The sequence below is a fragment of the Salvelinus fontinalis genome, chromosome 29, assembly GCF_029448725.1.
Source record: "Salvelinus fontinalis isolate EN_2023a chromosome 29, ASM2944872v1, whole genome shotgun sequence".
Taxonomy (NCBI): domain Eukaryota; kingdom Metazoa; phylum Chordata; class Actinopteri; order Salmoniformes; family Salmonidae; genus Salvelinus; species Salvelinus fontinalis.
The window spans coordinates 34,856,531-35,000,709 of record NC_074693.1 but is presented as its reverse complement, the minus strand read 5'-3'; the positions used below and the strand labels follow the sequence as shown (position 1 = coordinate 35,000,709).

The following is a 144,179-nucleotide window of genomic DNA, read 5'->3' as shown; positions in this document are numbered from 1 at the left end:
CACACCGCCTCGAGGCCGGATTTATTCCCTGTCTGGCCCTGACACCAAGGCCATGGAGGACTACATTGATAACTCTCTGGTGGCTGGAAGCATTCGCCCTTCGGCCTCTCCTGCCGGCGCAGGGTTCTTCTTTGTGGAAAAGAAGGACAAGACCCTGCGTCCATGTATTTATTACCTGGGTCTCAATGACATCACGGTCAAGAACCGGTACCCACTACCACTCCTCTCCTCGGCTTTAGAACCTCTCCAGGGGGCTACCATCTTTTCTAAACTGAACCTCCGGAATGCCGACCACCTTGTTCGTATACGAAGGAAACGAGTGGAAGACTGCTTTCAATACGGCAAGTGGACACTGTGAGTACCTGGTCATGCCGTTTCGACTCACTAACGCTCCTGCTGTCTTCCAGGCTCTGGCAAACGATGTGCTCCGGGACATGTTGAATCGATTTGTTATTGTATACTTCGATGACATCCTGGTTTGCTCTCGTTCTTCCCAGGAACACGTTCTCCATGTGCGACAAGTTCTTCAGCGCCTTCTGGAGAACCAGTTGTTTGTTAAGGCGGAGAAGTGCGAGTTCCAACACTCCACAATCACTTTTCTGGGATACATCATCTCTGAAGGGAATGTTCAGATGGATCTGGAAAAGGTGAGAGCGGTGGTGGATTGGCACCAACCCACGTCCATGGTGCAGCTACAGCGGTTTCTGGGGTTTGCTCATTTTTACCGCCATTTCATTCAGGGCTACAGCAACCTGGCGGCTCCCCTCTCTGCACTCACCTCTCCTAAGGTACCGTTCACATGATCCACAGCAGCAAACAAGGCTTTTGTGGATTTGAAGCAACAATTCATGACTGCCCCCATCCTAATCCATCCGGATCCAACCCGTCAGTTTGTGGTAGAGGTTGACGCTTCCGACGTGGGAGTAGGGGCCGTTCTTTCCCAGCGTTCCGTCCAGGACCAAAAGCTTCATCCCTGTGCCTTTTTGTCCCATCGTCTCAACTCGGCGGAGAGGAACTATGACGTTGCCAACCGGGAACTCCTAGCAGTAAAGATGGCCCTGGAGGAGTGTAGGCATTGGCTGGAAGAGGTGGAACATTCATTTTTGGTTTGGACCGACTGTTATTCACTAGGGTTAATTTCACCATCTCCTACCGCCCAGGGTCCAAAAATGTGAAGCCGGACGCCCTTTCCCGACTGTACAGTTCCGCTGCCACACCCTCGGAATCAGAGACCATTCTCCCTGCCTCATGTTTGGCAGCTGCGGTTGTCTGGGGTATTGAGGCTCGGGTTCGCAAAGCACAACATTCCCAGCCAGACCCTGGGGGAGGCCCGGCTAACCGGATATTCGTTCCTGATTCGGTCCGGTCCCAAGTCCTGGAATGGGCTCACTCCTCCGGCCAGCCGGAGCGAGCTAATCAAGATATGGAGATGGCACTCCGGTGTCTTGTTGCCAGTAACCCCACCACCTGGAGTCAGCAACTGGTCTGGGTGGAATATGCCAGGAACACTCTCCCCTGCTCGGCTACTGGACTATCCCCCTTCGAATGTTCCATGGGATATCGTCCCCCGCTCTTCCCAGAGCAAGAAGTGGAGGTCAACATACCTACAGCCCAGATGTTCTTCCGTCGCTGTCGGCGTACCTGAAAAAGAGCTTGGGCGGCTCTTCTCAAGACAACCTCCAGGTATCGTCAACAAGCAGACCACCACCGGACTCTGGCTCCTTGCTATCTGGTCGGGCAGAGGGTATGGTTGTCCACTCGGGACCTACCCCTCTGGGTAGAATCCCATAAACTTTCCCCCTGTTTCATTGGTCCTTTCCCCATTTCTAGAGTCATTAGTCTCACTGCTGTGGTGTATGATGTTGTAGGTCAGGGGTGACTAGGGGGGGTGTTATAGTTTTCCTATTTCTATGTTGGTGTTTTAGTGTGGTTCCTAATTAGAGGCAGCTGATTATCGTTGTCTCTAATTGGGGATCATACTTAAGGTGTCCCTGTTCCCACCTGCATTTGTGGGATAATGTTTTGTGTGAGTGTTTTGTAGCACCACGGTTTCACGGTTCGTTGTTTGTTTATTGTTTTTGTTAAGTTTCACTGCAAATAAATAATGTGGAACTCAAATCACGCTGCGCCTTGGTCCATCCATTTCATCGAGCGTGACACCATCATACTTCTCAGGAAGTTGCCAGTAGCCGAAGAACACCATCCCAACTGTGAAGCACGCTTTGCTGCAGGAGGGACTGGTGCATTTCACAAAATAGATGGTATCATGAGGAAAGAAAATGATGTGGATATATTGATGCAACATCTCAAGACATCACTCAGGAAGTTAAAGCTTGGTCACAAATGGATCTTCCAAATGGACAATGACCCCAAGCATACTTCCAAAGTTGTGGCAAAATGGCTTAAGGACAACAAAGTCAAGGTATTGGAGTGGCCATCACAAAGGCCTGACCTCAATCCGGTAGAACATTTGTGGGCAGAACTGAAAAAGCGTAGGAGGCCTACAAACCTGACTCCGTTACACCAGCTCTGTCAGGAGGAATGGGCATCTTCACAAGGTCCTTTACTGTTGTTCTGGGATTATTTTGCACTTTTCGCACCAAAGTATGTTAATCTCCAGAAGACAGAATGCATCTCTTTCCTGAGAAGTATGATGGTGTCACGCTCAATGAAATGGATGGACCAAGGCGCAGCGTGATTTGAGTTCCACATTATTTATTTGCAGTGAAACTTAACAAAAACAATAAACAAACAACGAACCGTGAAACCGTGGAAGGCTACCTGAAACGTTTTACCCAAGTTAAACAATTTAAAGACAATGCTACCAAACACTAATTAAGTGTATGTAAACTTCTGACCCACTGGGAATGTGATGAAAGAAATAAAAGTTGAAATAAATCACTCTACTATTAATCTGACATTTCACATTCTTAAAATAAAGTGGTGATCCTAACTGACCTAAGACAGGGAATTATTGGCTAGGATTAAATGTCAGGAATTGTGAAAAACTGAGTTTAAATGTATTTGGCTAAGGTGTGTGTAAACTTCCGACTTCAATTGTGTGTGTGTATATATATATATAAAGCCAGCTTTACTACTTTTGGGAAAGTATTTGGACATGGATGTCAAAATTGTTTTTGGACTCTATAATCAAATCAAACTTTATTTGCCACATGCGCCATACAACAAGTGTAGACTTTAAAGTGACATGCTTACTTACAAGCCCTTAACCAACAGTGTAGTTCAAGAGGAAGAAAATACTCTATACTCTAGCACTTTGGGTTTGAACGGATAATGAGGAAGGTGTCCTTAATATTTTGTACTCTCAATGTGTAAATATATATATATTGTGTGCATTGTGTGAGCATGCATCTTCATTCTTGTGACACTTTCAATATTCTGGATTTCCCCTGACTGTCTATGTGATTAAAATGTGGGTCTAAAGAAAAGGGAAATAAAAGTATTATCTGAGTTTTTCGGGTGTTTGAGAAGGTTTGAATCCTAAGCAACCTGCATACACATTGTTTGAAGTAATAGACCAACATACAGTATCTACTGTAGTAGGTCAAATCTATTTGCTGGAAAATCTTGGTAGAGCATGGGTGAAGTATGCATTGTGGTGCACATGTGAATTCCCTTTTTCAACTTTAGAACAATGCTTATTAAACACTTAAACCGTAGTTTATTGTTTTTAATATGAACGGGAACTACATGATGTATTATACATTGATATTCCAAAAATGTCAAGATCATTTGCTAATTGGAGGTTGGAGGTCTACACAAAAGACCACTGACAAGGCCTGTATAGCTCCTCTGATGCCTTATGTGGAATATTGCAAGTGCAGTTGTCTTGGGATCACCTTCATCTGATCTTTTCCCAAAGAAAACAGGGAATTTGGAGCATAACAAACTGATACACCTTGTTATGGTAAGGACCTTTTGGGTAGTAGTAGCTTCAAGCCATTTATTCTCAGTGTTGCAGATGATGCAATGAATCTTTCTTTGCCCAATCTTTCCTAATGTGCACATATGGTTTTGTAGATGGATTATAATAGGTTGTGGGAACAAAATGTGAATCCTTGTGTGCATGACAATAGAGAAATGTGCATGTGCATCCTTCTTGTAGCTAAATTATACTTCTAAATTGTGTGTGTGATTTGTGAAACAGATGGGACACTTACGCTTTGGAATTAGCATAACTAATTCCCTATCAGAACCTCTGGCACAAACACATGTCAGGAAAGCAGAGTCAAACATGCTGAAGATAAGTCTAGCACACAGAATATGATATAGTAGCTTTCATGGTTTGTTCGTTGCAATATTTCTGGATTTTCATGTACATTGAGTATACAAAACATTAAGAACACCTGCTCTTTCCATGACATAGACTGACCAGGTGAATCCAGGGGGAAGCTATGATCCCTTATCAATGTAACTTGTTATATCCACTACAAATTGGTGTAGATGAAAGGGAGGAGACAGGTTAAAGAAGGATATTTAAGCCTTGAGGCAATTGAGACATGGATTGTGTGTGCCATTCAGAGGGTGAATTCAGAAGAGAAATGTAAGTGCATTTGAATGGGGTATGGTAGTACAGTAGGTGTCAGGCGCATCGGTTTGTGTCAAGAACTGCAACACTGACGGGTTTTTCACACTCAACATTTCCCCGTGTGTATCAGGTATGCTCCACCACCCTAAGGACATCCAGCCAACTTGAGGGGGGTGCAACTAAATATTAGGAAGATGTTTGGTGTACTTGGTGTATAATATTTTTATTTTATTTAAGGAATGTCTGGCATACAAGCCTAGACAAGGCTCCTCTGATAGCCAGGTGTAGCAGTGGTAAGGATTCACTCCATGGTGCTGAAAAGAAAGCTCTGCTGTTGGGACAGCTTTATGTAGGCCCTAACAGTTTATGAGCACCGTTTGTCACCGTTATAGTGCAAACAATGTATTGTTTAGTGTTGTGTTGTGTAGTGGCTTTGCTGCCATGCATCGAAAACAAACAATTTTTTTGCCCTTAGTTTGCCCCACCAATTACATGCTAAAATCGACTCTGTAATACATTAATATAGCCTATGATTAATGTAGCCTATGATTAATGTAGCCTATTACTCATATATATATAAATTACAGGGTTTCATGCAAAGGTCATTACCAAGGAAGGGGTGCTAGGCGAGGAATGAAACAAGATGATATGAGCAATATAAATATTGATTTCATACTTTTACATTTATTGGTTCTTAGTAAGTTCGCCTAAGTTCATTTCTCAAGTTCACCTTTTGGTTTCAAATGGCTTTGACAGAATAACATGTATTAACAGTTGTAATAAGAGTCAAGAGGACGCTTCAATAATCAATCTGCTGTAAGAGCCAAATCATCTGTGGCTCTACCCGTAATGGCAAAATCAAGCTGAAATGTTCCAGATCCCCCCCCCCTCCCCACTATTTCCCTAGCCATCCTGGACACCAACAGACCTTTTGCCCTGCAGTGAATCCCTTTAACTGAGTGCCTTCATTTGCCACTTCCCCTCGTTCCAAGTGTTGCCAGGTCCAGGTCCAACTTGACAATATTTTTCTCCTCTCCAGAGCCTTTGTAAACAACACAGAAGTAATGGGAGTACAGTGAGATGTAAATGTGAAGTGAATACAATGATCTTGTTTAGCCATGAACCCCACTTATTTCATCATTAGCCTTCCCGCTGGTTCCAGCCTCCAGACCCACAAAGGGGTCAATTATCTATTAGGGGCAGACTCCCCTTGGATATGATCTGGTAATTTAGGTGTATTTGTGATCATGCAGGCTTAAGTGCTAATTACACAGAAAATGTAGCTTCCTTTGTTACTCACCAGTTCCTGTCTTCCAGAGAAGAATACAGTGCCTTGCAAAAGTATTCATTCCCCTTGGTGTTTTTCCTATTTCGTTGCATTACCAGTACCATTTAAATTGATTTTGGGGGGGATTTCATGTAATGGACATACACAAAATAGTCAAAACTGGTTAAGTGAAATTTAAAAAAATAACTTGTTTCAGAAAGAAAAAAAAAATTTAAATGGAAAAGTGGTGCGTGCATATGTATTCACCCCCTTTATTATGAAGCCCCTAAATAAGATCTGGTGCAACCAATTACCTTCAGAATAATTAGTTAGAATACACACAGGTGAACTTTATTTAAGTGTCACATGATCTGTCACATGATCTCAGAAAATGTTCTGTTCTGAAAGGCCCCAGAGTCTGCAACACCACAAAGCAAGGGGCACCACCAAGCAAGCGGCACCATGAAGACCAAGGAACTCTCCAAACAGGTCAGGGATAAAGTTGTGGAGAAGTACAGATCAGGGTTGGGTTATAAAAAAAATATCTGAAACTTTGAACATCCCACAGAGCACCATTAAATCCATTATTAAAAAAAGGAAAGAATATGGAAACTCAACAAACCTGCCATGAGAGGGCTGCCCGCCAAAACTCACGGACCAGGCAAGGAGGGCATTAATCAGAGAGGCAGAGACCACTTTAATCAGAGACCACTTTAAGCCGTAAACTCCACAGAGCTGGGCTTTACAGAAGAGCGGCCAGTAAAAGGGCATTGCTTAAAGTAAAAAATAAGCAAACACATTTGGTGTTTGCAAAAAGGCATGTGGGAGACTCCCCAAACATATGGAAGAAGGTACTCTGGTCAGATGAGACTGAAATTTACATTTTTGGCCATCAAGGAAAACGCTATGTCTGGTGCAAACCCAACACCTCTCATCACCCCAAGAACAGCATCCCTACAGTGAAGCATGGTGGTGGCAGCACCATGCTGTGGGGATATTCTTCATCGGCAGGGACTGGGAAACTTGTCAGAATTGAAAGAATGATGGATGATGTAAAATACAGGGAAATTCTTGAGGGAAACCTGTTTTAGGCTTCCAGAGATTTGAGACTTATTTGTTTCACAAGAAAAAATATTTTGCATTTTCAAAGTGGTAGGCATGTTGTGTAAATCAAATGATACAAACCCCCAAAAAATCAATTTTAATTCCAGATTGTAAGGCAACAGAATAGGAAAAATGCCAAGGGGTTGAAAGCTTTCGCAAGCCACTGTATGGTAGATACACAATAGAAGGTAATTGTGTTATTTAGAACGATTACCGATAGCTCAGTAGGTTACAACATGCTGCTTGCAACACCAGGTTTGTGGATATATACTGAATATGGTAACTGTAAGTTGCGTTGGACAGAATAAATCTTAGAAATGGCCATATTATTACAGTATAACCTGCACTAGTTCCTGAAATGACTCCTTAACATCCCAGATGACACCTTTAAACAAAGGTTTCCTGTGTTAATGCACAACTACTTTTCAGAGTTAATATCAAGAAAAGTGAACCTGAAATTACAGCCTGGCCTCAGTAGCATACGAAATATACTTTACTTACTGTATTTCTGAGCACCTCCAAGAAGGATGAAACCTGCTAATGGTCTAGTTACATGAGACATGGAACAAAAGTAGAAAGGTTGGTCAGGGAGGATGGGTGGAATTAATCCACAACAGTCTAGAAAACCAAAGGTTGCATGTTTGAGTCGAGTCGGGGACAATTACTGCTTTTCATTTAACCCTTCACCAAGCCCGTATTCTAAACTTAACCCAATTCACCTAACCTGCTTGGTAAATTAACCTCACCTTTGTCATTTTAGTTCTCCTAATCTTTGCCGTTAGTTACCCTAACCACCAACATACATTCTCTACGTAATTCTCCTTTGTTACAGTGCAACAAGCAACCTGGTCTCAGGTAAAGACGTGCAACACTATACGTCCCCAAAGAAGTATGATAAATGACTTATTCCATTTCGTATGCTATTGTAAGACCGGGTAAGGCGTATGATACTATATGTCCTCTAATTCGTATGATATTGTACGACCGTTATTCCATTCATAATGTAACGTAACATATCATTCTAAATGGAGTGTCACAGATTTACATACAGAATAATACAAATTGCCCTGAGACCATGTTGGAAATTAAACTACATTCTTTCATATTTTCTCTACATTCTCCCGCTCAGAAATGGTGTGGGCAAAAAAGACAGATGTGGCAAAATGTGAAAGGTACAGGATATCAATTTCGCCCATGCATGAAGTCACCTGATGGTAGTTGAAATCAGGGCATTGTTGTGAATGATTTATTATATTGTTCTTCGCTATATCATAATTAATACTGTTTCAGGGGGAAAAAATCAACCCTTGTTTTGAGAAATCAATGAAGAGGTGAGGCATCCAAGATCATAGACACTGAAGCTGTGACACTAATAATATAAACTTATTTTTATAATGTATTGAGTAAATTACTTGATGAAGATTGCATAACCGTGCAAACTTGTTTAATTAACTAATGCACTGTTTGCTCTTGAGAGGATTGAAACATCAGTGGCTTGGAAAAGCAAAATTGTATTTCATTTTATCAGAGCAAACTGTTTTCCCTGCTGGCACCAAATGTTGCAATTTACATTCGAATTTGCTCTCTTACTATAAATGCAATCGTCTTGAAACTCTTGATGCCAACATGGAATCCATTAAACGTTTTACTGTTAAACTATTTAATAATAATAATAACATTTGTAATGCACTTTTCATTAACAATAATAATTATTATTATTACATTTGTAATACACTTTTCATTATACAATATCAAAAAGTGCATAAAATAAAAGTAGAACAAAAATAAACGTGTTAAATATATATATATATACATAGAACACTATATACAGTTGAAGTCGGAAGTTTATATACTGTACACCTTAGCCAAAAACATTTAAACTCAGTTTTTCACAATTCCTGACATTTAATCCTAGCCAAAAATAGTATCATAACGGTATAAGTGAAAGTTTGCCCTAGGTGCAGAACCTGTTTTCTTTATACCTCCCTCTAGTTGCTGTAAAATATCCTCCTATATCTCTTTTACAAGGGTTGAATACTACGCCCAGGGCACTCCCCGTGTCCACGGTCTTATCAGAGTTCCTCTGCCCTAGGAGATGCCAATGACTAGAAAGAGGCCACAGTGGGATATTACTGTATTTTGTTTTCATTTTCCCTTCATGCAACACATTCCACTTCCCGGGTCTTCTCCCACACTGTGCCACTCCAGCGCTTCCAAATAGAGGTGTGTTCCGTGGTCATCCGGGCAAGGCTGATTGCTCCTGCTGAGGAATATAAACTCATCAGTGTTTTAATGGAGTGCCAGGGAGACAGATGTGCCTCTCACTTCAAACTGTTGCCTGTATGATTTATTTGGCTATCAGTGTAACTGAACCCATATAAGTAACTCTTCCCGGTGCGTGATGTGGTGAGGAAGCCATCATCATAGAAACAGCCTCTGGTGCTGTAGTTGTGGAGGGAAACAACGGGGGGAGGGGGCATTTCTGGCATGGGCAATGTTGCTTTGTGTGAAATATTAAATTACCATAATATTTGTACTTTTTTTATACATTGGAGTCATTTAGCAGATGCTCTTATAGGGTCGATGGCTTATTGACTGGAACTGTTTAGTCCCAAACTAATGGACCTATACTTCTTCTCCCCCAACCTGGTCTCGGGGAATTTCCTACAGTGCCTTGTAAAAGTATTCATCCACCTTGGCGTTTATCCTATTTTGTTGTATTACAACCTGTAATTTACATTTATTTTTATTTGGATTTTATGTAATGGACATACACAAAATAGTCAAAACTGGTGAAATGAAATTTTTAAAATTACTTGTTTCAAAAAATTCTAAAAAATGAACTGAAAAGTGGTGCGTGCATATGTATTCACCCCCTTATCTATGATCTGGGGCAACCAAAGGAGGGCAACCAATTACCATCAGAAGTCACATCATTTGTTAAATAATAAGTTCACCTGTGCGCAATCTAAGTGTCACATGATCTGTCACATGATCTCAGTATATATACACCTGTTCTGAAAGGCCCCAGAGTCTGCAACACCACTAAGCAAGGGGCACCACCAAGCAAGCGGCACCATGAAGACCAAGGAGCTTTCCAAACATGTCAGGGACAAAGTTGCGGAGAAGTACAGATCAGGATTGGGTTATAAAAAAATATCAAAAACTTTGAACATCCCACGGCGCACCATTAAATCCATTATTAAAAAATATAAAGAATATGGCACCACAACAAACCGGCTGTGAGGGGGCCGCCCACCAAAATACACGGACCAGGCAATGAGGGCATTAATCAGAAAGGCAACAAAGAGACCAAAGATGACCCTGAAGGAGCTGCAAAGCTCCACAGCGGAGATTGGATTATCTGTCCATAGGCCCACTTTAAGCCGTACACTCCACAGAGCTGGGCTTTACAGAAGAGTGGTGTAACGGTCCTGACCTGTTTTATGTTGTTTTTTATGTGTTTATGGTCAGGGCATGTGTTTTGGGTGGGCAGTCTATGTTATCTGTTTCTATGTTGGTTTTGGGTTGCCTGGTATGGCTCTTGATTAGAGGCAGGTGGTTTGCGTTTTCCTCTAATTAAGAGTCATATTTAGGTAGGGCGTTCTCACTGTTTGTTTGTGGGTGATTGTCTCCTGTGTCGTCGAATGTATGTACCATACGGGACTGTTTGGCTGTTCGTTATTTTGATGTCGTCTGTGTCCTGTCCGTGAGTTTTACGTGTAGTTATGTAAGTTTATGTTCAGGTTTCGTCGACGTCGTTTTCTTGTTTTGTATATTTGAAAGTGTTTTGTTTTTTCGTGTTGCTATCGTCGTGTAAATAAAAGGATGGCTTATTTCCCGAAAGCTGCATTTTGGTCTGATGATCCTTCTCTCCTCTCCTCGACTGAGGATGAGGAGAGAGACAGCCCTTACAGAATCACCCACCAAATTAGGACCAAGCGGCAAGGGAAAGCTCGACAGGGCAATAAGGACTTCTGGACTTGGGAGCAGATATTGAATGGAGAAGGTCCCTGGGCTAAGGCAGGAGAGAATCGCCGCTCTCAGGAAGAGAGGGAGGCAGCTAAAGCCCAGGAGCGGTGGTTTGAGGAGGCAGTAAGGAGACGTGGCTGGAAGCCCGAAAAGCCATGGGAGCAGCTGGAGGCACTGAGGAGAGCAGAGGCTACCGGAGAGAGGAACCGGAGTTATGAGGGAACGCGTCTGGCACGGAAGCCCAAAAAGCCCGTAAGTAACACCCAAAAATTTATTGGGGGGGGGGCTAAGAGGTAGTGGGCCAAGGGCAGGTAGGAGACCTGCGCCCACTTCCCAGGCTTACCGTGGAGAGCGGGAGTACGGGCAGGCGCCGTGTTACGCAGTAGAGCGCACGGTGTCTCCTGTACGAGTGCATAGCCCAGTGCGGGTTATTCCACCTCCCCGCACTGGCAGGGCTAGATTGGGTATTGAGCCAGGTGTCATGAGGCCGGCTCAACGCGTCTGGTCTCCAGTGCGTCTCCTCGGGCCGGCATACATGGCACCTGCCTTACGCATGGTTTCCCCGGTTCGCCTACATAGCCCGGTGCGGGTTATTCCACCTCCCCGCACTGGTCGGGCAACCGGGAGCATTCAACCAGGTAAGGTTGGGCAGGCTCAATGCTCAAGAGAGCCAGTACGCCTCCACGGTCCGGTATTTCCGGCGCCACCTCCCCGCCCCAGCCTAGTACCTACAGTGCCTACACTACGCACTAGGCTACCAGTGCGTCTCCTGAGCCCAGTTCCTCCTCCACGCACTCTCTCTGTAGTGCGTGTATCCAGTTCGGTGCCTCCAGTTCCGGCACCACGCACTAAGCCTCCTGTGCGTCTCCAGAGCCCTGAACACACTGTATCTTCTCCCCCTACTAATCCTGATGTGCTTGTCCTCAGCCCGGTGTCACCAGTGCCGGTACCTCGCATCAGGGATAGAGTAGGCTTTGAGAGTACAGTGTGCCCTGTCCCTGCTCCCAGCACTAGTAGGAAGGTGCTTATCCTTAGCACGGTGCCTCCAGTTCCGGCACCACGCACCAGGTCTACAGTGCGCCGTATCCGGCCAGAGCCATCCGTCTCCCCAGCGCCATCTGAGCCATCCGTCTCCCCAGCGCCATCTGAGCCATCCGTCTCCCCAGCGCCATCTGAGCCATCCGTCTCCCCAGCGCCGTCTGAGTCATCCGTCTGCCAGGAGCCTGCAAAGCCGCCCGTCTGCCATGAGCCTACAGAGCCATCCGCCAGACAGGAGCCGCTAGAGCCGTCAGCCAGACAGGAGCCGCTAGAGCCGCCCGCCAGACAGGATCCGCCAGAGCCGCCCGCCAGACAGGATCTGCCAGAGCCGCCAACCAGACAGGATCTGCCAGAGCCGCCAACCAGACAGGATCTGCCAGAGCCGCCAACCAGACAGGATCTGCCAGAGCCGCCAGCGAGCCATGAGCAGCCAGAGCCGTCAGAGAGCCATGAGCAGCCAGAGCCGTCAGAGAGCCATGAGCAGCCAGAGCCGTCAGAGAGCCATGAGCAGCCAGAGCCGTCAGAGAGCCATGAGCAGCCAGAGCCGTCAGAGAGCCATGAGCGTCGAGAGCCGTCAGAGAGCCATGAGCGTCGAGAGCCTTCAGCCTGCCATGAGCGTCGAGAGCCGTCAGCCTGCCATGAGCGTCGAGAGCCGTCAGCCTGCCATGAGCGTCGAGAGCCGTCAGCCTGCCATGAGCGTCGAGAGCCGTCAGCCTGCATAGACCTGCCAGAGTCCCTCAGCCAGGATCTGCCAGAGTATATCAGCCGGGACCTGCCCCTTGTCCCGGTGTTGCCCCTTATCCCGGTGCTGCCCCTTGTCCCGGTGCTGCCCCTTGTCCCGGTGCTGCCCCTTATCCCGGTGCTGCCCCTTATCCCGGTGCTGCCCCTTATCCCGGTGCTGCCCCTTGTCCCGGTGCTGCCCCTTGTCCCGGTGCTGCCCCTTGTCCCGGTGCTGCCCCTTCTCCTGGTGCTGGCCGTTTATTTAGGGGATGTGAGTTTTAGGGTGGTCATTGGGAGGGGAAGACAGAAGCAGGGAGTGACTATGGTGGTGTGGGGACAGCGTCCTGAGCCGGAGCCACCACCGTGGTCAACTGCCCACCCAGACCCTCCCCTGGACTTTGTGCTGGTGCGCCCGGCGTTCGCACCTTGAGGGGGGGGTTCTGTAACGGTCCTGACCTGTTTTATGTTGTTTTTTATGTGTTTATGGTCAGGGCATGTGTTTTGGGTGGGCAGTCTATGTTATCTGTTTCTATGTTGGTTTTGGGTTGCCTGGTATGGCTCTTGATTAGAGGCAGGTGGTTTGCGTTTTCCTCTAATTAAGAGTCATATTTAGGTAGGGCGTTCTCACTGTTTGTTTGTGGGTGATTGTCTCCTGTGTCGTCGAATGTATGTACCATACGGGACTGTTTGGCTGTTCGTTATTTTGATGTCGTCTGTGTCCTGTCCGTGAGTTTTACGTGTAGTTATGTAAGTTTATGTTCAGGTTTCGTCGACGTCGTTTTCTTGTTTTGTATATTTGAAAGTGTTTTGTTTTTTCGTGTTGCCATCGTCGTGTAAATAAAAGGATGGCTTATTTCCCGAAAGCTGCATTTTGGTCTGATGATCCTTCTCTCCTCTCCTCGACTGAGGATGAGGAGAGAGACAGCCCTTACAAGTGGCCAGAAAAAAGGCATTGCTTAAAGAAAAAAATAAGCAGGTGTTCTCCAAAAGGCATGTGGGAGACTCCCCAAACATACAGAAAAAGCTACTCTGGTCAGATGAGACTAAAATTGAGATTTTTGACCATCATGGAAAATGCTATGTCTGGAATAAACCCAGCACCTCTCATAACCCTGAGAACACCATCCACAGTGAAGCATGGTGGTGGCAGCATCATGCTGTGTGGATGTTTTTCATCGGCAGGGACTGGGAAACACGTCAGAATTGAAGGAATGATGGATGACGCTAAACACAGGGAAATTCTTGAGGAAAACCTGTTTCAGTCTTCCAGAGATTTGAGACTGGGACGGAGGTTCACCTTCCAGTAGGACAATGACCCTAAGTATACTGCTAAAGCATCACTCAAGTGGTTTAAGGGGAAACATTTAAATGCCTTGGAATCCAATTGAGAATCTGTGGTATGATTTAAAGATTAAATCAAAAAGGGGAAGTTAAATCAAAAACACTTCTGGGCCCTTTTATAACACTTGCCCATCTCTTTGTCAGTACCCCAGACCGTTTTTAGGTCCATTGAGTATTTAGATTTTTGTATTTTTATTTCATAATGCAGAATTCCCGAAATGACCTCAAATTCATTAAATACTGTGTATTTATTGTTACATAAACAACAATTGGTGTCAGCATTTAATTGACAAAAATATATGTTGTTAAATCTAAACAGTATAAATAACAAAGAACTACTTCGTGCTGGTGCAAAGGCCTCTTTGTGGTTTTAAGATAAATAATTACAGGAAGCGTGACGAATTAGCGTCTTACTATTGGTCTTCAAGAAAGGAAATCAGAACAAAAGGAAGTATACAAAGAGATGGTAGCTAGCTAGGCTAGCAGTTAGTAACGTTAGAAGTCGAGTAGCTAAGTTACGTTGGCCAAAATGAAGTACAATAATGTTCCGGTCAGATACAAATACTTTACACATTTCCACTCTTTTCCTGACCGCAATGGAGCTTTGTATCATGCATAGCTGCAGGCCATCCCACATCCTGCTTATGGTGTTGATACGACACCCGAAGTCATACACCAGCTGCGGTTTACCGTGTCAAGTGATCACTTTGTGGCCACTGACTACAATGTCGACCGGTTAAAACCGGGTACTGTTCCCACAGTCCATGGACGGGAAAGCTTCAACAGTCCATGGACGGGAAAGCTTCAACCATTCAAGGTATTGTAATGACCTGACTAGATCATAAAAGAACAACTGTCCAGACAGAGGATTGAGTTTACGAATGGACGGTTTATTAAACCAACTTTACACAGGCTACTGTTTGGCCGTAGCCCACGCCAAATAAATGAAAGATAACCCACAAGCCAATCGTGACCTTCTCTTGTGAAGCCCAGACGTAAGAGAGAGAACAAAGGCAAAACCCGGTCTTAACTTCCAATGCTCCATCCCCCTGCCCAACCCCCCTCCACGCCACTCCGCCAACCGCCAGGATGCCCGGCATCAGAACATTCCAGGCATTCCCGTGATTGGCAGATAGCAGGTTGATTGACATGTCGGACCCCGCGAACACAACCACCTACTAGCCTAACACATAACACACAGCTGTCTGTGCGGGTCGCTACACAGCCCCCCCACCACAAAGTCCCTCGTCCCCGAGGGAACAAACAAAGTCTCTGAAGCGACCCGGAAGTCTCCTTTGCCTGCGTGGCCGTGATGGTCGCAGAGTGCCCCTCTGGGAACCAGGGGATGAAGGCAGGGATATGGGGGACAAGGAAGCGGGAACGGGTAATACAGTCCGTGGCTCTGGGGAACCACGCGGTGACACAGGGGGGGAGACAGGGGGAGTGGGCTGTCTGGAGCCTTGTCTGCGGCACCTGGGGGTGGGTGCCTGGAGAATGGCATTGCCAGTGGGGGTTCCTGGGGTTTGGGGAGAAGAGGCCCCTCTGTATGGGGCTAACCTGTCCCGGTGCAGTGCCACCTTTCTCCCCCTGGGAGGAAGCTGCACCCGGTAAACAACCTCCCCTACCCTCTCCAGGACACTGCAGGGTCCCACCCAGTGACTGTCCAACTTGGGGCATCTGCCTTTTTTCCTTAGCGGGCTGTAGACCCAGACCAGCTCCCCAGCCACAAAGTGCCTTCCCCGGGTGTGCACGTCATAGTTCCTCTTCTGCCTCACACCTGCATTCACTAGCTGCTCTCTGGCGAAGGTGTGGGCTGTCTCCAGGCGGTCCTGGAGTCTCCGGGCATACTCCGGCCCCGGGGGAACATGAGGGCTATCCAGGGGCCGACCAAACGCCATCTCCGCAGGGGTGCGGATCTCTCTCCCCAGCATGAGGAGGGCAGGCGTGCAGGAGGTGGAGTCTTGAACAGCGGAGCGGCATGCCATGAGGACCATAGGCAGGTGCTTGTCCCAGTCACGCTGGTGTTTGGAAGAGACGATGGCCAGCTGCTGTCCAAGCGTTTTATTGAAGCGCTCAACAAGGCCATCACTTTGAGGATGGAGAGGAGTAGTGCGGGTCTTGTGCATACCCAGCCTCTCACACATGGTGGCGAACACACGGGACTCAAAGTTTCTGCGCTGGTCACTGTGGATGGACTCTGCAGCTCCAAACCTGCAGAACATCCCCGCTGTCAGGGCGTCGACGATGGTCTCTGCCTCCTGGTCAGGCAGAGCATAGGCCTCGGGCCATTTTGTGAAATATTCCATGGCCGTGAGCACCCAGCGGTTTCCACTGTCTGTGGTGGGGAACGGCCCAACTACATCCACTCCCACCCTCTCCATGGGAGCCCCCACTGGGAACTGTTGGAGCTGAACATGAGAGCGGCCTGGGGGGCCCTTTCTCGCTGTGCAGTTGTCACAGCGGCGACAAAAGTCCCCCACATCCCTCTTGTGCTGCCCCCAGTAGAAGCCCTGACGGAGACGGCGCAGTGTTTTTGTGACCCCAAAGTGTCCAGTCCCCACCCCCCCATGAGTACTCTGGAGCACAGCCTCCCGCAATGCTTTTGGGACCACCACCTGCCACCTCTCCTCTCCCGTAGCTGATTCCTTCCATGCCCGCTGTAGCACGCCATCAGCCAGCCGCAGTCTCTCAAACTTTGACCACAACCCTTTGGTCGCGAGTGAGAGCGCTGTCACCTCTTCCCATGGTGGCCTCACCTGCGCCTCTACCCTCTGTAGCACTGGCTGTAGGTCTGTGTCCCGTCACTGCTGCTGCCGCCATTCAGCCACGTCGACAGTCTGCAGCTCACAGCAGACAGGCCCGCTCGCCCGACACACTGTGGCACAGACCCCCTCTGCACACAGCTCTCTCTCCCGTCCCTCTCTCCGTTCACAGTGGCGGCAGCCGTCTGCAGTACAGGGCCGACGGGACATGGCGTCGGCGTTGGAGTGGCGTGCCCCTGCCCTGTGCACCACCGTGAAGTCATACGGCTGAAGCTCCTCCAACCAGCGTGCCACCTGCCCCTCTGGCTCTCTGAAAGACATGAGCCACTGGAGAGCAGAGTGGTCAGTCCTTACAGTAAAGGGCAGACCACCCAGGTAGTACTTGAAGTGTTTGACGGAAGCCACAACAGCCAAGAGCTCCCGCCGGGTGACACAGTAGCGGCGCTCATGTTTGTCAAATGTTTTGCTGAAGTACGCCACCACTCTCTCCCCCTCTGGCCCCACCTGGGCCAGCACCCCACCCATGCCCACATTGCTCGCGTCTGTGTCCAGGATAAAGGGCAAGGTGAGGTCAGGGGGGGGCGAGCACGGGGGCCTCGATCAGTGCACGTTTGAGGGTGTTGAACGCCTCCTCACACTCCACTGTCCAAGTGAAAGCCTTGTCCTTCGGCAGCAGGCGGTTCAGTGGAGCAGCAATGCTTAAGAAGCCCCGTACAAACCTCCTGTAGTACGAGGCCAGGCCCAGGAAGCTCTTCAGCTGACGCTGGTCGGTGGGGGTGGGCCAGTCTCTGACAGCCTTTACCTTGTCCTCCATGGTGCTGATCCCCTCCTTCCCCACTCGGTGGCCCAAGAAGGACACCCCTCTCCTCATGAAGTGGCACTTCTCGGGGTGGAGCTTCAGACCTGCGGCAGCCACCCTCTCCAGCACACGCCGTAGCGCCCCCAGGGCTGACTGGAAGGAGCTGCCATGGGCCAGGATGTCATCGAGGTATACCAGACACTGCTGTCGGGGGATGCCATCCAGCACCCTGTCCATCAAACGCTCAAAAGTAGCTGGAGCGTTGCACAGGCCAAAGCACAGGACCTTGAACTGCCAGTGTCCTCTGTTAGTGGAGAACGCAGTTTTGGCTCTGGCCTCTGGGGAGAGGGGCACCTGCCAGTAGCCACTGCGGAGGTCTAGTGAGGAGAACCAGGAGGACCCCCTAACCAGGTCCAGCGACTCATCGATACGTGGTATGGGGTATGAGTCCTTCCTGGTTACCTCATTCAGCCGCCTGTAGTCCGCACAGAACCTCAGCTTGCCCCCCTTCTTCAGAACCATGACGACTGGCGCCGCCCAGGGGCTGTCTGAGGGCTCAATGAAGTCTGCCCGCTGCATCTCCAACACAGCCTTGTCTGCCGCCTCCTGGCGTGCCAGCGGGATACGGCGGGGACGCATCTTGATGGGTCGAGCATCACTTGTGTCGATCTCATGCTGCACCAGATGAGTCTGACCCACCTCTTCCTCACTCAGCGCAAAGCTGTCTCTGAATTCAAACAGCAACTGCCACAACCGTTCCTGCTGCTCGGGGTCAAGACCAACACAGTTCCTCCCCCATATCTCCCTCACTGCAGACAGTGTCCTCTCCTCTCCCATCTGGGGTAGCTGGGCTGGGGGGGTGCGGCCTGGGCTCACAGAGGGCTGTGTCATGGAGGTAGCTGGGGGAATGTAACACACTGCAGTAGGTGACAGGGGGGCTGGGGAAAAGTCACACACATCTGTGGGGGAGGGGGGGCAGCCATGAGTCTCTGCTGCTTTAACTGTTGGAGTAAAGGGTTTGTTGGGTTGAGTGATTGTGACATTAGGGGGGGCCATGGTGACTTCCGGCCCTCCCTAGAAGCTCAGTGTGCCCCTATTTAGGTCTAACTGGCAGCCTGTGCTCCTAAGAAAGTCCAACCCCAGGATACAAGGGTCCTGCACAGCCGCCACCCACACAGGATGACGCACAGTCCTGCCCCCTACTGTCAGAGTCATTATTCCCTTCCCTTTCATGGGTGCCAGCTCACCTGTGACTGTGCGGAGCTGCACAGTTGTGGGCTCACACTGAGTCCAACCTGGCACAATATCCGGCCTCACCAGGGTTACTGTGGACCCAGTGTCCACCAGGGCGGAGCAGGGCACCCCCTCCACAGTGACAGGGACATGACAAAAGTCCCCAACACAGGTCCGGCCCACCACAACAACAGGCTCCATCCGCTTCCTCTCGTCTGCTTCTGGGGGAAGTGGAGCCTTGCTTCCCCGTCTGTGCCGGTGGGCTCCTCCTGAAGATGATGGTGGTTGGGATAGAAAGCCAGGGGTCCGCACTACCCGGTCTATGCGGACCCCAAGCCGTTTCCCTGAGCTCTGGGGGACATGGGGCAATTTCGGCGCAGATGGCCTGGCTGGCCACAACCCCAGCAGACCCTGGGACCAGGGTGTGTGTTTCGTGCCGCCTGTAGCGACACAGCACGAATGAGTTCTGTCATTTCAGCCACCCATGCAGGCTTTTCCAGCTCCGGGCTGCTCTGCCCCCCAGCTCGCACGGAGGGTGTGTCTCCCTGCACCCCCACCAAAGCCCCAGCCCACACCAGCTCCCTCTCCAAAGCCATCTCCAAGGCTATCTGCAATGACTCAGGATGAGCCAGCTGGGTCTGTATGCGCAGCTCTGTAAGAGAGAGCGCCTGTATGAACTGGTCCCGTGCTAGCTCGCTCTGCACGGAGGGGGGCATGTGAGCATATGCCCGCCGAGAGAGGCTCTCAATGTCATTAGCTAGCACCCGTAGAGGCTCTCCAGGCTGCCTGCGTCTATTACTCAGTTCGGAGCGCAGTAGCCCGGGCTGTACACACTGTCCATAGCGCCTCCTCAGTGCTCCCACTAAAGCACCATAATCATGTCTGTCCTCGGGGCTAATCAATATCAAACAGGCCAGAGCCTCATCCGTGAGGCATAAAGCCAACTGCAGTGCCCTTTCTTCATCCGACCACCCCCTAAAATGAGCTAACAGTTCAAACTGAGCATGAAAATCTTCCCAATCCGCCTTACCGGAATACTTCGGGGTCTTAACAGATACGGACGCAGCCGGGGACTGGGCGCCGCCATGTTTGTTTACATCCTGAGCCCCAGATTCCTCGTCCCGCCGCGTCGACGTCACCACTTCGGCCCGCCCACCAGAATCCGCGCGAAACACAGTCGACGAAGCACTCATACCCGCTTCAGCCGCCATCACTCTAACGCCCTCCCTCAAGCGGCCTCTGGGCTCCGACGCCCTAGCGATTTCCTCAGCCATGCACACGCACCTCCTTGGCCATAATCGTCCCCTACCTCCACCTTCACTTTCGGATTCCCTCGAAGCATTTTCACCCCCGTTCTCACCTACGGTAGCTAGCCACAGAAGTCAGCTAGCTAGCTGGCTAACTTTTATCACCGTTTTTACTTCTGACACCAATGTAATGACCTGACTAGATCATAAAAGAACAACTGTCCAGACAGAGGATTGAGTTTACGAATGGACGGTTTATTAAACCAACTTTACACAGGCTACTGTTTGGCCGTAGCCCACGCCAAATAAATGAAAGATAACCCACAAGCCAATCGTGACCTTCTCTTGTGAAGCCCAGACGTAAGAGAGAGAACAAAGGCAAAACCCGGTCTTAACTTCCAATGCTCCATCCCCCTGCCCAATCCCCCTCCACGCCACTCCGCCAACCGCCAGGATGCCCGGCATCAGAACATTCCAGGCATTCCCGTGATTGGCAGATAGCAGGTTGATTGACATGTCGGACCCCGCGAACACAACCACCTACTAGCCTAACACATAACACACAGCTGTCTGTGCGGGTCGCTACAGTATGTTGCTAGCTAGCTAAGTTGCTAACACCTGTAGTTCGTTACCACAAAGTAATTTAGAATGTTGACATTCCCTGTACTAGTTCATGGTGTTTTTAGCTTAGTTACTTTGCTTTGTAACGGTAACGTGATCCTTCTGGCTGTTTTGCTTATTTTGTTTTGCGATGCAATTCCCTTTTTCATTATAACGTTACTGATAAGAAATAATATAATTTTCTACTAGGCATCAGTTTTCTGTAGTGCTATTGATTGCATAAAATGACTTGCCCTAGTTAAGGTCAATGAGAAGGACACAGCCCTAGCCAGAGCCATATAGATACAATACATATATGATTCTGGCCCTAGCTGGTGCATGAGTTGTAATGACAACATACTAGGCCAACCTTTTTATATTATTTAAATTAAAACATTTAGAATATCAGCTCATGCCCTGAATTGACATGTAATGACTGGCTCTGTTTTATACCAGCCAACACTCTGTTTCTACCTGCCTAGGAGGGAACGGAAGAAGGAGAGACATGAGTGGAACAGACATGAGGATAGGACTATGAACTACACTGTCTGTGATTTTTCTTTGTTCAATTTCTCACATCTTCTTTGTAACCTTTTCATACCCTTTTCAAAGAGGGAGCCCAATGTTCCTCCATTCATGTCTCCTCCCAAAGAAATTCAGGAGAATGCAAGGAAAGACTAATTAGGACTCATTTATATTTTTTGTTATTCTCTTACACATCTTTCAGTAGATCCAGAAGCCATGTATTATATTTCACACAGGCAGAGGACTGGGTAGAGAAGAGTGTCTGAACAGAAGACATTCAACTTTAGAACCCCATTGGTCCAGCAGGCTGTCTAGAACCCCATTGGTCCAGCAGGCTGTCTAGAACCCCATTGGTCCAGCAGGCTGTCTAGAACCCCATTGGTCCAGCAGGCTGTCTAGAACCCCAATGGTCCAGCAGGCTCTCTAGAACCCCATTGGTCCAGCAGGCTGTTAAGAACCCCATTGGTCCAAAAAGAAAACATCTAAATCAAATGTATTTATATAGCCCTTCTTACATCAGCTGATATATAAAAGTGATGTACAGAAACCCAGCCTAAAACCCCAAACAGCAAGCAATGCAGGTGTAGAAGCACGGTGGCTAGGAAAAACTCCCTAGAAAGGCCAGAACCTAGGAAGAAACCTAGAGAGGAACCAGGCTATGAGGGGTGGCCGGGTGGAGATTATAACAGAACATGGCCAAGATGTTCAAATGTTCAAATAACGAGCATGGTCAAATAATAATAATCACAGTAGTTGTCGAGGGTTCAACAAGTCAGCACCTCAGGAGTAAATGTCAGTTGGCTTTTCATAGCCAATCATTGAGAGTATCTCTACCGCTCCTGCTGTGTCTAGAGAGTTGAAAACAGCAGGTCTGGGACAGGTAGCACGTCCGATGAACAGGTCAGGGTTCCATAGCCGCAGGCAGAACAGTTGAAACTGGAGCAGCAGCACGACCAGGTGGATTGGGGACAGCAAGGAGTCATCATGCCAGGTAGTCCTGAGGCATTGTCCTCCGAGAGAGAGAAAGAAAGAGAGAATTAGAGAGAGCATACTTCAATTCACACAGGAGACCGGATAAGACAGGAGAAATACTCCAGATATAACAGACTGACCCTAGCCCCCCGACACAAACTACTGCAGCATAAATACTGGAGGCTGAGACAGGAGGGGTCAGGAGACACTGTGGCCCCATACAATGATACCCCCGGACAGGGCCAAACAGGCAGGATATAACCTCACCTACTTTGCCAAAGCACAGCCCCCACACCACTAAAGAGATATCTTCAACCACCAACTTACCATCCTGAGACAAGGCCGAGTATAGCCCACAAAGATCTCCGCCACGGCACAACCCAAGCGCCAGCAGGCTATCAAGTGGCGGAATGATAGGCTTGCATAAAATATAACAGGCTCAGAGATCAGTAAGCATATTAATATAGAAGTCGTATTGATGATGGCGCAATACATTTACTTGTAGGTAATTTAGCAGACGCTCTTATCCGGAGCGACTAATAGGAGCAGTTAGGATTAAGTGCCTTGCTCATGGACACATAGACAAATTGTTCACCTTGTTGGCTCGGGGATTCGAACCAGCAACCTTTCGGTTACTGGCCCAAAATTTGAACTGAAAGGCTACCTGCCGTAATGCTATTGATGTCTTTCTTGGTCTTCTATACTTGAAGACAGTATAGCAAACTCATTATTCAAAGGTAGTCGGTGGTTATAGTGTGAGACTCTCTTCCTCTTGTGTGTGAGTTTACAGGCTAGTTAGGAGCTTATTGGTTTTAAAGCTAAACTGGCAATTGCAAGTGACATGTTCTTCTCTACTACCTCTATTGACTTTATACCTCTTAGACGGTTTGGTAAGTAATATAAATTATTTTTTATGTAGACCCAGATTGTGAAGTCCACGTCCATTACATTCTATTTTGATGGTGCACATCCACTCGTTCTAGACACTGTTTACCTAGCCAGTATGTAATCATTGTCAGACAAACATTAAGGGGACTATTTATTTTCATTTTAGAGAGGAATATAAATATCCTGTGAGTAATATTAGCCCAAAAAAATCTTACGCTTCAGAGAGCTTCCAATTTGGACCGTCAGGTGTGTCTCGTTTCCAGTTGATCCTGGACATTCTGAAGAAAGTCTCCAACACACCAGGATTGATGAGAGACAAGAAATCGGAGTGTTTAGTTACACACACGCCATCTTCTGCTGCATTGTCAGTCTGATGTTCTACCTCCTCCATTATCGGAATAAACTGGTCCCATTCTCAAGCTGGGGTCCATCAAAATTTAGGCAGTTATACATTTTTTTTAAACATCACAACAGATTTCACAACAGATTTGTTTGTGTGCCCTCGGGCCCCTACTCTACCACATATCTACAACACAAAATCCGTGTGTATAGTGCGTATGTTATCATGTGTTTGTATGCATGTGTCTGTGCCTATGTTTGTGTTGCTTTACAGTCCCGCTGTTCCATACGGTGTATTTTTATCAGTTTTTTTTATTTTTATCTAATTTTACTGCTTGCATGAGTTACTTGATGTGGAATAGAGTTCCATGTAGTCATGGCCCTATGTAGTACTGTGCGCCTCCCATAGTCTGTTCTGCACTTGGGGACTGTGAAGAGACCTCTGGTGGCATGTCTATTGGGCTATGCATGGGTGTCCAAGAACCTAACAATTTCACAACAACTACCTTATACACACAAGTGTAAAGGAATTAATACGAATATGTACATAAAAATACATGAATGAGTGATGCCCCAACGGCATAGGCAAGGTGCAGTAGATGGTATAGAGTACAGTATATACATATGAGAAGAGTAATGTAGGGTATGAAAACATTATATAAAGTGACATTGTTAAAAGTGGCTAGTGATACATTACATCAAGATGGCAAGATGCAGTAGATGGTATAGCAGACAGTATATACATATGAAATGAGCAATGTAGGGTATGTAAGCATTATATAAAGTGGCTACTGATAAATTGATTACATCAATTTTTCCATTATTAAAGTGGCTAGAGTTGAGTCAGTATGTTGGCAGCAGCCACTCAAAGTTAGTGATGGCTGTTTTAACAGTCTGATGGCCTTGAGATAGAAGCTGTTTTTCAGTCTCTCGGTCCCCGCTTTGATGCACCTGTACTGACCTCGCCTTCTGGATGATAGCGGGGTGAACAGGCAGTGGCTCGGGTGGTTGTTGTCCTTGATGATCTTTTTGGTCTTCCTGTGACATCGGGTGGTGTAGGTGTCCTGGAGGGCAGGTAGTTTGCACCCGGTGATGCATTGTGCAGACCTCACTACTAGATGTCGACCGATTATGATTTTTCAATGCCAATACCGATTATTGGAGGACAAAAAAGCCGATGCCGATTTTATTTTTAAAAATAAAAAATAAAATAAAAATATTTATATATATATATATATAGAGTATATCATATACACACACACACATTTTTGTAATAATGACAATTGCATCAATACTGAATGAACAATGAACACTTTTTAACTTAATATAATACATATATACGCACAGCTCTGAAGTGACAATGATACTGAAGAGTGCTTAGGAGACAAATACTCCCAACTGTTTGAATAAAAATAGAGTTTAAGTTACCTGTGATGAATGTTGAAAACAAAAACTTTAATTTCTATATGCAGGAAATCCTATTTTAATAATGGGCATGGTAAGAATTGACAACCAAAGTGTGAGTCATAATTCCCATGACACCTTCTAGCAAAATCTGAAAAGCGGTTCCTTCATATATTCCATAGGATATTTTTTAGATTCACTTAAAATAAGGTCTGTGTTTTGTGTAGGCTTACATAACTGTGCCAATTTTATAATTGTGTAGATATCCATAGGACAAGGTGACTCTGATCAATATTGGCTAAATATAAGCGAAGATAAAACATTTTGTAGAGTTGATTTATGAAAATATGTTGACAAACGTTACCTTATCCTAGTGAGATTTACATGGGTATCAAAACGTCGAGGCGGTTTAAGCCTGCACGAAACACAGACCTTATTTGAAGTAGATCAAGACATTCTCTATGGAAGACATGAACAGTAAATAACGAAGGAACCCCTTTCAAATTCATTCAAGTTATTACAGGAATAACGACTATTTCTCTCTAAACCATATACCTTTGACTAATCCGGAAACTATCACCTCGAAAACAAAACGTTTATTCCGTTCCGTATTTTATCTAACGGGTGGCATCCATGAGTCTAAATATTCCTGTTACACTGCACAACCTTCAATGTTGTCATAATTACGTAAAATTCTGGCAAATTAGTTCGCAAAGAGCCAGGCGGCCCAAACTGTTGCATATACCCTGACTCTGCGTGCAATGAACGTAAGAGAAATGACACAATTTCACCTGGTTAATATTGCCTGCTAACCTGGATTTCTTTTAGCTAAATATGCAGGTTTAAAAAATATATACTTGTGTATAGATTTTAAGAAAGGCATTGATGTTTATGGTTAAGTACACATTGGAGCAATGACAGTCATTGATTGTTTTTTATAAGATAAGTTTAACGCTAGCTAGCAACTTACCGTAGCTTACTGCATTCGCTAACAGGCAGGCTCCTCGTGGAGTGCAATGTAATCAGATGTTAGAGCATTGGACTAGTTAACTGTAAGGTTGCAATATTGGATCCCCCGAGCTGACAAGGTTAAAAATCTGGGGCAGAACGTTCCTAGGCCGTCATTGAAAATAAGAATGTGTTCTTAACTGACTTGCCTAGTTAAATAAAGATTAAATAAAGGTGTAAAAAAAAAAAAAAATCTGCAAATCGGCGCCCAAAAATACCGATTTCCGATTGTTAGGAAAACTTGAAATCGGCCCCGATTAATCGGTCGACCTCTACTCACTACCCTCTGGAGAGCCTTACGGTTATGAGCAGAGCAGCTGCCGTACCAGGCGGTGATACAGCCCGACAGGATGCTCTCGATTATGCATCTGTAAAAGTTTGAGTGTTTTTGGTGACAAGCTGAATTTCTTCAGCCTCCTGAGGTTGAAGAGGCGCTGCTGTGTCTTTTTCACCACGCTGTCTGTGTGGGTGGATCATTTCAGTTTGTCCGTGATGTGTACGCCGAGGAACTTAACTTTCCACCCTCTCCACTACTGTCCCGTCAATGTAGATAGGGGGCTGCTCCCTCTGCTGTTTCCTGAAGTCAACGATCATCTCCTTTTGTTTTGTTGACATTGAGTGTGAAGTTATTTTCCTGACACCACACTCCGAGGGCCCTCACCTCCTCCCTGTAGGCCATCTCGTCGTTGTTGGTAATCAAGCCTACCACTGTAGTGTCCTCTGCAAACTTGATGATTGAGTAGGAGGCGTGCATGGCCACGCAGTCGTGGGTGAACAGGGAGTACAGGAGAGGGCTGAGAACGCAGCTCAGTGCACTCAGCATGTCAATACCTCTCATAAATATAAGTAGTGATGAAGTCAATCTCTCCTCCACTTTGACATGCATATTATCTCACTGTGTTACATCCAAGGGCCAGCCGTGCTGCCCTGTTCTGAGCCAATTACAATTTTCCCAAGTCTCTCGTTGTGGCACCTGACCACACGATTGAACAGTAGCCCAGGTGTTTAGTTTAGTTGAGGTTTAGTGAATGATTTGTCCCAAATACAATGCGTTTAGTTTTTGATATATTTAGGACTAACTTATTCTTTGCCACCCATTCTGAAACTAACTCCAACTCTTTGTTAATTGAAAATAAGAATTTGTTCTTAACTGACTTAACGTAAAAAATAAATGTTGCAGTCATTTCAGTCGCTGTGGTAGCTGATGTGTAGTGTTGAGTTATCCGCGTACATAGACACACTGGCTTTACTCATGTCGTTAGTAAAGATTGAAAGTAAGGGGTCTAGACAGCTGCCCTGGGGAATTCCTGATTCTACCTGATTTTTGTGGAGAGGCTTCCATTAAATAACACCCTCTGTGTTCTGTTAGACAAGTAACTCTTTATCCACAATATAGCAGGGGGTGTAAAGCCATAACACATATGTTTATCCAGCAACAGACCATGATCGATAATGTCAAAAGCCACATTGAAGTCTAACAAAACAGCCCCCACATTCACTGTCTGTTGGTTGAGGTAGGCATCTCCATTCTGGTAAGAGCCTGTGTTTCCTCGACATCTGCTCGCTCCTGTCTCTCTCTAGCTCTTTTCTCTCGGTCAGCCCGCAAATGGAACAACTCAGCCTCGGTATACTCCGACACAAACCGATATGGCACAACAGTACCATTCTGAAAATAAGGCAGGTCCCCAATTTCCTCTTCGTTCTCGATCTGACATTCTTTACACTAATTAAATTTAACGAGGGCAGCGAATAATGTGAGGGAATGAGAACAGAAAATTGTTTACATCCTTCAACCACGCCCACCTCGGAAGTCCCGGGTCCCGACTCAAGGGCACACATTAATCTACTTCCTGGATTTCAATACGAAAATTACATTTTGTGTATTAATAGAGACCGATACCACCCAGTGTGGTTTGAACTGCATTTAGCACAGAACAACCAATGTGGGGGAGAAACACATTACACCAAACAAAGGGAATACACATGAAAGCTCTCCTCTGCCTCTCCCATTTGTTTAGTAGAAAGCCCTACTATTACTAAAGTTGGCAACATAAGAGGAAACTGTACGAGGCGTCTGCTGTGCCTCCTGTCTCTGCAATGCTTAAAGCCTGTGCTTCCACAAAGTGTGTGTGTGATCCGCATTATAATACGGACTACAAGCGGAGATAGGGACTTTTAAGATTTTTGTGTGGGAGGCTGAAGCTCTCTATGGTGGTTGTGGCAAGGTGAACAAAGCTGTCATGTTTTCATATCTCCTGTGTTACCGGTGTGTTGGATCTCAATCTTTTCCAGGTGAAGAAATAGGGTGATAAAAATGAACTCATAACTACAATTCAGTGAGAATGTTTTACGTTTCTGGGAGTGGTTTTTGGCATGTCTAGGAGATTGAATGTCTGGTTTTTATATTTATTTCTCAACAGGAGCAATTTCTAATAGGATTTGTTTTGAATAATCTGATCTACAGTATAAAAGACAACAGGGTCAAATAAGATGGTCATCATAGGAAAGGAGCTGCAGTTGCATCTACATTACATAATGCTAAAATACTTGGATTTCACGTCATTCTCCTGTCCAGTCTCTATGCCATTTTATTCTGTAGGCCAATATATTTCGTAGCCTTTTCTCAGATGTTATAGGCCCTCTGCACTGTTGTGAGCGAACATGTCCAAAATGGCAAACAGCCAAGCTAGTGTTTTGATTTCAACCTGGCATGGGTAATGAAGATACTGTAGCTTTGGGCATTGACAAACATGCAAATGATCCCTCCGATAACATACAGCAGCTGCTCTCTCTCTCTCTACCTCAGTGTTAGCCTCGCTCAGATGAACAGTGGCCATCATAACAACTGAACAGTGTTCACCTGCTGTAAAGGGCTGAGCTCAGTTTGGGCTCCAAGGATTTTTTGGGGCTATAGTTTTTCTCTCAACTTCAAACTAATAAATTTGACATCATCAGCTACCCCTAGATAGAGATTATCATAGAGTTTTGTTTCACCCTTGATTTTCTTACAGGTCTTAAAGCTCTCCTTGTGACTTTCTTTCAGGCCTTTATTAAACATTATCAAGCCAAGCGCAGATGTTAATTGATTGCGCCTCCTGATTACATGTTGTAAAAAATAAATAAATAAAAAAGACAGCACATTACGACTCACTATTTTGATTTGCTGCAGTAAACGGCACTGGAGCAATTGCACTAGGTCAAGAGGATCTATCAATTGCCTTCTCCTTTTCCAGGGATGGGTATGATTTATAATTGAATTATGTAAAATGCTTGACACTTGTGGGGGGTAGGTACCATGTGTCAAATGTTAAGCGTTTACCTCTCCAGAGCCACGCCAAACTACTGTGTGTTATTCAAAACCAGAGGCAGATGCAAGTGTGCAATCCATTTAAAAGCAACTGCTTGAGGAGAAACATATTTAAATATTTTCCTGTGTTTCATTGAGGTACGCTACCATGGGCGGGTAATAAGAGTCCCAGGGTATCTCATAGTCCTACAGTATATGGATTTATATTGAAATTATGTGAATGTTTGACACATTTGAAGCGGGTAGACACCATAGGTCAAAGGTTAACATACTTTCCCTCTCTCTAAAGACAGGATCAGGAACTAGGTGTAAATCGGAGTGAGAGGCAGATGCAATATGCAATCCATTTCATGGAAACTGCATGGGGAACATGATAAAGCAAAGCATTTTGAAATGCGTTTCTGTATACTGTATTTAATTAGGGAGGGTTCCACATTGTAAGAGAGGAGTGATGTTTTGATTAACAGTCTGATTAAATAATAAATGTGACACACCTTCATAATACAACACATTTCATTCGTACTCTGCTATAGGTACAACTGTAACATCTTACAGCTTTGTACACTGTATAGTCAGTCAGCTGAGAACAAACTATTATGACATTGTTGGCATGGAGCCTAAAACCCTGTCAGATGGCCTCGAGGACAACCGGTTAAGTCCTTCCCGCTTGTACGGATGATTTTCGTTTTACAATCTCTGATAGTCTGAAACTATCCAAGTGCGCTATCCAATTAAATAATTGTGATGATACAGTGTTGTGTTGCCAACAGTCTTGTCGACGGATCAGTGGATTCCAATCCACTCATTCTGACAAGATTCTAAGCAGGATGCATCTGACAGGATGCTAGCAAAGAACCCTGGAAGCTTTGATGGTTTGATTTTATTAGCTCTAAAGGCCAATGACTCACTGTTTTTAGTCCTGTTAAACGGTTTCTATTATAACCTCATGCCTATGAATCAAATGTGGCACATATCACATGTTCACTCACTATCTTTTTCCCAATGTGTGAAACATAATGGAGGGATATGCCCAGGCAGTGGTGTGGTAAATGCAATATTTCTAATGGCTGCACACACAGCCGCCTGCAATGAGACATCAATTAAATCTGCGTATGCGCATGGATTAGAATTTACCTAACTGTAGGGAAACTCTGCATCTGGAAGCAGAGTGAAAGTGTGCACACATGATTAGTGGGTCTGTGTTGGTTATTCGTTATCAGAGTTGTCAACGAACATGTGTGTTGTTTTGGGTGTGAAATTACATCCACTCCAAATCGTTCACATTCATGTTGTACTGTATGTGGCCAGTTTAGCAGATCTTCTTCTATGAATCTTTTGCAGGGGGGGACACTCGTTTTTCCTTTTCTTCAAATCAAGCCTGAAGCAAAAACCTTTTACGATTTAAGCATGCTTCGTGTCCTTCGAAAGTTACAATGCATCAGTTTAGATTTATCTGAGTGATTTGAGAAGACAACCACATTTTTTTTTGTGCCATGAGAACACCTGATAAGACTCTTTCAAAAAACCTCCTCCCATATCTGATATCTAGGACAGTCGAGCCCAGATAAGCATTATAACAAACACCATAGGCCTCATGCAAGTTCTGAATAAATCTGGAATGCTATGCCCTCTCGAGTGCATTTTCAGCAAGCCTGACTTCATTTCACCCTCTACCTCTCCAAATGCATTTTTACTTTTGTGTGGTTGTATTCAGCTTGGTGTAGACTTGTTACACCAGAAATGGTGTACACAATTCAAGTTAGAGAAAGACCTATGACAAGGGATATTGGGCAAAATCTTAAAGTGCTGCACACAGTGCAATGGCAAACGGCAGTAATCCAGAAACTAATTGTGGAATTATTGTCATGTCCTGTCAAATTAAAATACTATTGTTACTTTGGGCACTGCGTTTGTGTGATTAGAAGTAGAAAATATTACCCAAGTTGTCAAAAGGCTCACATCACATCTGAATGTTTCTTCGGAAATATATGAAGATCTTCCATTCTGTCTTTTGATCCAGTTCCGTCTGTACATGCTGACTGGAAGCCTACAGTCAGGCCTCAGGAGGTGGTCTCCTCTCGCTGTCACACCCTGATCTGTTTCACCTGTCCTCGTTAATGTCTCCACCCCTCCAGGTGTCGCTTGTTTTCCAAGGTGTATTTATCTCTGTGTTTCCTGTCTCTCTGTACCAGTGTATTTATCCTTGTGTTTCCTGTCTCTCTGTACCAGTGTATTTATCCCTGTGTTTCCTGTCTTTCTGTACCAGTGTATTTATCCTTGTGTTTCCTGTCTCTCTGTACCAGTGTATTTATCCCTGTGTTTCCTGTCTCTCTGTACCAGTGTATTTATCCCTGTGTTTCCTGTCTCTCTGTGCCAGTTTGTCTTGTATGTTCCGTACTCCTGCCTTTGCTATTCTTTTTTTTTCTATTCCTCCCGGTTTTGACCCTTGCCTGTTCTGGACTCTGTACCCGTCTGCCTGACCATTCTGCCTGCCTTGACCACGAGCATTTCTGCTACTCTGTACCTTCTGGGCTCTGATCTGGTTTTGACCTTTTGCCCGTCCACGACTATTCTCTTGGCTACTCCTTTTGGATTGTTAAACATTGTAAGACTCCAACCATCTTGCCTCCTGTCTCTGCATCTGGGTCTCGCCTTGTGTCATGATAGCACAACTCCACAGACATGGCCCTCAAAATCACTCCTCTTGAACACTCAAGAAGTTTCAACACTGCCAACTGCTTCTCTCTAGCTTGTCCTTGAGTTGGGGAGGTAAAAAGGAAGGTTACGGGCTGAGAGAGGGACGAGGTGATGGCTGGAGCACATTGTTCTTGCAGCCAGACCCGAAGGACAGGGGCAACAAACAATCCTCGACAGAATGGCAGCCATGCAATTAAGGGGCTTGTTTTGGTGCGATAATCTCTCAGCCTGCTTTAAGGTGTCAGCGCCGGAAGAAAGCTGTCCCCTGTGTGTGTGATGAGTTGGCTTAATTACAGCTTGGGGAAAGTATGTTTACAAAGGAACAGTTTTAGGAGTTGTATTGGTTGCCCCATTATAACAAAGTAATGTGGCCATTATGTAGTGATTCATCAACGATAGCTGAAGAATATATTGATTTAGAAATCCAAATCCTTCAATACACAATACATGAAATATATAAACTATTTAGATGCTCCAAACAATTATGCAAATGATAAGTAATATCAAGTTAGCTTGCTTTAGATTTTACTTCTCCATCCATTTTCTTTCTGCTAAATCAAGAAATTCAAGTGCATACACTGTTTATACAGTTCCTCCATTGTGGGTCCTGTGCCAGATTGCTTCTGGGTGTCACTTGGATTCAGATTCAGCTCAGAGTGGTTTATGTTATGTCTAGAGTGGATGATGGGCCTCTCAATAACGCAGAGCTTTATCGGAACCAGAACTAAGCTTCTGACAGCTGCATTTGGAGGCTTTTTAATACAGCTCCTCCTCATGAGAGAGGGAGAAGGATAGATATAGACAGTGAGAGGTGGTGGTTCCTGGCTTAATTGCACTGAGTTTGTGGCTCAGAGCTCTCCAAGAAGTGAAAGTAATTTCACAGATTTTTGCCAAAACAAGCAGTGGGGAAATTTTTCAGCATCTTTAACTGTGACAAAACGTTATTCCAAGCGATGTTTTGGGGTCAACTAAATAAACCGATTATTCACAGTGGTTCACAGGTTTACAATCCCAGTCAACCAATTCTCCACATATCATACATTTCAGCAGTTCCTCAAATTCACCATAATCATAATATGCATATATCTAAATATTTCAGTCTTTTTAAAATGTAAAAATAGTGATTAAACACTCAATTTCTACTTTCTAAAGCAGGGGTGTCAAACTGTTTTTGCCCCGCGGGCCACATTCGGCCTTCCATGAAGTCCGGAGGTTTATATTTCCTCGCTTTTTTAAATTTTGTAAAAAATTGTAATCTATCCATCGCTTTAGCATTTCTCAGTACTCCCTGACTGACTTCCTTTCATTTCGATGACAGCAAGTGGGACAAAGTGAAAAGACTATAGATGTAGAAATTATAATGAACCAACATTGTTTGAATTTGGTTTTAGTTTTTTCAATGTCGATGAAGATAATTCCCCCCCCCCCCCAAAAAAAACTCTGACCGCCTGCGGTACGGATTGAATGGGCTGTATGTTTGACCCCCCTGTTCCAAAGGATCCACAATCAAATTGAAATAGGCTTAAAGCACACACCTAATTAATTCAATCATTTAAAAGGTCATCTGATGTGAATCACTGTTGCTCATATGCCAGCCTTTAACCATCTCTACAGGACCCTTGTTGGCAAGAAAAACACCTGTGGTTCCCTGTCATAAAAGATTGTTTCACACTAATTGGCTCAAGTGATCTGGTATTGTTAGTTGATATTATGGAATAGGTGCAATGAGCACAACCTATTAGATGGGGTAATACTTAGAGGGTATGATAGAAGACAATGAGCCAATCACATGCAGTATATTAGGCTATGATGGGGGGCATTTAGTAAGATGCCTTTATATAAATAGTCATTTCCAGTCCTTCAAATTTTATTTCGGAACTGAAGAACAAAATTACTATAATATGAGCAAAATGACACAGAATGTACTACCATTTCATACACCCAAGACACTATCTGCATACATATTCATTAATTATGTACATTTAGGAAGTATATACATGAATATTTATTAGGATTTTTGGAGGACTTCAAATTAGACACAATTCATCAGAAAATGAATGCGAGTAATAAAGGATGATCCTACAACTGATCTTAAAAATAGATTTTATATGTGAATTCCAAGCACCGTCTCCATGTCCTTTCAAATGTGAGATCCTGCCTAAAAGGGAATTTCTTCCCCAGAACATCTCCATCACACTTTACTTTCATCTATCTCCAAGAGAAGGGGAATATGTTCTTTGTTGAGAAGGATCATTTATTTTCAAGGTCTCCCAGTGCTTTGAAGTTCTCCTCAAATGTTAATTTTGAACACACTGCCTGATTGGAGCCCTCATTTAATGATAATTAAAGATCAGGATTGGACAATAAATAAGCATCAAATAAACCAGTGGTCACCAACATGTCGATCGTTTAGGCATTCCTAGACGATCTACAAAAATGTCTGTAGAAATCCAACGAGGAAGCCTTGCACTCCTATTTATTAGGTGTACTTGATTCAGATGCACTGCGCAACAGGTAGCCAAAGTGCTCCCATTTTGAACCATTTGATTTGTCTTAAGGCAGTGGTTTTTGATCCTCTCCTATGGGACCCGCAGACATTTCACAATTTTGTTGTAGCTCTGAACTTGTTCAATTATTCAAGAGGTTTGAGAATCATTGTCTTCAGGTACAAACTCCACCTACCTGGAGTACCTGGAGAACTAACACAGTTTGCCAATCGGATTGCTCAAATCACCACTGCTGCTTCCACGACCCCACCCACAGCCAAGTTGATACTAGCCTATGTGATATTTCATAACTTTTGAAACCATGACCAGAGAGAGACAAAGAAGACAGCAGAGATGCTGTTTTTATTAGAGTTTATGTTAAAAGTTCTTAGAACTAGGCCCCTTTTTTCTCCACTTCCTGTCTGAATGATGTGCCCAAAGTAAACTGCCTGTAGCTCAGGCCCTGAAACCAGGATATGCATATAAGTGGTGCCATTGGAAAGAAAACAACACTTTGAATGTTAAAATAATGTAGGAGAATACAACACAATAGAAATGGTATGAGAAAAGCCAAAGAAAAACCAATTCCTATGGCTTCTACAGGGTGTCAGCAGTCCATGGCCAAGGTTTCAGGCTTGTAACTTCAAAAATGAGTAAGAAATATCAGTTTTAGTAGAGGGACACAGTCTTGGAAATTCATGTTTGCATGCACCATGAAGACATTACGCACCTGCTAAAATCGGTTTCCTATTGAACATACTTCTTTCCGAAATAAATATTATAGTTTGATTACATTTTAGGGTATCTGAGGAGTAAATAGAAATGTATTTTAACTTGTTGAAACAAAGTTTAAGGGTAGATTTCGGATTCATTTCTCTGAAAGTTGAACGAGTGGTTTACTCAAATCAATGGCGCCAACTAAACAGACTTTTTGGGATATAAAGAAGGATTTTATCTCACAAAACTACACTACATGTTATAGTTGGGACCCTTTTGGATGACAAATCAGAGGAATATTTTCAGAAAGTAAGTGAATATTTAATCGTTAAATGTGAATGTATGAAACCTGTGCCGGTGGAAAAATATTTGAATGTGGGCATCGTCCTCAAACAATCGCATGGCATGGTTTCGCTGTAACAGCTACTGTACATCAGACAGTGCAGTTAGATTAACAAGAATTTAATCTTTCAGCTGATATGACACTTAAATGTTTAAAATCCATAATATTTATGATTATTTGAATTGCGCGCCCTCCAGTTTCACGACAAGAGATTTGCTGGCCCCAGTCAATTTGACAACGAGCCGGTCCGTCTTTAGTTGACCAAAAAGAAGGCTGCACCATTGGAATGCAATTTTGTCTGGGCCCCAAAAAAATGTTGGGGAAAGAAATATTGTGAAACACTATCATTCCACTATTACTGTAGATACTGTATATTAAGGACATTCAGGACTGAAAATGTCATTGCAAACATATTACATATAGCTTATTTAATCTACAATATTGTTGCATGAACGGAATTATAGCTGTGGTGATGTAGATAATATTGTTCCAACCATATTCATTCTGTCATCTTTCTTAGTATCCTTCCTCCTCTTCAGCATATTGCAGAGTACATTTTTACTCAAAAATAGTTTCTCGTCTTGTTGAGTGGGTGTTGCTCCTCTAAGCCCTGCATGTGGTGGCAGGTAACCTGAAGGTTAAGAGTGTTGGGCCAGTAAATGAAAGGTCACTGGTTCGAGTCCGCGAGCTGACTGTGACAATCCACTGATGTGCACCTGAGCAAGGCAATTAATCCTAAGTTCTCTGGATAAGAGTGTCTGCTAAATGATGTAAATGTAAAAATCCACATGGTGGTGTTAGCTGCTGAGGACTCCTGTGGATTTAGAAAGGTCTGTAGCTTCAGGACCCTCACGCATCCCTCAGGCCCCCACTATTGTGATGATAAGAGGAAACGTGCATGTGAACATTCTTCAGAAAACAAAAGTTACTGTAAGCACCAAGCAACATAGATTCATAAATAAAACTCTTCATAGAATGACAGTTGATAGGTTCATAGATACATAGGGCATTAACCAATGCTTCATTTGTGACGAAATAAGATGGAATGCAATCTGGCACCATTTGATTTGGGACTGCTCGCTGGGACCTATTTGCATGGATTCGGCACCATGAAATTAATTAGAGCCCCCTTTTGAAATATAGGTTTTGTTTTGAAAAATACAATAGGTGCCACCAGTGTCTACATAGGAGATTTAGCTGAAAGTGACATACAAAAATGTATCCAAAACCCTAATCTGGGAATGTTTAAATTATGCAAAGATATACAGTTGAAGTCAGAAGTTTACATACACTTATGTTGGAGTCATTAAAACTCGTTTTTCAACCACTCCACAAATTTCTTGTTAACAAACTATAGTTTGGCAAGTCGGTTAGGACATCTACTTTGTGCATGACACATACTTTTTCCAACAATTGTTTACAGACAGATTATTTCACTTATAATTCACTGTATCACAATTCCAGTGGGTCAGAAGTGTACATGCACTAAGTCGACTATGCCTTTAAACAGCTTGGAAAGTTCCAGAAAATGATGTCATGGCATTAGAAGCTTCTGATAGGCTAATTGACATAATTTTAGTCAATTGGAGGTGTACCTGTGGATGTATGTCAAGGCCTACCTTCAAACCCAGTGCCTATTTGCTTGACATCATGGGAAAATCAAAAGAAATCAGCCAAGACCTCAGAAGAAAATTTGTAGACCCCCACAAGTCTGGTTCGTCGTTGGGAGCAATTTCCAAATGCCTGAAGGTACCATGTTCATCTGTACAAACAATAGTACGCAAGTATAAACACCATGGGACCACGCAGCCGTCATACCACTCAGGAAGGAGACGCGTTCTGTCTCCTAGAGATGAACATACTTTGGTGCAAAAAGTGCAACTCAATCCCAGAACAACAGCAAAGGACCTTGTGAAGATGCTGGAGGAAACGGGTACAAAAGTATCTACATCCACAGTAAAACGAGTCCTATATCAACATAACCTGAAAGGATGCTCAGCATGGAAGAAGCCACTACTCCAAAACCACCATAAAAAAGCTAAACTACGGTTTGCAACTGCACTTGGGGACAAAGATTGTACTTTTTTGGATAAATGTCCTCTGGTCTGATGAAACATAAATAGAACTGTTTGGCATAATGACCATCGTTATGGTTGGAGGAAAAAGGGGGAGGCTTGCAAGCCAAAGAACACCATCCCAACCATGAAGCATGGGGGTGGCAGCATCATGTTGTGGGGGTGCTTTGCTGCAGGAGGGACTGGTACACTTCACAAAACAGATGGCATCATGAGGTAGGAAAATGATGTGGATACATTGAAGCACATCTCAAGACATCAGTCGGGAAATTAAAGCTTGGTCACAAATGGGTCTTCCAAATGGACAATGACCCCAAGCATACTTCCAAAGTTGTGGCAAAATGGCTTAAGGACAACAAAGTTAAGGTATTGGAGTGGCCATCACAAAGCCCTGACCTCAATCCCATAGAACATTTGTGGGCAGAACTGAAAAAGCATGTGCGAGTAAGTAGGCCTACAAACCTGTTACACCAGCTCTGTCAGGAGGAATGGGCCCAAATTCACCCAACTTATTGTGGGAAGCTTGTTGAAGGCTACCCAAAACATTTGACCCAAGTTACACAATTTATAGGCAATGCTACCAAATACTAATTGAGTGTATGTAAACTTCTGACCCACTGGGAATGTGATGAAAGAAGTAAAAGCTGAAATAAATAATTCTCTACTATTATTCTGATATTTCACATTCTTAAAATAAAGTGGTAATACAGGGAATTTTTACTAGGATTAAATGTCAGGATTTGTGTAAATCTGAGTTTAAATGTATTTGGCTAAGGTGTATGTAAACTTCCGACTTCAACTGTATTTGCGGGAAAAGAGTTTGACATCCAAACATGTTAGTACGCTAACATTGATCATAGTATCTTTGAATAGATCAACAATTTCCCTGTGAGAAACAAAATAGAATTTGAGGGTGTTTTCAGTCAACCCTGTAGTTTGACAACTTATCAATCAACCATTTGTGTAGCATATGTTAATATTTACACAACAGTTCAAAAAATAACAGCTGCCATGAACAGCTGTTATGTATTTAGCTATTTATGTTGTAAAATACATTGCTTTTACTGTTTGCATACAATCTTGTCTACTGAATGCATCAAAGTTGAACTCTGTGGACACTTCCCACATCATTGAGAACGGTACATGAGCATGTAGGAAGCACTCATTTTTTGGCATTAAAACATCCCCCCTCTTCTCCTCGTCCTAAATATTCTTCCTCGGGCTGGATGTCGTCTCATGTTCTGATTCCATACCCTCTCCTGTCATGCTGATGCAAGTCCATATCCCCCTGGGAAGCCAACATCTGTGCACCTGTCTGACTGGAACACCATCACGGACACGCTCTAAAAATCATTAAACGTGTTACTATGAGATTTTATCAGACACTAATGGTTCTATTGTGAGAAACTAATGGGGGATGACGCAAAGGCCTAAACTGTAGCTGACAGACATTCTCTCCTGACATACAGCGATTCACTCCTTTTAATCCGAAGAGAGAAGTGTTGGTTGGTGTTTAACAAGCCACCAAACTTACAACAGGCCTTTATGTCCCATTCATCAACCCCATTTTGCTTGTCAACTACTACTGATCCTTTAGTGTGATACTTCATTCTTGCCCTTTTTCTTTGGTCATGAGTGAGTGGGTGATATATTACACGTTGGCTTAGGAAGATGGCGTCTATGCAACGCTATTCAGCACCCATTTTCCTTCGTCTCAGAACTCACAGCAGACAGCGCTTCTGCAGTGCTATGATTAGATTTCCTCTCTTGCTTGGGCTGCTCTACACTGTGTGTGTAGTCCGGTCAATGCTCAGGAAGACAGGGGCCTGCTCCCTCTATACTAAAGACTGATGTTGACTGGCTAATTTGCCTTGCATCCTGAGTGAGTGTCTTCCGGTGCTAATCCGCACGCTGCAGTCCCAACTGAACAGGCAGGTATTGACCAGGGAGCATCTCTGTTAAATCTTGGCCATGCCACACTCTTGCTCTCTCTCTCTCTCTCCATTTACTCTCTGCTCAATGTTTTCCCCTCCATTAAATAAGAGAGTGTGAGGCTTATCTGAATGTGACTGCACGGCCAGGATTTGTCTGACTCCAACCTTGCTTTAATTCATTTTTAAGGACAACATAATACCACACCAGAGGTGGGACCAAGTCATTGTTTTACAAGTCACAAGTAAGTCTCAAGTCTTAGCACTCAAGTCCCAAGTCAAGACCGTCAAGTCTCAAGTCCTAAACTTTGAGTTTCGAGTCATAAAAATGTCATAATGTGCTCTTCACTAAATGTAATACCATTTCATATTTTTAACAAGAGTAATAGTTAGTATATTACATTTACGCAAATCCCGAATGCTTTTAAGAATATCTATATATTTATTATTTTCCAAATAAACGTTATATTTCCATGGAAATACATGGGTAGCCATGAGAAAGACCCCCACCCCCCCCAATAGTGATCGACTATCGAGGATGGCTATGGGGCGCAATCGGGCGATGTAGGCTTGTACACAATCGCCCAACCTTAAGACACACACACACTCTCTGTGTGGTTACAGTAGGATAACTTATGTCAATGGTTTTAGGAACAGCAGAAACATCAGGCAGGATTTAGGCTACCAACTGCCTAGCCAGTTGTAGCTCAATCTTGGGTGCAATGATCACGTTCCCGCACTGACTGACTGTGTGGAGGCTCATTGATTTAACGTTAGCCTGCGTTAGCCTACATGAATCCCTAGTTAAGTAATCAAATATATAGCTGTCGGCTATATTAGCCACGACTTACCGTTCTTTGTGCAGCTTCAAATGTCGAACAAAGTTGGAAATTGTTACGCCTCCGTCGGTAATTCTCTTCCCGCATGTTTTGCAAGTTGCAATCCGTTTGTTGTTGATACAGCGTTGTCTTTATATCTGAAAATAATAATTTTGGGTATCATCTTTCCAAGGGCTCCATCTGAATTCACCCGCCGACATTCCTCTCCACTGCCACTCACAACTTTTTCTCAGCTGGCACAATTTGATTGGCTGCTGTCCGTTTCAAACTGTAATCCGTTAAATGAAGAGTTGAAGCACTGCAGCCTTTAAAAAAAATAATTATTGCATCATTTTTAATATTTAGGCTTGGAGGGTATCAAGTCAGGTTGAGTCATAAGGCTCATGTCCAAGTCAGGTCACGAGTCATTGGTGTTAAAGTCAAAGTCGAGTTGCAAGTCATCATATTTGTGACTCGAGTTTGACTCGAGTCCAAGTCATGTGACTCGAGTCCACACCTTTTTTATGGAAAAGACAAGGTAGTTAATTGAATATTCAAGTGGCGTTAATCATACAGTACATTGTTTCTTTGAGCCTGAGGATTTTTTACTTAAAAAGGTGGGATGTTTTTGGAACTGTTTACAGATGCAACTTTCAAGGAATTTGGGGGTTTAGGGCTAAAGGGGTTTAGGGCTAAAGGGGTTTAGGGGTATATAGGAGGATCGTAGTAGTGGAGGACTAGTTTCAGCAGTTCTGAGAGCACTGGTAACATCCATTACAGAAGGGAAATCTCTCTCTCTCCCCCGCTACTCTCTCCTCTTCCATCCTATCATCTCTTCCCTCTGCTCAAACCTTCTCCAACCTATCTCCTGATTCTGCCTCCTCAACCCTCCTCTCCTCCCTTTCTGCATCCTTTGACTCTCTATGTCCCCTATCCTCCAGGCCGGCTCGGTCCTCCCCTCCTGCTCCGTGGCTCGACGACTCATTGCGAGCTCACAGAACAGGGCTCCGGGCAGCCGAGCGGAAATGGAGGAAAACTCGCCTCCCTGCGAACCTGGCATCCTTTCACTCCCTCCTCTCTACATTCTCCTCTTCTGTCTCTGCTGCTAAAGCCAATTTCTACCACTCTAAATTCCAAGCATCTGCCTCTAACCCTAGGAAGCTCTTTGCCACCTTCTCCTCCCTCCTGAATCCTCCTCCCCCTCCTCCCCCCTCCTCCCTCTCTGCTGATGACTTCGTCAACCATTTTGAAAAGAAGGTCGACGACATCCGATCCTCGTTTGCTAAGTCAAACGACACCGCTGGTTCTGCTCACACTGCCCTACCCTGTGCTTTGACCTCTTTCTCCCCTCTCTCTCCAGATGAAATCTCGCGTCTTGTGACGGCCGGCCGCCCAACAACCTGCCCGCTTGACCCTATCCCCTCCTCTCTTCTCCAGACCATTTCCGGAGACCTTCTCCCTTACCTCATCTCGCTCATCAACTCATCCTTGACCGCTGGCTACGTCCCTTCCGTCTTCAAGAGAGCGAGAGTTGCACCCCTTCTGAAAAAACCTACACTCGATCCCTCCGATGTCAACAACTACAGACCAGTATCCCTTCTTTCTTTTCTCTCCAAAACTCTTGAACGTGCCGTCCTTGGCCAGCTCTCCTGCTATCTCTCTCAGAATGACCTTCTTGATCCAAATCAGTCAGGTTTCAAGACTAGTCATTCAACTGAGACTGCTCTTCTCTGTGTCACGGAGGCGCTCCGCACTGCTAAAGCTAACTCTCTCTCCTCTGCTCTCATCCTTCTAGACCTATCGGCTGCCTTTGATACTGTGAACCATCAGATCCTCCTCTCCACCCTCTCCGAGCTGGGCATCTCCGGCGCGGCCCACGCTTGGATTGCGTCCTACCTGACAGGTCGCTCCTACCAGGTGGCGTGGCGAGAATCTGTCTCCGCACCACGTGCTCTCACCACTGGTGTCCCCCAGGGCTCTGTTCTAGGCCCTCTCCTATTCTCGCTATACACCAAGTCACTTGGCTCTGTCATATCCTCACATGGTCTCTCCTATCATTGCTATGCAGACGACACACAAGTAATCTTCTCCTTTCCCCCCTCTGATAACCAGGTGGTGAATCGCATCTCTGCATGTCTGGCAGACATATCAGTGTGGATGACGGATCACCACCTCAAGCTGAACCTCGGCAAGACGGAGCTGCTCTTCCTCCCGGGGAAGGACTGCCCGTTCCATGATCTCGCCATCACGGTTGACAACTCCATTGTGTCCTCCTCCCAGAGTGCTAAGAATCTTGGCGTGATCCTGGACAACACCCTGTCGTTCTCAACTAACATCAAGGCGGTGACCCGTTCCTGTAGGTTCATGCTCTACAACATTCGCAGAGTACGACCCTGCCTCACGCAGGAAGCGGCGCAGGTCCTAATCCAGGCACTTGTCATCTCCCGTCTGGATTACTGCAACTCGCTGTTGGCTGGGCTCCCTGCCTGTGCCATTAAACCCCTACAACTCGTCCAGAACGCCGCAGCCCGTCTGGTGTTCAACTTTCCCAAGTTCTCTCACGTCACCCCGCTCCTCCGCTCTCTCCACTGGCTTCCAGTTGAAGCTCGCATCCGCTACAAGACCATGGTGCTTGCCTACGGAGCTGTGAGGGGAACGGCACCTCCGTACCTTCAGGCTCTGATCAGGCCCTACAACCAAACAAGGGCACTGCGTTCATCCACCTCTGGCCTGCTCGCCTCCCTACCTCTGAGGAAGTACAGTTCCCGCTCAGCCCAGTCAAAACTGTTCGCTGCTCTGGCACCCCAATGGTGGAACAAACTCCCTCACGACGCCAGGTCAGCGGAGTCAATCACCACCTTCCGGAGACACCTGAAACCCCACCTCTTTAAGGAATACCTAGGATAGGATAAAGTAATCCTTCTAACCCCCCCCCCCCTTAAAAGAGTTAGATGCACTATTGTAAAGTGGTTGTTCCACTGGATATCATAAGGTGAATGCACCAATTTGTAAGTCGCTCTGGATAAGAGCGTCTGCTAAATGACTTAAATGTAAATGGAAATGGAAATTTCATGATAACAACGCAGATGCAAAGTTTAGTAACAGAATGATTGTTTGTGCTGTTATTCTGTTACCAAACTTTGCATCTGAACTGTTCTTCAAGTAAATGTGTTTTGGTAAGATTTTCAGTGGACATTGTCAAAAGTCGTCCTTCTGCATAGAGTTGTATGGTTTATTTAACTTTGAAATCACTGGATTTTGTTAAGCATACATTTTAAAGGAAAATAATCTCAGTCTTGGCATCATTCTGTTGGTGGAATTGCCCAGAACTAGGAAAGTTTGTACCTCCTCCCGAATTTGAATTATTAGTTGGGATTAATTCACTAAACTGAGCCATTGTGTTGGACACAAATCCATTTGCACTTCGTCTCAACTGTATACGGGAGTATTAGAGGTAAGAAGCTGAATGGAGAATTGGTCTCCAAAAGAAAAGAATCCAGTATATAAAAACTGAGCAATTAAGGAACTATTATTCAAAGGATGTATAGGTTTGAAACTGTGCCACTGTGCCGACCCTAAATTGGTCATTTCGACAGGACGGAAACAAAAAAATGGTACATTGATTAGCTTCAATATTTGTAATATTGAACATGATATGGAAACACTATGGAATGGAATTTTAGGGCTTATGAAAACAGAATATGAAGAGATGGGTGACATTTAGCTGCAAACGTTTGAGTGACCCATTAAATTCAAAGTCTATGAGTGTCTGATGGAATGAGATATAATTAAAAAACAGAAAAATTGAGAAAGTGAGAATAATGTTGAAAAATATAAGGCCCTCAACACGGACCAAGGTGAAAATATACAGCCTGGGAAAGAAGTAAAAGGTAAGGTATTATGTTTTTATATAGACAACAGTAAATTATTCAAGCCCTTACTTCCGGGTTGGCATTGCCCATATGGTAGCTGAGACTGACCTAGCCTTGTTAAAGTAGTCATGGCTGCTATCAGGCTTCAGGACCTGCCAGCAGCCACTTTGCTGCTGGGAAATTCAAGCCCTGGTGTGGCCATAATGTCCCCTAAAAAAATCCATGCCTTGCAGCCAAAGTGGCCGTTGTGCCCTTGTGCTGAACATGAAGATTATAATTCCATTCTCCCGGCTGCCAATCACCGTGCTCCGAAGCACCTATCACTCACATGGCTCTCTCAATTCTTATTAGCCGTCCGTCACGTGATCGGGTCATTTGAGCTGTTGTAACTTCTCAAGGGATATGTTCTGTGTTTTACTGTGATGTTATGCCTTTTATAGACTCCTGGTATGTCTGCATCCTAACACAAGGCCATTGTGTTCTGGAACTGTTCCTTGTATTGAGCGATCTGTTGTGAAACAATATGATTGTATTACACTGCTCAAAAAAATAAAGGGAACACTTAAACAACACAATGTAACTCCAAGTCAATCACACTTCTGTGAAATCAAACTGTCCACTTAGGAAGCAACACTGATTGACAATAAATTTCACATGCTGTTGTGCAAATGGAATAGACAAAAGGTGGAAATTATAGGCAATTAGCAAGACACCCCCCAAAACAGGAGTGATTCTGCAGGTGGTGACCACACACCACTTCTCAGTTCCTATGCTTCCTGGCTGATGTTTTGGTCACTTTGAATGCTGGCGGTGCTCTCACTCTAGTGGTAGCATGAGACGGAGTCTACAACCCACACAAGTGGCTCAGGTAGTGCAGCTCATCCAGGATGGCACATCAATGCGAGCTGTGGCAAGAAGGTTTGCTGTGTCTGTCAGCGTAGTGTCCAGAGCATGGAGGCGCTACCAGGAGACAGGCCAGTACATCAGGAGACGTGGAGGAGGCCGTAGGAGGGCAACAACCCAGCAGCAGGACCGCTACCTCCGCCTTTGTGCAAGGAGGTGCACTGCCAGAGCCCTGCAAAATGACCTCCAGCAGGCCACAAATGTGCATGTGTCTGCTCAAACGGTCAGAAACAGACTCCATGAGGGTGGTATGAGGGCCCGACGTCCACAGGTGGGGGTTGTGCTTACAGCCCAACACCGTGCAGGACGTTTGGCATTTGCCAGAGAACACCAAGATTGGCAAATTCGCCACTGGCGCCCTGTGCTCTTCACAGATGAAAGCAGGTTCACACTGAGCACATGAGCACATGTGACAGACGTGACAGAGTCTGGAGACGCCGTGGAGAACGTTCTGCTGCCTGCAACATCCTCCAGCATGACCGGTTTGGCGGTGGGTCAGTCATGGTGTGGGGTGGCATTTCTTTGTGGGGCCGCACAGCCCTCCATGTGCTCGCCAGAGGTAGCCTGACTGCCATTAGGTACCGAGATGAGATCTTCAGACCCCTTGTGAGACCATATGCTGACACATGCACATTTGTGGCCTGCTGGAGGTCATTTTGCAGGGCGCTGGCAGTGCACCTCCTTGCACAAAGGCAGAGGTAGCGGTCCTGCTGCTGGGTTGTTGCCCCCCTACGGCCTCCTCCACGTCTCCTGATGTACTGGCCTGTCTCCTGGTAGCGCCTCCATGCTCTGGACACTACGCTGACAGACACAGCAAACCTTCTTGCCACAGCTCGCATTGATGTGCCATCCTGGATGAGCTGCACTACCTGAGCCACTTGTGTGGGTTGTAGACTCCGTCTCATGCTACCACTAGAGTGAAAGCACCGCCAGCATTCAAAAGTGACCAAAACATCAGCCAGGAAGCATAGGAACTGAGAAGTGGTCTGTGGTCACCACCTGCAGAACCATTCCTTTTTTGGGGGTGTCTTACTAATTGCCTATAATTTCCACCTTTTGTCTATTCCATTTGCACAACAGCATGTTAAATTTATTGTCAATCAGTGTTGCTTCCTAAGTGGACAGTTTGATTTCACAGAAGTGTGATTGACTTGGAGTTACATTGTGTTGTTTAAGTGTTCCCTTTATTTTTTTGAGCAGTGTATAACCTCACACTATATGAGACATAATCATTTACTCTTTGAGTTCTTCCCTGTGAAATCCGAGATCTCCCTTGCTGCTGCTTGTATTTTTAAAGATTTTTCTGTTATATCATTAAATAGTCTCTACCTTAATCTTTGGATCCAATTTTTTTTTCACAACAATATTACAACTTGATACATCTGCCGTATTACAAAGACTACACAGACCTATAATCACTAGGCTTCGCAGTATTACAAAAATGAAAGCAGATTTCAGCACAAAAAAACTAGAGAAAGTAAATTGGGACATGTGGAACAAAGACAGAGAATTCAGAATCCTGGCAAGGACAAATCAATGACAGATATGGCGTACTAGTCCGTCTCTCTGCTTTGAGGATGCCAGGTTTGATCATTGTCTGGCCCAGGAAATGCGTGGAGCTGCTTGACATGGGGGAATGGGGATGGGATGGGGAGCCTGGGCCGTCAGTGTGGAGTGGATTAGGACTGGCAGAGGGATTCTATATCCTCCCAGTACCACCAACACAGGGACAGTCTGACAACATGGCTACAGAAACACTACACTGCCATGTCTGATCTGATGTGCTAACTCTCAACTCTCCAGACAATACAATAAATGGTGGTATCTCAACAATCTTAATTATATAATATACAGTTACCCAATAATAGCAAAGTAAATTCCTTTTAGATACACTTTTAAATGCTCGCTTGTTCAATAAGCTTTTAAGTTAATATGTGACTGATCATAAATGTCATCTCCAGCCAATGGCTCTCTTAACTAAGGAAATCTATGAAGTGCCTTGAAAGCACAGAAACCCAGAGTGCGGAATCTAGATGTCATTTCAGCAGAGCTTGACAGTGGCTTTGCGAAGACACACATCTTCTCACACCTCTCTGGCAGCGCAGATACATGTTAGGTAGACAGACGGGTTGCCTACCACAATGTATCAATAATCCTGCTGACACGTCTGCATGGATACAATGTCAGTTTGGCATAGACTAGAGGAAAGGATGGAGTTGAGACATCCAGCTTTCTTACATCGCTGCCTTGTTGCGTAAACATTCCCCAGACACAAAAATAGTAGCTAGCAAGATAGGTTAATGTGTATTTTGCAAGTGGCTAGTTTGCATCAACTACCTTCAAATAAAACCACTGCAAAGACTTTACCTGCACACTTTGGTTTCGAATTGAAATGTTCTGGCATGTCTGCTTTGTGATTTGTTGGGAGAGTTGTCTGTCTCAAGAGGACCCAGCCCATAACAATTGTATCCTTTTTTTCCAAAGTTACCAAGACAACCCGTCATTATTCCCAGACCTAGTGCTGTCGCTCCTAGGTCTGGGTTTCCGAGACTACCGTACATGTTACCACACTCCGATATTGGACTAAAGAAACTCTAATTTAAAGCAATTCCAGTGACATTCTGATTTCAACTTATGAGGTTTTATTTATTTTAACTGGGAAAGGCAAATCAAACATAAAGAGTAGACTTCACTATAGTTGTATTTGTATGTAATGATTCCAGCAGACAATTGAATCATGTTCTTTCAGGCTAGTAACATAACGCTATAAGAAAAGACATTATTTAAATGAAATAAATTATTGGAACGAGTTGTATAACAATTTTGAATTGAGTTTCTAAAAAAGCCTTTCAGAATAGAGTTGTATGGTAATGTTCTAACAGAGTTCCACATCTATAACTTCCATAACCTTGCTACCACAAGATGGCCTTCATGATGACGGTCACATTTTCAGCTGAGGTGTCGTAACAGATGCACCACTCGGCACCCGTGAACTAGTAGCTCCTGTTGTGAAGGTATTCAAATGATTCTTTGATTTAAAAATTTAAAAATGTCTATCTCCACACAACCACAATCCAAAATGACTTGCTAAAATTGCCACGAACATGGCACGATCAAACATGACTGAATTGCAAGGCGACCTTATCTTTTACAGTTTAGAGAGAACATTTACATTTACCAGCAAGCGTGATCTGCATGACTATTTTGAGAGGAACTTATTTATTTTCAGAAGGAACCACCAGAGCAGTCATCCGTGGAGACTCCTGAGGCCAACCTGTGATTACGATATCAACAGATATATACAACAGCCATTATTTTATTGTCAAACGGTATGAAATTACAGAGGCTAGAAGATGCTGGTGACTTGTTTTCTTCTTGGATGACTATGCCCTGGGGAGATCAGATGGTTGAATGTACATTACTTTTGACACTAACAAGGCAGACTTGTTTACCGTCTGTGTTCCTGAGCCAACGAAAAGGAGACGGGTCTTTATGCTCAGTCACACACAGTAGCTAAGAGTATTTCAGGGGGGGGGCGTAATGACGTTGAATGAATCTGCAGTAGGAGCTCAAAACATGTTTCGTCAAGAGGATCTGGGGACCATATGGCTGGTTCCTCTTTTAGTCTGTAGTGTTTTTCACCACAGAACAGGTGCAGCTTACAGTGTTGTGTGGCTGAGCATCAACCTGTCTAAAACTATAATATGATATGTAATAGCCACTGAAATGACGTGTATTTTAAGACGTATTGGACTGACTAATATGGCATGACGTAGGTCCATCACAAAATATACTGAAGCCCTCAAACTGTTATTGATTTATTATCTGGGTATCATTTTGGTTCATTTGAGTTTCATTAACTCCTGAATACATTGTTTTTAGTGCAAGGCATGTCTTCATTGGGAGTGCCACAAAATGAATAGGAGTCTACTACTAACAGTAATGGGAATAAAGATGGAGTCAAGCATGATTACACTTGTCAGAAGTGGGGTCCCACTGCAGTGCAGGACAAACCCTAACGGTTTAGGCGTGGGCTAATTCTGTCTCCCATTGAGGGGATTGAATGGGATTGTACGCCAACACAGAATGCAATCGTTAATCTGGGAATTCCCCCATGGCACTCTTGGGGATGAAGCAGCTAATTAAACCCATCAAAACACCATATTCATGAGGGTGGTTATTGATTAAAACGGTATGCGTTGCTCTCTCATAGCCTGCAGTCTCAGTGGAGAGAACTCCCAGTTTAGTAAAGCTTTCTTTGTGGCTTCAAGACCGAAAGAAAGACAACAGGGGAGAGAGAATCTGAGAAAGATTGGATGGCCTTTAATATCGCAGGTAACATGTCCTGAAATTCCCCCGTGTCACTAATTCTGTTTGTCGTCTTTCTGCAGCCCTGTGAGATACAGGCTGACTCCTTGAGACGGAGTAGAGAGTTTGATAGTCGATAAAACAAGCGATTGGATAGTGTCTCACCTGATGAGAACTAGAATGGCTGTGAATTTGTGGCCTTATGGCTTTTTTTATTTGTTTTTGTGAAAATCTCAAGGTGTAGTTTTATATCAGAAATCAGTTGTCTACACTCAGACTGGTAGCTGGACTATACACATTACTAAAAGATCCATAATGTATGGCTAGACATTCACCATGTCTTTATAAATCCTTGGAAACACATCCTTAAGAGCCCTCATTGTGTAGAATTAGAATGGAATTAGCTGTTCAGCATAAATGGCTAAACTGCTGTGAGAAAACAGATTGAACACTGTTAGCATTGCGGCCACACTGTAAAAGGGCATATGTATGATCTAGGCTAACTCCCAGAATGTTATTATACCTGAATCGACTTCCTGTACTGTAGTCGGGTCAGAGGTGTGGGCCCATAAGAGTCAAATGTCTCCCTAGCAAATGGGAAGCATTCCTCCCTTGTCTGTGGCTGTTCATGTGTGCAATGTTGGAAGAATGCAGTGAAGCAATGATGTTATTATATCGATGTGAAGAGAACATTCTGACAATTAATCTTGATGGTTGTACCGTCATCTCAAATAAAACTGTGAAGGACCTCGGCGTTACTCTGGACCCTGATCTCTCTTTTGACGAACATATCAAGACCGTTTCAAGGACAGCTTTTTTCCATCTATGTAACATTGCAAAAATCAGACTTTCTGTCCAAAAATGTTGCAGAAAAATGAATACATGCTTTTGTCACTACTAGGTTAGACTACTGCAATTCTCTAATTTCCAGCTACCCGGATAAAGCACTAAATAAACTTCAGTTAGTGCTAAACACAGCTGCTAGAATCTTGAGTAGATCATATTACTCCAGTGCTAGCCTCTCTACACTGGCTTCCTGTTAAGGCAAGGGCTGATTTCAAGGTTTTACTGCTAACCTACAAAGCATTACATGGGCTTTCTCCTACCCATCTTTCCGATTTGGTCCTGCCGTACATACCTACACGTATGCTATGGTCACAAGACGCAGGCCTCCTTACTTTCCCTAGAATTTCCAAGCAAACAGCAGGAGGCAGGGCTTTCTCCTATAGAGCTCAATTTTTATGGAATGGTCGGCCTATCCATGTGAGAGGTCATGACTCGAGACTCGGTCTCAACCTTTAAGTCTTTATTGAAGACTCATCTCTTCAGTAGGTCCTATGATTGAGTGTAGTCTGGCCCAGGAGTGTGAAGGTGAACAGAAAAGGCACTGGAGCAACGAACTGCCCTTGCTGTCTCTTCCTGGCCAGTTCCCCTCTCTCCACTGGGATTCTCTGCCTCAAACCCTATTACAGGTGCTGAGTCACTGGCTTACTGGTGCTCTCCATGCCGTCCCTAGGAGGGGTGCGTCACTTGAGTGGGTTGAGTCACGGACGTAATCTTCCTGTCCGGGTTGGCGCCGTGGGGGAGATCTTCGTGGGCTATACTCGGCCTTGTCTCAAGTTGGTGGTTGAAGATATCCCTCTAGTGGTGTGGAGGCTGTGCTTTGGCAAAGTGGGTGGGGTTATATCCTGCCTGTTTGGCCCTGTCCTGGGGTATCGTCGAACGGGGACACAGTGTCACCCGACCTCTCCTGTCTCAGCTGCCAGTATTTATGCTGCAATATTTTATGTGTCGGGGGGCTAGGGTCAGTCTGTTATATCTGGAGTATTTCTCCTGTCTTATCCGGTGTCCTGTGTGATTTTAAGTATGTTCTCTCTAATTCTCTCTTTCTTTCTTTTTCTCTTTCTTTCTCTCAGAGAACCTGAGCCCTGGGACCATGCCTCAGGACTACCTGGCATGATGACTCCTTGCTGTCCCCAGTCCACCTGGCCGTGCTGCTGCTCCAGTTTCAACTGTTCTGCCTGCAGCTAAGGAACCCTGACCTGTTCACCGGACGTGCTACCTGCCCCATACCTGCTGTTTTCAACTCTCTAAAGACAGCAGGAGCGGTAGAGATACTCTGAATGATCGGCTATGAAAAGTCAACTGACATTTACTCCTGAGGTTGCACCCTCTACAACCATTGTGATTATTATTATTTGACCCTGCTGGTCATCTATGAACATCTGAACATTTTGGCCATGTTCTGTTATAATCTCCACCTGGCACAGCCAGAAGAGGACTGGTCACCCCTCATAGCCTGGTTCCTCTCTAGGTTTCTTCCTAGGTTCTGGCCTTTCTAGGGAGTTTTTCCTAGCCACCATGCTTCTACACCTGCATTGCTTGCTGTTTGGGGTTTTAGGCTGGGTTTCTGTACAGCACTTTGTGACATCAGCTGACGTAAGAAGGGCTTTATAAATAAATTTCATTGATTACCAGTTTGTCATGTTGTACTTTATTAATAAAGAAAGTTTGAACACATAGTCTGGATTCCGAGCACCACACTGCTTCTCATTGAACAGTGCGTCCTGTGCTATTTTCCATGTCAGGTGCAATCTATTCTGAGGAATGGAAATTCATGTTTTCGGTGGTGTCAGAAAGGGCACACGATGGTGTCTGCCCGGGTTTACAACAGCAGTTTTATAAGCCCAACAACAAATTATCAACACTGATTTTCTGAACATACGAATTACAGTATCTCTGTAACGCTCGTCTGAAGAAGAGGACCAAAGTGCAGCGTGGTACGTGTTCATGATAATTTATTCAAACTGAACACTGAAACAAAATAACAAAATAGAACAAAACGAAACAGTTCTGTCTGGTGCAGACACAAAACAGAAAATAACTACCCACAAAGCACAGGTGGGAAAAGGCTGCCTAAGTATTTATTCCTAATCAGAGACAACGAAAGACAGCTGCCTCTGATTGGGAACAACACTCGACCAAAAACAAAGAAATATAACACATAGAATGCCCACCCTAATCACACCCTGACCTAACCAAAATAGAGACTAAAACCCTCTCTATGGCCAGGGAGTGACAATCTCAGGGCTTAGCTCAGTCGGTGCTTAGCACAGTAAGACCAAACTTGGAGCATAAAGTATAAATCACACTTGCTTACTGTGGCTAAAAACACTTAAAACTACCATATATCAGAGGGAAACAACAGCTACATAAAGATTTTGAGAAAAACATGTTCTACACTATAAGGGCTTCTAAAGCTTTCCGTGATACAACTTGAAGGTACTTTGTTATAATGGTAATTTACATAATATCCAGAGTAATTTTCCCCTGACTATAGGGAGGCATTCTCTACAGCACCCGATGTCACAGGATGGCCAAAAAGATCAAGGACAACAACCACCCGGGCCACTGCCTGTTCACCCCGCTATCATCCAGAAGGCGAGGTCAGTACAGGTGCATCAAAGCTGGGACCGAGAGGAGCTGTTTTTCAAGGCCATCAGACTGTTAAATAGCCATCACTAGGCGGCATCCACCAGGTTACAAAACCCTGTACCTTAAAGGCTGCTGCACCATATACATAGACTTGAAATCACTGGCCGCTTAATAATGGAACACTAATCACTTTAATATTGTTTACATATTTTTGCATTACTCATCTCATATGTATATAATGTATTCTATTCTACTGTATTTTAGTTTATGCCACTCCGACATTGCTCATCCTAATATTTACATATTCCTTAATTCCATTATTTTAACTTTTAGGTTGTGTGTATAGTTGTGAATTGTTAGTTATTACTGCACTGTTGGAGCTAGAAACACAAGCATTCCGCTACACCCGCAATAACCATTGATAAACGTGTATGTGACAAATAACATTTGATTTGATTTTTTTTATTTTGTCTGAGACTGCGTGAATAGACACATTAGCAGAGTGGACTGTGGCGCTCCATGCTTGTGGAAGTCGATGCCCACAGCTAAACGATGTGTCCCATTGGTTAATGTCAGGTTCCCGCAGGGAGAAGGAAGTCATGGTGGCATGCTGGTAGAGTTGTAACAGTGCTGAGCTATGACCAATTTACCCTTTCTTTCTCTCTCTCCCTCTGTCTCGTTGCTACACACTCTCTCTCTCTCTTCCTAATCCCTCCATTGCATTTAGAATTCGGTTCTATCGCTTGTCTGTCCTACCTCTTCTCTCATCTTTCTTTGTAATGCTTGTCACTGCATGGCCATGTGGCAGCTAAATAAAGTTCAGTTAGTGCTAAACGTGGCTGCCAAAATCTTGACTAGAACTAAAAAATGTGATCATATTACTCCAGTGCTAGCCTCTCTACACTGGCTTCCTGTTAAGGCTAGGGCTGATTTCCAAGGTTTTACTGCTAACCTACAAAGCATTACATGGGCTTGCTCCTACCTATCTTTCCGATTTGGTCCTGCCGTACATACCTACACGTATGCTATGGTCACAAGACGCAGGCCTCCTTACTTTCCCTAGAATTTCTAAGCAAACAGCTGGAGGCAGGGCTTTCTCCTATAGAGCTCCATTTTTATGGAATGGTCTGCCTATCCATGTGAGAGACGCAGACTAGGTCTCAACCTTTAAGTCTTTATTGAAGACTCATCTCTTCAGTAAGTCCTATGAGTGAGTGTAGTCTGGCCCAGAAGTGTGAAGGTGAACGGAAAGGCACTGGAGTAACGAACCCCCCTTACTGTCTCTGCCTGGCCGGTTCTCCTCTCTCCACTGGGATTCTCTGCCTCAAACCCTATTACAGAGGCTGAGTCACTGGCTTACTGGTGCTCTTCCACGCCGTCCATGAGTAGTCAATAAATCACAGGTGATTATATTGAACGCCTCTTGTTCCCCGGGAGTGATCTCTTAATTGGGACTACATGCAAAGTTCAATGAATGTTCTGAAAGCAACCAAGCTGGTTGCAGCTCAGTTACAGGTGTCTTGATGAATGATTATAGTCATTATACACTGACATGCTCCTCTCCTGGATTATAGCTTAAGACTGGGTTGATGCCAGAAACAACCTTACTCGACCTTACTTGAGGAGAGGTTTGGGAGAATTGTATGGTTGTGGGTTGTCTATAGTACAATCACTTGTATTTTACCTTTCCTTTTACTTGCTGATCAGTGATGTAGTGGTAAAAAAAAACGAAAGAGGGTAAACTATAAACTCCAGGGGGGCGATCGAGATAAGACAAACAACCACCGATATAAACCAAAACATATTACATTTTTAAAACTGTATTGTTTGAATGCATTATCATGCAGGTCGATAGGGAAAACCTAATGTAATTTTCTGAAGTAAAGAATTACACGAAATCCATCCCAACAGTAAATTTGGACTGGACACTAGAACAGTCTAGAAAAATAGGATGTTCCTATTCAAATGTGTTATCTTTTTAATCATGTTCATAGTATCTCATGTGAGCTGCACTGCAATTAGGTTTTCTGTATTGTAAAGTGCACCAGTGTTAAAGGCCCTTAGTTGACTATAAAACGTTGTATTCTATACCCATTTGAAGAGAAATAAATTATTAATGTGTTTGATGAGATTAAAGATTCTCTCAGGGGACTCCATTTAAATTTCAGGGGACCAGACCCCAATTTTGGGAACCACTGTATTACCATACTACTAACCTCTCCCTCGCCTTTGCCGCTTTTCTCCATTGTCTCCTGCATTGCAGCCTGCCTCACCACTGTCTGACTACTCTGTGTAAAGCAAAGTTATTTTGTTATGAGAATTTATAGTACCCTATATTTTGTTAAGATATAGCTATAGCTTAATTTCAGTCAACTGCTCCTGCAAAGGTCAGGCTCAATTTAACGTTAGCTTCTCACTTCATGCTTCTAGGCAGCTAGTTATAGCTTGCTATCTGGCTAACAATAGCCAAAGCCCTGTCTTGAGCTAGCCAGTTAGCCATCTGACTGAAATATCAGCGACTATTTACCAGTTGTACAGTGTACTCATTCTCCGAGAGTCTAGGTTTTTTGTTTGGGGGATGTCTGTTGACTCGGCAGGAGTCGAGGGACATTTAAAAAATTGACTTATTTCTGGCATCTCACAAGGATGCTGATAGAATCTCTCTCCTCTCTCCTCGCCTCCTTCAAAAATCCCATTAGAGAAGAAAGTCATAGGGGAGGGACCTCTGACTTTCTAATCCAATGGGTTTTGAGAAGAAGGCAAGGCGAGAGGATGCGAGGAGAATGCAATTCAGATAAGTGGGTAAACAATAACTAACAAACAAAAAAGCGCTATTTCACAAATAAAAAGGTCTGTAAACTGTGTTTACTTGCGTTTACAACCCCGGTGATGATCAAGAATACATCAGATGCACCGATGGGGAAGGCTGACGGATGGACACACATCTTCCTCTTCACACTCCAGCCACCACAAGTGTGTCTGTGTGAGCAAGAGGAGCATTCGCCCACTGATAGGGTGGGGAAAAAACGGGCACTCTAGATGGACATTGGAACGATTGTTCATTCATCTGTTGCAGGGGTTTGCTTACTTCCTGCAAATGAAGACGTATGGAAATACTGTAGCACAGCACACAACTCATTCACATAGGAAAGGCAGCCTTCCTTGTGGCTGGAATATTTGCAAATGTAAATCAACAGCTGACTAGGAAGTGACATTTAAGTGGCATCTTTAAAGTCTATATGACTGTTCCAATTTTTGATGGTAGTAATTAGCCTATCACACTTCCTATTTTTGCAAGCTCAGAGAGAGAATGACTTCTTCCTCCATTTTGATAATAACTTCATTCTTCTATAATAATATGCTATGCTAATAATAAGTACTTCATCAAGGTAATTGTGGCCATAACTCATGTAGAATCTTGAAATTGAACTTTGATATCCTGGGAACAATGGCCTTCAATTTTCATTACTGGGGTTTTACCTTTTCAAACGCGGTTTTGCTGTACTTTCAATCATTTCCGGCAGCCAGGCCTATTCCCATGGCAACAAACGCTACTCTCTTTTTAAAAAGTATTATTATACAGAGGAGCACAATGGATACGTGCGAGGCAGTGATATTTTGGTTTAGTTTCCTCTCAGCAGTCTCCCCAGCGAACGCTGTGGAGCCTGTTCTAATATTTGAAAAGGACCCACACCAGTCCAACCTCTTTAGACCTTACTACAAGGGTAGTGTGTGTGTGTGTGTGTGTGTGTGTGTGTGTGTGTGTGTGTGTGTGTGTGTGTGTGTGTGTGTGTGTGTGTGTGTGTGTGTGTGTGTGTGTGTGTGTGTGTGTGTGTGTGTGTGTGTGTGTGTGTGTGTGTGTGTGTGTGTGTGTGTGAGAACACGTTTCCCATGCCAATAAAGCCCATTGAATTGAGTGATGTGGGGATGAAGCTACTGACCCAGAAGCTCTCACTACTCCCAGGCTTTTTGGAGGGAGGGTGGATAATTAGCCTGGCATGGCTAACCTGCTCTACAGGAGCACCATTGAGAGCATACTGTCGGGCTGCCTCACAGCCTGGTACAGCAACTCCACCGCTAAGGAGTATGTATCCTTTTAAGCAGAGAGCAACAGACGATAACTGCTCAGGAAGTGTGAGGCAAATACAAATGTATTGTTGAAGTCGGTTAACAATGGAAGAAAGGCGTATATGCAGTACATATTACTTCCAGCACTCTATCTAGCATTTCTTTGTCATTACAGCAATAATTAGGCTACCGCAAATTGTCTTTCTTTGTCTTTTGTTGCCTCATTAAAACTTGTTAAACTTACCTGTTGTTTCAGTATGAACCGAGTCTGCATGTGCAAATGTAAATTCTTAATCACAGCAATGACTTACTGCACGTCATGTTATGACTCCACTCTGAGCTGTACGATATGGAGTGTTAGTGTCACTGATGAAAATGAACAAGGATGGCTCAGCAATTACAATTAGCCTATCACTTCGCTGCATCTCCATTGGCAGATAGCAAGCTCCTTGTTTACTTACTGTAGCAGGCAAGCTAGCAAGTAGCTAGCAAGTCAACTGTGGTGTAGATAGAATTTGATCAATTGCTTATGACAAGGAGTATGCAACATTTCTGGTGGCTAATTTACTTTATACAAATAAGCCACGTGGTAACCTGTGATGCATTCTCCTTCATTCCCTTTTTTCAATAACAGATCTCTACTATATACGTTTCGAACCACAGTACAGCCAATGCATCCAACCCCCCAAAATGATCCCTTTGATCAGCAATTGACCTGACAAGACAGTCATATCCTATAATGCTCATACAGACCTCTTGTGGATTCTCAACAACAAACGCACCAAATAGCGGGGCTTCTTTACAAAAATGAACAAACATTGTACGTCCCATTTACTTAAATCCGGGCAGCGGCCTCAGCCGAGGAGACAGCCCGGCACCTGAAAAGATAGTGATAGCACTATTCAGAACATCTGCTTGTGTCAGCACTTTGCTGGGCGTTTCTTGTCAATACAATGTGAAACAGCTTCTCCACTTAAGAGCAGTTGCTCTGTGGTGAGCCTAGACTCCATTTATTGCATTACAGGAAGACGGATTCCCTTCTGTTGTGTATCTCTCCAAGCCAGGCTGTTAAGGGAGCCCCATACATCTGTCCCTGTGTGTGTGCAGACCCATTACCTCACAGGCACAATCTAATTTTTACTGTAAAGCATTTTTATAACCTTGGTGTGCCATCATTCATTGTATTCCAATGCCAGCTGGTTTTGATATGAAAAGACCCAATTGAGTGGGGTACGTTTTCACTGTAAGCCATGTGAAGGTTACAGCCTTTTGAATAGGTTAGACCTCTGGTTCAGTATTCTCACTCATTTTCTCCTCTCTCAGCCTGGGAGACTGAAGGATCAATAACGGCTTATCAATGGATCCCCTTTCCCTTCCAATGCGGTGTGAAAGGGATGCAAGTGCCAATAGGAGAGCTAGGATCCATGGGAAAAGCTGCCTAGAGGGAAAATCTATCTATGACCCAATCCCACCGTCCCCTGCTTCAGACTCGAGAGCAGACTAATGCACACACCAGCCATTAGTGAACAGAGGTGAAAAGCTTCTTGGGACAAATGAATGGCCCCTTGTGTATTGTGTATCAGCTGGGTACAGAGCATGTAAGCAGTGTTGAGCGGTTGGAAATCCCGCTCGTCTAGCGGTGCTTGCGCATCACTCCAGTGCTCCATGTCCTTTCCTACTGCTCCGCTAAAAAAACGCTCCACACTCACAGGAAAAAAACTGCAGCTCCACAAATTTCTCTCCACTACAATTTAAAATGTATTTTTGTGACTACCTAGACCTAACAATTGTTTTTTAAGTATTGAAACCAAACCATGTGGATTTGAATGAAAAGTAGTTTAATAAACATGAAAAGGTGAATGTAAGAAGCAAACATAATTTCAAATAGGCTACATGTCATATTAAACAGATTATAAACACTAAATAGATCAGGAGCCAGACAGGGAGCCTAAGAAGGAACCAAAATGAATGATTTAGGCTATTTTATTGAAGTTAATTCAAGGCTATAGCATACTAAGAAATACATTGTGAAGCATTTGCAAGTGCGACACAATAGGCTGGTAGGGACATAAAGTACTCAGCATTTAAATAACATTTGTTGTATTAAACGGGTATAGTCTATAAGTTGTGCATATGGACTGTGACTTGTTTAAAATTAAATGAAAAATTACTTATTATTACCTTTGAATTCATTTGTAGAATACATTTTTGGCCAAAAGATGGTAAGATGAACGCATATCTCTCTGTACATTAACTTCTTTTGATACTTTTTGAGAGCAACATTTTCTCTTTGCTATCAAGCTAATTGTTCTGAACGAATGTTGTTTGAAAAAAGTCGTGTAGCCTACAGTAGGCTTTATTGACCTGTTTTTCCCCACCAATGAACGCACAGAGAAATAGACAAAAATGATAACTGAATAGAGACATGATGACTTTATGAGCGTAATCAGATCGAATTTATTATGTTATTGTCACAGAATTTATTATGTACTAATCAGATAACATGTGTTAAACATGTTGTTCAATTTGCAGCGTAGGTCAACTAATTGTGCTAATATTATGTAGTAATTATGTTCTGGCCCGCTGACTATAAGCTCAGAAAAAAATTGTTGATGAACCCTGGACTATTGTATAGATAATAGAACGAAAATGAACTAAACGTTTACGAGATCTGATGTTTAGTAAATAAATATTTTGCTACAATGACACACTTAGTTCTCTACCCACCTCGTTCATTTCATTTAGCATATGCACGTAGTAAGTACACCATCATGCTTTTGGAATGTCTTTTCATATTCCACAATTATTATTTAGTTGTGGACACTACATCACCGCACTCCCTCTCGTGCTCTAGGTCCTCATTTTTGTAAGTCACCTTGATTTAGCACCTGTGTGTTTTATCGGTCTCTTTATATTTTAAAAAAAATGTGAACTCCATGACAGTAGATGAAGCAAGGGGCTATAGCAGCACACAAGTATGCAGGCTAGGGCGGGTATGCCCTGAGCTCGTGAGGTGAGCGCCACTGGAGTGAAATTGGAGCAGGTGAGAAGGCGGCATTCCAACCTTTGGGAATATCGCTATTCAGTCCCGTCAAAAGGAGCACGCTCTGCTCCTTGCTCCACTCTGCTCACATACTCTGGCTGGGAACACACTTGAACAACCTCTCAGATCCATATCAACAAGGTGAAACAGGTGGTATTTTGTTTGTGTCATATTTAGGGACTATGAAAAGACCCCTGGTGGCATGACTGGTGGGGTAAGTGTGTGTGTAAGTTGACTATGCAAACAATTTGGAATTTTCAAATGATTTTCTTATAAAATCAAGAAGCGATGCAGTCAGTCTCTCCTCTACTTTTAACCAAGAGATACTAGCATGCATAGTATTAATATTAGCCCTCTGATTACATTGAGGAGCAAGATGTGCCGCTCTGTTCTGGGCCAAGATGTTCAAACGTTCATAGATGACCAGCAGGGTAAAATAATAATAATCACAGTGGTTGTAGAGGGTGCAACAGGTCAGCACCTCAGACGTAAATGTCAGTTGGCTTTTCATAGCCGATCATTTAGAGTTAGAGACAGCAGGTGCGGTAGAGAGAGAGAGTGTCGAAAACAGGAGGTCCGGGACAAGGTAGCACTTCCGGTGAACAGGTCAGGGTTCCATAGCCGCAGGCAGAGTCATCAGGCCAGGTAGTCCTGAGGTATGGTCCTCTGAGAAGAGAGAAAAAAGAGAGAGTTAGAGGGAGCATACTTAAATTCACACAGGACACCGGAGAAGACGAGAAATACTCCAGATATAACAGACTGATCCTAGCCCCCGACACAAACTATTGCAGCATAAATACTGGAGGCTGAGGACAGGAGGGGTCGGGAGACACTGTGGCGACGATACCCCCGGACAAGGCCAACCAGGCAGGATATACAGTTTGAAGTCGGAAGTTTACATACATCTTAGCCAAATATTTAACCTTAGTTTTCACAATTCCTGACATTTAATCCTAGTAAAAATTCCCTGTCTTAGGTCAGTTAGGATCACCACTTTATTTTAAAGAATGTGAAATGTCAGAATAATAGTAGAGAGAATTATTTATTTCAGATTTTATCATCACATTTCCAGTGGGTCAGAAGTTTACATACACTCAATTAGTATTTGGTAGCATTGCCCTCAAATTGTTTAACTTGGGTCAAAGGTTTTGGGTAACCTTCAACAAGCTTACACAATAAGTTGGGTGAATTTTTTCCCATTCCTCCTCACACTGGTGTAACTGAGTCAGCTTTTTCAGTTCTGCCTACAAATGTTCTATGGGATTGAGGTCATGGCTTTGTGATGGCCACTCCAATACCTTGACTTTGATGTCCTTAAGCCATTTTGCCACAACTTTGGAAGTATGCTTGGGGTCATTGTCCATTTGGAAGACCCATTTGCGACCAAGCTTTAACTTCCTGACTGATGTCTTGAGATGTTGCTTCAATGTATCCACATAATTTTGCTACCTCATGATACCATCTATTTACCATCTAAGTGCCCCAGTCCCTCCTGCAGCAAAGAACCCCCACAGCATGATGCTGCCACCCCCATGATGGTGTTCTTCGGCTTGCAAGCATTGTCCCCATGTGCAGTTGCAAACCGTAGTCTAGGTTTTTATGGCGGTTTTGGAGCAGTGTCTTCTTCCTTAATGAGCGGCCTTTCAGGTTATGTCAATATAGGACTCGTTTTACTGTGGATGTAGATACTTTTGTACCTGTTTCCTCCAGCATCTTCACAAGGTCCTTTGCTGTTGTTCTGGGATTGATTTGCACTTTTCGCACCAATGTACGTTCATCTCTAGGAGAAAAAACGCGGCTCCTTCCTGAGCGGTATGACAGCTGTGTGGTCCCTCTGTGTTTATACTTGCATACTATTATTTGTACAGATGAATGTGGTAGCTTCAGGCGTTTGGAAATTACTCCCAAGGATGAACCAGACTTGTGGAGGTCTACAATGTTTTGTCTGAGGTCTCGGCTGATTTCATTTGATTTTCCCATGATGTCAAGCAAAGAGGCACTGAGTTTGAAGGTAGGCCTTGAAATACATCCACAGGTACACCTCCAATTGACTCAAATTATGTCAATTAGCCTATCAGAAACTTCTAAAGCCATGGCATAATTTCTGGAATTTTCCAAGCTATTTATAGGCACAGTCAACTTAGTGTATGTAAACTTCTGACCCACTGGAATTGTGATACAGTGAATTATAAGTTAAATAATCTGCCTGTAAACAATTGTTGGAAAAATTACTTGTGTCATGCACAACTAACCGACTTGCAAAAACTATAGTTTTTTAACAAGAAATTTGTGGAGTGGTTGAAAAAAACGAGTTTTAATGACCTAAGTGTATGTAAACTTCCAACTTCAACTGTACCTCAACCCACTTTGCCAAAGCATAGCTCCCACACCACTAGAAGGATATCCTCATACCACCAACTTAATACCCTGAGACAAGTCAGAGTATAGCCCACGAAGATCTCCACAAAGACATGAACTCGAGTGGGGTGCCAACCCGGACAGGAAGATCATGTCAGTGACTCAACTCACTCAAGTGACGCACCCCTCCTAGTGACGGCATGGAAGAGCACCAGCAAGCCAGTGACTCAGCCCCCGTAATAGGGTTAGAGGCAGAGAGGGGAACTGGCCAGGCAGAGACAGCAAGGGCGGTTCGTCGCTTCAGTGCATTTCCGTTCACCTTCACACCCCTGTGCCAGACTACACTCAATCATAGGACCTACTGAAGATATGAATCTTCAATAAAGACTTAAAGGTCGAGACCGAGTCTGCGTCTCTCACATGGATAGCCAGACCATTCCATAAAAATGGATCTCTATAGGAGAAAGCCCTGCCTCCAGCTGTTTGCTTAGAAATTCTAGGGACAATTAGCAGGCCTGCGTCTTGTGACCCTAACGTACGTGTAGGTATGTACGGCAGGACCAAATCGGAAAGATGGGTAGGTAGCAAGCCCATGTAATGCTTTGTAGGTTAGCAGTAAAACCTTGAAATCAGCCCTTGCCTTAACAGGAAGCCAGTGTAGAGAGGCTAGCAGTGGAGAAATATGATACAATTCTTTGGTTATAGTCAAGATTCTAGCAGCTGTGTTTAGCACTAACTTTAGTTTATTTAGTGCTTTATCCGGGTAGCCGGAAAGTAGAGCATTGCAGTAGTCTAATCTAGAAGTGACAAAAGCATGGATACATTTTTCTGCATCATTTTTGGACAGAAAGTTTCAGATTTTTGCAATGTTGCGTAGATGGAAAAAAGCTGTCCTTGAAACAGTCTTGATATGTTCGTCAAAAGAGAGATCAGGGTCCAGAGTAACGTCGAGGTCCTTCACAGTTTTATTTGAGACAACTGTACAACTATCAACATTAATTGTCAGATGCAACAGAAGATATCTTTGTTTCTTGGGACCTAGAACTAGCATCTCTGTTTTGTCTGAGTTTAAAAGTAAAAATTTGCCGCCATCCACTTCCTTGTGTCTGAAACACAGGCTTCCATGGAGGGCAATTTTGGGGCTTCACCATGTTTCATCGTGTATCGTCCGCATAGCAATGAAAGTTAACATTGTGTTTCCAAATGACATCACCAAGAGGTAAAATATATAGTGAAAACAATAGTGGTCCTAAACAGAACCTTGAGGAACACCTAAATTTACAGTTGGACAAACCAACCCACAGAGACAAACTGATATCTTTCCGATAGAAAAGATCTAAACCAGGCCAGAACTTGTCCATGTAGACCAATTTGGGTTTCCAATCTCTCCAAAAGAATGTGGTGATCAAGGGTATCAAAAGTAGCACTAAGGTCTAGGATCACGATGACAGATGCATAGACTTGGTCTGACCCCATTAAAAGGTAATTTGCCACCTTCACGAGTGCAGTCTCAATGCTATGATGGTGTCTAAAACCAGACTGAAGCATTTCATATACATTGTTTGTCTTCGGGAAGGCAGTGAGTTGCTGCGCAAACAGCTTTCTCAAAATTTTTTGAGAGGAATGGAAGATTCGATATAGGCCGATAGTTTTTTATATTTTCTGGGACAAGGTTTGGCTTTTTCAAGAGGGGCTTTATTACTGCCACTTTTAGTGAGTTTGGTACACATCCGGTGGATAGGGAGGTGTTTATTATGTTCAACATAGGAGGGCCAAGTACAGGAAGCAGCTCTTTCAGTAGTTTAGTTGGAATAGGGTCCAGTACACAGCTCGACGGTTTAGGGGCCATTACTATTTTCATCAATGTGTCAAGAGATATACTATTAAGAAACTTGAGTGTCTATCTTGATACTAGGTCCTGGCAGTGTTGTGCAGATTCAGGACAACTGAGCTTTGGAGAAATACGCAGATTTAAAGAGGAGTCCGTAATTTGCTTTCTAATGATCATGATCTTTTCGTCAAATAAGTTCATGAATTTATCACTGCTGAAGTGAAGGCATCTTCACTTGGGGAATGATGCTTTTTAGTTAGCTTTGCAACAGTATCAAAATTACATTTTGTTTTGTTCTTATTCTCCTCAATTAAGTTGGAAAAATAGGATGATCGAGCAGCAGTGAGGGCTCTTCGATACTGCACGTTACTGTCTTTCCAAGCTAATCGGAAGACTTCCAGTTTTGTGTAGCACCATTTCCTTTCGAATTTTCTGGAAGCTTGCTTCAGGGCTCGGGTATTTTCTGTATACCAGGGAGATAGACCCCAAGTAATTTAGTCTCCCCAACTTGCTCAACAGCCACATTATTCATATTCAGATTTCAGCTGAGGTCTAGAACTTAGGGAATGAGTTCTACCAAATACAATGCTTTTAGTTTTAGAGATGTTCAGGATTAGTTTATGACTGGCCACACATTCTAAAACTGATTGCATAGGCTTTACTTAAGGCTAGTGGTAGGTCATTAGTAAAAATATAAAACAGTATAGGGCCAAGAGAGCTCCCCTGCGGTACACCACATTTCACATGTTTAACATTAAAATGAGCTTCCATTAACCTCTACCGAGCACCTACCCCGGGTCCGGGTCCGTAACGGCAGCAAAACAGAAGACAATCACACCTACAAATCGCGCGATTCAGAGAACCGGAAGTTGTCGATCACGCCAAAGAAATAGGTCTTATTTCACGTCAGTACAAGATAAACAAAAAATTTCTCCTCTGACGTCCTCTTGACACCCAGAGGAAGACGAATGAAGTGTGTTTCGGGTCATAGGTGGCGTGACCATATATAGGCAGAGCGTTGAAGCGAGCATACACATCTTGCATTCTTCTTCTTGGTCAGGGAAAGTGCTGTCAAATGACTTCTGTTTCACTTAGAGACAAAATTGAAACGGTTTTAGAAACTATAGATTGTTTTCTATCCAATGGTATTAATTATATGCATATAGTAAGAGCAATAATTGAATAAGAGGCAGTTTAATCTGTAGAGGAAATTATGCTAATGCAAAAACAGCACCCCCTGTATTCTCAAGAAGTTAAAGAAAACCCTCTGTGTTATATTAGATAGCTCTGAATCCACAATGTGGCAGAGGTTGAACACATACGTACGTTTTTTCAATAACAGGATATGGTCAATAATATCAAAGTCTGCACTGAAATCTAATAACACAGCTTCCTCAATCTTCTTGTTATCAATTTATTTTAACTAATCATCAATCATTTGTGTCAGTGCAGTACATGTTGAGTGCCCTTCATTATATACATGCTGAAAATCTGTTGTTAATTTGTTTACAGAGAAATAGCATTTTATCTGGTCAAACAATTGTTTTCCTAGTTTGCTAAGAGTCGACAGCAAGCTGATTGGTCGTCTGTTAGAACCAGTAAAGGGTGCTTTACCATTCTTGGGTAGCGGAATGACTTTGGTTTCCCTCCAGGTCTGACAAGAAAACAATTCCAGACTCAGATTAAAGATATGACCAACAGGAATGGCAATATAGTCCGCTACTATCCTCAAGTAGCTTTCCATCTAAGTTGTCAATACTTGGTGGTTTCTCATTATTGATGTACAACAATAATTTCCCCACCTCAGCCACACTAACTTAAAAAAATTCAAAATTACAATGTGTTTCCTTCATTATTTAGTATTTGATGCATGAATATGATGGCTCATTGTTGGCATTTCATGCCTAAGTTTGTCATTAAAGAAAGGTTTTCTGGTATATTAGACATCTGATTCAATGAAAGATTAGTCTTTCTGCCCATAATTTCATTTAAAGTATTCCAAAGTTTTTTTCCGTCATACTTTATATAATTTATCTTGGTTTCATAACACAATTTCTTGTTATTTTTGTTCAGTTTAGTCACAATTTTTCAATTTACAGTAAGTTTGGAGGCCAAAGGAGGCCTTAACAGTTCTAACAGTCCATTTCTTAATAGGTGTATGCTTATCAATAACTGGAATATTTATTTTTATAAATATCTATCCTACCCTGCCTTTCTAAGGTCTTCGAAAGCCAAGTTAACAAACAGATTACCAACCATTTCGAATCCCACCGTACCAATCTGGTTTCAGAGCTGGTCATGGGTGCACCACAGCCACGCTGAAGTTCCTAAACGATATCTTAACCGCCATCGATAAGAAACAATACTGTGCAGCCGTATTCATTGACCTGGCCAAGGCTTTCGACTCTGTCAATCACCACATCCTCATCGGCAGACTCGATACCCTTGGTTTCTCAAATGATTGCCTCGCCTGGTTCACCAACTACTTCTCTGATAGAGTTCAGTGTGTCAAATCGGAGGGCCTGTTGTCTAGACCTCTGGCAGTCTCTATGGGGGTGCCACAGGGATCAATCCTCGGGCCGACTGTCTTCTCTGTATACATCAATGATGTTGCTCTTGCTGCTGGTGATTCTCTGATACACCTCTACGCAGACGACACCATTCTGTATACTTCTGGCCCCTCTTTGGACACTGTTAACTAACCTCCAGACGAGCTTCAATGCCATACAACTCTCCTTCCGTGGCCTCCAACTGCTCTTAAATGCAAGTAAAGCTAAATGCATGCTATTCAACCGATCACTGCCCACACCTGCTCGCCCGTCCAGCATCACTACTCTGGACGGCTCTGACTTAGAATACGTGGACAACTACAAATACCTAGGTGTCTGGTTAGACTGTAAACTCTCCTTCCAGACTCACATTAAGCATCTCCAATCCAAAATTAAATCTAGAATCTGCTTCCTATATCGCAACAAAGCATCCTTCACTCATGCTGCCAAACATACCCTCGTAAAACTGACCATCCTACCGATCCTCGACTTCGGTGATGTCCTCTATAAAATAGCCTCCAACACTTTACTCAACAAATGGGATGCAGTCTATCGCAGTGCCATCCGTTTTGTCACCAAAGCCCCATACACTACCCACCATTGCGACCTGTACGCTTTCGTTGGTTGGCCCTCGCTTCATACTCGTTACCAAACCCACTGGCTACAGGTTATCTACAAGTCTCTATTAGATAAAGCCGTGCATTATCTCAGCTCACTGGTCACTCGTAGCACGCGATCCAGCAGGTATATCTCACTGGTCACCCCCAAATCCAATTCCTCCTTTGGTCGTCCTTCCTTCCAGTTCTCTGCTGCCAATGACTGGAACGTACTGCAAAAATCTCTGAAGCTGGAGACTCAAATCTCCCTCACTAGCTTTAAGCGCCAGCTGTCAGAGCAGATCACAGATCACTGCACCTGTACATAGCCCATCTGTAAACAGCCCATCTATCTACCTACCTCATCCCTATACTGTACTTATTTATTTATCTTGCTCCTTTGCACCCCAGTCTCTCTACTTGCACATTCATCTTCTGCACATCTACCATTCCAGTGTTTAATTCCTATATTGTAATTACTTCGCCACCATGGCCTATTTATTGCCTTAACTCCCCTCATTTGCACTCACTGTATATAGACTTTTTGTTTTCTTTAGTTCTACTATATTATTGACTATGTTTTGTTTATTCCATGTGTAACTCTGTGTTGTTGTATGTGTCGAATTGCTACGCTTTATCTTGGCCAGGTCGCAGTTGCAAATGAGAACTTGCTCCTCATTACACCCATCAGACTAACAAATACTTTTTTGTATCTTCAACATAGAAATCAGTACAAAGCATGTTGTAAAAAGCAGAAACTAAAACAACAAGCTCCCTCGCTCAGGTCTGTTCAACGCTGGTCCGACCAATCTGATTCCATGCTTCAAGACTGCTTCGATCACGCGGATTGGAATATGTTCCGCATTGCGTCCAACAACAATATTGACGAATACGCTGATTCGGTGAGCGAGTTCATTAGAAAGTGCATTGACGATGTCGTACCCACAGCAACGATTAAAACATTCCCAAACCAGAAACCGTGGATTGACGGCAGCATTCGCGTGAAACTGAAAGCGCGAACCACTGCTTTTAACCAGGGCAAGGTGACCGGAAACATGGCCGAATACAAACAGTGTAGCTATTCTCTCCGCAAGGCAATCAAACAAGCTAAGTCCCAGTATAGAGAAAAAATAGAGTCGCAATTCAACAGCTCAGACACAAGAGGTATGTGGCAGGGTCTACAGTCAATCACGGATTACAAAAAGAAAACCAGGCCCGTCGCGGACCAGGATGTCTTGCTCCCAGACAGACTAAATAACTTTTTGCTCGCTTTGAGGACAATACAGTGCCACTGACACGGCCCGCTACCAAAACCTGCGGGCTCTCCTTCACTGCAGCCGAGGTGAGTAAAACATTTAAACGTGTTAACCCTCGCAAGGCTGCAGGCCCAGACGGCATTCCCAGCCGCGTCCTCAGAGCATGCGCAGACCAGCTGGCTGGTGTGTTTACGGACATATTCAATCAATCCTTATCCCAGTCTGCTGTTCCCACATGCTTCAAGAGGGCCACCATTGTTCCTGTTCCCAAGAAAGCTAAGGTAACTGAGCTAAACGACTACCGCCCCGTAGCACTCACTTCCGTCATCATGAAGTGCTTTGAGAGACTAGTCAAGGACCATATCACCTCCACCCTACCGGACACCCTAGACCCACTCCAATTTGCTTACCGACCCAATAGGTCCACAGACGACGCAATTGCAACCACACTGCACACTGCCCTAACCCATCTGGACAAGAGGAATACCTATGAGAGAATGCTGTTCATCGACTACAGCTCAGCATTTAACACCATAGTACCCTCCAAACTCGTCATCGAGCTCGAGACACTGGTCTCGACCCCGCCCTGTGCAACTGGGTCCTTGTAACGCTCTAGGTGTCGGGGTGTTTGAGAAATCAGACGCAGGAACAACAGAGCTTCAATACGGTGATTTTAATTCCCAACCGGCAAACCAAAATGTCCAACACGGACTTACTGGGTGTCATAAACACCTGTCTTCAAACACGGAGACAAAACCAGTACATAATACACGAACCACTCCCGAAATCCAAAGTAACAGACGAACAATCCCGCACAAAGAAGCAGACAGGCTGGCTGACTAATAAAGCCACACTAATTGCCAATTCCCTCAAACCAGGCGATACAAATAAACACATACGGAGGGGGAGGAAAAAGAGTCAGTAGCAGCTAGTAGGCCGGTGACGACGAGCGCCGAGCGCCACCCGAACGGGAAGGAGAGCCTGCCTCGGTTGAAGTCGTGACAGTCCTGGACTTCCTGACGGGCCGCCCCCAGGTGGTGAGGGTAGGTAACAACACCCCGCTGATCGTCAACACTGGGGCCCCACAAGGGTGCGTTCTGAGCCCTCTCCTGTACTCCCTGTTCACCCACGACTGCGTGGCCATGCACGCCTCCAACTCAATCATCAAGTTTGCGGATGACACTACAGTGGTAGGCTTGATTACCAACAACGACGAGACGGCCTACAGGGAGGAGGTGAGGGCCCTCGGAGTGTGGTGTCAGGAAAATAACCTCACACTCAACGTCAACAAAACAAAGGAGATGATTGTGGACTTCAGGAAACAGCAGAGGGAGCACCCCCCTATCCACATCGACGAGACAGTAGTGGAGAAGGTGGAAAGTTTTAAGTTCCTCGGCGTACACATCACGGACAAACTGAATTGGTCCACCCACACAGACAGCATTGTGAAGAAGGCGCAGCAGCGCCTCTTCAACCTCAGGAGGCTGAAGAAATTCGGCTTGTCACCAAAAGCACTCACAAACTTCTACAGATGCACAATCGAGAGCATCCTGTCGGGCTGTATCACCGCCTGGTACGGCAACTGCTCCGCCCACAACCGTAAGGCTCTCCAGAGGGTAGTGAGGTCTGCACAACGCATCACCGGGGGCAAACTACCTGCCCTCCAGGACACCTACACCACCCGATGTCACAGGAAGGCCATAAAGATCATCAAGGACAACAACCACCCAAGCCACTGCCTGTTCACCCCGCTATCATCCAGAAGGCGAGGTCAGTACAGGTGCATCAAAGCAGGGACCGAGAGACTGAAAAAACAGCTTCTATCTCAAGGCCATCAGACTGTTAAACAGCCACCACTAACATTTAGCGGCCGCTGCCAACATACTGACTCAACTCCAGCCACTTTAATAATGGGAATTGATGGAAATTATGTAAAAATGTACCACTAGCCACTTTAAACAATGCCACTTAATATAATGTTTACATACCCTACATTACTCATCTCATATGTATATGTATATACTGTACTCTATATCATCTACTGCATCTTGCCATCTTTATGTAATACATGTATCACTAGCCACTTTAAACTATGCACTTTATGTTTACATACCCTACATTACTCATCTCATATGTATACACTGTACTCTATACCATCTACTGCATCTTGCCTATGCCGTTCTGTACCATCACTCATTCATATATATTTATGTACATATTCTTTATCCCTTTACATTTGTGTGTATAAGGTAGTAGTTGTGGAATTGTTAGGTTAGATTACTTGTTGGTTATTACTGCATTGTCGGAACTAGAAGCACAAGCATTTCGCTACACTCGCATTAACATCTGCTAACCATGTGTATGTGACAAATAAAATTGGATTTGATTTGATTTCTATAATCGCTTATACACTATTTTAGGCTCAGCCTATGGAACTTTGGCTTTTCTAGATATGGCCACTTTAGTATGGTCAGTACATCCAATTGGTATGGATACAGCTTTAGAGCAGAGTTCTGCAGCATTGGTAAAAATGTGATCAATACACGTGGATGATACACACTGAACAAAAATATAAATACATATGAAGTGTTGGTCCCATGTTTCATGAGCTGAAATAAAAGATCCCAGAAATGCTCCATAAGCACAAGAATATTATATCCCTAAAATGTTGTACACAATTTTTTTGACATCTCTATTAGTGAGCGTAATCCATCCACCTGACAGGTGTAGCATATCAAGAAGCTGACTAAACAGCATGAACATTACACAGGTCGAATCAAATAAGATGTTATTGGTCGCATACACATATTTAGCAGATGTTATTGCGGGTATAGTGAAAAGCTTGTTTAAAAAAGTACTCAAAGCACTTCATGATGACAGAAGTGAGTGCTAAGGGGCAATATTCATTTAGTTCAGTTACCTTTGCTTTCTTGCGTACAGGAACAATGATGGACATCTTGAAGCAAGTGGGGACAGCAGAAGGATAGGGAGAGATTGAATATGTCCGGAAACACTCCAGCCAGCTGGTCTGCGCATGCTCTGAGGACGTGGCTAGGAATGCCGTCTGGGCCGGCAGCCTTGCGAGGGTTAACACGCTTAAATGCCTTACGTCGGCCACGGAGAACAAGAGCTCACAGTCCTCGGAAGCGGCAGTGGCAAGCGTTGGCGCCAATGTGTTTTCTTCGAAGCAGGTGTTTAGCTTGTCCGGTAGCAAGACGTCAGTGTCCACAACGTGGCTGGTTTTCCCTTTATAATCCGTGATTGTCTGGAATCCCTGTCACATAAGTCTCGTGTCTGAGCCATTGAATTGCGACTCCACTTTATACTGACATTTTGCCTGTTTGATTACTTTACAGACGGCATAACTGGACTGTTTGTACTCAACCATATTCCCAGTTATCTTGCCGTGGTTAAATGTGGCAGTTCGCACTTTCCGTTGTGTGCGAATGCTGCCATCTATCCACGTTTTTTGGTTCGGATAGGTTTATTCGTCACGGTGGGAACAAATCCCCCTATACACTTCCTGATGAACTCAGTCACTGTGTCAGTGTTTACGTTAATGTTATTCTCAAAGGCAACCCAGAACATATACCAGTCTGTGTGATCAAATCAATCCTGAAGCGTGGATTCCGATTGGTCAGACCAGCATTGAACAGACCTTACCATGGGTACTTCCTTTTTGAGTTTCTGCCTATAGGAAGGGAGGAGCAGAATGGAGGCGTGATCTGATTTACCAAAGGGAGGGCGGGGAGGGCTTTGTAGCCATCCCGCAAGGGAGAGTAGCAATGGTCGAGAGTTTTTGATGCGAGAGTAGCGCAGGCGATGTGTTGGTAAAACTTTGGTAACGTTTTCCTCAGATGTGGTTTATTAAAGTCCTCAGCTACAATACATGCGGCCTCATGATATGCAGTTTCCAAATTGCACAAAATTCAGTGTAGTTCCTTGAGAGCCATTGTGGTATCGGCTTGAGGGGGAATATACATGGCTGTGACGAATTCCATCCACCTGACAGGTACGTTACAGTCTCTGATGTCTCTCTGGAAGGAGATCCTTGCCCTGAGCTTGTCTACTTTATTGTCCAGGGACTGAACATTAGCGAGTAATATACTCAGAAGCGGTGGATGGTGTGCATGCCTCCTGAGTTGGACTAAAAGTCCACTCCGAATACTTCTTGTCCACCAGCAGTGTCTTGGAGCAGCCTCTTGGATAAGTGGAATTGGCTTGGGGGGTATTTCTGGTCAAAATGCTGCTCTGATATCCAAAAGTTATTTCTGGCTGTATGTAATATTACAAAAAAAGTCCTGAGCTAATGATGTGAGAAATAACACAAAAACAAAAAAATACTGCAAAGTTGCTTAGGAGCCAGGAACCAGGCAACCATGTATATTGGCGCCATCTTGTTAACCTTGTGCTGGGGACAATAAAATACTATTTCCATCACTAGCCAGCTACCACCCGGCTACTCAACCCTGCTCCTTAGAGGCTGCTGCTCTACATTCATAGACATGGAATCACTGGCCACTTTAATTATGGAACACTAGTAATTTTAATAATGTTTACATACTGCTTTACTCATCTCATATCTATATGCTGTATTCTATTCGACTGTATTTTAGTCAATGCCACTCTGACATTGCTATTCCTAATATTTCCCACCTGGACAAAAGGAACACTTATGTGAGAAGGCTATTCATTGACTACAGCTCAGCATTCAACACCATAGTACCCTCAAAGCTCATCACTAAGCTAAGGATCCTGGGACTAAACACCTCCCTCTGCAACTGGATCCTGGACTTCCTGACGGGCCGCCCCCAGGTGGTGAGGGTAGGTAGAAACACATCTACCACGCTGATCCTCAACACTGGAGCACCCCAGGGGTGCGTGCTCAGTCCCCTCCTGTACTCCCTGTTCACCCATGACTGCATGGCCAGGCACGACTCCAAAATCCATCATTAAGTTTGCAGACAACACAACAGTGGCCTGATCACCGACAACAACGAGACAGCCTATAGGGAGGAGGTCAGAGACCTGGCCAGGTGGTGCCAGAAAAACAACCTATCACTCAACATAACCAAGACTAAGGAGATGATTGTGGACTACAGGAAAAGGAGGACCGAGTACACCCCCATTCTCATCGACGGGGCTATAGATGAGCAGGTTGAGAGCTTCAAGTTCCTTGGTGTCCACATCCCCAACAAACTAGAATGGTCCAAACACACCAAGACAGTCGTGAAGAGGGCACCTCAAAGCCTATTCCACCTCAGGAAAGTAAAAAAAATTGGTATGGTTCCTGAGATCCTCAAAAGGTTCTACAGCTGCAACATCGAGAGCATCCTGACTGGTTGCATCACTGCCTGGTACGGCAATTGCTCGGCCTCCGGCCGCAAGGCACTACAGAGGGTAGTGCGTACGGCCCAGTACATCACTGGGGCTAAGCTGTCTGCCATCCAGGACCTCTACACCAGGCGGTGTCAGAGGAAGGCCCTAAAAATGTCAAAGACCCCAGCCACCCCAGTCATAGACTGTTCTCTCTACTGCCGCATGGCAAGCAGTACTGGAGTGCCAAGTCTAGGACAAAAAGGCTTCTCAACAGTTTTTACCCCCAAGCCAGAAGACTACTGAACAGGCAAATGGCTACCCGGACTATTTGCATTGTGTGCCCCCCCCCCCCCCAACCCCTCTTTTACGCTGCTACTATTCTCTGTTTATCATATATGCACAGTCACTTTAACTGTACATTCATGTAGATATGTACATACTACCTCAATTGACCCGATCAACCAGTGCTCCCGCACATTGTCTAACTGAGCTATCTGCATTGTGTCCCGCCACCCACCACCCCCTCTTTACGCTACTGCTACTCTCTGTTCATTATATATGCATAGTCACTTTAACCATATCTACATGTACATACTACCTCAATCAGCCTGACTAACCGGTGTCTGTATGTAGCCTCGCTACTTTTATAGCCTCGCTACTGTTTTTCACTGTCTTTTTACTGTTGTTGTTATTTCTTTACTTGCCTATTGTTCACCTAATAACTTTCTTGCACTATTGGTTAGAGCCTGTAAGTAAGCATTTCACTGTAAGGTCTATTGTATTCGGCGCACGTTGTATTAGGCGCACGTGACAAATAAACTTTGATTTGATTTGACGTTGAGACTGGTGTTTTGCTGGTACTATTTAATGAAGCTGCCAGTTGAGGACTTGTGAGGCGTCTGTTTCTCAAACTAGACACTCTAATGTTCTTGTCCTCTTGCTCAGTTGTGTATATTTTATTTATCTTCTTTATTACATGTATTGTTTTTATTCAATTTTGGACCTGCATTGTTGGAGCTCGGAGCTTAAGATTTTCACTGTACCTTGCCAATACACCTGCAACCCTGTACATGTGACTATTAAACTTCTAGTCTAATCTAGCAGATGTACTTAATGTCCCCATGCTGTCTGGCAGCTTTCATGGCTGGGATAAGTTCTTTCCGCCTCTGGTGCCCAGCTTCTGAGTAGTCCTCGTTGACGATGTTGGTTCCTCTCAAGTTTTTAGCTCTCTCCAGAACAGCCATCTTGTCCTTATAAGGTCATGTATTTGATGTTATCATGAGAAAGGCCCATCAAGCATGGGCTCAAACAGCTATTAGTGTTATATCATACACAGTGACAATACATTTTCATGTGACAATCAACATCCCAAATACTGACATTTAAGACCAAAACGCATTCAAATGATGACAGAGGAGGAGGCAATTATTTATGTTCAAATGGCTCCAACAATATTGCATTGCACACAATGCAAACTGATACGTTTTTTTCTCTGTCAAGGGTCATTTAATAACCAAGCCTGAATTGCAGTCTGACAAATTAATTTGCAATGTGGATGTTGTTCAGAGCAGGATTGCTCCAATGTCCTCACCAACACACATGAAATGAATTACAAGCTGGACTGGTGTAGCACAGCACTGAACATCATAACCTTGAAAGACCTTCACTGGCAGAGAATACTGAGATGACACTGTCCTCTCTGTAAACGTGGACCTATCGCCCCCTGTTGAACAAATTGGAGAAAGCAGCAAATGACTTCAAAGTGCCATGGGCCATTCAAGGGATGGTGCCAGGGTGGTATTAGGCCTAGCCTACTGTGGTTTGATTCAAAGATGGAGTATGATCTAACAGTGTTTTTATAGCATTATACTCAAATGAAACTTGTACAGAAAAACATTATACACCGTGTAGCATATTAACGTTAAGGTTCTAGTATTGCACTCTGGCCTATCTCGATCTCTCTACAATTCTACCTGACTCAGTGTGCATGTCTGGGAGGCTGCCCGGGTTACATAACAAATGCAATCACTGAGGGGATTTGATTAAGCTGGCCCGGGTTGAACAGAGCTATGGCCCGTCACGTGACCGGGCAAAGTCGGTGAGAACCAGGTTCACGTACGGGAGGCAGCCTGGTTCCGAAACAAATGTAATCACTTTTTGCAAAGGTGCCGGGCCAGTTTAATCGATTCCCCTCAGTGCAAACCTGTACTCTGGATTAGGAACCGGGGAACAAAACAAATGCACCACAGCTCATGACTTTATCCAATTACCAGCCACAGCCAATTGGCACAAAGTAGGCTAAGCATCCCGAACAAGCGAGAAACCAGAGAAAATAATCAAATAAGAAGCTTCAGTCGATTAAAAATCTCAAATACATAGTAGGCCTACCGTAGTCCGAACAGTGCTTGCCCCTCTGTTGAAATGTGTGTGATTGCGCTAGTTCAGTTGTCCATTGACGTAGGTCTACACTTTGCTTGCTAGCGATCAAAATGTAGGCCTACCTGAACCTCCGCTGCTGAAAACAAACATTGATTAAAACAAAAAGTTATCAAAACATAACACCCGACTATTCAGTAGTGATGTTACATTTGATACTGGAGCTCAAAGGCATGTGTCAAAAATCGAAAATCAGTTTACTTATTCTTTGGAGTTTAAGATCAGTTGGCATCCAATATGTTGCATTACCGCCACCAACTGGACTATACTATGAATCCATACTTACTAACCCTACACTTATTAGAAACTCACTACACCATTCCACTACTTTGACCCTATCTGCTTCTGCACCATGCCAACGACCTGGGAGGATGGGACACTACCACTCAACACACCCTGTAACTCTTCTGAAGTCAAATCTCGTATACCCAAATACTTCTCTGCAGCTGCCACCACAACATCTATTTGCTGTGATTTACATGCCATTTCTATGGTACACTTCATAACCATTTCTATCAACGCTAAGAAGCCAAACTTACTGAAGCATATACTGTATCCCCCATCCTCCTCTACTTTCTTCACTGCCTCAGCATACGACACCTTCTGCACTACTCTGAATCTAGCCACCTCAACCTGCCTCTCTCGCGTCAGACACTTCCGATCCCAGCATCATGGGTACCCCTACCGTTGAGACATACAACTTTATCCACCGAAACTACACAATCCTCTATCCCATGCCCTCCTGCATACTTCCCACATCTTCGAATCTCCCTCCTACACACTGCTGTGACATGACCATAAACGTTGCACCTGTTTACATTGACCCCCCCCCCCCTTTGTTTTTACACTGCTGCTACTCGCTGTTTATTATCTATGCATAGTTATTTTACCCCAACCTACATGTATAATCTACCTCGACTAACCTGTACCCCCGCACATAGACTCAGTACTGGTACCCACTTTATATAGCCTCGTTATTGTTATGTAATTTTATTGTGTTACTTTAGTTTATTTAGTAAACATTTTCTTAACTCTATATCTTGAACTGCATTGTTGGTTAAGGGCTTGTAAGTAAGTAAGTATTTCACGATAAGGTCTACACATGTTGTATTCGGGTGCATGTGACAAATAAAATGTCACCGACCGGAACGATTCTTAGCTAAATTTGCAGTTGTGTTTTTTACATTGGTTTAAAGTAGAGAATCAGATTTAGAAAATGGTATTTCATACACTACAGTTGAGGAACAATGGGAAAGTAATTCTGCTTTGAAAGTTGATAAACTTGTAACCTCAGAAAATGGCCTTTGAATGTTTTGGTACCTACTGGAGAGCTCTTCTTTGTCTACACCCATTCAGTATAGTTCACACCCTCTTAAGCTTTAGCCACACCCATCTCTTTAAGGGTTGATCCGAGTGTTCTGTCCTAACAACAGCAGTCAAGCACCCAAGCTAACTGGCTAACATTGGCTAACTAATTCCAGACACAAATGAGAGAACAGCTCAACAGACCATTTTACTCACCCTAGCAGAGCTGGTTAGGCTATTTTTATGTTATCCAGAACGTTGGTGACTGCAACTGTGTTGCTGGCAACAATTTACGCTTTTTTTGCCAATGTTTACCAGCCATATTCAACGGGTGATGAGCGTTCGTAAATTCGTCAATTATTCTGCGCTCTGGCACACTCAGACGAGAGTGCTCTGAAATCGGAGTAGATAGCCAGTATGAATTTACCAGCTACGTCTATCAACAGTTGTCGCAGTGGCATTCTATTGACATGGTTACTTGCATTGTGGCTAGCTAAGTATACAATGAAGGATAATCCCAACTCATGACGTTATTACCCTGCATGAATCTGCAGGTAGCTAACCAACCAGGTTCAATGTTAACTATCTAACATTAGACTATGACTAGGAAAGCAAAAGGCTCTGAGATACGAATAATATTACTACACACATCATACACGTAACATTAGCAAGCGAGCCAGCCAGCTAACGTTAGCTACCTAGCTAACAGTACACTAACTTGAAATGAAAATGTAGCTAGCTAGACTATCTTACCCCTATACATCATGGATGGACACCTCTCACTGTCACAGATGCCATGGACCATGGTTGCCCTTAGTTTGAAGATGGAATCTGGAGACAGGTGTTTTCTCCATCTCCTTAGCTATCATACTCTAATTCCACTGACTTCAAAACTCGGTCCTCCAGAAAGTGGAGAGCAATACTTATGCAGTTCAACTACTACAGAATATATTTTTTAAACGCCGCGTTAGACAGGATTACCTACAGATACTGACCAGCTCAAATAAACAGAATTCTGCTACATGGCAGACCAATCCAAACTCATCTCTCGGCATGTCCAGCCCACTCATTATCTCAGCCAATCATGCATAGCAGAAAGGTTGCTGGCTTTTTCTGTGGCTAAGTTAACTAGGCCCGTAATTTAACAATTGTATTCATATTTACAGATGGCATACCAGTTTGTTATTAAGGCACATGAAAGTTCACATGTTCCAGAAGGCATTTCTGCCAAAAACGAATTTAGATTTTTTATTTTTTTAATGTTCAAATGGCTCTCCTGTGAAGTAGTGACCTGCAACATATGCCTAGTTTCCTGACTAGTCACAAATATGATTTGAATTGATTTGAAATGCTATAACAGATAACTGATACTTTTGTTTATGTAGTGTATGTGGACACCTGCTCGTTGAACATCTCATTCCAAAATCATGGGCATTAATATGGAGTTGGTCCTCCTTTGCTGCTATAACAGCTTCCACTCTTCTGGGAAAGCATTCCACTAGGTATTGGTACATTGCTGCGGGGACTTGCTTCCATTAGTGAAAAAGGCCTTCCCCAAACTGTTGCCCAAAAGTTGGAAGCACAGAATCGTCTAGAATGTCATTGTATGCATTAGCATTAAGATTTCCCTTCACTGGTATTAAGGGGCTTAGCGCAAACCATGAAAAACAGCCCCAGACCATTATTCCTCAACCACCAAACTTTACAGTTGGCACTATGCATCGGGGCAGGTAGCGTTTTCCTGGCATCCGCCAAATCCAGATTTGTCCGACTACCAGATGGTGAAGCGTGATTCATCACTCAGAGAAGGCGTTTCCATTGCTCCAGAGTCCAATGGTGGCGAGCTTTACACCACTTCAGCCGACGCTTGGCATTGCACATGGTGATCTTAGGCTTTTTTGTGGCTGTTCGGCCCATGGATACCCATTTCATGAAGCTCCCGACTAACAGTTCTTGTAGTGAGTGTTGCAACCGAGGACAGAGTATTTTTACGCGCATCGAGCCATAGCACTCAGTGGCATTGTTTTGTAAGCTTGTGTGGCCTACCACTTTGCGGCTGAGCCGTTGTTGTTGCTCCTAGACTTTCCACTTCACAATAACAGCGCTTACAGTTGATGGGGGCAGCTGTAGCAGGGCAGAAATTTGACAAACTGACTTGTTGAAAAGGTAGCATCCTATGATAGTGCCATGTTGAAACTCGCTGAGCTCTTCAGTAAGGCCATTTTACGGCCAATGTTTGTCTATGGAGATTGCATGTTTGTGTGCTCGATTTTATACACCTGTCAGCAACGGGTGTGGCTGAAATAGCCTAATCAACTAACTTGAAGTGGTATCCACATACTTTTGTACAGTATATATAGTGTATATCCTGACATGATTTTGTTGGGTAAAGACTGACTCAAAACTCTTAAGGATTGACAGTGACTCCTCTGTTTCACCACGCTTACCACCGGGTCTGCGTTGCAGTAAATGGTGGGCATCACAAACACCAGGAATCTTCAACTTATATTGCTCCACCTCCACACTTAACGCAAACCTAGAAATTACTCCTTTCAACGGTGCCCCGTTCCTAAGAGCAAAGCAAGAAAGATTCTGACCCAAGTTGCGTGACACGGAGGGCCCGCTCCCTCTGGTTAGAAGAAACACAAACAAATATCACAAGTCCACTACAGGTTACCTTCACTGATTCAACTGCACCCAATTCCTTTGCCACCCACCCTGAAACCACAAATGGATCTGACAAAAGGCAAGGATTCTTCTTTATCATGTCCATTGATAACAGGCTCCGGTTCCGAGCTCTTATTCTAAACAACAAGTTATCAGTTTTTTTCTGTCAGCAGTTTACTTCAAAGGAGTTTGCCTTCTTTTTCTTTCTCTTCTTCTTTTCCTTCTTCTATGGTATAATGGCGGTCCACAAACAAACGTTAGAGGTGCATGCCGCCACCTACTGGATGGGGTGAAAACGGAGAAACTTCATCTACTGGATGGGGTGAAAAAGGAGAAACTTTAAAATAGAAATAATAAGGGAAAAGGTGAAAAAACATAATCATAATATTCCATAAGCAAACAACTACCACAACAAAAATACAAAAATACATAAAGGACTCCTTCAGTCAGATTGAAATGTCTACTCAGATCCCGACAGAGGCTCAGGAGCCAGAGAGGGGAGAACAAGTATTCCCTGCAACGCTTCGGCCGTGAAGTCCTGGAGGTCCAAAAACATGTTTGCCACGTTCACATTGAGGTCTAATTTCTTATTTTTTTATTTGTTTGTCCAGTGCAATTCATCACTTGAGCAATAAATGCAACAAAGTCTATCTTCTTCACTATTAGTATTTCTAATATCTCATCTCATCTCCACTCGCTCCTTCAGCTATTTGTACTGCCTCCACATACTAGGACCTCCTTCACCCTTACAGGGCACTCAGTGAACTCAGGAATGTGATTCCCACCTCAATTCTAGCACCGTGCTTCCTCAGACTCTTCACCAATGGCATTTTGTTGTCTTACAGCCTGAATGTCAAATGGATTCAATTGGGATTTTGTGTAACTGGCTTACCCCATTATGTAAAAGTGGAATTATGTTTGTAGACATTTTAACAAATCAATAAAAAATGAGCAGCTGAAATGTCTTGAGTCAATAAATATTCAACCCGTTCTTTTTGGCAAGCCTAAATAAGTTCAGGAGTAAAACTGTTCTTAACAAGTCACATAATAAGTTGCATGGACTCATATACACTGCTCAAAAAAATAAAGGGAACACTTAAACAACACAATGTAACTCCAAGTCAATCACACTTCTGTGAAATCAAACTGTCCACTTAGGAAGCAACACTGATTGACAATAAATTTCACATGCTGTTGTGCAAATGGAATAGACAAATGGTGGAAATTATAGTCAATTAGCAAGACACCCCCAATAAAGGAGTGGTTCTGCAGGTGGTGACCACAGACCACTTCTCAGTTCCTATGCTTCCTGGCTGATGTTTTGGTCACTTTTGAATGCTGGCGGTGCTTTCACTCTAGTGGTAGCATGAGACGGAGTCTACAACCCACACAAGTGGCTCAGGTAGTGCAGCTCATCCAGGATGGCACATGTGGCAAGAAGGTTTGCTGTGTCTGTCAGCGTAGTGTCCAGAGCATGGAGGCGCTACCAGGAGACAGGCCAGTACATCAGGAGACGTGGAGGAGGCCGTAGGAGGGCAACAACCCAGCAGCAGGACCGCTACCTCCGCCTTTGTGCAAGGAGGAGCACTGCCAGAGCCCTGCAAAATGACCTCCAGCAGGCCACAAATGTGAATTTGTTCTGGTGCCAACTTCGATTCCAAGCTGCATCCAAACATCGACCTCTACTGGATAAAGTACTTACAAATCCAGTTAGGATTTTTTACATGTAGGCCTGGTTTTATTTGACCGGTAACTTAGCAGGTAAAGTATGACACCATGGAACACTCAGCAATGTAAGGGTATCGGGTCGAATCTTGGAGAAGAACAATTATTTGGAAAAATGTTTTTCTTTCTGCACATCTTTCTGCACACTTTCTGCACATTGTTGGTCAAATAATTTGTTTATTTTGTATAGTATAAGTTTCTGTCTTAAGCATCCTAAACGCCATAGATTCAGTTTTTTTATAGTTAAATGCAAAAAAAGGGGAAGCATGATGTAAGATACAAACCTGGCATTCCAACTGACAGTAGGCTACTAACGCCTCCCCTTACCGCTGCGCCACATAATTTTGATGAAAACAGTAGGGAAAAAACTAATGACAATCAAAACGATGCGCCGACAGAGAGGGCTGCCACGCTTCTAGTCCTTAGGAAACTTTGCAGTATTTTTTTTTTTTTTATGCATTATTTCTTACATTGTTAGCCCAGAAAATCTTAAGTGTTATTACATACAGCCAGGAAGCCCTATTGGATGTCAAAACTGCGTCAACTTACCAGCACTACGACCAGGAATACGACTTTCCAAAAGCAGATCTTTTGTCCGCACCACCCAGGGTGCATTTAAACTGATCCAAAACAACGCCGCCGGAGGAGAGGGAGTTGGAGCGGTCTTCTAGTCAGACTTTGGAGGCGCGCACACCACCCACCACCCACAGTATATTACTCGCTAATGTCCAGTCCCTAGATAACAAAGTTGATGAAATCAGGGCACGAGTTCCTTTCCAGAGAGACATCAGATATTGTAACATACTGTAACGGCAGTCTAGCTCTTCCTCGGACGAGGAGAGGAGAGAAGGATCGGAGGACCAATGTGCAGCGTGGTAATTTTCCATGAATTTAATTAACACAAAGACAAGATACTGACAAACTAATACAAAACAACAAACGACCGTGAAGCAACAAACGAAAGCTACTAACGTTAGACATAGATACTATACAAAATAACAAACAATCTAACCGTCACAGTCCTGTGTGGCACAAACACTGACACAGGAAACAACCACCCACAATCCCCAACACAAAACAAGCCACCTATATATGATTCTCAATCAGGGACAACGATTGACAGCTGTCTCTGATTGAGAACCATATTAGGCTGAACACAGAAACAGACGAACTAGACACACAACATAGAATTCCCACCCAGCTCACGTCCTGACCAACACTAAACAAGCAAAACACATAAGAACTCTGGTCAGTATGTTACAGTACCCCCCTCCTTAGGTGCGGACTCCGAACGCACCCCTAAAATTCAAGGGGAGGGCCTGGGTGGTCATCTGTCCGCGGTGGCAGCTCCGGCGCAGGACGAGGACACCACTCCACCACTGTCTTTGTCCCCCTCCTTAGCGTCCTTTGAGTGGCGACCCTCGCCCACGACCTCGGCCTAAGAATCCTCCCCAAGGCCCCCACATGATTTAGGAGGTAGCTCAGGACAGAGAGGTAGCTCAGGACAGAGAGGTAGCTCAGGACAGAGAGGTAGCTCAGGACAGAGAGGTAGCTCAGGACAGAGAGGTAGCTCAGGACAGAGAGGTAGCTCAAGACAGAGGGGCAACTCCGGACAGAGAGGCAACTCTGGACTAATGGCAGCTCCGGACTGAACGGCAGCTCCGGACTGAACGGCAGCTCCGGACTGAACGGCAGCTCCGGACTGAACGGCAGCTCCGGACTGAACGGCAGCTCCGGACTGAACGGCAGCTCCGGACTGAGCGGCAGCTCCGGACTGAGTGGCAGCTCATGACTGGAAGGCAGCTCATGACTGGAGTGCAGCTCATGACTGGAAGGCAGCTCATGACTGGAAGGCAGCTCATGACTGGAGGGCAGCTCATGACTGGAGGGCAGCTCATGACTGGAGGGCAGCTCTGGCAGCTCCTGACTGGCTGGCGGCTCTGGCAGCTCCTGACTGGCTGGCGGCTCTGGCGGCTCCTGACTGGCTGGCGGCTCTGGCGGCTCCTGACTGGCTGGCGGCTCTGGCGGCTCCTGACTGGCAGGCGGCTCTGGCGGCTCCTGACTGGCTGGCGGCTCTGGCGGCTCCTGACTGACGGACGGCTCTAGCGGCTCCTGACTGACGGACGGCTCTAGCGGCTCCTGACTGATGGACGGCTCTAGCGGCTCAGGACAGACGGGCGGCTCTGAAGGCTCGTGGCAGACGGATGGCTCAGATGGCGCTGGGCAGACGGATAGCTCAGATGGCGCTGGGCAGACGGATGGCTCAGATGGCGCTGGGCAGACGGATGGCTCAGATGGCGCTGGGCAGACGGATGGCTCAGATGGCACTGGGCAGACGGATGGCTCAGATGGCGCTGGGCAGACGGATGGCTCAGATGGCGCTGGGCAGACGGATGGCTCAGATGGCGCTGGGCAGACAGATGGCTCAGATGGCGCTGGGCAGACGAGCAGTGCAGGCGGCGTTGGGCAGACGGGCGACTCTGACCTTCTGAGGTCCACAGTAGGCCTGGTGCGTGGTGCCGAAACAGGTGGTACCGGGCTAAGGGCACGCACCTCAGGGCGAGTGCGGGGAGAAGGAACAGTGCGTACAGGTCTCTGATTGAGAACCATATTAGGCTGAACACAGAAACAGACGAACTAGACACACAACATAGAATTCCCACCCAGCTCACGTCCTGACCAACACTAAACAAGCAAAACACATAAGAACTCTGGTCAGGACGTTACACATACTATGTTTCATGGAAACATGGCTTTCTCGGGATATGCTGTCAGAGTCGATACAGCCACCTGGATTCTCAGTGCATTGCGCCGGTAGGAATAAACATCTCTCCGGGAAGAAGAAGAGCAGGGGTGTATGTTTCATGATTAACGACTCATGGTGTAATTGTAACAACAAACAGGAACTCAAGTCCTTTTGTTCACCTGACCTAGAATTCCTCACAATAAAATGCAGACTGTATTATCTCCCAAGAGAATTCTCTTCGGTTAATGTCACAGCCGCTTATATCCCGCCTCAAGCCGATACCACGACAGCCCTCAAGGAACTTCACTGGACTTTATGCAAACTGGAAACCATATATCCTGAGGCTGCATTTATTGTAGCTGGGGATTTTAACAAAGCAAATTTGAGGAAAAGGCTACCTAAATTCTATCAGTATATCGACTGCAGCACTCGTGCTGGAAAAACACTGGACCATTGTTACTCTAACTTCTGAGTTGCATACAAGGTCCTCCCCCATCCTCCTTTCGGCAAATCTGACCACAACTCCATTTTGCTCTTCCCTTCCTATAGGCAGAAACTCAAACAGGAAGTACCCGTGCTAAGGACTATTCAACGCTAGTCTGACCAATCGGAATCCACGCTTCAAGATGGTTTTGATCATGCGGACTGGGATATGTTCCGGGTAGCCTCAGAGAATAGTATTGACGTATACGCAGATTCGGTGAGTGAGTTTATAAGGAAGTGTTAAGGAGATGTTGTACCCACTGTGACTATTAAAACCTAACCTAACCAGAAACCGTGGATAGATCGCAGCATTTGCGCAAAACTGAAAGCGCGTACCATCCCATTTAACCATGGCAAGGTGACTGGGAATATGGCAGAATACAAACAGGGTAATCATTCCCTCCGCAAGGCAATCAAACAAGCAAAATGTCAGTATAGAGACAAAGTGGAGTCGCAATTCAGCGGCTCAGACACGAGATGTAAGTTCCAGGGTCTACAGACAATCACGTACTACAACAGGAAAACCAGCCACGTCGCGGACACTGCCGTCTCGCTTCCAGACGTACTAAACACCTTCTTTGCTTGCTTTGAGGATAATACAGTACCACCAACGTGGTCCGCTACCAAGGACTGTGGGCTCTCCTTCTCCGTGGCCAATGTGAGTGAGACATTTAAACGTGTTAACCCTCGCAAGGCTGCTGGCCCAGATGGCATCCCTAGGCGCGTCCTTAGAGCATGCGCAGATCAGCTGACTGGTGTGTTTACGGACATATTCAATCTCTCCCTATCCCAGTCTGCTGTCCCCACATGCTTCAAGATGTCCACCATTGTTCCTGTACCCAAGAATGCAAAGGTAACTGAACTAATTGACTATCGCACCGTAGCACTCACGTCTGTCATGAAGTGCTTTGAGAGACTAGTCAAGGATCATATCACCTCCACCTTACCTGTCACCCTAGACCCACTTCAATAGGTCCAGAGACGATGCAATCGCCACCATACTGCACACTGCCCTACTTCTTCATTACACAAAGGAAAAAACCTCAACCAGTTTCTAAAGACTGGTAGGAACTGCAAGAAGGTCCCTTAAAAATCTGGATTCCCAATGAAAATCCATTGAAAAGAGTGACCCATTGAAAAATCGGAATGTTCTGTCCTCTGGGTTTTGCCTGCTAAATAGGTTCTGTTATACTCACAGACATGATTCAAACAGTTTTAGAAACTTCAGAGTGTTTTCCATCCAAATCTAATAATAATATGCATATCTTATCTTCTGGGGATGAGTAGCTGGCAGTTGAATTTGGGTATGCTTTTCATCCAAACGTGAAAATGCTGCCCCCTATCCTAGAGAAGTTAACTGCCTGCAGCCAAATTCAGACAAAAAAGTAAAAGCAGCTCTTTTTGAAGGGAACGAACGAATCGGGAACGAAATCACATCAGTCTGTCCTATCTGGTGTAATTCTCCTGACATATCTGGGGTCCTATGTGAACGTAAGTATGTTCCCTCTAATTCTCCCATCTCTCTTTCTCCCCTCCTCGGAGACCTGAGCCCTAGGACTATGGCCTCAGGACTTCCTGGCCAGACGACTCCTGGCTGTCCCCATCTCCAGTCCACCTGGTCGTGCTGCTGATCCAGTTTCTGCTGTTTTGCCTGTGGCTATGGAACCCTGACCTGTGCACCGGATGTGCTACCTTGTCCCAGACCTGCTGTTTTTGACCCTCTCTCTCCCCCTCCCTCTCTCCCTTTCTCTATCTTTCTCTCTCTACTGGACCTGAATGCAACCTCTAAATGCTTGTCTATAAAAAGCCAACTGAAATTTACTCCTGAGGTGCTGACCTGTTGCAACCTCTACAACCACTGTGATTATTATTTGACCCTGCTGGTCAACCATGAACGTTTGAACATCTTGAAGAATGATCTGACTTTAACGATCTGACTTTAATATACTCTTATAATCTCCACTCGGCACAGCCAGAAGAGGACTGGCCAACCCTCAGAGCCTGGTTCCTCTTTAGATTTCTTCCTATGTTCCTGGCTTTCTAAGGAGTTTTTACTAGCCACCATGCATTTATATCTGCATTGCTTGCTCTTTGGGGTTTTAGGCTGGGTTTCTGTATAAGCACTTCGTGACATCTGCTGATGTAAAAGGGCTTTATAAATACATTTGACTGATTGAATGATCTGTGAAAGAGCCATTCATTTTGCTTCCTGATTTGCATACTGTTACTATTGCTTTTTGAGCTCCAGGCAACAATTATCTGCAGATAAAGTATAAAAACATTACATTTACATTTACATTTAAGTCATTTAGCAGACGCTCTTATCCAGAGCGACTTACAAATTGGTGCATTCACCTTATGATATCCAGTGGAACATCCACTTTACAATAGTGCATCTAACTCTTTTAAGGGGGGGGGGGGATTAGAAGGATTACTTTATCCTATCCTAGGTATTCCTTAAAGAGGTGGGGTTTCAGGTGTCTCCGGAAGGTGGTGATTGATTCCGCTGACCTGGCGTCGTGAGGGAGTTTGTTCCACCATTGGGGTGCCAGAGCAGCGAACAGTTTTGACTGGGCTGAGCGGGAACTGTACTTCCTCAGAGGTAGGGAGGCGAGCAGGCCAGAGGTGGATGAACGCAGTGCCCTTGTTTGGGTGTAGGGCCTGATCAGAGCCTGAAGGTACGGAGGTGTCGTTCCCCTCACAGCTCCGTAGGCAAGCACCATGGTCTTGTAGCGGATGCGAGCTTCAACTGGAAGCCAGTGGAGAGAGCGGAGGAGCGGGGTGACGTGAGAGAACTTGGGAAAGTTGAACACCAGACGGGCTGCGGCGTTCTGGATGAGTTGTAGGGGTTTAATGGCACAGGCAGGGAGCCCAGCCAACAGCGAGTTGCAGTAATCCAGACGGGAGATGACAAGTGCCTGGATTAGGACCTGCGCCGCTTCCTGCGTGAGGCAGGGTCGTACTCTGCGAATGTTGTAGAGCATGAACCTACAGGAACGGGTCACCGCCTTGATGTTAGTTGAGAACGACAGGGTGTTGTCCAGGATCACGCCAAGGTTCTTAGCACTCTGGGAGGAGGACACAATGGAGTTGTCAACCATGATGGCGAGATCATGGAACGGGCAGTCCTTCCCCGGGAGGAAGAGCAGCTCCGTCTTGCCGAGGTTCAGCTTGAGGTGGTGATCTGTCATCCACACTGATATGTCTGCCAGACATGCAGAGATGCAATTCACCACCTGGTTATCAGAGGGGGGAAAGGAGAAGATTAATTGTGTGTCGTCTGCATAGCAATGATAGGAGAGACCATGTGAGGATATGACAGAGCCAAGTGACTTGGTGTATAGCGAGAATAGGAGAGGGCCTAGAACAGAGCCCTGGGGGACACCAGTGGTGAGAGCACGTGGTGCGGAGACAGATTCTCGCCACGCCACCTGGTAGGAGCGACCTGTCAGGTAGGACGCAATCCAAGCATGGGCCGCGCCGGAGATGCCCAGCTCGGAGAGGGTGGAGAGGAGGATCTGATGGTTCACAGTATCAAAGGCAGCCGATAGGTCTAGAAGGATGAGAGCAGAGGAGAGAGAGTTAGCTTTAGCAGTGCGGAGCGCCTCCGTGACACAGAGAAGAGCAGTCTCAGTTGAATGACTAGTCTTGAAACCTGACTGATTTGGATCAAGAAGGTCATTCTGAGAGAGATAGCAGGAGAGCTGGCCAAGGACGGCACGTTCAAGAGTTTTGGAGAGAAAAGAAAGAAGGGATACTGGTCTGTAGTTGTTGACATCGGAGGGATCGAGTGTAGGTTTTTTCAGAAGGGGTGCAACTCTCGCTCTCTTGAAGACGGAAGGGACGTAGCCAGCGGTCAAGGATGAGTTGATGAGCGAGATGAGGTAAGGGAGAAGGTCTCCGGAAATGGTCTGGAGAAGAGAGGAGGGGATAGGGTCAAGCGGGCAGGTTGTTGGGCGGCCGGCCGTCACAAGACGCGAGATTTCATCTGGAGAGAGAGGGGAGAAAGAGGTCAAAGCACAGGGTAGGGCAGTGTGAGCAGAACCAGCGGTGTCGTTTGACTTAGCAAACGAGGATCGGATGTCGTCGACCTTCTTTTCAAAATGGTTGACGAAGTCATCAGCAGAGAGGGAGGAGGGGGGAGGAGGGGGAGGAGGATTCAGGAGGGAGGAGAAGGTGGCAAAGAGCTTCCTAGGGTTAGAGGCAGATGCTTGGAATTTAGAGTGGTAGAAATTGGCTTTAGCAGCAGAGACAGAAGAGGAGAATGTAGAGAGGAGGGAGTGAAAGGATGCCAGGTCCGCAGGGAGGCGAGTTTTCCTCCATTTCCGCTCGGCTGCCCGGAGCCCTGTTCTGTGAGCTCGCAATGAGTCGTAGAGCCACGGAGCAGGAGGGGAGGACCGAGCCGGCCTGGAGGATAGGGGACATAGAGAGTCAAAGGATGCAGAAAGGGAGGAGAGGAGGGTTGAGGAGGCAGAATCAGGAGATAGGTTGGAGAAGGTTTGAGCAGAGGGAAGAGATGATAGGATGGAAGAGGAGAGAGTAGCGGGGGAGAGAGAGCGAAGGTTGGGACGGCGCGATACCATCCGAGTAGGGGCAGTGTGGGAAGTGTTGGATGAGAGCGAGAGGGAAAAGGATACAAGGTAGTGGTCGGAGACTTGGAGGGGAGGTGCAATGAGATTATTGGAAGAACAGCATCTAGTAAAGATGAGGTCAAGCGTATTGCCTGCCTTGTGAGTAGGGGGGGAAGGTGAGAGGGTGAGGTCAAAAGAGGAGAGGAGTGGAAAGAAGGAGGCAGAGAGGAATGAGTCAAAGGTAGACATGGGGAGGTTAAAGTCACCCAGAACTGTGAGAGGTGAGCCATCCTCAGGAAAGGAACTTATCAGGGCGTCAAGCTCATTGATGAACTCTCCAAGGGAACATTCTCTGAAGATGGTAAGGAACAATATAGATACAAATTCTGGTCAACCCAAAATTTTTCAGTGCATTTATTTTTTGCAGGCCATCTATAAATTTGGTCAGGTAAAAATGTATTTGAAATCACATTTCAAGTTCTGACATAATGGTAGGCAACGTTTTAGGCTTTAAATTAGAGATTGAAATATTTTTTATGGTTTTAGGTACTTTTCTAAGTACTGAATGGGAGCCAAATGAACGGCTCTTTTAAGAAAAGGGAGACAAAGATACCTGGGATATGCTGATTTTAGACGGGATACTGTGGCATGTAAACATCTTATCCAGTTTACTGTTGTTTTTCACGGTCTGAGCAGACTCTGTTTCGTTTATCATGGGTGTTGTTTATAGTGTTTTTGTCTGATTGTCAAACCAATCACTTTAAAAAAGCAGGCTACCTGTGCAGTTCATCCACTCTAATAATTTCCGTAATAATTTATTTTGCTGATACTCAATACTATTAGGTATTTGTTGTGAAATTGTTAGATATTACTTGTTAGATATTGCTGTAGATATTGCTGCAATGTAGGAACTGGAAGCACAAGCATTTCGCTACACCCTTGATAACATCTGCTAAATACGTGTATGTGACCAATAAATTGTATTTTTTTAAATAATTTGACTGCAAGAAATGCATAATCCTGCAGGAGTTCATATTATATTACTCGACATGTGAGAGGTTATAGGCCTACAATCAAGTGTCCATATTTCAATTACTATTCCATTTAACCCATATTAATTTAAATTAGGACAATTATGTTTATTCATGGTTACAGGGATAGCCTACTCGTGAGCGGCACATGCATGTAAACTGTTTATCCCGAATAAGACCTTGAGCGGGCTTTTAGCTACTATCCCGAATGCTGTGCGCATGTTGCATCTTGTGGACGTTTTTGTCTTTTATTATAACATATTTCTCGTCGAGTGGAAACTCCGCCCACTTCTACGACTTCGTTCATTGCGTCTGCTCTGTGTTCTCTCCTCACAACTACCTATTTTAGGAGATTTAATTATGTCTTTGGAGGTGGAATCAGCAGAGTAAGTATTCTAGATATTCATATTTGCACAACTGTAAATGGTTGTTTGATTTGTTTCTTTATTATGGTTCACGTGGCAGGTCTAAACTCAGTTGAGGCCTGCAAGCAGCTTGTAGCCATCCCCAGCTTGCTAAGCTAACATCACTTTGCTAACCAGCCTACTAGATGCCTAGCTATGTTTCATTAGCAAGTGTTGTGTGTTTTTGTAACCACTAGTGGTCTTTTAGCTTATGTTATGACAGTCTTGCAGCCGTATAGTATGTACTCGCTAACTTAGCTGTTCTGATAGGCTAGCTAGCTACATCGTTAATCAGCCCAGCTAGCTAACGTTAGCTAGTTTGCAAGCGAACAAGATAGACCGAGCTTCTCTTGCATCAAAACATGACGTGCCTTGATGGCGTCTACCTTGATTTTGCAGCGTGATTCGTCTGATAATGCAGTACCTGAAAGAGAACAATCTGCACCGAACACTGACCACCCTTCAGGAAGAGACCACCGTGTCTTTGAACACTGTGGACAGTATCGAGAGTTTCGTGGCAGACATCAACAGTGGCCATTGGGACACTGTGCTGCAAGCTATCCAGTCACTCAAGCTCCCTGACAAGACTTTGATAGACTTGTATGAACAGGTAAGACGTTGGTGTGTTGCATTTTGAATTTGTATGTACCATAACTGTATTTACCATCTAGTAATCTACTGCTATGTCAATATGTTTTCTGTAAGATGGAGAGTTAATATATGTGTTTGTTCCCCCCAGGTGGTGTTGGAGCTCATTGAGTTGAGAGAGTTGGGCGCAGCCAGGTCTTTGCTAAGGCAAACAGACCCCATGATCATGCTGAAGCAGACCCAACCAGAGAGGTACATTCACCTGGAGAACCTGCTGGCTCGCTCCTACTTTGACCCCAGAGAGGTGAGTTGACATCTCCCAACATTACACCCTGCACAGAGGAGATATAACTCCGTATGCACTGTTTTCCAGGTTCTGTCATGAGTCTGGCTATCTGTGCATCAGTTGCATGCCTGGACATCCTTTTATTGAACTCCAAAAAATCACCTTAACTTCACTTGTGTTCCCCTGAAATAAAGCATTTAAGAAATGTCTTATAGAGTTTTGACTTTGCCATTTGTATCTATTTCTTGCATTGTCACTCAAATGACCCTGAGTCTGGATTCCTAAAAGCATCTTAAGGCTAAGTTCATTGTTAGAACTGTTGTAGGAGCAGTGGCGATTTTAGCATCTAAATCTTGGTTGGGCAAAAAAAAATAAGTGGGATGCATGCCAGCAAAGCCACTACACATAAAAACATATCTGATATGGCAGACTTGCTTAAACAAATGTGGTTTCTACTGCAAATTGAGATGTACAAACTATAGCATAAGGCGACGACAAGCGGATAAGAGGCAATCCGTCATTTCGATTAAGACATTAATGAGCAAGCGACGACGGACGTAGTCACTAACTATTTGTTCAGCACTTTTTGAAATGTACAGCGACAGAATTCAGAACATGGGCCGTTCTTACAGTGTACACTTCAGAACCGTACGATAAATAAATGGGGCATATAAACAGACAATGAAAGCTCTTACAATATTCAATGATTACATTTTTCTAAAACAGGTTATAGGCTTTATGTGCACCACAAAGTTAGAACAGTAGGTGAAAATAGACCAAATGATTAGGGTGAGGCACATTGAACGCCGTTTGGGTATTTGCGTGTCAAAAAAGATACATGTCATTTAACACTATTTGACGCCTTAAATAAGCTTTTAATTTGACACGTCAAATAACACAATTATGTTATAGAATGTTGTGTGTGCTGAATTTGCACGTGCAAGCCAAGCACCACAACTACTATCAGTAGCACTGTCAAAGCTGTACACAAAAAGTAGCCAAACAAGCACACGCCAGGCCACGAACGATGTGTTTACAATACCGAGTTGGTGAAAATAGACCAAATTATTAGGGTGGGGCACATGGGCTACTAACAGCTTACTACACAACTTTTTTATTTAACTAGGCAAGTCAGTTAAGAACAAATTCTTATTTACAATGACGGCCAAACCCGGACGACGCTGGGCCAATTGTGTGCCGCCCTATAGGACTCCCAATCACGGCCGGATGTGATGCAGCCTGGATTCAAACCAGGTACTGCAGTGACGCCTCTTGCTGCACTGAGATGCAGTGTCTTAGATACACTTAGTATTACTTTCTTAGCTACAGTATACATATCTCCCTTGCAAATGACATAGTTTATGCAGCAGCATACAAGACATTTTTGGACTCACCTTGTGAAGGTGGCGCAGCGGTCCTTTGTTTGCAAACTTTGTCATCAAAGTCGGGCATTCTCTGGATTTATGGTGGGAACTTGGGGGGAAAAACAGCCCCTCCATTGAATAGCAGGCTAACGTTAGTGGTTTCTTTGCAACGCTTGCAGTTAGCCACTGATTACTTCCAAACAACTTATTGTTGAATTTGAGATTCCTAACTTGTTGTGTAATGCTTATGTCCAATGGCCGATGAGCATCGATACGTTTTATCTATAATTTCTCCATTATTTCTGTTAATATGACACGGATTAAAAACGATTTGCCAGTAGATTGTCGACTTGATGATGACTGCTAGCTAAAAAGTTGAAAGTAAGATGTTGACGTGATCAGTCCAATCAAAGCTACTGTAGATAGAATGACATCAAATCACATTATATCTGTGGCCAATAACCTTGAGCTTTCTTGGATGGACACTTCAAATATAACTCTATGGCAGAACCCAAGGGGTTAACATTTTCGAGCTCTAACCTTAGAATTGGGGATGACGTACTGTCCCATGAGTGACAGAGAACTGAGTCAATCACGACAAAAAACTGAGCAGCTCTGTATTTTCTGCTGGCTAGCCCCACCACAGAAAGCACTGAGCTAGGCTGAAATACCTGCATTTTGGAGCTGCCTTACTCACTTATACCTAAGTGTGGTGCTCAAAACAGGTGGTGCTCTGCCTCACCTGCCCCGAATGACGGGTCGCCGCTATGTAGGAGCATCGTTGTGTCCCAAAACCATTGTTACTAAAGTTGCACTTGAAAACGGTTATGTACAGGCCCCCTCAGACCACTCGTAGAACAGCTAAGTGCGTTGTTAAATGCTTTTTTGCCCTTTCATGTCACTTTTTATATACAGAAGATCTCCCCTAAACACACAATCAAGATGTTTATCTGTCTCTGTGACCTCCGATAACTTCAGAACAAAGTCGACTACAAATAAAAAGTTGTTAATGTTTTTTAAATTGTTACAAACAAGCAATGGATAAAAATATTAATTAAATGAAAATAGATGACTGTATTAAAAGATGAATAGAGTTTAGGCTATAATAGGCCTATATATTTCAATCATATTGAAATCATTTTCATGTTCATTACATGTAGTTATATTTTGCTAATTGCAGGCTACAGTCATTTTTGCCTTAATATATTTAATAATGCGTAACAACGTGTGCAATAATGTGCCAAATCTTGATTTAATGCATTATTTGCCTATTGGTTAAGCATTAGAATAAGCCGCCTAAACATTTTCAGCCATAGGTGATATCTCTCTAGGAGCTGATCCGTCGGCAGTATTGTGGAATAAATATAACACGATTTTGAATGAAGAAATCTGATCCGAGAGCAGCGCTGCCTTTCTTTCAATCCTATCGGTATCGACAGATGCCCTAGCGAACATTTTCTCTGCGTGCTTTTTTGGGGAAACACGTTACATCTTCGGCCGTTTGAAAGAAGGGTGCATCGCTAAAACACTCGTAAGCCGAAGTTCCGTCGCTATCGGGAAACTGGGCCTGGGTCTGTTTTTGTTATGGTATCTTACGAGTTCCTGCAGTCTGGTTTGTCATTGCTCAGTGTCTGTATGCTCTCCTCCCTCTGTGTCCTCCCAGGCCTACCCAGACGGAAGCAGTAAGGAAAAGAGGCGCGTGGCCATCGCCCAGGCCCTGGCCGGGGAGGTCAGCGTGGTGCCCCCCTCCCGTCTCATGGCCCTGCTGGGACAGGTGGGTGACATGTTCCTATACCTCTGGGCACCCATAGGGTCTTTTCACGTTAGTTCAGCACACACAGTGTGAGCTACGACCAGGCTAATAGTGTGTTGCAGCAGCTTGATGTCTCACATTTTGAGACCACCGATTTTAGTATTTTAACCGCGATCTTTTAACCACCATCTCGCTCAGTCCCTAAAATGGCAGCAGCACCAGGGTCTCCTGCCCCCAGGTATGACCATTGACCTGTTCAGGGGCAAGGCAGCCGTGAAGGACGTGGAGGAGGAGCGCTTCCCCACACAGCTCACCAGACACATAAAGGTACTGTATGCCCAGATGTGGTACTGTCAGTGTATATTATTAGTGAGGGTGGTTTTGATGCTGCTTCTTGGCCATGTCTTTCTTACAACAGAGATTCCTGTATCTCAATGGAACTGGCTTGGTTATGCAAAGCATAATTGAATCAAATGATGCATAAAAACACTTAATGCATGACAACAAGAACAAGGAGTGCTATTTGGGTGTTATAATAATGCAGTGTTATTCTTATTCTTACTAGTTTGGGCAGAAGTCCCACGTGGAGTGTTCCCGCTTTTCTCCTGATGGTCAGTACTTGGTCACGGGATCAGTTGATGGTTTCATCGAGGTCTGGAACTTCACCACGGGCAAAATCAGAAAGGTACGTGTGCCTTCCAACACCAAATGATACTCGGATTTGTGGCAATTTGGGAAATATCACTGGATTTCCATTCATGGAGTTTTGAAAATACCCTTGCTAGCATTTTGTAAAATGACCTAATCAAATGTTTGTTTGATAGGATCTGAAATACCAGGCGCAGGATAACTTCATGATGATGGACGATGCAGTGCTATGTATGTGCTTCAGCAGGGACACAGAGATGCTGGCCACAGGGGCCCAGGACGGCAAAATAAAGGTATGTACTATAGTGCTAAACGATTAACTGCAATGTTGGTTATTTTTCCGTTTTTAAACATCTAATTGACCGATGTCAGTTCAATTATTTGAATTCCATTTAGTTCAGTTTTTTTCTGTGAGTTCGATGTACGGTTTCTGTAGCGCTAAATCAAAATCACTCCTGAACTGCAATGTAGTAGGGAGTTGTAGTTTCCAACAGACCAATATTCTACATAGTTTAGTGCTGAAAATGTGGTAATTAACTACAATAACCATAATCCATTGCGCGCCTGCTTAAACTTGTCCGGTCTGTGAAGAGCAGACACGGAGACTGAAAATGCATGATCTAAGTGGTTGATGGTTGGTATTAAGCAGTTATAAAAGTATGGCTTATTTACTTTGAAGTAGTGATGCACCGATATGACATTTTTGGCCGATACCAATATCCAATGTTTTCCTTGCCAAAAAAACTATATCGATAACCAATGTTATATTTTTGTGGCCGTTTTAGTACAGTTAAATAGTTAACACACACACACGGACGGAGCGGTCTAAGGCACTGCATCTCAGTGCAAGGGGCATCACTACAGTCCCTGGTTCGAATCCAGGGTGTGGGATTGGGATAGGGCGGCTCACAATTGGCCCAGTCGTCCCGGGCCATCATTGTAAATAAGAATTTGTTCTTAACTGAATTGCCTAGTTAAATAAAGGTTACACACACCACTGACCAAAAAGTTATTTTGTTGGCATCAAACCTATTTCTTTCACTTACTTGCTGTGCTGTTTCATTGTTCATTTGTTCAGTGGTTTCATTTTCAAACAGGATTTCTATGGAACGCCGCTTGGGTCTTTGCGTGTCAAAAAATATACACGTCAAATAACACTATTTGACGTCTCAAATAACACTATTTGACGTCTCAAACACTATTTAACCAATCAGGACCTGAATATGACTGCATGTGAAATAATAATTTAACGCGTTAATACATTTTTGACGTAGTTATTACACATTGATTACACTACCAGTCGTATTTCATATGTCATAACGATACATCGATAAATATGCTATGATGCTGGTAAAGTTGTCTCGCGCACCTACAGTACTGGTCATAAAAAAAGCTAGCTAGCTCATGGATGCAAACTAGGTAGTTCTTCCTTAAAAAATAGAAAAACGACAATCTGTTTCAGTAGCTATAGTTAGCTAGCTAACTATATACCTAGGTGTCATCTAAAATAACCCTATTTTATAAGACAGTTCTTATTTGATTAATGGTGGTTGGACCCATGTATGTGAAGCTAGCCACAATAAGGATTAGCCACAATAGTGGACTTTGCTGTTAGCCTTGAAACATTGGTTTCATCAACTGCACACCAGTATCAACAGCGGGTTGGACTTTTGCGGTATAGCCTACACGAGTGCCGGTGGAAAGTTATTTTAGTACATCAGACATGACAATGAAATTAATACATGCTAATAGCTAAATAGTTGACTAGCGAGTTAACCATCCAAACTACACTATGTATTGAATTGACTATCTAGTTAGTCTGTTGTAGAGTATATCATTATTTTACCTGCTGCACAATATGTCTTGCCCTCTCTTCTGGCAACTGCCCACTGGCAAACATGCAGGTGATGCACACACCATGATGTTTCCAGGATTTTCATTGCTGACCAAAAGTGAGCTATGACTGGGAAAACAGCAAATAACTAGCAATGAATATCAACATTTGTGCATAGACTGTTAGGCTCACTTTGATAAAAAAAAAAAAAAAAAAAAACGCATCTCTCGACCGCGTGATAGAAAGACTGCTTGCGCCTGTCAATACAGGCCTGCAGAAATGATACTCCAATGCACTCTGCAGAGATTGGGAGGGAAGTGCGTAACACATCACATAAGAAGGACGCTTTGATACAATTCTGATCGGAGAAGCCTAATTGTTTGATATTGTGATTTTGGGGAGATTTTTGGGGGACAATTTAATGTATGATCTACTTACCCTGGGTAAGCGGACAAGCTTTATTGTCAAACCCTGCCATAACCCCACCTCTACCATGGGGCAGTGTTCACAACGTTGACATCAGCAAACCGCTCGCCCACACGATGCTATCTGCCCGGTACAGTTGAACCCGGGATTCATCCTTGAAGTGCACACTTCTCCAGTGGCCATTGGAAGGGGAGCGTTTGCCCACTGAGGTCGGGTACGACGCCGAACTGCAGTCTGGTCAAGACCGTGGTGAGGACGACGAGCACGAAGATGAGCTTCCCTGATTTCTTCGGTTGTGCAAACCTGCGGTTTCATCAGCTGTCCGGGTGGCTGGTCTCAGACGATCCCACAGGTGAAGAAGCCGGATGGTCCTGGGCTGGCGTGGTTACACGTGGTCTGCGCTTGAGGCAGGTTAGACGTGCTGCCAAATTCTCGAAAACAACGTTGGAGGCGGCATATGTTAGAGAAATTAACATAAAATTATCTGGCAACAGCTCTGGTGGACATTCCTGCGTTCAGCATGCGAATTGCACACTCTCAACTTGAGGCATCTATGGCATTGTTTTGTGGCAAAACTTCACATTTTAGTGGCATTTTATTGCCTCCAGCACAAGGTGCACCTGTGTAATGATAATGCTGTTTAATCAACTTCTTGATATGCCACACCTGTCAGGTTGATGGATTATCTTGGCAAAGGTGAAATGCTCACTAATAGGGATATAAACAAATTTGTGCATATGGTACATTTCTGGTGTCTTATTTTAGCTCATGAAACATGGGACAAACACTACAGTCAGTACATGTTGCGTTTTATATTTTTGTTCAATATAAATATGCTAAAGCTGACACCTTGTGGTTATAATGTTGAACTGCATATGATTACACCAGGATCATGCATAACATGAAGCAAACAAATATATTTTGTAATTGAACCTTTCTTTCTTTTCTGAACACCTTCATGATGGTGATATTTGCTAATAATGTCTCGCTCCTGTGCATGTCATCCTGAAGGCCTACCTTCATTACAAGGGTAGCGTTTGCACTAATCCATTTCATGACGGCATGTACACTAGCTGTAGAAGTCAAACCTGGTATCCTTCAACATGGTTAGCCTCATTGTCTAATGAAAAAGAACCCATACACTGCTCTTGCCATTATCAGCCTTTTCTTTTCAAGTTATTAGCAAATGATTCCCACAAGTTATCTCAGACGTGAATGCTTTTTAATATTCCTAATAGTAAATATATAAAATAGAGAGAACATCAATGTGTGACGATTTGCTAATCCTGTTTCAGTATAGAAATGGCAAGCCAAGTTCATTGGACATGCCCACGAAGCTGATACTAATCCTATCATATGTCTGCATCAGGCATCTTTCCAAAAATAATCTCACATCCACTGTAAACTATGGAACCAAAAGGTTAGAGCACAGATAGTGGGGGCAAGACAAATACCCTGGACCACAGCGAAGGGTCACTTTTACATGGGCAGCACAGTATCCATTTAATGTGTGAGTTCCATTCCGTGATGCAAACCTTAATCAAATGACACTTGAAGCTAGCGTACCAACCACTGGAGGAGAGTGAGTATAGCAGAATGAAGCAAAATTGCAGAAGGGGTGACGGGTGCTTTCTCAATTCATCCTTCCTCGATTCCTCTCATCACTTTCTGAAAACCCGTTGGAGAAGAAATTCAGAGGGACTTTGTACCTTCTCCTCCAATACAGTTGCGATAGAATGTGAGTAATCAAGGAAAGACAAATTGAGACAAAGCCCTAGTAGCCATCGTGTGGTGATGTCACCCACCCTGACACCTCAAGTACTGTTATCCTAGCCCAACCAAGATTATGGTTTTGGTAGGATAATGGACGCTGCTTTGGGTGTATGAAGTGTTGCTGTAGACAGTGGTTGCATCCTTGGTCAGCCATACAGGGATTGTTACACCCACACCAATGCTCAAGGGCATCAGCTGCAAATATGTGTAATATCATCAGACAAAATTGTAGTGAGTGACAACCAAATAAAACAGGGAATGTTCAATGTCCAAACAATGCACAATACTTAGTTCAAAGAATCAAAACTTTATTTCAAAGAAAGAAAGCCTATGTAAATGATTAGTGGGTTTAGACATCCATCTTACTCCAAAACAAGAGATGATTGAATTGTGTCTAGTACACATAATAAGCAGTATGTCTGGGCTGGGCTGGAACAGAAACCTGCACACCCAGTAGCTAGAGCTCTAGGAGCAAGGTTGGCCATGCATGTTCTAAATCTATGTAATATTACTTTAAATAACCCATTGGAGATATACCCTTCAGTTTCTCCAGAACTTGGGACCTTCATCTGCAGACCGGGTTAACAACTTTCACAGGTCTCTATCTGAAGTTAGGAAAAATCAAAATTAGACCAGGACTTGCTTCTTTATCCTCAAGTGATATTACATTTGATATTGTTGCAATTGTGTTTTTGTATCGTCATAGTTCTCTGGAAATCGGTTTATTAGCTAGCTAGGTTGCTAAAGTTTGTCATACATTTTTGGGGGGTGGCTGTCTATTCTAATATGTAGCTATTATATGTAGCTGACGTTAGCTCAAATAGCTGCCGTTAACCAATTACCTGTGTGCTACACATCATCCTGGCACCGCCACCTCCTGCTGCTAACTTTACTATCCATGCAGGCAACGCAGTTATGCTTCTTTGGGAAATCTTTCAATTGCAAGATAGATTTGTCCCTGATCGTAAGGACCATCCCATCCATGAATACTATGGTTGAAATGCTAATTTGACCTTGAGAAAACAACTAGACTACGCTAGCTAGCTTAGCTGTTCACAGCTGTGATGGAACGGCTGTTTACAAACGCACTGGAAGTTCTTTAGGGGTTCCAGGGTTCACTTCCAAGCCTCCTTAAAAAGGTTTATAGGATTGTCACTTTTCCCTCAACTTTTGATGTTCAAACTCTTGCATTGGGTTGAGTGGATACTCACACTATCTTCCCTACCTCGTCTCTCCTCTGACAGGTATGGAAGATCCAGAGTGGCCAGTGCTTGCGACGCTTTGAGCGCGCCCACAGTAAAGGTGTCACCTGCCTCAGTTTCTGCAAGGACAGCAGCCAGCTGCTCAGTGCCTCCTTCGACCAGACAATTAGGTAACCTTCCGAAATGAAACTATTTTTCTCTCATGCTTTCTTTTTTCTAACTTTCTCCTTTTTTTCTACCTGTAGATCAGTGGTCACCAATGAACCGTAACCGTTATGTTTTTGCGTTCCACAGGGTTCACGGGCTGAAGTCGGGCAAGTCGCTGAAAGAGTTCCGAGGACACTCCTCATTTGTTAATGAAGCAACATTCACACCTGACGGACACCATATCATCAGCGCTTCCTCTGACGGCACTGTAAAGGTATGAACCCCAACGCTGCAAAAGGCTGCTAGAAGCCAACAGTCCCATAATGTACAAGTACAAAAGGTATTTTCATCATATATTTTGACTTGGCTCCACCTACACTACATGCTGGTCGAACATCTCATTCCAAAATCATGGGCATTAATATGGAGTTGGTCCCCCCCTTTGCCGCTATAACAGCCTCCACTCTTCTGGGAAGGCTTTCCACTAGATGTTGGGACATTGCTACAGGAACTTGCTTCCATTCAGCCACGAGCATTAGTGAGGTCGGGCACTGATGTTGGGCGATTCGGCCTGGCTCGCAGTCGACGTTCCAAATCATCCCAAAGGTGTTCAATGGGTTTGAGGTCAAGGCTCTGTGCAGGCCAGTGAAGTTTTTCCACACCGATCTCGACTAACCGTTTCTGTATGGACCTCGCTTTGTGCAAGGGGGCATTGACATGCTGAAACAGGAAAAGTCCTTCCCCAAACTGTTGCTATAAAGTAGGAAGCACAAAATTGCCTAGAATGTCATTGAATGCTGTAGCATTAAGATTTCCATTCACTGGAACTAAGGGGCCCGACCCCATGAAGAACAGCCCCAGACCATTATTCCTCCTCCACCAAACTTTACAGTTGGCACTATGCTTTCTGGCCGGTAGCGTTCTCCTGGCATCCGCCAAACCCAGATTCGTCCATCGGACTACCAGATGGTGAAGTGTGTTTCATCACTCCAGAGAACGTGTTTCCACTGCTCCAGAGTCCGGCGAGCTTTACACCACTCCAGCCGGCACGTGGCATTGCGCATGGTGATCTTAGACTTGTGTGCGGCTGCTCGTCCATGGAAACCCATTTCATGAAGCTCCCGACGAACAGTTCTTGTGCTGACGTTGCTTCGAGAGGCAGTTTGGAACTTGGTAGTGTGTTGCAACCGAGTACAGACAATTTTTATGTCCTTCAGCACTCTGCGGTCCCGTTCTGTGAACTTGTGGCCTAACACTTTGCGGCTGAGCTGTTGCTCCTAGACGTTTCCACTTCACAATAACAGCACTTACAGTTGACCGGGGCAGAAATTTGACGAACTGGCTTGTTGGAAAGGTGGCATCCTATGACGGTGTCATTTTGGCCTTACTGAAGAGCTCAGAGACTTTCAATCTACTGCTAATGTTTGTCTATGGAGATAGCATGGCTGTGTGCTCGATTTTATACACCTGTCAGCAATGGGTGTGGCTGAAATAGCTGAATCCACTAATTTGAAGGGGAGACCACACCCTATACCAGATTGTCTATTTCATAGTATGACCAGTATACCTGCATTTATAGCATAATAAATGTTCTCGGCTTTTGATTGTTAACCCTTGTCTGTGAATCTCTGCCAGGTGTGGAACATGAAAACCACAGAATGCACCAACACCTTCAAGTCCCTGGGCACCTCGGCCGGCACCGACATCACAGTCAACAACGTCATCCTGCTGCCCAAGAACCCAGAGCACTTTGTGGTGTGCAACCGCTCCAACACCGTAGTCATCATGAACATGCAGGGCCAGGTCAGGACTCAACTGGACCCCGTGCGGTCGTCATAAACCCACTTAGAACTGAATGAGTATGAAGTATTCATTTTGAATATTTGAAAATGATAGACATGACATGTATGACCTTGTTCCCCCTGTCCTCCAGATTGTGAGGAGTTTTAGCTCTGGTAAGAGGGAGGGAGGAGACTTTGTCTGCTGCACGCTGTCTCCCCGTGGCGAGTGGATCTACTGTGTAGGAGAGGACTTTGTTCTCTACTGCTTCAGCACGGTCACCGGCAAGCTGGAGAGAACCCTGACAGTATGTCCATTCCAAATCATCTATATTTTAATACAGTATGCCTTAACTGCGGGAGGATCTCCTACAATATTGCACCGATTGTCTTCATTTCAGGCTCAAAAGAAACGGGTTAACCTCTTAGATGCCACTGGCCACATAATATTCTGCTGTGTTTTGTATTGTTTGCTTATTTACCATGCTCTCACAGTGGAAATGATGCAAGCATTTGTTGGCCAATGTATCTGTAGAATGACTACATTGCCTATAATGCTCATCGATGGGTAATTCCAAATTACCATGGCAATTGTGCACACAATAGTTATATTAGGGTGTGTTCATTAATTCAATCTGGAGTGCCAGAGTGCGATCTGGGCGTTTTGTAAATTCAGAGGTTTGTCAGATTGTCCGTTGTGTAAATTCGGAGCGTTCAGAGCGCACACTGGACGCTCAGGTCGAGGGGTAGGGTTGATCCGAGCTTTCTGACCTCACAACGGCAGTCAAGCACCTAAGCTAACTTGCTAGCTACTTCCAGACACAAATGAGAGAACACCTCACTCTGACCATTTTACTCGCCCTAGCAGAGCTGGGTAGGCTGTTTTCATGTTATCCAGAGCGTTGTTGACTAATTGTGCTGCTGGCAATTTAATGACGCTTTTTTGCCAACGTTTATTGATACCGGCCATATTCAACGGGTGTTGAGTGTTCTTAAATTCCTAAGTTATGCTACGCTCTGGTACACTCAGACTAGGGTGATCTGAAATCGGAGTGAATTTACGAACGCACCCTTAATATGCAACATGCACCAATCCACGGTATCCAAGGTTGGCTACTGTCAACTGAGCTGCTGTGCATATAGCACCCTAAATCCCTGTGTAAAATCTTCAGCGGCAGATCAAGACCCACTGCCCTATTTTCCCCAACTGTTAAACTAACCCTTTCAAATAAAGCAAGGCGCATAATGAGTGAAACGAGCACTAGGCCTCAACATAGGCAACAAACGTGAGCTGGTAGATTATTCCGCCCACACGGGAGAGGTGGAAATTACATTCCCAGTTTGGATGCACATCGGACATGCAGGACCAGCCCTAACCTACAGGTCTACTGTTTTTAATATTATAGATAACATGGCTTCATGGTAGGCCTATCAAAACATTGTTTTTTAAAGAGAGAACAAGCGCCATGATCCCACAGGAAATAGGCCTATGGTCGTTTTTTATGCTCCGGAGAGAGTATTACTGCTATATATCCAGACAACCAAAAACTGTACAGATGAACACATTTTGATTTTGCAGGTGGGGGAAATTGCATTGCAATCATTAACATTTACCTCAAGCCTGGTTAAAACTGTAATTTCCCAAATTATAAAAATAAGAGTTGTCTATTTACTTGAGAACTAATTTGTGTGTTGATGTAATTTAGTCCGACAGGGTCAGGGACAGTGCACGTAATTCAACACTTCTGTTGGGAAAAAATATACAGTACCTGTCAAAAGTTTGGACACACCTACTCATTTCATTGAGAGAATGCCAAGTGTGCAAAGCTGTCAAGGCAAAGGGTGGCTACTTTGAAGAATCTCAAATCTAAAATATATTATGATTTGTGTAGCGCTTTTGGTTACTACATGATTCCATATGTTGTTATTTCATAGTTTTGAAGTCTTCACTATTATTCTACAATGTATAAAATAGTAAAAAGAAAGAAAAACCCTTGACTGGTACTGTCACACCGGATAGGTTGAGTGAAATGTGTTGTTTTTACAGGGTCAACCATAGTAGTATGGCGCCCCTGAAGCAAACTAGGGTTGAGTGCCTTGCTCAAGGGCACATCAGCAGATTTTTCTCCTTTTCGCGCAGGTATTCGAACCAGCGACCTTTCGTTTACTGGCCCAATGCTTTAACCACTAGGCTACCTGTCGCCCTAGTTAGAATAATGTAAAAGAGCCAGGATTGTCTATAGTCTAAAGGTTGTATTAGAAACTCATCATGACATCTTGTCTCCCCTACCCTAGGTCCATGAGAAGGATGTGATTGGCATCGCCCACCACCCTCACCAGAACCTCATCTCCACGTACAGCGAGGATGGCCTACTCAAGCTCTGGAAACCCTGAGCATAGCCCTGCTTAACCCCACAAGCCCCCTTCCATTGGCATGCCAGCTGGCAGCATGGGCAGAGCAGCATGCCAGCTGCTCTGCCCATGGGACTGTGCAGTGTTTTCCCTACCATTGCTTTAGGCGGGCCGGATAATGTCTCCCATCTAGCTCTGTTGTTCAGGCCAAAATGCTTTGGCCCCAATTGACATCAATTGGCAGTCCGTGTTGCTGTTGCGGGGCTCCTGCGCCACAAGGTCTAGCTAGGGAAAACACTGGGGTATTGGGAGTTCAGGGATGGGCATTAGAAATACCTTTTTTATATATATTTGAAAAAATGATTAATGTAAATATATTTTTTAATAGTGTTTTTCCCCCCCAGGAATGTCTGGTTCAATATTTTGCCTCGTGTGTCAGTCTGGTCAGCCATTGCTTTGTTTTACTGCACAGCAAGAAATAAAAAGGGCTGTTATTTGTCTCCTTTTTGATTTTTGAATCCCCGAATGCGATGGTATTCCTTTCCATGTGTGTTGACGTGTGTTCCTAGATGTGAAATGCATGGATTGCTATTATGTATTGATTACGTGTCAGTGGTTGACTGGATTTACATTTTACGTGTACCATTTCTTGTCTGGGCCAATTAAAAATATATTTGACCAGGAACAGTGAAAGTATTTTCTTTGTCGAGCAGCCCTCTTATTGAGCCTTGACAGTCAGATTTACAGTATAAGATGTATGTACTCACTACTGTAAGTCTCTCTGGATAAGAGCGTCTGCTAAATGACTTTGTGCAGCCTGCCAATTTGACAAGAGTTGGTTCGGCTTGTTGACCAATAGGAAGGCTGAACAATCTTTATGCAATTTTGAGTTGGCCCCCAATATTTTATTTATAGAAAAAAAAACATTGTATTGCACTCATTCCACTTTTTACTGCAGATATTAACCCAAATGAGTCCCGCCGCGACACAGGTGCCATTTGGACTTCTAACCCCTTTTAAACATTGGCAGTTGAAGCTACAGATTTATGGATTGTACCACTGGATTCAAGTGATTAATGGTTGGTAATGGTTGAGCTATAAAATATTAAAAAGTAACATGTTTTGCTCTGAAGTTAAGCGTCATTAGAAGGTCAGGTGTTCTTCATTCCTCATATCACAAACTCCACACAGTTGTCACTGACTAGTTGGATATTCATTTCCCAGTGAGCAAACAATTTCTGCATTCATATAAATTCATTTATCAGGTTTTTGCTTTGTAAATAAAAGTCAAGAATGCAACTTTGTCAAATTGTTTTGTTTTCTCCTTGAAGCCGTGGTTGTCCTAAAAGGGAAATGGCAAAACATAAATGAAAAGCCTTTTTTTTTTGCTGGGATCTGGTATTAAGGACATTTTCTGAAATGACTATTTTTAACTTTACCTTTAGTTAACTAGGCAAGTCAGTTAAGAACAAATTCTTATTTTCAATGACGGCCTAGGACAGAACATTTGTATTGACCAAATAGGACATTTGGATGAGCAGCAGCCCGGCGGAGATACAATCTTCGGCAAAATCATTCGCATGGAGATTCCTGCAAAAATATTATTTGAAGATGACATAGGAACTGTGGGTTAACTGCCTATTCAGGGGCAGAACGTCAGATTTGTACCTTGTCAGCTCGGGGATTTGAACTTGCAGCCTTTCGGTTACTAGTCCAACGCTCTAACCACTAGGCTACCCTGCCGCCCCAATGCAGAAATATTACATATAGCTCCTTTAACAAATTTAATAATTGTTACTTTTATGTAGGAGAGAAAGTATTGGATACTGGCATAGTAACAGAATGGATTGCCAAAGAGAGACCACGTTCAAAACGATGTGTTGTATCCCAAGCGAAGGGCACGACGTGCTTTTACATGACCCGCCATAGTCCGACCACCAGAAAAGAGCTAGCTGAAATCATGTTCGAGAGCTTCGGCACCAGTCAGTTGTATCCACGTATTCCTATGGTAGGGCCAGTGGACTGGTTTTGGAGTGAGGGCACGGACGCCCTTACCAGTCCCTGCTGCATGCCAAGTTACACGTCGTGCAGAATACGCAGGATGAAGCCTTGACCTCTACTTGCAGGAGTCTGGAAAAAGTGTGTGTGACAAATTAGGCCTAATGGATTTAATCAAGGCAAAATGGTGTTACTGTATGTAGCCTGATATAGACACTGAATTAAAAGAGAAAGTGAGAAGGTGCAATACAAGCTTCCAGATGGGAATTCTCTCTCATTGGGTAAGGAGTGTTCTTTGTCCAGAGATGCTATTCCAGCCAAATATGATTGGATCCCATGAGCCAGGACTTCGTATTATGGTCATGAACTGGATCAATAAATGTTACATCAAACTGAAGAGACATACTGCAAAACATCCTAATATGCGAAGGCACAATGTTCAGTGGTTCCACCAAATGGCATCATGCAGTGGGACTACGGTTGTGGCATTCCAGGAGCGTCAAAACACATTGTGGCTTGGAGGTTCCATCCTCCCTGTCCTCGTTCCAGTCACTTTGGATTCGGAGGAAAGACAGAGATAAAGGGCCCTCTGCTATTTTTCGAAGTTTTTTCAGAAAATAATGCTATAAATTGTACCATTTAACAAGACAGAGCTCTGTTCATAATACCTTAGTCATACAAGAATGACAAGAGATCCAGTCTTTATTAATAGGATACGTTTATGATAAGATTATTATTGCTTTACAGTTCAAAAGCCGTTTTGACAAAAAGCTACTTCAGAATACTCAGCTTCCACTTGACACCGTTTCTCATTTTTGGGGGTGGTGGGGTCTCTGAATCTGCAAAGAGGAAGAGCATATTTTATTAATAAAACTAAAAAAAGGGAATAAGAACATTTTAGCACCTAGTATTGCTAAACAAATAAGTAAATACTATGTTTTCAATAGGAATACTACTAAAACGCACCTTGGGTTGCTGAGGTTCTTGTCTGTTGAAATGAAGCCATGATGCTGTTGGCTGTGGAGTTAGGACCTGTGATCTGAAGAACAAAATGGAAACAGGTTAAATGAACTCTAAGAACAAGTCTGTGTGTGTGTGTGTGTGTCTCTCACCGGTGCCTGGGTCTGCTGAAGACCCTCCTGCCACACCTCGGGAAGGGCCACCTCTATCATTTGGAGAGCCTCCCCATATGCATGTTGCAACCTCCCTGCCTGTCCGTCAAACTGGAACAGCACCAGGGCCTTCAGCAGGCTGTGCACCTCTTCTGCAGGGGTGGAACAAAACAATGTAAATCACACAGGAGCTGCCCACATCACTCTACCGTTTAAGTAGCACTATAACAAACATGAAATGAGACGATTAAAAACTACTCCAACCAGGTAACTAATTCCATTGAGGATTTCAGAGAAAATCATTATGTGTGAGAGTAGGCCAACGAGATGAAAGAGAGAGAGAAATAAAGGGGGAAGGGGTAAGGGTGTGCATCTCCCACCTCTCATCTTGTCCACAGAGTGGATGATCTCTGCCAGGGCATGCAGCAGGGCCATGTCCTCTAGGGGGGTCCCTTCCTTCAGACTCAGCTTCTTGCGCTCGGCCTTCCGGCGGTTCTTAGACGACCTCCTGAGAGACAGAGGTCAGTTCCTATCTCATAGTGAGACTGCTGACACCTTACTCCCAAACCCACATCTAGCCCCACTAGGTATTTCATGTCATTTATACAGCCGTGTAAAGTGCTGACTCACGAGGAGATGCGGGAGTTACTATGCGAGTACTTGGAGCCGGCATGGCTGCCTGTCATCACACTACTGGCCTCTGAGTAGAGCTCTGCCTCCGGACAGTCTGGGACATCCTCATCTAGAAGGAGAGATGGAGAGACAGAACAAGAGAAAGGGAGAAACAGAGCGAGGGAGGCAGGTCAATGTAACATGGACAAGCCAAATTGTCAGAGCCTTAAAAACTACTATAAACTGTATACTTGCGTAAGTAACACAACAATTAATGGTTTACCCAGTAACTCCAGCCTGGCTTTTTCCTTAAGCTCCCGTACCACGGACAGACGGGTTTTGTGACGAGTGAACATCGCCTTCTGAGCTTCCAGGTAAGAGGTCTGAGAACTACATGCTAAAGACAGTGTTGATAAAAACAATGCATATACATTTGGTGCCATGAAGATGACCTATATAACGAATATATTGAACATTGAAACATCATTTGCACTTTGTCATGCAAAATGGGGGTTTACCTTCCAAGAGAGCTGGTTTGAGGTTCGTTTCAATGATGTCTTGTCTGTTGTACAAATACACCTAGAACAGACAAATTAGAATGTCATTTTGTCTTGGTTTGGGAAATTTTTGAAAAGCGTGTTGAACGATGGGGGCCATCTTGTTAACTCACCAATCGAAGTGCTTCTTCCCAGACTGCACCTGTGATCAGAGCTGAGATGGCCTCCTCACAGTCCTTGGCATACCGCTCCAACAATATGGCCGCCTCCGTATATCTTCTGAGCTCTATCAGTTTCTCTGAAATGATAAGGGGGAAATATGAAACCAAATGAGCAGCACATATTGAATATCACAGCAACTTTAAAGACTTGATGGTGGAGCTGTGAGGCGCGGAGTAGCCACTGTACCTGCCAGGTCCCTGGCCAGCAGTGCCAGCTGGTCGGATGGCAGGGGGATCTGCTCTGCCACACAGAGGGCGTTCCTCCAGCTGGCACTGCCCACAAAGGCCTGGAGGGCGCGTGTCGCCTCGCCGCAGCGCCACAGCAACAACCCTGCCTGCTCCGCCTGCTGCTGCTCCACCAGGTACTCGGCGTAGGCACAGCTCAGCGCCTAGACAGAGGTTAGGGGTTAGAGGTCAGAGACAGTGCGGCTACTTATTTATTAAAATGTGTATTACCTTGTACTGAGGGCTGTCTGTTGGGTAGAGCCCCAGGGCTTCACTATACAGCCTCTGGTCCTTCACCAGATTCAGGGCCTCGGTGAAGTGCTCCTCACCTGGCACAAAACACAACACCCAGTTTAGGTCATTCATTTCAAAATGATGAATTGTCCGTTTGATGACATGCTGAGCTGACCATGGCAGGACACACTCACCACACTTGCTGAGGTGATGCAAGGCCTTCCTGTATCTCTTGAGGTGTTTGTCGATGGTGTAGCGCTGGTAGTTGGGCTCTAGAGTCTTCAGCATGTTCAGGAAGGGAAGGTACTCTTTGGGGTCCTTGAATGTTTGGGAAGGCAAAGGAGAATCAAATCGCTTTAATACCCATAAAAAAGTATGTAAGTAGCACAGTCGTTTCTCTATTTGCAGTGAACGTCCAGTCATCCACCAAAGTTTCTGCAGCAATGGCTTCGTCACGGTAACTGTATTAGGTACTGTTCTGTACAGTGAAGTACTATTCGACTGTCACTCACCTTTTGGGACTTCTCGGCCACCATGAGGACTAAGTCAAAGTCGTAGGTGCCCAGAGAGTGTTCATACAGCTCGTTGACATTGACCAAGAACAGCAGGTACTTCAGAGCCTCCTCCGCACTCACTGCGTTGGCAGCACTGGGTGGGTTCACTACAAATACACACGTTACAAACACAGATTTCAGATACCTTGATAACAATTCCTTGTTCGTCTTGCTGATCTGCTTGCGTCCGTTTTACCTCGAAGCTCGTGGACTTTCTGCAGGGCAACCTCCAGCTCAGGAACAGTCTTCTTCACATGTGACGTCAAAATAGACAGACAGTACCTGAGGATGATAATGACAATATTATTCTCTCGATCAAGAATCTTGTAAAAGAAACATGATTTAAGTGCAATACTAAACTCGGCAAAAAAAAGAAACGTCCTCTCACTGTCAACTGCGTTTATTTTCAGCAAACTTAACATGTGTAAATATTTGTATGAACATAAGATTCAACAACAGACATACATTGAACAAGTTCCACAGACATGTGCCCCTGAACAAAGAGGGGGTGTCAAAATCAAAAGTAACAGTCAGTATCTAGTGTGGCCACCAGCTGCATTAAGTACTTCAGTGCATCTCCTCATGGACTGTACCAGATTGACCAGTTCTTGCTGTGAGATGTTACCCCACTCTTCCACCAAGACACCTGCAAGTTCCCGGTCATTTCTGGGGGGGAATGGCCCTAGCTCTCACCCTCACCCTCCAATCCAACAGGTCTCAGACGTGCTCAATGGGATTGAGATCTGGGCTCTTCGCTGGCCACGGCAGAGCACTGACATTCCTGTCTTGCAAAAAAATCACACACAGAACGAGCAGTATGGCTGGTGGCATTGTCATACTGGAGGGTCATAACAGGATGAGCCTACAGGAAGGGTACAACACGAGGGAGGAGGATGTCTTCCCTGTAATGCACAGTGTTGAGATTGGCTGCAATGACAACAAGCTCAGTCCGATGATGCTGTGACACACCGCCCCAGACCATCACGGACCCTCTACCTCCAAATGGATCCTGCTCCAGTGACTCATCAGTGAAGAGCACTTATTGCCAGTTCTGTCTGGTCCAGTGACGGTGGGTTCGTGCCCATAGGCGACGTTGTTGCCAGTGATGTCTGGTGAGGACCTGCCTTACAACAGATATACAAGCCCTCAGTTCAACCTCTCTCAGCCTATTGCGGACAGTCTGAGCACTGATGGAGGGATTGTACGCTCCTGGTGTAACTCGGGCAGTTGTTGTTGCCATCCTGTACCTGTCCCGCAGGTGTGATGTTCGGATGTACCGATCCTGTGCAGGTGTTGTTACACGTGTTCTGCCACTGCAAGGACGATCAGCTGTCCGTCCTGTCTCCCTGTAGCGCCGTCTTAGGCGTCTCACAGTACGGACATTGCAATTTATTGCCCTGGCCACATCTGCAGTCCTCATGCCTCCTTGCAGCATGCCTAAGGCACATTCATGCAGATGAGCAGGGACCCTGGGCATCTTTCTTTTGGTGTTTTTCAGAGTCAGTAGAAAGGCCTCTTTAGTGTCCTAAGTTTTCATAACTGTGACCTTAATTGCCTGCCGTCTGTAAGCTGTTAGTGTCTTTAACAACCGTTCCACAGGTGCATGTTCATTAATTGTTTATGGTTCATTGAACAAGCATGGGAAACAGTGTTTAAACCCTTTACAATGAAGATCTGTGAAGTTATTTGGATTTTTACGAATTATCTTTGAAAGACAGGGTCCTGAAAAAGGGACGTTTCTTTTTTTGCTGAGTTTAGTTCAAATGCTCTGTAAATAGTGCAATACAAAACAAATGTTATTTGTTTCCAATGACAAAAAAGGATAAGGATAACCCGTATCAAGAGCACACTCACTTGTGCTGGTCCATAGATTCCATGGTGAAGCGCAACGCATCACACACAATATCCACCTTTTTCCCACAAGCCACAGGGGCTGACTGTCCTGTAGTGTTCACTGGACAAGGGTACATTGTTGTAGTGGTATCTTCCTCCCTGAAAAAGGACAAAATAAGTACATACTGAAACGAATGACAATTTCCTAAAATACATTACAAATGGGCATCGTTTGTCATTGTTGTAGAAAAAACAAAAAGCTGAATGTTCTTACTTGAGCTCTGTGAGGAACAGGTTGATGTGATTGATAGAGTCCAGCTGTCTCAGGAAAGTCTCCACGCTCTCTAAAAACACCTGCCCGAAAGCAACCACAGTCTTGTTGCATGTGCCATTCTACACCAGAAGGTCACAGACAGGTTAGTTGAAAAAGAAGAAGCGACCTGGTTGTGCGTTTACCCACCTTGGGGTTGTGGTCGTAGATCAGGTTGAGGTTGATCCGCAGCTTCCTCATGCACTCAAAGGCCTCTCGGAACTTCTGACTGTCCAGCCACTTTCGGAGCTGAGCCAAAACCAGTGCTCGATGGCGGATGGTCTCCAAGTTACCGCGAGGCATCTGCAGACACACATCCAACGTGCTCAGAAATCAACACGACCAGAGGCGTAGTGCTAAGCAATATGGGTAATAGCGATGATGTAAATTGTTTTTTTTATTTGTTTTATGACAGACGGAACAGTTCAGACCTGTAGGATGAGCCTGGTGTCCTGGGGGACCACAGTGACGATTCTGGAGCCCCTCTCTACCCTGCGGAGAGTCTCGTCATTCTGGTCATTCTGATTCTGACCTCCGTCGGTAGCCAAGGCCACCTGCAGCCCTTTGACAGTGAGCGTGGTGAGTCGGAAGCAGCGGCAAGTGTGCGAGTGTGTGGTGAGTAGCAGGAAGTCGTCGTAGACCACGAAGGAGGAAACGTTGGAGGCCACCTGTGGATGACGAACAGAGGGAGGCAATGGCACCATCAGGTTGGTTAATAAAGTCAAATGTTTTTAATGAATGACATGAGTGCAACAGTCACTGCAGCTAATTCATTCAAGTAAGAGGTGTGTTTGCATGAATCACAATGGTGACTCTGCCTTTGTGCTGAATCACCAAGGCAAAACAATAGACATACCTCTGTCTCACCAACAAACAGGTGAGATCGGTCCGTAAGGCCTAACAGATGCTCCTGTTGACATTACCCCCCAAAAATCCCCTTGATTAGAGACCAGGAGATAGGTACTTTTGGCACAATCAAAATGATAAAATCACCAAATTATAGTAATATTGCCATTTTCTGTGAGAACAGTATTCAGTTAGATTGTTTCTTTACCTCTTCTATGGTAAACAGGGCCGTCTGCACACAGGGATCTGGGAAGTTGATTCTGCAGCCTGTTGAGTCCTGCCACTCCACCACACTAGGCTTCAGAGAGTCTGGGGACACCATACACAGATCAAATTAGAATACTTTTTATTATAATTATTATAATTATTTTTAAATTACATAGTGCTGTTCCAGCTGGAGACATAAAAGACATCTCATGATCAAACTCTGCAAGCAAGTCTACAAGCAATATTCTCATAACACAGGAAGTAGTCGTTACTGACCCCAGAGGAACTTCCTGATCTGGCCGTCCTCCAGCTGCAGCGCCACCGTGCCCGTCTTGGAGCTGTGACACATGCTGATCACGTGACCTTCAACCTCCACATGTGACCTGGGGATATAGAAACAGTTAGGGGGACATTTGACAGCACATATGTTACGTTGTTGTCGTCAACTATAATTCCTCCTTACCTGATCTCCAGGGTTGGCTGGGGTCCCTGGGCCTCTGAGGGTCCCAGGATGAGCATCTTGGACTGGGACGACCCGTCTGTACAGGCCCCCACCCCCAGGAACACATCCTCCCTCAGCCACAGCAGCAGACGCAGAGCCAGGGGCTCCTCCTGATCCACCGCAACCCTGCAACATAGACACAATGTTTGGGCACAATACAACGTTAGTGTGAGGGTCATAATAGAAAAAGCTTTGGATGAATGACTGTCCCGATTGTACCTGTAGGTTGCCTTTAGCTGAGGGGCGTGTGTGACAGATCGGAATCCTCCCAATCCGGCTGCAGGCTCACTCAGTTCCGCAGTACCTGAACACATAACCAGACTTTATGTACCCAGTACCCGTCTTAATGAATTAACAGCACAGTATGAGTGGGAAAAGAGATGTAGAGGAAAAAGCGGCCATGGAGATACATGTATCAAGAGATTAGGGGCGAAGAGAGAGAAGAGTAATGCCTGAAAAATAAGAGGAAACTTCAGATGACCCACCTTGGCCGTAGACAGAGATGTGTCCATCGGCTGTGAGCGCTGCCAGCTCATTGGTCCTCTGGCGCTGGAAGGTCACCAGGTTGACGGGGGCGGGAAGCTGAAGGTCATAGGCACACATGGGCGGGGGCACCACACACTGACGAAACGTTGATACGAGGACCTTGTCTAAAAAACAGAGGCATTCAGACAAACTCGATACGTTTTCGATGCTCCCTATCTCCCCTGCTCTAATTCATTGGCCCTTTTTGAATACTTTAAAAAAAATGCACATTTCCTTCCTTCCTGTCCTTGAGGAAATCACTGATCTGACACAGTACGATTTGTGAAAGCAATGGGATTGGAAACCATATCTTCATCTATCCACTCACTTAAATATCAGTGCTCTGTCAAAGATTACTACAAACAATGTCCGTGTCTGACTGACTCACCTCCGTCGATCACGGCCACGTTGGCATTGTCATGCCCGTCCTCCCCGTGGCTGCGGTCGGTGCTCCAGCCCCAGTCGTAGTTCAGGCTGACCCAGCCTCGGGTCACCAGGTGCAGCCGCAGAGGCTTCTCAGGATCCCAGCTCACGTAGGCTGGTGCCCTCTGGGGGTCGCTGCCAAAGTACAGGTTCTGCTTCAGGTACCAGTGGTAGTTACCTACCGTCCACAGCTGAACTGGAGGAGGGACGGAGAGGGAGTGAGGCAGGGGCCAAAAAAAGCTATGCCGCGGTTGGCTTCATCCTTGATACTACAATGTATGCTGAACGTCCCTCCAGATCAGTTTAACACATTAGAACATCTACTTGATAAAAAGGCAACAAATTGACTGAAAGACAATTTGATTAACCAATATTATAAATGTAAGAAATAATATTGGGAGTAATGGGTAGAGTATCTTACTGTATGTGTTGACTTGACCCCCCTCTCCTGGTGTCATGTCCTCCAGCCACACAGCCAACACAGTCGAGTCACTGTTCCATAGCAGCTCCTTCACCTGCAACAGTCACACAGATCTAGGATCAGTTGCCCTCCCCAAATCCTAACCATTAAGAAAATGCTAAACTGATCTCAGATCAGTGTGTATAGTATTTGTGTGACTGTCACCTACCTTGACCTGTTCTTTGCCAAAGGGCAGGGTGAAGTCGCCGTGCAGGAGGCCGTTCTTCTCCATAAACACCACACTGTGCTTGTTAGGATGACGCTGTGTGGCCGCTATCAAACTACCTGACGGTCTGAAACAAGGCATTGGTTTCAATGTAGCTCACACGCAAACCATGTTGTGATATTCGTTGTATTTGAGTACACTAAACCCTAAAATATAATACAACAAGATGCTCAAAGATGTTGAAGGATTCTCCACAGAAATCTTACTTCCAGCACAGTGACTGCTCCAGACCGTTGACGGTTTCACTTGTCGACTGTAAGACACACTCTCTGTTCCACACTCTGACCTTCCTGGCGCCTGAAACACCACATATGCAATGCATGTGATACCAACACATTCTACAGTATTTATCGTTTTACAGAAATGGTTTCACTTCACGCCTCAGAGTTTTTGAAAAACATTGATTCTCACCAGTCAGGGGGCAAACTGCGCTCACAGCGAAGAGCTGCCCGTCTCCTCTCCAAGTCACCCTCGGCCTGCGGTCGTCCCACGACATGGCCGGCAGCACCTCCTGTCACAGAGAGAGAGAGGGGAGGAACAGAGACCTTCATCAAATAGTGTTCAACTGCTCTTTTTAGGGTGAAAGTTGAATAATACTCCTTACTATAATCTTCCTCTGGGCAGCGTGCTTGCCCTCTGAACCATGGAACTGGGTCTCTTTCTTCCCCCAGCCCACTGTGATAAACTTCCCTAAAACACATTTTTAAACGTGTGTCAGTCAACCATATGCGTCGTGTACATACAGAGATTTTACATTATGGTCCCATCTTAATGTGATTTGATCACTTACCCGCTCCAAAGTCATCCTGATGGATCCCAACCTCCGTGATGGGTTCAAAGTTTTTGGTCATCATGATAATGGTGTCCTGACCTGAAAGGTATCAAGAAAGAGAGCATTACTTCTGATGGCTCGTGATAGACCCCGTGAACAATAGACTATTCAATTAATTACCATCATCTAGAGGTGGTTGGTATACTGACCAGTGGTGAGAGTGACCAGCTCCTGGTCCGGGCTCCAGCTCATGGCTGACAGACCACTGTCCACACTACCCACACACTCCAGCTGAGATGGACACACACACACGTGAAAACAAAGGCAGAACAGACCTGTTATGAGTGCAATCTTATGTCATTTCAATAAACAGGGTTACTACTTCAAATCTTGATACCTGGTTAGTGTTCAGATTGTAGAGGATGACATCCCCAGTGGCTGTAGCCACACACACAGACTCCTGGTCTGGTAAGTCTTGGATACCAACAACTGTCCCACCCCCATCCTTTGGAAGATAGCGCTCAACTGTCAACGACACCTCATTCACCACCTGAACATGATGGGTAATAGGAATAGTTGAATACAGTGTGTTAGTGATGGGCTGGAACAAAAACCTGAACCATGTGGCTCTCCAGGACTAGGATTGGAGTACACTTCTATGCGTAAAGTACCTGGCCAGCTCGTGTGTCCAACTCTGTGACGGAGTATTCTGAAGCGATGAGCACGGTGCCTGTGTCCGTCCGAACAGTGAAACATTGCGGCGTGCCCGGGACTTGTAGCTTCAAGCAACGAAGGCTCTTCAGCAACCTCAAGTTGCGCATCACACACAAATCCTATTTACCTATTCACAGATTGCGACAATGAGCGTTGATTAGCATCTGTAGCTAGCAAGCTATCCAATATGGAAAGGTAGCTAACTAACTAGCTGTGCGTGCAGAGACAAGCCATAGGATTCAATGTTAAAGTTAAAACTAATAAGTTACATGATGTGACACAAAGCTAAGTAACCTACCTTTGCGTAGCTCCAATAACATTTACAGAAGCTAACGTTACTGCATCAACAACACAACACACATGCTGCTGCGCTGTCAAATTATTTACCTTACAACCCTGACGTAAAATGCTGAAATACGAAGACCCCTATTTCAATGTCTCCCTCTTCCTGTACGGAGGATAATTGCATGACTTTGACGACTGACTAGGTCCAAGCCAGCTATTCCAGAGGAAAGTGCTTCGAGAGGGATAACTGGGTTCAAAATCTGTTTTTCCAGCAAGTGGCGTTTTTTCTCTCACAGAGCGAGGAGTTTTTGTATGAAGTTCATTGAGAGTGTCGAATTTGTTTAACAAAATTGTAATGGCTTAATTTTGTATTTTATTTATTTATTTAACCTTTATTTAACTAGGCAAGTCAGTTAAAAACAAATTCTTATTTAAAATGACGGCCAAACCCGGACGACGCAGGGCCAATTGTGCGCCGCTCTATGGGACTCCCAATCACGGCCGGATGGGATGCAGCCTGGATTCGAACCAGGTACTGCAGTGACGCCTCTTGCACTATTTAAGTTCCGTAATGATTAGGTTGTTACAAGTGTACTGATATAAGTAGGACGAGTGACATCCCGGCAACTTTTTGAGAAAAGAAACCCCGCTTATTTCTACAATTTATCTTCTTATTAAAATTAGATTTTAAACCTAATCTTAACTACACTGATAAACGTATAGTAGAGTACCACAGTATGGGTCATAATACCTAGAAAACCTAGCGGTCAAACTGGGAAATTGTTCCAATTGTTTTTACAGCATTCATTTTTCCCATAGGGGATTTTAGAAACGCTTTAAACAAGGGCTGTGTTTCTTGTAGGCTTGTGCTGGTGTGACGTTTTGATAGCCGTGTAAATCTGTCTAGTAACATGTGGCTCTTATCAGTATATTCGCCTGTTTTTACTCCCCCAAAATGAAACGATAATTAGCTGCTAATGTGGCTATTCTGCGAACTGTCTTGTGCAAGTTTTAAATTGACACTACCTGTCAGCAAATGTGTCAACTAGAGATGATGTGCAAGGAGCTTGCAGGGATTTCGAATCTGAGAGCAAATAGTTGAATATATTGCTAAAAGTCTACTTGTTCAGAAAGATTTACATGGTTATGAAAACATCACGCAGGGTAAGCCTACACGAAACACAGCCATTATTTTAAGTGTTTCTAAAAACTATTTCCCTGTTTGACTGCTAGGTTTTATGGGTATTATGACACCCCCACTGTGGGGCTCTATGCCTAACCTTAAATTAATACCCCAAAAAAGGCCATTTTTGTTTACATAAATGTTGGTGCTATAGCCAATTTGGCTGTTGTAACTAGTGGACACCATTGTGCCTGGTGTTCACACCCGTATCGTCCCTCTCATTGGCTAGATTGGTCTCACCTGATCTTGCCTCCTCCCAACTATCTTCCATTTTTTATGACGTTTACTTTCATTGTTCGTGTGGCCACTATAGTATCTGGTCAATAGAATGGATAACGCTTCGATCACACCTACAGTGTCATTGCGCTTTGCCACACCTGAAGTACATTCATTCCCAATGCGTTGCAGAGCCAGTGCGTTCTGTCCGGCGCATTGGTTGGATTGAGCGTATGCATCGAGTTGTATGCGTAAATGGCTTGACAGAAATGGTAGCAGAAGGCGAATGTTAAACATTTGTTGCACACATATCCAGATGATGCTGCGTATCATTTTGTGCATAACACTGTCAGTGTGATCGAGCCACTAGGCAAAATTACTAGTGGAGGGGCATTCACGTGCATTTTTCCCTGTAGGAAGGTTGTATGCCTCGTTCAAAACAACTGGGAACTCGGAAATCTTTGACTTCCGACATCAGTGCGTTCAAGACAACTTGGAAATCTGAAATAAATTCTGACTGGGAAAAATATTTTTGAATTGTCATCCAACTTGGAATTCCATGCCAGAAACCTGGGCATCTTTCTAGAGCTCTGACTTAATGACCAGAAGATCACCAAGGTCATGATTTAACCTTGGTTATTTCCGAGTTAGCAGTTGTCTTGAAAGCACCAGCATTTACAAGTTCCCTACATGACATCAATGGAGTGTAAAATGTGGTCATATCAAGTGTGTGCCTGTACGTGAGCATGTGTGTGTGAATCTTTTGAAGTGCGTATTAAATCAATTCCCAGTTAAAAGCTTGAAGGTCCAATGTAGCTGTTTTTATCTCAATATCAAATCATTTCTGGGTAACAATTAAGTTCCTTACTGTGATTGTTATAAATTAAAATTGTCAAAAATAAATCAAATTAGACATTTCTCAAGCAAGAGTTTTGCCAGGACTGCCTGGGAGTGGTCTGAGTGGGCAGGGGAAACTGAAAACTAGCTGTTATTGGCAGAGGTTTGGAACTCTTTCTTATTGGTCTATTAAATAATTTAATACACATGAGTGGTTATTGAGATAAAAAACAGTTGCATAGGACCTGTAACATGTGTTTATGCTGATCCCATTGTGATGCCCTCACTTCCTATGTCAAGTGTCCAATTGGTTAAATATAGCAACCTGACCTCTCTATTGTAGGCTACCAAGTCATTGTTTGCTTTGTTTTTTCTTCTCTTTTTTTCTTCTCCCTCTTCTTCTCTCAGCGTGATGGAGGGAGAGGGCCCAGAAGGAAATCCCATCGCTGCCTCGTCTCACTCACTTCCTCTGCAAGCAGAGGCGGTAAGCCCAGCGGATGATGATGGTGATGATTGTATCTCAACACTGGGGACTGGGAGCACTAAAGAGACCGCAACACACACAAACAGCATGGGCCAGCTGAGTCAAGACCACCAGACTGAAGAGGTCCCGGCTAAGACCGCTACCACAGACAACAGCCAGAGCCAAGTATTCCTTACTCAGTTCGCCACCACCACGGACGACCAAGCCCAGCAACAACCCACGGAAAGCCTGTCTAACAGTAAACTCTGTGGGTACCTCCTTAAACAAGGAGGTCCCCTGAAGACATGGAAGTCGCGCTGGTTCACGTACGAGGTGAAGAAGAGCCAGTTGTTTTACTACAGGACGGCGCTGGATGTGACCTCTCTGGGGAGAATCCAGCTGTGCAGCGCCACGCTTGGATACCCCCTCCAAGGAGAGCAGGGCACCTTTCACATCGAGACCCCCGAACGCACCTTTGTCCTCAAGGTAAGGCTTATCGAATATTCAATTCAATGGGTATTTAAATCTGAATTTTGATGTTGACAGTTCTGCTGGTTTTCTTGAATGAATAGTTAATTAATTCATGAATAATGTCATTGGTTGGCCAGAGAGTCCCTGATTAGAGGGGAATCACATTTGGGACCCTCAGATTTTCACTATATCACCAGGGTTTGAAATGTGGGATGTTGTTCTGAATGTGAGTGTCATCAAAATTTCTGAAAGGTCATTGTTTGGGGAAGACCGCTAAGAGGATAAAAAATGAGGCAGCGAAACAGTGGTGCTCTTGTATTTGAATACCTGTCTCATGTTAACCCAGCTATTTGGGTCACACAGCTGTGTAGTGTCAATCTACAGTATTCCTCTCAATAAGAAAACAACAGATCCTTTTTGTCAAAGGGCTGAATCATGAGAGCTGAATGGGAATGCTTACTAATACAACATGGAGGCATCTCTTATTCTGTTTCTCCTTAAAGTAGAAGAAACTGTTGTATTATTGTTTATAGTGTCCATGTTTGATATACAGGAAGACAAATACACTCATATTCACACATTGGCATTGGAATACTTTATCTTGGTCCACAAAGGAACATTCTGATTTAAAAAGAACTCAAAACATTTCCGAAGTCATGCATTACAGATATTCTGACTCATGGCAAACTCGTGTATGTACAGTAGGCTAACAATATCTCTTCTGTCTGTTTCAGGCAGCTAACCAGGAGGCCATGATGTACTGGCTACAGCAGCTGCAGCTGAAGAGATGGCAGCACCGAGACCAGCTGACAGGAGAGTCCACAAGCCACTGCACTGACCACAAGAGACCAGAGGGACAGGGGGAACTACCCACCGACTGCACAGGTACAGTAAGACAGGGAGTAGGATGAAGTGGCCCCAGACACTGATCAAGATTATGTTCGGCCTGACATTGAACGACAGAGAAGGGTGTTCATGTAGAAACAGATCTGGCAACCAGGCTAAGAATACCAGCTGTTCAAATCAAATGCCATCATATTCCATGCATGGTTAATGATTTAGGGAACCACGAAAAGATGAAATAGAAATGTAATACTTCAGGCAGGTTTAAGGCACATCATGGCACTGAACGGTAAAAGCCATCAGACACGTAATCAGTGCCACACTTATAAAATAGGAACAGTATACTTTGCAAAGTTTCAATATCTGTTCCTCAGTGGGATTTTTTTTTTTTTTTTTTGGTGAGTTGACACATTTTTATTTGTCACATGCTTCGGAAACAACAGGTGTGGACTAACAGTGAAATGCTTACATATGGGTCCTTTTCCAACAATACAGAGTTAAAGATAATGCAAATAAAAATAAGATCAGCGTAAAAACACACACAAAATAGCAGAATTGGTCAGGAGTCCGTAAAATGGATGCTATCCACTGCAGTAACATCAACAATGACTGGTTTCATTTATGAAAATGTTGTAACCAGTTGGATCAAGTTTTGCTTTGATAGCTGATTACATTTTCTGTTTGTTGTTGATGTCATACTAAAGTTGGGTCTCCTGAGTGGTATAGCGGTCTAAAGCATTGTGTTGGAAGCGTCACTACAGACCCTGGTTCGATTCCAGGCTGGCGCCTTAGGGCGGCGCACAATTGGCCCAGCGTCGTTAGGGTTTGGCCGGTGTAGGCCGTCATTGTAAATAAGAATTTATTCTTAACTGACTTGCCTAGTTAAATAAATAAATAAAACGTTTAATTTGAATACCTTGTCTAGTATCTCAAATTAACTTTTAATCAAGTATTCTGACAAAAACAATTATGTCGCAGGTTATACTGCTCCCTCTTGATACATGCCATTTTAAATGTAATCTCCATGTAGGCTACAAGATTCCAAACACTGCTGCAGAACACACCCTATGACAATGTGTGACGACAATGTCTTATTGCAGAGGTAGAAAAAAACGTTTAATTGTTAATGAGGGGATAAATACAGTCCGTTGAATTGAACTCAAAATTGCAACCAAGCACTACAATATAAGAAATTATAAACTGGGTGGTTCGAGCCCTGATTGCTGATTGGCTGAAAGCCCTGGTATATCAGTCCGTATACCATGGGTATAACAAAACATTTATTTTTACTGCTCTAATTACGTTTGTAACCAGTTTATAATAGCAATAAGGCACCTCGGGGGTTTGTGGTATATGGCTGTGTCCTAGCACTCCGCGTTGCGTTGTACATAAGAACGGCCTTTAGCCGGGGTATGTTGGCCATATACCCCCCCACCCGGGCCTTATTGCTTAAATATAAAACAACAAACCTGAGTATACTACAGTCAATAGTTTACTGTAAATCAATGAGGTGAAAACAGACATAAATAAATTGCAGTGTGGTGTTCATATTTACCACAGTCATCCCTTGGCTACATAGTAACTTCATTAATCCTTATCTCCCTGCTTGGTTAGGCACTAGGGATTTCCCTATTCTCCCACTGACCCCTAGCTTTCCCGTAATACTTTTACCCACTTCCTCTCAGTGATTGAGCAAATCCACTGTGCACATCAAGTGTAGCAAGCCAGTCAAGACACATGAACAGAACATTGGGTAACTCATTCATCTTTAACTCTCAAATAGACTTTCATACAAGCATTCTATCAAAAACCAACTAGTGTACATACAAAATGTAAACTTTAATGTTACATTATTCTTGTTTGCACAGTGCAACAAATATTGTAACTCATCATTGTTACACTAAGGTTACTAAGGAAGCAGTGATATGTATTCAGGTAATTGAAGCACTCCGAACTTCCCAGATAGAAATACTATGAGAAGCGTTGACATGATTCCCCTTTTTTTTGTTTATATATATATCAGACCGTCATATCTGTTCTACAAAATTAATTTCTATCTGAACATTCTGTAACGTTGCAGCGTTCTGAATCAGGCCCTTCCAGTGTTTTACCTTTCTGGAGGATCAACAGACTTGTTCCATGCTCCTCTGACAGTCCAGTCAGCTGATGTCTGGCGCTGGGAAACAACTGGCCTATTTTTCCTTTTTTTTAAGTCTTTTTGAATAGAGACCTGTTTTTCAAAATAATAAGGAAGCTCTCCTTGCTACTAGTTTCTGTCATGTAAGATACAGTATTTCCACAATAATAAAATCAGGCATTTATATATAAATAATATACAGTCACTTCCAAAATTGTCACCCTTGATAAAGATAATAGAAAGTTTGTAAGACACGCAATCGTATGTAAATGTAAGAAAGGTTTGAAATTATTGTTTTAGTTAAATATTATATCGGTGTAGGCTTCTTGGAGTCTACAAATTATTTGTAATTATGTTCCGCCCCCCCGATCATCTGCTCAAGAAAAGATCGTCCCGCAGCTGAATCTATTTGATGATCCCTGCTATATTGTATGCTCAATATACAGTGAGTGTACAAAACATTAGGAACACCTTCCTAATATTGAGTTGCACCCCCTTTTGCCCTCAGAACAGCCTCAATTCATCGGGGCATGGACTCTACAAGGTGTTGAAAGCGTTCCACAGGAATGTTGTCCCATGTTGGCGCCAATGCTTCCCACAGTTGTGTCAAATTGGCTGGATGTCCTTTGGGTGGTGGGCCATTCTTGATACACACGGGAAACTGTACAGTCGAGGCCAAAAGTTTTGAGAATGACACAAATATTAATCTTCACAAAGTCTGCTGCCTCAATTTGTTTGATGGCAATTTGCATATACTCCAGAATGTTATGAAGAGTGATCAGATGAATTACAATTAATTGCAAAGTCCCTCTTTGCCATGCAAATTAACTGAATCCCCCCAAAACATTTCCACTGCATTTCAGCCCTGCCACAAAAGGACCAGCTGACATCATGTCAGTGATTCTCTCGTTAACACAGGTGTGAGTGTTGACGAGGACACGGCTGGAGATCACTCTGTCATGCTGATTGAGTTCGAATAACAGACTGGAAGCTTCAAAAGGAGGGTGGTGCTTGGAATCATTCTTCTTCTTCTGTCAACCATGGTTACCTGCAAGGAAACACGTGCCGGCATCATTGCTTTGCACAAAAAGGGCTTCACAGGCAAGGATATTGCTGCCAGTAAGATTGCACCTAAATCAAACATTTATAGGATCATCAAGAACTTCAAGGAGAGCGGTTCAATTGTTGTGAAGAAGGCTTCAGGGCACCCAAGAAAGTCCAGCAAGTGCCAGGACCATCTCCTAAAGTTGATTCAGCTGTGGGATCGGGGCAGCACCAGTACAGAGCTTGCTCAGGAATGGCAGCAGGCAGGTGTGACTGCATCTGCACGCACAGTGAGGCAAAGACTTTTGGAGGATGGCCTGGTGTCAAGAAGGGCAGCAAAGAAGACACTTCTCTCCAGGAAAAACATCAGGGACAGACTGATATTCTGCAAAAGGTACAGGGATTGGACTGCTGAGGACTGGGGTAAAGTCATTTTCTATGATGAATCCCTTTTCCGATTGTTTGGGGCTTCCAGAAAAAAGCTTGTCCGGAGAAGACAAGGTGAGCGCTACCATCAGTCCTGTGTCATGCCAACAGTAAAGCATCCTGAGACCATTCATGTGTGGGGTTGCTTCTCAGCCAAGGGAGTGGGCTCACTCACAATTTTGCCTAAGAACACAGCCATGAATAAAGAATGGTACCAACACATCCTCCGAGAGCAACTTCTCCCAACCATCCAGGAACAGTTTGGTGACGAACAATGCCTTTTCCAGCATGATGGAGCACCTTGCCATAAGGCAAAAGTGATAACTAAGTGGCTCGGGGAACAAAGCATCGATAATTTGGGTCCATGGCCAGGAAACTCCCCAGACTTTAATCCCATTGAGAACTTGTGGTCTTTCCCAAAGAGGCGGGTGGACAAACAAAAACCCACAAATTCTGACAAACTCCAAGCATTGATTATGCAAGAATGGGCTGCCATCAGTCAGGATGTGGCCCAAAAGTTAATTGACAGCATGCCAGGGCAGATTGCAGAGGTTAGGGTTATGAACACTTATGACACTTATGAAATGCTTGTAATTATACTTCAGTATTCCATAGTAACATCTGACAAAAATATCTAAAGACACTGAAAAAACTTTTGGCCATGACTGTAGAGCGTGAAAAACCCAGCAGCGTTGCAGTTCTTGATACTGGCACCTACTACCATACCCCATTCAAAGGCACTCAAATCTTTTGTCTTTCCCATTCACCCTCTGAATGGCACACATACACAATCCATGTCTCAATTGTTACAAGGCTTTAAAACCCTTCTTTAAAAGAAAAACCCTCCTCCCCTTCATCTACATTGATTTGAAGTGGATTTAACAAGTGACATCAATAAGGGATCATGCTTTCACCTGGTCAGTCTATGTCATGGAAATATCTATATACCATTAATACAACAACAAAAAATCTAAAGATGAGCGTCAAAATGATTGTCACCCCTAAAGATTCTTATAAATAAATTCAAACAAAATGAAACATTGAACATTCTACTTGTTTAAGTTAATCTCAGTTTAAGGAACTCTATTGTGGCCTTCCATGGCTTCCTGTTTCTCTGGGGTACAATGATGAGGTAACACGCATGTAAAATCCCTTTGTCATCCATCACCATAGGGAAAGACAAAGAACTCACAAATAAAAACCGACAAATGGTTGTTGACTTTCATAAATCAGGCAATGGGTACAGAAAAACCACTGAAAAAAAACAAATACAGTTGAAGTTGGAAGTTTAAAACTTGTCTAGGACTGAGGTTCTCGCCAACAGCCAATAAAATTGCAGGGCGCCAAATACAAATCAACAGAAATCTCATAAATCAAATTTCTCAAACATACAAGTATTAGGCACCATTTTAAAGATAACATTCTCGTTAATCCAGCAACAGTGTCTGATTTTCAAAAATGCTTTACAGCGAAAGCTCCACAAACGATTAGGTTAGGTCACCACAAAGTCACAGAAAAACCCAGCCATTTTTCCCGCCAAAGAGTGGAGTCACAAATAGAGATAAAATTACTCACTAACCTTTGATGATCTTCATCAGATGACTTCATGTTACACAATACATGTATGTTTTGTTCGGTAAAGTTCATATTTATATCCAAAAATCTTATTTCACATTGGCGTGTTACGTTCAGTAGTTCCAAAACATGCAGTGATATTGCAGAGAGCCACATGAATTCACAGAAATACTCATAATAAATGTTGATGAAATACAACTATTATACATGGAACTTTAGATACACTTCTCCTTAACGCATCCGCGGTGTCAGATTTAAAAAAAACTTTACGGAAAAGCATAATCTGAGAACGGCGCTCAGAGCCCAAACCAGCCAGAGAAATATCCGCCATGTTGGGTAGTCAACATTATTCAAAAATAGCCTTATAAATATTAAATTACCTTTGATGATCTTCATCAGAATGCACTCCCAGGAATCGCAGTTCCACAATAAATGCTTGTTTTGTTCGATAATGTCCATCATTTGTGTCCATTTATGTCCAATAGCTTCTTTTGTTAGGGCGTTTGGTAAACAAATCCAAAAGCGCGATCCGGTCCATTCGGACGAAACGTTCAAAAAGTTATATTACAGGTCGAAGAAAATTGTCAAACTAAGTATAGAATCAATCTTTAGGATGTTTTTATCATAAAAGTTCAATAATGTTCCAACCGGAGAATTCCATTGTCTGTAGAAAAGCAATGGAACGAGAGCTACCTCTCAAGTGAAAGCGCGTGACTGAGAACGAGGCTGTAGGCAGACCCCTTAGTAAAACAGCTCCCATCCGGCCCCCCTTCACATGAGCAGCCTGAAACAACGTTCTAAAGACGGTTGATAGCCCATATCCCACTGTGTGTTCGATAGGGGTGAGTTCTAAAACTACAAACCTCAGATTTCCCACTTCCTGTTTGGATTTTTTCTCAGGTTTATGCCTGCCATATGAGTTCTGTTATACTCACAGACATCATTCAAACAGTTTTAGAAACTTCAGAGTGTTTTTTCTATCCAATACTAATAATAATATGCATATATTCACATCTGGGACTGAGTAGGAGGCAGTTTACTCTGGGCACGCATTTCATCCAAAAGTGAAAATGCTGTCCCCTATCCCAAACAAGTTTTAACAAACACTTAGGTTGGAGTCATTAAAACTCGTTTTTTCAACCACTCCACAAATGTATTGTAAACAAACTATAGTTTTGGCAAGTCAGTTGTGTCATGCACAAAGTAGATGTCCTAAGTAATTTTTCCAACAATTGTTTACAGACAGATTATTTCACTTATAATTCACTCTATCACAATTCCAGTGGGTCAGAAGTTTACATACACTTAGTCGACTGTGCCTTTAAACAGCTTGGAAAATTCCAGAAAATTATGTCATGGCTTTAGAAGCCACTGATAGGCTAATTGACATAATTTGAGTCAATTGGAGGTGTACCTGTGGATGTATTTCAAGGCCTACCTTCCATCTCAGTGCCTGAGAAACTGCCTTAGGTCAGTTAGGATCACCACTTTATTTCAAGAATGTGAAATGTCAAAATAATAGTTGATAGAAAGATTTTTTTCAGCTTTTGTTTCTTTCATCACATTCCCAGTGGGTCAGAAGATTACATACACTTAATTAGTATTTGGTAGCATTGCCTTTAAATTGTTTAACTTGGGTCAAGTGTTCCGAGTAGCCTTCAACAAGCTTCCCATAATAAGTTGGATGAATTTTGGCCCATTCCTCCTGACAGAGCTGGTGTAACTGAGTCAGGTTTGTAGGCCTCCTTGCTCGCACACACTTTTTCAGCTCTGCCCACAAATGTTCTATAGGATTGAGGTCAGGGCTTTGTGATGGCCACTCCAATACCTTGACTTTGTTGTCCTTAAGCCATTTTGCCACAACTTTGGAAGTACGCTTGGGGTCATTGTCCATTTGGAAGACCCATTTGTGACCAAGCTTTAACTTCCCGACTGATGTCTTGAGATGTTGCTTCAATATATCCACATAATTTTCTTACCTCATGATGCCATCTATTTTGTGAAGTGCACCAGTCCCTCCTGCAGAAAAGCACACCCACAACATGTTGCTGCCCCCCCCCCCCCCCCGCGCTTCACGGTTGGGATGGTGTTCTTCGGCTTGCAAGCCTTCCCCTTTTTCCTCCAAACATAACGATGGTCATTATGGCCAAACGGTTCTATTTTTGTTACATCAGACCAGAGGACATTTCTCCAAAAAGTACAATCTTTGTCCCCATGTGCAGTTGCAAACCGTAGTCTGGCTGTTTTAAATGGTGGTTTTGGAGCAGTGGCTTCTTCCTTGCTGAGCGGCCTTTCAGGTTTTGTCGATATGGAACTCCTTTTACTGTGGATATAGATACTTTTGTACCTTTTTCCTCCAGCATCTTCACAAGGTCCTTTGCTGTTGTTCTAGGATTGATTTTCACTTTTCACACCAAAGTACATGAATCTCTAGGAGACAGACTGCATCTCCTTCCTGAGCGGTATGACAGCTGCTTGGTCCCATGGAGTTTGCACATGTGTATCACACTTTTGCCCCAGCTAACACACCGGACTCCAACAATCACCTAATCATGATCTTCCGTTTAGAATGCAATTTGATTAATCAGCTGTGTTTTGCTGGGGATGCAGAAAAAGTGTGACACCAATCAGGCCTTTGAGGACTGGAATTGCCCACCCCTGTATCTAGATGATAGCAGGGTGAACAGGCCGTAGCTCAGGTGGTTGAGGTCCTTGATGATTTTCTTGGCCTTCCTGTGACACCGAGTGTTGTAGATGTTCTGGAGGGCAGGCAGTGTGCCCTCGGTGAGAGACTACTGTACATAGTCATTGAACACTGGTCACTTTAATAATGTTTACATACTATTTTACCCAAATCATATAGTGTATTCTAGTCAAGGCTAATGCTATATAACTACTGCTGTACACCTTTTCTATTCATATACTGTCTATACACACCATTGTATATATATTCTGACATTGCTCATTCTGATATTTCTTAATTAGATTTTGTGGGGGGAGTTGTGTGTATTGTTAAGTATTACAGCACTGTTGGAGTTAGAAAGATAAGCATTTTGCTGCACTTGCGATAACATCTGCACAATATATCCCCTGCCAGGAGGCTGAAACTTGGTTGCAAGTGGATCTTCCAGCAAGAATGACCCCAAACACATCAAAATCCACAAATGAATTGTTAACTGACTGCAAAATCAACATTTTTTGCATTGGCTATCTCAGTCCCCGGACTTGAACCCCATTAAAAAGCCGTGGTTTGAATTGAAGAGGGCAGTCCATTAAACGCAGATGAAGGATATCAAGAATCTGGAAAGATTCTGTATGGAGGAATGATCAAAGATCCCTCCCAATGTGTTCTCCAATCTCTTAAAACATTATAGAAAAAGGCTAACTGCAGTTATCCTCGCAAGTGGATGGTGCACATAGTAATGAAAACAGGGATGGCAACAATTTTGACACCTATCATTTGAAAGAAAAAAAATTGTATTGCTTGTTAAACCATGTTTTTCTCTGAGGAATTATACTACTATAAACTAAAACCTTTTAATATTTTTTTGCATACAGTATAGCTCAGTATTTGTATTATTTATTTGATAAAGTATATTTTGCTCATCTTTATCCAGGGTGCAAATAATTTTGGAGGTGACTGTACACAATGACTGGCCCTGGCAGATTGCTTTTATCTGTTGCAATAGTTTCGAGAAGAATGTTCATTCATAGCCAACATTCATGTTTCAACTTCAAAACAGATAATAAATGACACACTGGTATTTGCTGTCCAAACAATATAATGTCTTAAAGGTACATGATCAACAAATTAAGGTTTGACTTCACTTTTGGGGCCCAAAATGTAGATTTACTATTTAAAGGCCTTTAGGGTCATGGCATTTTCATGAAAAAGATTGAAGGTTATTTTCACCTACACAGGCTTTCATCATTGAAAATAAATGATTCAACATTCCGGTGTTGAAGTATAGTTCATGACCCATGTGTGACCTGGCCAAGGTTGAGATTGCTGGGGTGGGGTTTGGGACAGGAAACAACATTGATAAGATGTGCTTTGATTTTTCCATCTGCAAATTGGAGACATTTCCTGGCAGCGCCTGGCTTGACTGGATCGCAAAGCTATAATGCTCACGCTGGATGCTTTTCCGCTTTCCTCTCTGGAGACTTAAGCCACTTATCTACCATTAGTGATTTTACAGGAATGGAGACGTTAATGTACCATCATTCAATCTGAATGTGAAGATGAACTCAGTTGGATTTTATCCACTTGGTATTAGATAGGACTTGGTAGCAGTACTGTATTACCCAATGGAATTACTCCGTTGGTACGCCACACTTTCTTAGCTAGTCAATTAAATAAGCAGCACCAATTTTACAATAGTATTTCAACAGTAGAATATGAAGTGGTAAACACAATCTAACCAGGGTAAAAATTGTAGAATGTTGCAGATAGAAATGTCATGAATAGAGCTAACATTCCTTATTCAGAGAGACATATTTCTATCTTATTCAGAGAGACATATTTCTATCTTATTCAGAGACATATTTCTGAGAGTTCCACAAATTTTGCCTACTGAACGTGTCCCAGGTGATTCCAGCGTGCCCTGCTCTTTCACCCCTGGGGAGTCTGGGTAATTCATGTTTAGGCTACAGCCCCTCTGACAGCTGCAGGAAGTGGTTCTGCATTGCCCAGAGAGAGAGGAAGTGCACGTCTGACACCCTGCTGCGCTAGGAGCAGGTGGCTGCAGGGCCCACAGACTAAATATAGCTGTGGTTACAGCACAACATGGCTACACTACACACAGGCTACAGGCTATTCTGGTCCAATAAATCAACATACAGTACCAGTCAAAAGTTTGGACACTCCTACTCATTCAAGGGTTTTCCTTTATTTTTTACTATTTTCTACATTGTAGAATAATAGTGAGGACATCAAAACTGTGAAATAACACATATGGAATCATGTAGTAGCCAAAAAAGTATATTTGAGATTCTTCAAATAGCCACCCTTTGCCTTGATGACAGCTTTGCACACTCTTGGCATTCTCTCAACCAGCTTCATGAGATAGTCATGCATTTCAATTATCAGGTGTGCCTTGTTAAATGTTCATTTGTGGAATTAATGTGTTTGAGCCAATCAGTTGTGTTGTGACAAGGTGCGGGTGGTATACAGAAGATAGCCCTATTTGGTAAAAGACCAAGTCCATATTATGGCAAGAACAGCTCAAATAAGCAAAGAGAAACAACAGTCCATCATTACTTTAAGACATGAAGGTCAGTCAATCGGGAAAATGTCAAGAACTTTAAAAGCTTCTTCAAGTGCAGTCGCAAAAACCATCAAGCGCTGTGATGAAACTGGCTCTCACGAGGACCGCCACAGGAAAGGAAGACCCAGAGTTACCTCTGCTGCAGAGGATAAGTTCATTAGAGTTAACTGCACTTCAGACTGCAGCCCAAATAAATGCTTCACAGTAAAAGTAAGTAACAAGTAACAGCCACATCAACTGTTCAGAGGAGACTGCGTGAATCAGGCCTTCATAGTCGAATTGCTGCAAAGAATATTTGACTGGTACTGTATATCCTTGTGTTATTTTGAAGTGCAAACAGCTTGAATTTAAAAGAGACATAAGATTACCTAAGATATTCAAGTGTTCAAGTCATAGATGTCTGGAATAAGCATGAATGAACAACGTGAAAGTTATGTTATTGTTACTACCCTGTTATGGCTATGAACAACATAACTGAGTTTGCTCCTAGTATAGACACAACCTTTCTACCAACTGGTTTGTGAATTGTGAGGTATTTCATGCTTGTCCTGACAGGCCCAAAATGTTTCACAGGGCTTATGGAGGAACAAAACAGTATATTTTGACAAGTTTCCTCCAGCGTGCACAACCTGGCTGGCCAAAAGTAGCCCGGAATTTATTCCGTTCACACAAAAATATACGAATCTCTTGACGTTTCAATGGGTTGGATCTTTCCCCCCAGCTCTCACACGATGTGATAATCTTCAGTTCATAGCAGTACACTAAGAGCAAACAACTTCACCTGAAGAACAAGTTAACACAAGTCTGGTGTCATAATCTTTATCCTCTGTATTTCAACCCATGATATCACTCTCATTGTCTATAGCCGGACGTTTCCTGCTTGTTACATGAGTAGCTGTGTCCTTTGTGTTCCCTGGCTCCAGAGGGTGTGATCCACTGACGTTCTTTGCTGTTACTTCCTGTAATGTAGATTACTTCCTGCCCAAGGTGAAGACCCCGCCAGGCCTCTTCGGCGAGGAGGCCACCAATCTCCCCGCGCCGCCACAACGGAACCCCCTAAGCAACTTCTCCATCAAACACCCTCTGATAGAGATTCAGTAAGTGCCTCATCGTTTTAGATGTTCCCATTTTATCCCATTCATTTGTGATTGAGGCATATGACTGGTCCTGTACAACATACGGCATGGGATACGTTGAAGTAGTTGACGTTGGACGTGATATTCATCGACTTTGTTGATTGTAGTCATTACAACTGTTTGTGGCTTTGTGACTACAGGTGCTTATTATCTGCCAATCTGCTAACATGCCAACATTTTAATTAGTAGCAAAAGTGACTTTGAGATGAAAGTCATTTTTTTGCCTGTACCTTAACAGCTAATTGTTCGATCATCATGGGATTGTTCTAGTAGTGGGTTTTCACTTTCAGTCCAGCTGGTATAGTTGTTTTGTTCAAAAGTGTGGGCCAGATTGATTGCATGTTAATGATACTGCTGTTCGTCCGTGCGTGCGTGTGTGTTGGTGTGCATGGTTACACATGGTTGTGTGTGTGTTGCTCCTACAGGAACTCAGTGCACAGTCTGTTTTCCAAGCGGTTCTCCCTGGAGCGGAGTCGGAGTGTGTTCCATTTGGAGGTGCCTCCTCCCTGGAACCCACTGAACCCCTCCCGGACAGCCCAGAACAGGCTTGGTACGTCTCACACACACCGCAGCTTCTGGAGATGTTCTCGCTCGCATACTTCTGCCCTCTGTTGGCAGCTGATTGAAATCAGAAGGACCAGGTTTTCTCATTGTCTGATAACTATGTACAGTATAATGCTGTCATTTCTCTAGTAACATTGTCATTTTTTCTTGACTAAAGTAAAAACAAATATTCCTTGACACATTAGTGATTTGTCACAGTCCATAATAACCACAGAGCCATGCCCTCTTACACTCTTAGAAAAAAGGGTTCCAAAAGGGTTTTTCAACTGTCCCCAAAGGAGAACCCTCTTTGGTTCCATGTAGAACTCTATGTGGAAAGGGTTCTACCTGGAACCAAAAAGTGTTCTTCAAAGGGTCCTCCCATGGAGACAGCCGAAGGACACTTTTAGGTTCAAGATGGCACCTTTTTTCCCAAGAGTGTATAGGTCCTAGGACTCCCGTTGACCCCCTGCTGCTGCTGGTGGACCCCAGGGACCAGCAATCCCCTGTAGAGGGCAGGTCGTGTCCATTGCCGTCCCCGTCCCCGAGGATCAGGAAGAAGACGAGGGGAAGCTGTGCCACCATGCCTGCTGTGCTCCGGGAAGCTCCTTCAGAAAGCGCAGACAGGACGACCTGCCTCCAGCACGAGAAGCACATACTGGATGAGGATGTCAAGGCCCAGAAGGTTAGAGCTAAGACCAAAGTTCACCAATCACACTCGTAAGCAGTGTCTTCTGATATCAGTAGCAGCTCCATTAAGTTGAATTTTTATTCCCACCCTGCTCCTGCATCCTATCCTCTTATTTCTCCTCTTCCCCCATCCAGGAGCTGGTGTGGCTCCTACACAAGGCCCTGGAGGTGGCTCAGCTGGAGAAGCGGACGTGCACAGAGTTCCTAGCAGCCGAGGGCGAGCAGGAGCGCCTGGAGCTGCTGAGGCACTACGAGCGTCACGCCGCTGACCTACGACGTCGCTTGGAGGAGTTGAAGGCCGAGGGGGAAGACCTGAGAACGAGCCTAGTCCAGAGGGACGCCCACGTGGCTGAGCTGCAGGAGAACGTGACCCTGATGAGGAAGAAGAACCACGCAAAACAGGAAGTGAGGCTCAGACAGGAAGGGTCAGCTAGGGAAGGATTAGAATAGGCATGTCGTCATCATTATCCTGAAAGGATTGGATAGGTGGTTTTAAGCATTACGGTGAAATTCCAAGTAACCAATCAGAATGCAAAGTAGGGGTTAGATCTAGGGGTTGATTTGGGATTTGAGGGTCTATTCTATTCTATTTTGTTCCCAGTGTAGCTCTACACTTCCTGATCTAATGTAGAGATTTACGATATCATTGTCTCTTGGTATCATTCCAGGTGATCCTGAAGCTGTTAGAGAAGGTGTCAGCCTGCATGGCCGACCCTACACGCACAGTGTCCACCACCAACGGCCTGGAGGCCCAGACCTTCCGCCAGTTAAATGAGGACACAGAGAACCTCAAGGTTGGTTTGTGGTTTGATCGGTCGACCAGCAGAGTGAAGTCCGGCCTCAAGACCCAGACCAGAACCATAGAGTCTTTTGAAGTAGATTATGTTGGTAGTCCAAATCTGAAGCATTTTTCTTCTTTGCTTCTTTAAATACCCTGTACCCTGTCCTTCCAAGCTCTCTATTAATATTTTTCACAGGGTGACATTGAGGCCTACAAGATCCAGAACAAGTTCCTGAACTCTGAGATCTACCAGTTGACCAAGCTATGGCTCAACAGTTCCGAGCAGGAGAAAAGCCTAATGGTGAAGGTGGGCCTGCCTAGTCGCTATGTGGGCTATTCAGTGGCAAATACAGTACCAGTCAAAAGTTTGGACACACCTACTCATTCAAGGGTTTTTCTTTATTTGTGCTATTTTCTACATTGTAGCATAATAGTGAAGACATCAAAACTATGAAATAACACATATGGAATCATGTAGTAACCATATATTTGAGATTCTTCAAAGTAGCCACCCTTTGCCTTGATGACAGCTTTGCACACTCTTGGCATTCTCTCAAGTAGCTTCACCTGGAATGCTTTTCCAACAGTCTTGAAGGAGTTCCCACATATGCTGAACACTTGTTGGCAGCTTTTCCTTCACTCTGCGGTCCAACTCATCCCAAACCATCTCAATTTGGTTGAGGTCGGGTGATTGTGGAGGCCAGGTCATCTGATGCAGCACTCCATCGCTCTCATTCTTGGTCAAACAGCCCTTACACAGCCTGGAGGTGTGTTGGGTCATTATTCTGTTGAAAAACAAATAATATTTCCACTAAGCGGGATGATATGGCGTATCGCTGCAGAATGCTGTGGTAGCCATGCTGGTTAAGTGTGCCTTGAATTCCAAATAAATCACAAACAGTGTCACCAGCAAAACACCCCCACACCATCACATCTCCTCCTCTATGCTTCACTGTGGGAACCACACATGCGGACATCATCCGTTCACCTACTCTACGTCTCACAAAGACACGACGGTTGGAACCAAAAATCTCAAATTTGGACACAGACCAAAGGACAGATTTCCACCGGTCTAATGTCCATTGCTCGTGTTTCTTGGCCCAAGCGAGTCTCTTCTTCTTATTGGTGTCCTTTAGTAGTGGTTTCTTTGCAGAAATTCGACCATGAAAGGCCTGATTCACGCAGTCTCCTCTGAACAGTTGATGTTGAGATGTGTCTGCTACTTGAAATGTGAAGAATTTATTTGGGCTGAAATCTGAGGCTGGCAACTCTAATGAACTTATCTTCTGCAGCAGAGGTAACTCTGGGTCTTTCTTACCTGTGGCGGTCCGCATTAGAGCCAATTTCATCATAGCGCTTGATTGTTTTTACGACTGCACTTGAAGAAACTTTAAAAGTTCTTGAAATATTTCAGATTGACTGACCTTCATGTCTTAAAGTAATGATGGACTGTTGTTTCTCTTTGCTTATTTGAGCTGTTCTTGCCATAATATGGACTTGGTCTTTTACCAAATAGGGCTATCTTCTATATACCACCCCTACCTTGTCACAACACAACTGATTGGCTCAAACGCATTAAGAAGGAAAGAAATTCCACAAATTAACTTTTAACAAGGCACACCTGTTAATTGAAATGGATTCCAGTTGACCACCTCATGGAGCTGGTTGAGAGAATGCCAAGAGCGTGCAAAGCTGTCATCAAGGCAAAGGGTGGCTACTTTGAACAATCTCAAAAATAATATATTTTTGGATTTGTTTAACACTTTTTGGTTACTGTGTTATTTCACTATTATTCTACAATGTAGAAAATAGTAAAAATAAAGAAAAATAAATAAGAGGAAGAGGGTTAGAGTGGATTGCGGTTAGTGTGAAACACTCTTAGCCACTACAGTTGATTGAATTGGGACCTTAGTCTTGATTAGGGGGTGCTTATTTTGTGTTGCAGTGTGCATACCTGGAGGCCCGTAACTGTCAGATAGAGAGTCGTTATCTGGGCGTACTGGGGAAGCTGCAGGAGAACAAGGCTCTAGAACCGGGCCAGCAGGAGGCTGTGAGGAAACTACAAGGAGAGGACCCACTACAGGGAGACCTGAACGACGTGCTCAAACTCAACCCTGTCAGGTAACAGGGGCTCAATAGTCTAAAATGGCTTCCTTCTTTGTCTCCTTGTCTCCTCTGCTTCACTACACTGACAGATGACAGGACTGGATCGTTATTCACCATGCTGCTTTCAGCTGTCATGTCCTGTGATAATTAACAATGAGACATAAGAGAGAGACACATGTTATAAACAATACATTAAATCAACAATACAGTCAGACAATGAGCGAACATTTTTATATCGTCAAAACCATTGATCTTTTTCTTTTGGCTGTCCCTCAGGGAGCACGACGAGTACGGCTTCAAGATCATCCCAGACTACGAGGTGGAGGACATAAAACTGCTGGCCAAGATCCAGGCCCTGGAGATCCGCTCCCACAGCCTGCTGATGCAGGAGGCCGGGGACAGACTCCTGCTGGGCCGCTGGGCTCAGTACCTGGGAGGCCGCCCGGCCGACAACCTCTGCCCCTCTTCGGAGCTCAAAAGCCTTCTGCGGGGCGGCGTGCCGTGTGAGTACCGCCCACGGGTGTGGCGCTGGGTGGTGAGGGTGCGCACACGCGCGCTATGGGAGCGCCACCCGGATCGCTACCAGCAGGTGGGTGGTATTGGATTAAGCGAGTTCACTTCCTTCCAATGTAGCTCTCAATTTCTCTATCTTCTGTACACTACCGTTCAACACTTTGGGGTCATTTAGAAATGTCCTTATTTCTGAAAGGAAAGCAATTTTTTTTGTCCATTAAAATAACATAAAACTGATCAGAAATACAGTGTAGACATTGTTAATGTTTTTAAATTACTATTGTAGCTGGAAACAGCTGATTTTTGTATGGAATATCTACATAGGTGTACAGAGGCCCATTATCAGCAACCATCACTCCTGTGTTCCAATGGCACGTTGTGTTAGCTAATCCAAGTTTATCATTTTAAAAGGCTAATTAATCATTAGAAAACCCTTTTGCAATTATGTTAGCAACAGCTGAAATCTGTTGTGCTTATTAAAGAAGCAGTAAAACTTGCCTTCTTTCGACTAGTTGAGTGTCTGGAGCATCAGCATTTGTGGGTTTGATTACAGGCTCAAAATGGCCAGAAACAAAGAACTTTCTTTTGAAACTCGTCAGTCTATTCTTGTTCTGAGAAATGAAGGCTATTCCATGCGAGAAATTGCCAAGAAACTGAAGATCTCGTACAAAGCTGTGTACTCCTTCACAGAACAGCGCAAACTGGCTCTAACCAGAATAGAAAGAGGAGTGGGAGGCCCCGGTGCACAACTGAGCAAGAGGACAAGCACATTAACTGCAAAAGGGTTTTCTAATGCTCAATTAGCCTTTTAAAATAATAAACTTGGATTAGCTAACACAACGTGCCATTGGAACACAAGAGCGATGGTTGCTGATAATGGGCCTCTGTACGCCTATGTAGATATTCCATAAAAAATCTGCCGTTTCCAACTACAATCATCATTTACAACACTAAATGTCTACACTGTATTTCTGATCAATTTGATGTTATTTTAATGGACAATTTTTTTTGCATTTCTTTAAAAAATAAGGACATTTCTAAGTGTCCCTAAACTTTTGAACGGTAGTGTATGTCTCAATATACAGTATCTACAGTGCATTCGGAAAGTATTTCTGACCCCTTCCCTTTTTCCACATTTTGTTCTGTTACAGCCTTATTCTAAAATTGAATAAATAAAATAAAAATCCTCATCAATCTACACACAATACTGCATAATGGCAAGCGAAAACAGGTTTTTAGAGATTTTTACAAATATAAAAACAGAAATATCCAGAGTATTCAGACCCTTTGCTATAACCCAGACTGTAAAAATTATTAACATAGCCTACCTATTGCTCTTGTAATCTCTCATATTCAGCTGTTTGAATGCATAAGGGAGACGATGTGTTGCTGTTTTTCTTTTTAGTTCTTTTTAGACATGAAATTGGGCTTAGGTGCATCCTGTTTCTATTGATCATCCTTGAGATGTTTCTACATCTGGATTGGAGTCCACCTGTGGTGAATTCAATTGATTGGACATGATTTGGAAAGGCACACACCTGTCTATATAAGGTCCCACAGTTGAAAGTACATGTCAGAGCAAAAGCCAAGCCATGAGGTCGAAGGAATTGTCCATAGAGCTCCGAGACAGAATTGTGTTGAGACACAGATCTGGGGAAGGGTACCAAAACATTTATGCCGCATTGAAGGTCCCCAAGAGCCTCCATCATTCTTAAATGGAAGAAGTTTGGAACCAACAAGACTCTTCCTAGAGCTGGCCGCCCAGCCAAACTGAGCAAACCGGGGGAAAGGGCCTTGGTCAGGGAGGTGATCAAGAACTCGATGGTCACTCTGACAGAGCTCCAGAATTCCTCTGTGGAGATGGGAGAACCTTCCAGAAGGACACCTATCTCTGCTGCATTCCACCAATCAGGCCTTTATGGTAGAGTGGCCAGATGGAAGCCACTTCTCAGTAAAAGGCACATGACAGCCCACTTAAAGTTTGCCAAAATGAAAAGCTGCTCCAAAGCACTCAGGACCTCAGACTGGGGTGAAGGTTCACCTTCCAACATGACAACGACTCTAAGCACACAGCCAGGACAATGCAGGGGTGGCTTCGGGACAAGTCTCTGAATGTCCTTGAGTGGCCCAGCCAGAACCCGGACTTGAACCCGATGGAATATCTCTGGAGAGACCTGAAAATAGCTGTGCAGCGATGCTCCCCATCCTACCTGACAGAGCTTAAGAGGATCTGAAGAGGAGAATGTGACAAACTCCCCAAATACAGGTGTGCCAGGCTTGTATTGTGATACCCAAGAAGACTTTATGCTCTGTAATCACTTCCAAAGTTGCTTCAACAAAGTATTGAGTAAAGGGTCTGAATACCTTATGTAAATGTTCCTTTTTTTGAATACATTTGCAAACATTCTAAAAACCCGTTTTTGTTTAGTTATTATGGGGTTTTGTGTGTAGATTTGAGGATTTTTTCATTTTATATCCATTTTAGAATAAGGCTGTAACGTAACAAATGTGAAAAAGGTTGAGGGGTCTGAATAATTTTAGAATGCACTGTATCTGTCTGTCCATCTTTCTATCCACCTACATGAAATCCGTCCGTTATTGTTGTAGCTGTGCCAGAAGAGCCTTACATCGCCCCACCAGGCCTCCAGACAGATCCAGTTGGACCTGTACCGCACTCTCACCACCAATCAGCACTTCTCCTCACCCTCCAGCCCCGCCCTGCAGCAGCTCCAACGAATCCTGCTGGCCTTCTCCTGGCAAAACCCCACCATCGGCTACTGCCAGGGCCTCAACAGGTGCACAAGACTACCTATATTAGTCAGCAGTGTGCTGAATAAAATATAAAAAACAAGAAATACTGACACCTAATGGACAAAGTTGTAAACTGATATATAGTGCTGACTCCAAAACAATACCTAAACAATGTTCTCAGCTTATGAAAGCCTGATGAAGACAATTATATTTTTGTGAAAATATGCTGTCTCGTCTAAAACATGCATTTTCTTCTATCTGGCTACTCAGAGCAGGCTATAGATATACCATACAAGCTTTCAGACTTCAAAACAATCTCTACAGAATATGGGGTGCCGTGTGGCTCAGTTGGTTGAGCATGGTGCTTGCAACACCATGGTTGTGGGTTCAATTCCCACGGAGAACCAGTAAGGGGAAAAAGTATGAAAATCTGTGCTCTGGAAAAGAGCCTCTGCTAAATGACTAAAATGTCAAATGAATGACAAAGGACAACTGTGACGTTGGCCACTCGTTCTCCCTTCAGGCTGGCAGCCATAGCTCTCCTGGTGCTGGAGAGTGAGAAGGATGCTTTCTGGTGTCTAGTAGCTGTGGTGGAGGCCATCATGCCCCAGGACTACTACACCAAAACGCTCATATCCTCGCAGGTAATGATTCGGCACGAAGGATATATATGTTTTTAAACAACGGCATAGATGCGTAACATAAATGGTATCGAGATCTACAGTTCTGTAAGTTCTCCACTGTAGTAAAAATTGTACAACATTATGGGAAGTTGTGGTTTTAACTGATTTAGTTAATTTTAGTTCTGCATCTGTTCCAAAACATAGAACTGAAACTGAAATAGCGCATACAGTTTAATGAACGACGTAATGAATTCAAGATTTGTCACATCATGTCAATATCGGTTTACGCCATCTGCTGATGTGACCCAGTGGGACATAGTGTGTGTGTGGATTTTGCAGGCAGACCAGTGTGTGCTAAAGGACTTCATGGCTGAGAAGATACCCCGGCTGGCGGCTCACTTTGAGGAGCATAGCGTGGACGTGTCCCTCATCACTTTCAACTGGTTCCTCGTGGTGTTCGTAGAGAGCCTGCCCAGCGATATCCTCCTGCGAGTGTGGGACGCCTTCCTCTATGAGGGTACCAAGGTACCCCATCTGAGAAAGACTAGAGCCTGTGCTGGAAACATGTAAACAGCCCCTAGCCCAGAGGCATTCAAATTTGGGCCTCGATGACTGACCTGGTATAAAATTATTAGTAGTAGTAAATAAACCACTTCTAATGTAAACATGCTTGCATGTTTTTTGTGCAGGTGATATTTCGGTATGCTCTGGCTCTGTTCAAGTACAAAGAGGAGGACATCTTGAAGATCCATGACAGTGTGGAGATCTACCAATACCTGCGCTTCTTCGCCAAGACCATCTCTGACGGCAGGTGAGGGGCCACAAAAATCATCTACGGTCAAAATATGGATGCCGTGTTATGAAAATATAGCACTATATTAGGTCAGTGTTTCTCGAGTGGGACAGGAACCAGTATAGCAGAGGTATTAAACTCCTGGAGGACTGGTGTGTATTTTTTAGTTACAGCCCAGCACTAACACACCTGATACACCCCTATGTGGATTTTGAACCATTCCACCAAATCATATTTAGCTTGTCATTTGTAACCCGTTCAGTTGTATTATCTATATGGTTTGCGCTTTTTGTCCTGTACCTTCTGAGACCATTCTTTTTCTGGTGCCCTATTTAGTCGGTGTGTTAATGGCAGAGCAGACGGAGGAGCTATTTTTGCCGTAGGCCAAGACAGACATCACCATATATAATTCAGATAGCAGCAGTGACGGCAGAGCTATGGGCTCAAAACTTGGGAGATAACAAGAGGCTATACAGCCAGAGGAGTGCATTGAGGGCAGTATTCACCACAGTCTGTCTCTTATCTCCAAACAAAGAGCAGATGAGATACCAGGGCTGTGTTTACAAAGGCAGCCTAATTGATTCATTTTTCATTAATTGGTCTTTTGATGTGAAACGATCAGATGTGATTAGTGGAAAAAATATCAGAATTGGGCTGCCTGTGTAGACATAGCCAGACTGACTTACTCGGCATCACTTTATCAGAAACTCTGTCCGACCAATGCATGCATGTACAACCACACACAGAGATGGAGCTATTGCTCCTGTAAGTGACTCTTTATAAGAACGTCTGCTAAATGTCAATGAGAGATCTAGGGTTAGCTCAATACAGCTTGTTAATTTGTTTTATTTAGCCATGCAGCATATAGATTTCAATTCTACTGTATGGAAAAAAGCAGGTTGAGTAATATTGGGCTTGTCGTACCCTGCTCCCTCCAATAGGAAGCTGACCAACATTGCCTTCAGTGACATGAACCCATTCCCCATGAAGCTGTTGAGGAACCGGCGTGCGCTGCATCTGGAGCGCCTGCAGGGGGAGCTCAGAGAGCTGGAGGCCCAGCAGAGAGAGTTTGTCACAGAGAGCGCACACCGCAAGGACTTGGACACTATACTGGTCAGCGAGGACGATGAGGAGTTGTAGTGACCGTTAGGGACTCTGGACGGCGATGAATCCTGTGGACTTACTAGGCAACGGGTTTGAAATGCCATCTTGTAGAACAGCTTTTCTCAAACTCAGTCCTGGGGCCCCGTTTTGCACTAGCACTACACAGCTGATTCAAATAATCAAAGCTTGTTGACGAGTTGGTTATCTGAATCAGCTGTGCAGTGCTTGGGCAAAAATCAAAACGTGCATCCTTTGGGGCCCACTGGATTGAGTTTGGGAAACGCTGTTGTAGACTACGGAAGGGCCATCTTGTTAGTGGCCCAGCTGGTACAGATTTGACCCAGGATACATTTGTTTTGTGCCTTTAAGGTAAATAATGTCAGTTATGGTCAAGAACACTAAACCTGACCAACCTTATTCTCACTGAATCATTGAATTAGTATTATTTACTGTATATGCACTGCCAAAGGGAATTAATGCCAAAGACAATTTACACATTTACTACAGTAGGTATTTCAAACTATGGTCATGTAGAGTATTATACATTTCAATTGCATATTTTGTCATGAACTTTGTAGCTACACAAGTGTTATAAAATGTAATATTTAAAATTGTATATAACTGCCCTATGTGCCCAAAAGTATGTGGATTCAACTATTTCAGCCACACCTGTATAAAATCAAAACACAGCCATGCAATCTCCATAGACAAACATTGGTAGTAGAATGGCCTTACTGAAGAGCTCAGTGATTGATGTTCTACATGGCACCGTCATAGGATGCCACTTTTCTGCCCCAGGTCAACCGTAAGTGCAACACTCACTCCCGGAGTTCCAAACTGCCTCTGGAAGCAACGTCCGCACAAGACCTGTTCGTCAGGAACTTCATGAAATGACTTTCCATAGCTGAGCAACCGCACACAA

At 44.2% G+C, this 144,179-nt stretch overlaps 3 protein-coding genes and 1 pseudogene across 5 annotated transcripts; 3 read left to right on the top strand and 1 right to left on the bottom strand.

The window, feature by feature from the left end:
• Positions 1-90,901: 90,901 nt before the first annotated feature.
• On the top strand, positions 90,902-105,884 carry LOC129827909 (WD40 repeat-containing protein SMU1). The gene is made up of 12 exons (XM_055889192.1): positions 90,902-91,030; positions 91,448-91,658; positions 91,788-91,940; positions 94,950-95,060; positions 95,238-95,366; positions 95,605-95,724; positions 95,864-95,980; positions 100,965-101,092; positions 101,217-101,343; positions 102,705-102,872; positions 103,003-103,155; positions 105,143-105,884. Exons 1-12 carry the CDS (start codon positions 91,005-91,007, stop codon positions 105,239-105,241), a joined length of 1,542 nt encoding a protein of 513 aa, XP_055745167.1. The 5' UTR covers positions 90,902-91,004; the 3' UTR covers positions 105,242-105,884.
• Positions 105,885-106,779: 895 nt separating this feature from the next.
• On the top strand, positions 106,780-107,818 carry LOC129827291 (actin-like protein 7A; annotated as a pseudogene).
• A 130-nt stretch (positions 107,819-107,948) lies between these two features.
• Positions 107,949-117,874, bottom strand: LOC129827905 (elongator complex protein 1-like). Of its 3 annotated transcripts, none has more exons than XM_055889183.1 (34): positions 117,769-117,874; positions 117,428-117,597; positions 117,154-117,306; positions 116,966-117,047; positions 116,775-116,855; positions 116,589-116,674; positions 116,396-116,495; positions 116,191-116,281; positions 115,928-116,051; positions 115,720-115,813; positions 115,264-115,494; positions 114,836-115,000; positions 114,570-114,654; positions 114,312-114,476; positions 114,125-114,231; positions 113,850-113,950; positions 113,652-113,705; positions 113,227-113,463; positions 112,946-113,098; positions 112,760-112,878; positions 112,507-112,644; positions 110,849-110,934; positions 110,611-110,759; positions 110,293-110,416; positions 110,096-110,193; positions 109,827-110,028; positions 109,592-109,716; positions 109,440-109,500; positions 109,205-109,318; positions 108,940-109,051; positions 108,690-108,817; positions 108,310-108,461; positions 108,164-108,236; positions 107,949-108,036 (listed from the first exon to the last, which is right to left on the bottom strand). In XM_055889183.1, the coding sequence occupies exons 2-34, from the start codon at positions 117,575-117,577 to the stop codon at positions 107,969-107,971; spliced, it is 4,008 nt and encodes a 1,335-aa protein (XP_055745158.1). In that variant the 5' UTR covers positions 117,578-117,597; positions 117,769-117,874; the 3' UTR covers positions 107,949-107,968. The 3 variants fall into 3 exon arrangements, with proteins under 3 accessions (XP_055745158.1, XP_055745159.1, XP_055745160.1); XM_055889184.1 differs by having other exon boundaries at positions 112,760-112,839; XM_055889185.1 differs by lacking the exons at positions 107,949-108,036; positions 108,164-108,236; positions 108,310-108,461; positions 108,690-108,817; positions 108,940-109,051 and having other exon boundaries at positions 109,225-109,349; positions 109,382-109,500.
• Positions 117,875-117,944: 70 nt separating this feature from the next.
• LOC129827907 (TBC1 domain family member 2A-like) lies at positions 117,945-143,882 on the top strand. The gene is made up of 16 exons (XM_055889186.1): positions 117,945-118,287; positions 120,400-120,940; positions 121,660-121,810; positions 133,188-133,314; positions 133,779-133,903; positions 134,334-134,581; positions 134,722-134,991; positions 135,255-135,380; positions 135,564-135,674; positions 137,313-137,488; positions 137,750-138,062; positions 140,594-140,781; positions 141,261-141,381; positions 141,700-141,885; positions 142,050-142,171; positions 143,095-143,882. The coding sequence occupies exons 1-16, from the start codon at positions 118,238-118,240 to the stop codon at positions 143,291-143,293; spliced, it is 3,054 nt and encodes a 1,017-aa protein (XP_055745161.1). The 5' UTR covers positions 117,945-118,237; the 3' UTR covers positions 143,294-143,882.
• Positions 143,883-144,179: the final 297 nt, after the last annotated feature.

What these genes read in the sequence shown, in the direction of transcription:
- LOC129827909 (XM_055889192.1), top strand. Translation starts at nt 91,005, where the DNA reads ATGTCTTTGGAGGTGGAATCAGCAGA. An exon ending in TTGGAGGTGGAATCAGCAGA is followed by an intron (nt 91,031 to 91,447) that starts GTAAGTATTCTA and finishes TTGATTTTGCAG; the next exon opens with CGTGATTCGTCTGATAATGC. An exon ending in TCATGGCCCTGCTGGGACAG is followed by an intron (nt 95,061 to 95,237) that starts GTGGGTGACATG and finishes CATCTCGCTCAG; the next exon opens with TCCCTAAAATGGCAGCAGCA.
- LOC129827905 (XM_055889183.1), bottom strand. Translation starts at nt 117,577, where the DNA reads ATGCGCAACTTGAGGTTGCTGAAGAGCCTTCGTTGCTTGAAGCTACAA. An exon ending in GCTGGTCACTCTCACCACTG is followed by an intron (nt 116,856 to 116,965) that starts GTCAGTATACCA and finishes GATACCTTTCAG; the next exon opens with GTCAGGACACCATTATCATG. An exon ending in GGGTCAAGTCAACACATACA is followed by an intron (nt 115,495 to 115,719) that starts GTAAGATACTCT and finishes TCCCTCCTCCAG; the next exon opens with TTCAGCTGTGGACGGTAGGT.
- LOC129827907 (XM_055889186.1), top strand. Translation starts at nt 118,238, where the DNA reads ATGGGACTCCCAATCACGGCCGGATGGGATGCAGCCTGGATTCGAACC. An exon ending in AGGACACAGAGAACCTCAAG is followed by an intron (nt 135,381 to 135,563) that starts GTTGGTTTGTGG and finishes TATTTTTCACAG; the next exon opens with GGTGACATTGAGGCCTACAA. An exon ending in AAACGCTCATATCCTCGCAG is followed by an intron (nt 141,382 to 141,699) that starts GTAATGATTCGG and finishes TGGATTTTGCAG; the next exon opens with GCAGACCAGTGTGTGCTAAA.